Source organism: Homo sapiens, chromosome 8 (genome assembly GCF_000001405.40).
Source record: "Homo sapiens chromosome 8, GRCh38.p14 Primary Assembly".
Lineage (NCBI taxonomy): Eukaryota > Metazoa > Chordata > Mammalia > Primates > Hominidae > Homo > Homo sapiens.
The window spans coordinates 122,625,854-122,741,114 of record NC_000008.11 but is presented as its reverse complement, the minus strand read 5'-3'; the positions used below and the strand labels follow the sequence as shown (position 1 = coordinate 122,741,114).

Here is a 115,261-nt window from a genome sequence, read left to right as displayed (position 1 = left end):
AACGAAGACGTATGGGAACACAGTGGAGGGAGGAGCCATTCTGTCTTCATGAGCAGTGGTAGTCGTAGCAGCAGTCATTGTTAAAATAATAATGGTAATAATATTTACAAGGCAGTAACAGCATCACCACTTACTGTGTGCTTCCTGCGTGCCAGGCACAATGATAAGCTGTTCACCCCCACTGGGCCACTCTACTTTAGAACTCCACTGGGTGTGTACTATTTTATCCTATCTGATGGGTGAGGAACCCAAAGCTTAGGGGGTAAGCAACTCTCCCTAGACATGTGGTACGAAGTGGATGAGATGGGATTTGGAGTCCAACTCCAGGATCTATAATCTTAGAGAAGGACACATTTGTGCTGATGCCTTGGAGAGCAGTGTGTGGGGTCTGCCAGGTGTACAAGGAAAGAGGGACATCTTGGGCTGATGGAGGAGCTTGTTGGGGCAGTGGGTCTTGCACAGGGGCTTGGAGGGAAAAGTGGGATGTGTCAGGAAGGGTCTAGATAGAAAAGAGAATCAAAGCTGCAGCATTTGGTGAGGCCAGGCTGTGATGGATGAACTTCATTTATCCTGCTTAGAACTTTGTACTTGGAGGCATCGGATGGCACACTGTGAAGCACAGAAATGACATGCTTAGACCCGCATGGCAGAGTGGAGAGTGGAGAGGTGGCAGGGAACCCAATTAGCACGCAATTGCAATGGGCTTTGCCTCCACCCTGCCATTTTCCTAACCGCCTCAGTGGAGAGGGATCCAGGCATGCTGGCAAGTGAGCTGAGTGGCTCCCCTGGGATTATTTTTTCAGCAACTGGCTGTTCTTCATACAGATTTGCTTCGCCAGGTTTCCAAAGCAGCCCACAGACTGTCCTGATCTGTAAATAAGTTGTATCTGTCTCCGTTCACCCCCTCCCCCATTGCTCCAGGTACAGCCTTTTCTTTCTAGAATTCAGATAACCAGAGAGACGGCCTGAAGCCTCTGCTGGGGGTGGTGGGGGAGGGAGGGCATGTGGACGGGCACTGACAGTTCTGAGGATGTAGGTGGTGAAGCTGTGAGTGCCTGAGCTGTGCAGGACCTAAACAGAAGAGACCTATATGATGTGGGGAAACTGAGGCTTAGAGACACAAGCCTGGGTCTCCTGACTCCTTTAACTTACACAGCTTGCCAGAGGCCCATCTCTTTAGCTATTCCTGTTGCCTAAAAATGCATTTATTCCAGGGAGTCACTTGAACACTCCCTACTTCCTTCAAATCTTTGCTTAAAATCTGCCCTTTTCAACGAGACCTACCAAGACGACGCATTTAATATTGCAATCTGGTCCTCCCTAACCCTCATTTTGTTCTCTCTTTTGCGTTAGCATTTATCACCTTCTAATATACAATGTCATTAACTTGCCATTTTTACCCCTGCCCTGCTTTCCTCAAGGACAAGGTCTATGTTCACTTTGTTCCCTGATCCCAAGTTTCTAGAGGTGCCTGGCAATAGCATATGCTCAATAATTATTTGTTGGACTAACCATAGTGCTTGTCTTTCTCTTCTTGGCTGACTTTAATGGCAATTTGCAATTAGTCTCCCTGATACAAAATGTTAAGAGTGGTGTAAATATGACAAAGACATGGTGATAGTGATAATTTTAAACTCAGGGCCACAGTCAAATTGCTAAGGAAGAACTTGAGAGCCTGCTCATCCATTCTTAAACATTTAACAAATCACCTCTCTGAAAACATCCGTCTAAGCTTCAGCATTCTAGACAGCTCCTCTGTCCAATAGAAATATAATACAAGGACACACACATACTTTTAAATGTTCTAGTAGCTACATTAAATGAGTAAAAATAAACAGGTGAAATTAATTTTAATAATCCATTTCATTGAATCCATCATAGCCAAATATTATCATTTCAACGTATAATCACTGTAAACATAATTAACGAGTTTTTACATTCTTTTTTTTTCTCCCTAAGTCTTTGAAATCCAGTGTGTATTTTACGCTTCCAGCACATCTCGATTTGGACTCACCACACTCTAAGTGCTGGGCAGTCACAGAAACCAGTGGCGTCCATACTGGACAGGGCAGTTCTGGAGGGGAAGACATGGCCTTTTTCTTCTAGCGGCTTCTATGTGAGCCAGTGGCAGGAGCACGTGGTAAGTTCAGGAGCAGAGGTGGGAACTGGGTACCAAGAGAAGACCAAGGCAGATGGGATTAGTTCTGTCTGAAGGGAGAGAAATTGGCAAAGATGTGAAAAATCAGGTGTTTATTTTAACATCATTTACTATCTGGTGACAAATTGAAGGGCTCATGAATGGAAAAGAACTTGGGGTAACTATGGTTCAACCTCCTTGTTTTATAGGTAGGGATGCTGAGATACAGAAAGGGGAAAAATCAGGTTTCTGTATCTGAAAACATCCGTCTAGGCTTCAGCATTCTAGACAGCTCTGTCCAATAGAAATACAATACAAGGACACACACATACTTTTAAATGTTCTAGTAGCTACATTAAATGAGTAAAAATAAACAGGTGAAATTAATTTTAATAATTCATTTCATTGAATGAAATGAATCCCCTTTCAGATACAGAAAGGGGAAAAATACAGAAAGGGGAGGTGGACTAGCTCAGGGTCACACAGCAAGTCAATTTCCTTCTCTGTAAAATGACAAAGCCCCTGTTCCACCCTCTCTTCAGAATTCTTGTTGGAACAAATGGGATTATAAACAGGATGTGTCTTGCATGGAAGAAAGTCTTTTTCTTCCATGCTAAAGTACATGTTAGCGCATGGCTAAAAATGTAATTTCCAAAGGGACTCTTTCTGAGGGGGTGTGGGCCTCAAGTTTCCCCATGTGTCACATGCTTCAGGGCTAAAGAGGCCTTGCTGAAGTCTATGCACTGCCACAAGCTGTGTGTGTTGTGGGTTCACGTCTTTGCTGGTCCCAGTGCCTCCTCCGTATAGAAAGCCCGAGTGCAGAGTCTCCTGGGAGGGGAAGGAAGTGGGTTTGAAGACAGGGAGATTAGGGTTTGCATGATTAGGCTCAGCCACTAATTGCCTGAATGATGTTGGGCCAATCCCTCACTCTCTTTAAGCCTCAGTTTTCTTATCTGTAAAATGGGAGTAACCACAAGGCATGTGCCAGGTTCTTGTTGTGAAGGCTCATAAAGGTAGCTCATGGGAGATGCTCACAAACATTTTTATTCCACCACCCCTTCCAGCCCCAGCTTTTGATATGGCCATTCACCCATTGCACCCTCCAGTGTGCCTGGCACCAGGCTGAGTGATTTGTAACACTACCCCTGAAAATTCTCATACAATCACTTCTGTTAGGTGATTGAGAGGTGTAGGTGGAAGACATGGGAGATTGGCGAGAACCACGTGAAAATCTGCCTTTTCCAAATCAGCCCAGGTGTGACCTCTCACAATTTTCCCTCCTCAATCATTTCCCTCCATGGCAACTGGCAGGGTAGGCAGGGGCTTGTGGGCCCCACATATTCCATTTTTTCCATTCCAGTTTCCTGCTGAAACTTCTTGTGCAGGAATTGCCCCAAGAGACAACAGGAGCCAAACTACCTTATGGAGTAGTGGCAGGAATTCACAGGGTGTCACACTCACCTGACGAGATTTCAGAGGGCGCCCTGGCCACGCCTCTTGGCACTCTGTCAAATCAACTTTCTCCTTATTTCTATTCATTGCAGAAATGTGAAAATTCAAAGCTAGAGTAAAATAAACAATGATAATACAGCCAAGATTGTTAAGAATAATATCTGTATATTTCTACATGTAGATGGAGATTTAAAACATGGTGTTGGATTATACTCACTTGTGAAAGTTGCTTTATTTCTATATAATGTATGACTATCACCTTTCTTTTGGTCCATAAATATTCATTTGAAAGTTATTTAACAGCTGAGTGGAATTCTCTATTATGACTATACCCTATTACTGGACGATGAGTTCAGGACTGAGGTTTTATTGTTAGAAAGCAAAGCTTTCATGCAAGTCCCTGTCAGCTCAGCCTTTGTGCATGGGCTTAATTCTTTCTTCAACTTAAATTCCTGCATTGAAATAGATGAATAAAAAGTTACACAATAAAAACTCTTAAATAAGAAAATTGTACTTAAAAAAGTATAAAAAAAGTAGGCATGCATGATTTCTATAGTGACAGTCCCCTTACTCTCTCTGCCTCTCCAAGCCATCCCTGGAGCACTGGTAACATTCTGTTGGGTATCCCTTCAAAACTTTTCTAGATTCAGCCAAGCATCCTTGTACACAAACCCCACGTGCCTTACACACACACGTAAATATTGCTTCAAGCTTTTGATGTGTAATGTCAGGTTCTGTTCCATAAAGATCTTTCTTCCCTTTAAATCTCCACTTGTTTCTGTCTTGTGACCCTGCTGCAGAGCCTTCATGCCAGCTGCTATGGGATTTTTGGCACGTCCATCCTTTTGGAGCTGTCTGAGGCCAGGCAGATAAGGTTTGGATTGTGAAGTCTCTGCATTGTGGTGTATGTTGGGAGCAAAGCTCATTCCTGATTCTGCTTTGGCTTTTGACCCAGCCCAATCTTTCCCAAGGACGGAAAGGTATGGAGAGATTTAAAGACCATCCTGGCTCCCTTGAAGAACATAATATACCACTCCCAACTTTGGCAAAGCTTCATGCCTCTTTGTCATAAAGCTCATGTGCAAGAAAAGAAAAACAGAAGGAGAAAAATACTATTTTGTCCCATAGCCTAACACGGTAAGGGCTGGACCTAGGGCAGAGGCAGGGAGCTCTGTGGCCAAGACTGCTGAGAAGGTTATCATATAACTTACTGTCCAAGTGGGACACTTCTGGGAATGAAGTGGAGAGCTAATAATGTGTATACTGGGACAGCAGGCACAAGCCAGATATCTGGTTACTCTTCCTTATGAGGGATGTCTTCAGCTTATAGGAGACACAGGTGGGGTGCAGTTGATGGGGGCACCAGGTTGGAATCAGAAAGCCTGGATTGAAGGTCCTGCCTCTTGTGGTTGCTGAGATCTGAGACAGTCACTTCACACCTAGAGCCTGTTTTCTCCTCTGCAAAGTGAGGGGTAAAACTGTTTACCTTACGGAGCTGACATAGAGAGTAAGTAGGATGTGGAGCTTTGTAAAGTGTGATTTGCTGTGTATGTGCTAGGTATTGGGGAACAAATTCCTTCAGCCTCATTAGTGAACCCATAGAAAGGTCTTGTGGAAAGAGCCTGCTTAAGGTAACAACAGGGAGTTAAACTAATAATATTGCCTTCAACCACATTCCAGTACTCCAAAGAAGGAGCAAACCCTCGTATGAACCCAAGATAGAGATAAAGTGGGTGTTGTGGGCTGAGTGGCGACACTCTAACATTCATGCCCACCTTGAACTTCAGATTGTGGCCTTATTTGGTGCTCTGGTCTGAATATTTATGTTTCTCTAAAATGCATGTGTTGAAATCGAATCCCCAATATGTTGGCTTTAAGGGGTAAGGCCTTTGGAGGTGACTAGGACGTGAAGGTGGAACCCTCGTGAATGGAATCATTTCCCTTATAAAAGAGGCCTGGGGAAGCTTTTTCACCACTTCAGCCATGTGAGGACCCAGCAAGAAGGTGCCATATTTGAAGCAGAGAGCTAGCCTCATCAGGTGCCAAATTGACTAGAGCCTTGCCTTCAGAACTGTGAGCAACAGATTCTGGTTGTTTATAAATTACCCAATAGAAGGTATTTTGTTATAGCAGCCTGAACAGACTAAGACATTTGGAAATAGGATCTTGCAGATATAATTAAGATAAAGATTGAGAGGAGATCATGCTGGATTAGGGTGGTCTAAGATTACTCAACGCGAGGGTCCTTAGACGAAGAGGAGAGGACACACACAGGGAGAGGGAGGAAGGCCCTGTGCAGATGGAGGCAGAAATTAGAGAGATGCTGCCACAAGCCAAGAAATGCCAGGAGCCTCCAAAAGCCGGAAGAGGCAGGGAATTATCTGCTCTAGATCCCTGGAGGGTGCAAGGCTCTGCTGACTCCTTGATTTCAGACTTCTGCCTCCGGGATTGGGAGATGATAAATTTCTGTTGTTTTTAGCTACATTTGCTGCTGGTCATGTCATTACTGGATATTAGCAAAGGTGTGTGCCTTAGCAAAGGCCCAGAATCTTCAAGTAGAAGGTTTAAAATTCACCATCGGCCAGGTGCAGTGGCTCATGCCTGTAATCCCAGCACTTTGGGAGACTGAGGCGGGCAGATCACTTGAGGTCAGGAGTTCAAGACCAGCCTGGCCAACACAGTGAAACCCCGTCTCTACTAAAAATACAAAAATTAGCCGGGCATGGTGGTGCATGCCTGTAGTCCCAGATACTCAGGAGGCTGAGGCATGGGAATCACTTGAACCCGGGAGGCAGAGGTTGTGGTGAGCCGAGATCACGCCGCTGCCCTCCAGCCTGGGCAACAGAGTGAGACTCCGTCTCAAAATAAAAACAAAACTCACCATCGAAGGCAGGAAATATGTGGCAGTCTTTGATATACATAACAGGTGTCAGACTTGAAAGGGGTGTGAGATACACACACGTACACACTTGCACACCCCTTTCTTTACCAAATATGAGAGTCCTCTGCTTCCTCATCCTCATTACCGGCAGGCTTTAATTGCTGGGAACCTCTCTATTGCTGTCCTGGGTGGGCAGAGATTGTTTCCGCAGGTCTTTTGCTCTACTTTGCTCAGTGAAATCCTTCAAATTGGATTCCCATTTCTCTTAATCACAAATAGTGCTGCAAAAAGGGCCCTGAGAGTTTAAGGAGCAATGTGATGTAGAAAAAAATATACTGGCTCTGAAGCCAGAAGACTAAGACTTCTTCAAGGTCACACACCGAGCACGCAGCCCTGAATACGCCTTTCCCTGTTTTGATGAAAGTTACACATACGGGTGCTCAAACCCTACTTAATCGACAAATTGATGTGTGTCCCTGGAATTGTTTGTGCAGCCAACTGCATATGAATCCGAGAGAGGCGAGGGCGTTAGAAGGGCGAGCGTCTGGGATATTTTAATATTCAGTATTTTCAGACTCAGCAGGCAGCAGGCTAAATCTGTCTGCTGATGGGCAGGCATGAATTATGAAACCACTCGCGCAGGTTGAGAGGTTACACTGAGCTGGGGAGGTTCCGCCACCAGTGTCTGCTCAAAGTGGTTGGGGGATGGGGTACTTCCCACTTAGGAGGGAAGGGGGGAATATGAACAGGTGAGTGGCCACAGTGGGGCTGAGACCCGTAGACAGTGGGACCAGCGGGGGCTTCCCAAATCCTGGGCCCTCAGACTGCAGGATCAGAAGAGGGAAAAAACCCCATAGGACCGGCTCAGCTTCCCGAGGCTGGAGGGTGAGGCTGCCCCCTAGTGGCTGAAGTTCACGACCGGACGGACGTTCAAGGAGTCCCGGGCGTTCCAATGCTTTCTCCCAGGAAGTGGGCTCTGCAGGCTGGAGTTGCCCTAGTGTCAGGGTGAAGGCTGGGAGCCAACGTCTAATCATCAAGGTGATGGAACTCTGAGGGCTGAAGGTAAGATAGGAGGGGGTGGCAGTGGAAGATTGTGTGTAATGGCCAGGGGAGAGAATAAAGAAGCCGAGACTCTGTAGTAATACTTGACAACAGCAGCTCATTAAGTATAACTACTTATTGATGTTCTGTTTGTATCTGACATGGCGCTAAGCATCTCACATATTTTCTCAATTTATCACAACAACCTATTCATTAGATATAATTACTTTCAAATATACAGATGAGAGGCAATGTAAATAATCAGTATCATCATTACAATGTGTGTGGTAGTTTATAGCTATGTAATACTGTTGCATAGGCACTTGAGAAGCATAATCTCTTTCAGTCTTTACGCTTGTTTTTCTGAGGTAGGCTGTATTATTCCTGTTTTTATTATTTCTGTCTTATCATTGAAGAAACTGAGGCTTAGAGAGGGTGTATATCAGTTAGCTTTCGCAATGTAGCAAATCATCCTTCAAATTTAGTGGCTTGAAACAATAGTTACTTATTCAGTTTGTAATGCAGTGAGTTGGCAATTTGGGCTGGGTTCAGCTGGGTGGTTCTTCTGGTCTCAGCTGGTGTGGTGAGACCACTATACCTCGATGGTCAGATGCTGGTCAGCTAGGTGATTCTGCTTCAAGGGATTGGTTAGTTGTGGGCTGGGGTAATGGGTGGAGACTGGTCCACGTGTTTCTCATCTAGCAGGCTAGACTAGGCTTGTAGCTGGAAGGAGTCTGAGAGAGAGAATGGAAACATGCAATATCTCTTGAGGTCCAGGATCAAAACTAGTACAATGCCACTTCTACTCAACTATTGGCCAAGGCAGGTCACATGACTAGTACAGATTTAAGGGGTTAGGAATATAGACTCCACCTGCTGATGGGAGGAGCTGTAAAATCACATAGCAAAGAGTGTGGTTATAGGAAGGGGTGGTGAACTGGGGCCAGTTTTGCCATTTATCACTGAGTGGCTGTGGGGAGTAGAGGACGGCTCCCAGGCAGAAAGAACAGAATGTACAAAGACCGCCCCCAAGACTCTAGGCAGGAAAGAACACGTATAAGCTGGCATGCCTGAAATACAAAAGAGGAGACAGTAGGAGAAGTAGGGGTGAAGTGCTGTTCTTAGAACTTCGTATGGGTTAACTCACTTAATTCTCACAACAACTCCATGAGGCAAACAGTATGAATTTTATTCCCTTTCTAGGAGGGAAAGCTGAGGCATGGAGAGGATGAACAATACCCTAAGTCATACAGCTAGAAAGCAGCAGCATCAGATTCCAACCCTGGGAGCCTAGCCCCAAAGCCCATACCAAAAACCACTTGTTACACTTTTGGCACCACGGCAGGTGCCAATAAAGAACATGGGAAGAAAAGGTTCTTGGTGTAGAGTTTGGGGTCCGAATGTTGAAACTACTTTCCTTAGAGGCTTAAAGACAATAAGGTGGAGATTCCCTGCCACCTGTTTGCCCAAGATTGGGACTGCTTATTCCTGCTTAAATGTAGAAAGGAACTAGGAGAACTCTTGTGTTTCCTTCTGGCTCTGTGACCCTACAAATTGGTGCACAATAGTGTCAGGTGTATTCACTAGGATCCTGTTGGTCTTAAGAAACAAACTGACTCAGTGTAGCTCAAGTTTTAAAGGAGGTGTCCTTAGTGCCTTACTGGGTGAGCTCAGAGAATTAGAGGATCTCAGGAAGGGCAGGAACTAAACGAGATCCCAGGACTTCACTGGTAGTAGTTTGTGGGCTCACTTTCTGGGTTGTAGCAAGCCAGCTGAGTCAATTCTAAAGACTTCCCATCACTACATCTCCTTGTTCAAGTCTTAACTTTCCATGATAGAGAATATGCCACAACTTGGGTCACATGTTTTTATGCTGGGCCAATTGAACCTGGCCAGGGGAACGGGTTCATGAGTATAACCAAGGCCACTGGGGGAATCACTATGAAGCCATCCTACTCGGGGTCTATTGCTTGGTGGTGGGATGAGTTGTAAGCACCACTACCTACACCCACCTGGACAGTTCCAAGGATGCATCTATTTCTAAAGCAAAGGAGTAGATTTTCTTCTCCCAAGGATCCCAAAGTTCCAGAGATTCTGACCAAACTCATATCCAGCAGCTTTGTTGCAGATACAAATTCTCAGCCAGGGAATTTGGATATAGTTTTATTAATTACATTTTTTGAGTTCAGCAAATAGCTTTCATTAAATTATAACAATACAAGGCAGACAATATATAAGCCCAAACAATTGTACTGTGCAAAGCTTGCATTTATGAGATAGTGCTAGTCAATCCTGACTTCCTAAAAGATCAGGGTTGTAAAATATTTATTAGCAGTTCAAAGACATGTCTTTTTCAAATCCAGTATCTTCTTTAGGATAGATATGAGGGCAGACAGCTCTATTTGTTGATTTCACAGCATGATGTTCTTTGGATGGTTCAAAGGTGCTTCCTTGTGTTTCCAGAGAGATGGAGCTGGGTTCCGTAGATTAACAGTTCCTTTTGTAAGCTTCATGTGTGATTTGCCCCCAGATTGAAAAGTCCGCTTGCACAGATTAAATAAAATCCATGATTTTCAAAAATATATTTTGACTACTTAAATTTCTAGAAGAAAGCTTCCTATATACCAGCACAATTGTCTTGCACCTAAATGCTTTATAACACTGATCATTCTGATTCTTGACATAGATACAATAATTGTGGAAATGTAATCTATTTGGAGAGTTTTGGGGTTGGAAATTTAAGACTCAGATACTCAGCAGGCATGACTTTGCCACCAATCAATTCATTATGTGACCTTGGACGAACACCCCAGAATTGCTATACTTTCTTCTATTTCAATATATAAAACTGGGATTGGTAAATACCAGTTAGGAATGTGTTCAGCTACAAATAATGGAACACCTTTTAGGGGTCTATTTTTCTAACACAACTAGTCAAGATGCAGGAAATGTAGAATTGGTGTAATAATCAGAGGATGTTATTTAGGACCCAAGATTCTTCTCTATTCCTGTGATCAGCCTGTGGTTTTGTCCTTATGGTGGCAAGATGGCCGCTGCACCTTCAAATAGGAGGAAGAGGAAGGGTCATAGGTCAAAGGAAATGCTAGCTGAGTCTGTTTCTCCAATTTTTAGGGAAGCAACAGATTTCCTGGAAGATACCCCTCTGCTTCCCAAATAGTCTTCTCCTTACATTTCATCTGCCAGAACTGAAATGTGCCCACCCTAACTGCGAAGGTGTCTGGGGAGGTGATCTTGTTTTCTGGGCATATTGTAGCCCTGAAATTAAGGGCTTATTGGTAAATAATGAAAAATAAATGTTTTATAGGAACCTAACAGCGTCCTTTTCTGTCCCAAAAGGGTAGATGAAAGCTATTATTTATTGGTCTTCTACCAGTTGGCAAGCATTGTGCTAAGCCTTTTCCACCAATTATGTCAAATTTAATTTCTAACACACACACACACACACACACACACACACACACACATATATGGTAAGTGTGAACTTTATTTTATAGAGATGAAGAAACTAAAACTCAAGAGATTAGGTAAATTGCTCAAGGTTACAGAGTGGGATGAATTAAAAATATCTCCTAACTCTACTGGGTTCAGAAAGGCTGGAGGAGGTTTTGAGTTACTTTGAATATTTTCTGTTGGCCTCTTGGGGAGGATCTTAATTTTCTTTTCTTTTCTTTTTTTTTTAACTCTATATGCCTGAAGCAGGGATGGATGTGGGGGTAAGTGTAGAGCTCCCAGAGGCCCAGGGCCTCCCTCTGAATGCCCACTGTGATGCTGAGGGGCTCTGGCCTGTGCTTCCTTAAGGATGCCACCAATCCTTCCTAGATTTCCCAGAGTTGTAGTGGTCTGCCTCCCCTTAAGGGTCCTCCTATGCTTGAGCCAGATCCCTTCCTCACTGTCGGCCCCATTACAAACTTCATGTAGGTCAACTGCGGTGATTTGAGGGAAATGGAGCAGGACTCAACTGCCCCCCAACTCTCAGGAGCAAATAACATAAAGAGCCATGCTGCAAGTAGTCAAGGATGCAGTGTTGAGAGGTGATTGCTGCCTTTGAATCACCCTTTGCCGCTTGTTGGCCATGTGACTTGCCGGTTACTGGATGACTCCTCATCTCAGTTTCCTCATCTGTAAAATGGGCCTTAACAACAGTACCTCTGTCATTGAGTTGTTGAGAGGATGAACACGTGTAAAATACTTACAACAATGCTACCTACCACATAGCTAACACCCGTGAGTGCTTAATCAGTCTTGCTGAATGTCCTCTTTTAGACATCTTTTTGATCTACTCGATTTTATACATTCATTCTTTCGAATCTTGAGAGCCAAATTTCTTGGGTTGTTCTTTTTCTTTTCTTTTCTTTCCCTTTTTTTTTTTTTTTTGAGATGGAGTCTTGCTCTATTGCCCAGGCTGGAGTGCAATGGCACGATCTCAGCTCACTGCAACCTCCGCTTCCTGGGTTCAAGCAATTCTCCCGCCTCAGCCTCCCAAGTAGCTGGGATTATGGGCACCCACCATCACACCCAGCTAATTTTTTTTGTATTTTTATAGAGACGGGGTTTCATCATGTTGGCCAGGCTGGTCTTGAACTTCTGATCTCCAGTGATCCACCCACCTGGGCCTCCCAAAGTGCTGGGATTACAGGCCTGAGCCACTGCACCAGGCCTGGGTTGTTCTTAGGTGACTGTTTGATTTTAGTGAATACTGTACTTGTCAATAATTGCCTTTGGTTCTAGCTGTTAATACAAAACAAGAAAAAGGATAGCTAATATTTGTTGAGCTCTTATTTTTCTGCTTTTCTAAAATACGGGTTAACAGGACAGTATGAGTTGAGCCTCCTAGAGTTGTGCAATATGGTGGCCCTTGCATTAGTCAACTTGGGAGTGATGGGTTGGTAAATAGCAAAGATCACTTTGTTTTCATCACTGTTGAAGCTAAGCCTGCAGTTTTAAATACGCTGTTTTCTTTGGCACCAGTTTTACTTTCTTCCAGGCCCATGAAAGCCTCCTTCAACCTTCAATGTGATGTTCTTCTGTCTTTCCTCAGCATGCAGCCCCTGCCCAGCAAAACACCATCTGGGGACATGAGGCCAAAGCACCCATATTCTGGTCCCACTTCTAGCACTGCCTTGTGCCATGACATGGGGCAAGTCAATCCCCCATTTTGGGCTTCAGCTTCCCCTTCTAAGAGATGATTCCTAGGGCCTCTTCCAGCTCTCCTTATTTTCCGATACTCACTAAAAGACGCTCTATGACTTTGGGAGCACACGGTGCTTGGGAGATTTTGGTTTTGAAGTTTTCCTTCTGAGGATTGCTTTAATTTATTGGGCATCTTGTTGCTGAAAAATACAATCAAGAAAGAAAACACACAAATGCCTTTTCCTTCTACAAATGTGATGCTTAAATAAAATTCAGTTCCATGGAGCAAACACAGGGGAGTATAAATGGATAGGGTTTCTCTTGTCTTTGAGCAGTCCCAGAGGAGGCTGTAAGCAGCAGGATATCCCTTCAACCAGATGGGCTGCCGAGCTTAGAGAGCCAAGCAGTCACAGAGAAGAGAGAAATGACTTGTGGAAATAAGGAAAGGCTGGTTACCGTGATGTCAGTTTATTCTCACAGCTGAATATAGTCAGTCTGGAAGCCAGAAAGAAGATGAAGATTAACTACGCTGAGAGGCTCTCAAACTCGAGCTGATGGGCATGATGTTCCAAGTCACAGTCCAGTGTCTGATAGGAATATGGCCCATTGAGTTAACTTTGGATGTGAGACATCCTTGAGAGCAGGACTAGGCTCAGGAAACATTGACAGGGTTAGATGACACTCCACCCCCCTTTGGTGGTTTTGTCCCATTTTTCTTGGTGCCATGAACAGCTTGGGATATCTACGGTTTCTTGCTGCCTACAGAGCCCTCTCCTATCATGTCTCACCCAGACCAGCCTTGTCTTATCCAGTGACACCCTATTTTTAGATTTTTTTTTCTTTCCCCTTTCTCTTATCTTCAATCTTATTAAAATTTTACTTGGGGGAGAGAATGATGAGGGTAGAAAGAGTCATTGTCTTTGGACTCAGGCAGTCTTCAGTGGAAATCTTGGCTCCTTTGTTCATGACAATGAGAACTTAGGCCAGTTCTTTGGTTATCCTGTTTTCTTGCCTTTGAGATGGGTACAGTAAAATCTAACATACAGCATTGTTGACAGAATTGGATGAGATACAAAGCTTATCTAAACAAACAGAAAACAAGACACACACACAAGAAATGCTATTTCTTCCTTCCTGTCCCATCTTATAGCTCCTGCACATTAGCATCTGGAGAACTTAAAAATGTACTGATGCCTGGGATCTGCCTCATCACCTGCTGGGAACTGGTCATCTTTAAAAGCTCCTCAGATGACACTGCAGGCTGGGCCAAGACACGCTGCCCTCAGGAATTGCTGATTAAGAGTTTGCTCCTCTACTCTCAACACCGTTTCTATTCCCATCCCCTTGGATTTGATTCCCAAAGTCAATCTATCTTCTTTATTTCAATCGGACAAACAGTAGGTGCACCAGATCCCTTCCCTCTGCCTGAATATTTGTTTTCCTTGGCACCTTGACAAGAGTAGGGCCATCTTCTCTAAGAGGAGGGAAAGGATGAATAAAGTTTTACTGAAATGTTGTGGCAGAGATCTTTGGTGTAGAATGAGATGTTCTCTGGCACACTGGTGGAGAACCAGAGGGCCCAGGTAGTACCAGTGAGCCAGTTGGCCAGATTTCCTGTCTTCTTTCAGCAATGCTGAGGCAGGAAAACAGGCTGAAAAGCACTTGGTAAATTTAGAAATCAGGGAATTGGTGATTCCAATGTGCAATGGACAGCTAGGGTATGCCAGACCATGAGGTGTGGTCTGGGAAGGGAGACAGGTGTTTAGGGCTGAAATCAGTTCCTGAAATGGCTGACAATGAGCTACTCCTCCTGCCTCCTAGTTACATCTTGCAGGAGACCTTTGAACTATATCCTCTTAGCCCAGCCCAGAGGTTATCTACAGACAATTCCCTTCCAACCCAAAGCTTCTGGTGTCTCTCTGCCTGAAGGTGTTCTGTGGCCATGGGCATTTGGTCCTCACATGGGGCAGGCTGGAAGTATCAGGAAGTTAATGGGTTTGTTTCTATCTTCATTACGGAGGGATGACAGTGGGTGGATGTATTAGCCGGGGTTCTCTAGAGGGACAGAACTAATAGGATAGATGCATATATAAGGGGGAGTTTATTAAGGAGTATTAACTCACATGATCACAAGGTCCCACAATAGGCCATCTGCAAGCTGAGGAGCAAGGAAGCCAGTCTGAGCCCCAAAGCTGAAGAACCTGGAGTCTAGTGTTCGAGGGCAGGAAGTATCCAGCATGGGAGAAAGATGTAGGCCAGAAGAATAAACCAGTCTAGTCTTCCCATGTTCTTCTGCCTGCTTTTATTCTGGCTGCACTGGCAGCTGATTAGATGGTGCCCACCCAGATTGAGGGTGGGTCTGCCTTTCCCAGTCCACTGACTCAAATGTTAATCTCCCTTGGCAACACCCTCATAGACACACCCAGGAACCATACTTTGCATCCTTCAATCCAATCAAGTTGATGGTCAATATTAACCATCACAGTGGATGAACACCCGACTTACTTGTTTCTTGGAGGGACAGTCCTGAGGCATGTTCCACACAGTTTCTCAGAGGTCTCCTATGTGGCCAAGCCCTAGATGCCCAGTGATAGCACATCCACGTGCCCTTTTGCTGGCTTTCCTCTGTCCCCTGCCTCATTCCCTGCTTCCTGTGCATCCTGGTATCACCTTGAAAATAAGCTACTTGGACTCAAATCTTTGTCTTAGGGTCCATCTCTATGGGAAAATACCCACCTTTCATCAGCCTTTACTTACTCAGGGGTTTTTGCATCTCTCTTCATACATCTGCCTTGTGAGATGGACCCGCCAGTGTTCGCTGAGGGGATACATTACAGAGTTCCCCACCTTATATGTGTCTTCATTGTTGAACACACATCTTTCACAGTGAGGGCAGTGCTTTCCAATCTGCAGGTTGTGACCCACTGTGGATTTAAAAATCCACTTACTAAAAATGAAAGGAAATGGATGTGTGTCAGACTGTATTATACATTGCAAGGCGCATATTGTTATATGAAAATTTCATTTCAGTCGTGTGTATAGATGCTCACATGTTGGTGAAATATATTTCTTAACGTGCAACACGGTCAAAAATTTTGGAAGCCACGCTTTAGTGGGTCTCTGTGTTTTTTTAAATCCCAGAATCCATTCTTCCCTTTCCCTCTGGTAACAGCACCTCAGTATTCCTTTCAACAAGGAAAAAAGCCTGTGTTCCTCATTCCGCAGTCTTGATTGGACTGTCAATCATGGTGTTCTGTTGTTCCTTGGTCAAAAGATGATCACATGACTCATGATAGGTCAGTCAGGTGATTGCTCTAGGGAACCAGAAGGAGAAACACAAGGGCTGAAAAGAGTTGAAGATGCTTCATTCAAAAGGGATGTCTGGAAGACAGTATCTATTTTTTCCCCTGCTCCCCGGATCCTTGAACTTCTTTGATTTTTTCTCCCTGTCAACATCTGGTGGTTCAGTTGTTGGGTGGCTTCCACAAAATGCCTGTGGACTACTGCTTTATTTCCCCATCCTTAGGAAGGTAGAGCTGTTTTCTGTTTCTAGAAATCAAAGAACCTTCCCATGTATGAGGGCTTTGGAGTTAGTTGATCCTGACTCTACTACTTCCTGGCAGTGTTGATCCTGACTTTACTACTTCCTGGCTGTGGAAAATTACTTAACCTTTGCAAGCTTCAGGTTCCTCTCTTGTAAAATGGGGATAGAAATGCCAGGCTGAAGGTTATGGATGATGTTTATGTAGCCATTGGCCCTAGACGTTCAACTGATGGCGGCCACTATTCTGGGCCATATCTTATTCATCTTTGTTTTACTAGTGATTACTTTTTACTTATTTTCCATACCTATGTGGAAAATTAATGAATTCTCATGACAATGTGGATTTTTACAACTAAAACCCACAGTTAAATTTGTTTAGATATTTACAACCCCTTGGTTATTACACATGTGATTTATTGTTCAAAAACATAAGAAAATATCCATGGTGTGAGGTTAGACAAAAGAGTTCTTACACATAATAACAAAAGCACAATCCATAAAAGAAAAAAATCAATATATTGGACATAATCAAAATAAAAACTTATGCTCTGTGAGAGACAATATTAAGAGAATAAAAATCAAGCTACAGACTAGGAGAAAATATTTGCACATCATATAGCTAACAAAGGACTTCTATCTAGAATATCAAAACACTTTCAAAACTCAGAAAATATATAACCTAATTAAAAATAGGTGAAAGATTTAGAGATATAATCAAAGAGAACATATGGGGGACAAAAAAGCATATTAAAGATGCTCAAAATCATTAGTTATTAGGGAAAAGTGATTTAAAGCCATAATGAGATACAACTACCTACCTATCAGAATGGCTAAAATAAATAATACTGATACTACCAAGTGCTAACAAGGATACAGAGCAGATGAAACTCTCACATGTTACTGGTGGGAATAAAAAATAAGTCAATTGCTCTGGAAGACAACTTGATAATTTCTTATAAAGTAAAAGATACATTTGCCATATGACCCAGCAATCCTATTCCTGGTTATTTACCCTAAAGAAGTGAATACTTATGTTCACAGAAAAACCTGTACACATATTCATAGCAACTCTACTTATAATCATCCCAAGCAATTTAAATGTCCTCCAGCAGGTGAATGGATAAACTGTGGTATGTACACCAAGTAATGCTACTCAGTAATAAAAAGGAATGAACTATGGATGCCCACAGTAAACTTGCAGGAATATCAAAAGCATATGCTGAGTGAAGGAAGCCTGCCTCAAAACATTGCATAGTGTATGATCCCATTTGTATGGAACAGATCAGGGATTAGACATCAGGGGATGAGGGGATTAGGGGAAGGTGGAAGGTTTGACTGTAAAAAGATAGCACAAGAGAATTCTTTGGGATGATGGAACTGCTCTGTATCCTGATTATGATGGAGGTTATATGAATCTACATGTATTAAAATTCATAGAACTATACATCAATATGTCAATTTTCCTACATGGTAATTTAAAAACCCTTTTCATTATGTAGAGTCGTTTGTTGGTTATGTGGAGTCCTTTGTTGGTTATGCAGAATCCTTTGTGGTTATGTGATTTGCCCTTGTGTTCATCTGGATATTTTGGTATTCCATAGACCTGCCCTGTCGAACACAGTAGCCACTAGCCACATGTACTTAGGCTAGTCTGAACTGAGGTGTGTTCTAATTGCAAAGTGGATACTGGATTTTGAAGACTTAGAATGAAAAAAGAATGTAAAATAGCTCGTTAATTTTTAAATAATGATACTTTTAAAGAAATAAAATGATACTTTTAAATAATAATACTTCTAAATACACTTTAAATAATGAAAATATACTATTTTGAATATATTGGATTAAATGAAATGTATTATTAAAATTAATTTCACCTTTTTCCTCTTCCTTTTAAAAATGTGGTTACTAGAAAGTCATAATTACAATATGTGACTTGTGCTATATTTTTATGGGACAGCACTGCTCCAGATGAAACAAATGGGGAAGAATAGGGAAATCTGGATTCTTCTCTCTCCATTAGAGTCAGGTGTAGGATTGCCCCATGCAGTGCTGACCAAGGCCCACCTGGACTCCTGTGTTTGGAGGCTGCTCACTTCCGCCCAGTTTGTCTGAGGAGGTGAAAGCCACTCACAACATCTGCTTTATTTCCCATTTGGTTGGCTTCCGCTAACCTTCGTGGGAAGAAGAAGATGAGGGGAGGATAAGGGTCATACAAGGTGGGGTAGGTTGAGGGTTTAGACTTGTAAGAGCATCAAGCTTTGCTGTTAGATTTGCACTTGAATTCTGTTTCAGCCACCAGGTAGCTGAGCAGCTCTGAATCTTTCTTTCTTTTTTTCTTTTTTTTTGAGACGGAGTCTCACTCTGTCACCCAGGTTGGAGTACGGTGATGCGATCTCGGCTCACTGCAACCTCTGCCTTCCAGGTTCAAGCGATTCTCCTGCCTCAGCTTCCCACCACCACGCCCAGATAATTTTTGTATTTTTAGTAGAGACAGGGTTTCGCTATGTTGGCCAGGCTGGTCTTGAACTCCTTACCTCAGGTGATCCACCTGCCTCGGCCTCCCACAGTGCTGGGATTAGAGGTGTGAGTTTTTTCATGTGCCATATAAACTTTATATACACATATATATGTATATAAAGTTCCCCCAGGGGTTTCTTTATGCATAAAGCTTTCCCCAGGACACCCAGGGAGAGTTCACTGAAAGCACCCAGGAGACCCTCAGGAAGTGATAATTTTGCTACTGCCATTACTGCATTGTGTGGTGTTTGCTCTCCTAACTCTGACTTGGTTCTTCCTCCCTCTGTCCTGCCTTCCCTCCTCTCTCTTTCTCTCTCTCTCTCTGTGTGTGTGTGTGTGTGTGTGTGTGTGTGTGTTGAGCCTCACAGGCAATCTGCCCAACTTTTCTCCCTGATTCAGCACTGAGAAATGCCAAGGAGAGCGTTCCCATGAAGCTGCTTGTCAGCAAACACCCACTCTCGTTTCAACTCTCCTCAGTGTGTCAGAGCCTGGCCTGGACTCCACGCGAGGCCCAGGGCCGTGCCAGCTCCCAAGACTGATTCACACACACCCTGCTGCACAGAGACTTCAGGGCTACACTCCCAACCTGTGAGACAAGAGATTGGAGGCTCCCAAACGAAGCAACCATCCAGAGGAAAAAGCCCTCCAGCCATCTACAGAGGGTGCAGCAATTTTCCTGGATTCTGTTTCAAAGACATAAAAGCCTTGGTTTCAAACATTTAGCTGCTGCCTGGCCTGCCTTTCTCACTTTCTCTCCTTTGCCTTGCGTTTCAATTGCACTTTTATTAAATCATTCTTGTTGCTTGCCTCCAGCCGGCTCAGTGTCGGCATCAAATATTAGGTAGGTGCAGGGAAAATGAATACTTTTCCAGCTACATAGATTTTCATCACAGGGACATATTAAGTATCTGTCTGGGCCTGGCGGTGTATGACGCTCTGTGACAGGGAAGTTAAATAGACATGAGTGGTCTCTCGGGGCTTGTCCACAATGGTGGCCACAGTTGTTACCTGGTAGGGTTATGTTGTTTCCCACTAGGGCTCTGAGAGCCGCAAGGCCCTGTCAGATCCCAAGTTCAGAGGGCTGTGGTTTAAAGACTTCAGAAGCAGGCCTCGAGGCCCTCTTCCATGAGAGTGGCAGTGTGACAGGGTGGCCAAGCACATGGGTTTTAGAGTCCAGCAGCTCTAGGTTTGCACCTGGGATTACAGGCATAAGCCACCACGCCCGGCAACTTAGCACTTTTAAACCTGGGTTTTGCTGTCTGTAAAATAGCCACATACAGCAGGTTCTCCACTAACTTTGTTTCATTTGTTCAACGTTGTTTTGTTATAACATTGATGGGGAAAAAAAATTGACTCCTGGCTGAGTCCACTGTTTGTGTGGAATTTGCATATTTTCCCAATGTCTATGTGGGTTTTCTCCAGGTACTAGGGTTTCCTCCCACATCCTAAAGATGTGCACATGAGGTGAATTGGTGTGTCTACATGGTCCCAGTATGAGTGGGTTTGGGTGTGGGTGTGACTATACCCTGTGAGGGAATGGTGCCCTGTCCAGGCTTGGTTCCCATCTTGTGCCCTCAACCGCCTACTGGTGACTCTGAGCTGGAACAATTGGCCAAACAATTATCTTACTTGCTTTTATTAAGCTTCTTAAATATATCTATAGCTCACATTTTGTTGCTGTTGTTGTTGAGACAGGGTCTCTTCATCGCCCAGGCTGGAGTGCAGTGGCACAATCATATCTCACTACAGCCTTGACCTCCCAGGTTTAAGCGGTCCTCCCATCTCAGCCTCCTGGGTAGCTGGGACTCTAGGTGTTCACCACCACACCCAGCTAATTTTTTTGCATATATATATATATATATATATATATATATATTTTTTTTTTTTTTTTTTTTTTTTTTTTGTAGGGGTGGGGTTTTGCTATGTTGCCCAGGTTGCTCTTGAGCTCCTGGGCTCAAGCAATTTGCCAGCCTCAGCCTCCCAAAGTGCTGGGATTGCAGGTGTAAGCCACTGCTCCTGGCTGTATAGCTCACATTTATTACAATGTTTAATATTACAAGTGTTTTAGGTCTTTATTTATAAGTTTGGCGAGATTTCTGTGTCCAGAAATATGGCATAGGAACATAACTCTTGTTTGTATCAATTAGCCTGTGATGAAATTGGTTTCATTATATGCTGTTTTGCTGTTTCGCTTAAAGTCACAGTTTCCAAGAACCTATTGACAATGTTGAGGAGTTACTGTAGCAGAGGACAAAGGGAATCAATGTTGAGGGGTTACTGTTGTAGAGAACAAGGGAATCAAACTATCCAAATCATTTCTTTTTACTATGACTGAGGCTTGTAAGTGATAACGGCATGGGAAGCACCCAGGTCAGTGCCTGTATATTGACCATTCAATAGGGGTTGGCTATCATCATCATTCCTGAGTTTAAAAACAGCAGCAGAGTTCAAGAATTGTGTGTGTGGAGGCAATTCATTATCAAATTGGAATAGTGCCAGGTACATGACAAATGAATGAATTCTGAGAATATTTCTCAGTAGTTTATCATCTAATAATAATGTTTGAGATGTCCGTCATTTTATAGTTCACAGAGCACTTTGTTACACATAATTCCAGCTGAGCCCCCACAATAGGTCTGCAAAGTATGGAATGCAAGAAATTGATTTTCCTGTTTTACAGGTGGGAAACTGGAGGCTCAGAGTTTAACAGCTGCTCATTTCTGCAACAGTCTTTTAATGAGCACTAACTACGCGCAAGACTCTTATGTTAGGTTCCGGGATAAAAGTGAATTAAGATTTTTTTTTCCTATCCTTTGGAAGAAATTGTTGTGGGTCAGGGTAGCTGGAACGGGCTTAAAGGAGGATGCTGAACTTCAGGTACTGTATCCATCAGGATAGATTAAATGATGGTGCAGAAAAACAACAATAACAACAAACTTTGATGGCTTAAAAAACAAAGATTTATTTCTCATTCATGCGATTAGCCCATGATTGGTGTACTAGTGGCTCTGCCCCACTGTATTAGTCCATTTTCACACTGCTGATAAAGACATACTCGAGACTGAGAAGGAAAAAAGAGGTTTAATTGAACTTACAGTTCCACATGGCTTGGGTGGCCTCAGAATCATGTTGGGAGATGAAAGACTCTTCTAACACGGTGGCAGCAAGAGAAAATGAGGAAGAAGCGAAAGCAGAAACCCCTGATAAACCCATCAGATCTTGTGAAATTTACTATCACGAGAATAGCAGTCTCTTGGCTAAAACATAACAAGAATCACCTTTGCTCCAGTTCCCAACAAGTTCCTTATCTCCCTCTGAGACCACCTCAGCCAGACCTTATTGTTCATATTACTATCAGCATTTTTGTCAAAGCCATTCAACAAGTCTCTAGGAGGTTTGAAACTTTCCCACATTTTCTTATTTCTTCTGAGCCCTCCAAACTGTTCCGACCTCTGCCTCTTACCTAGTTCCAAAGTTGCTTCCACATTTTCGGATATCTTTTCAGCAGCGCCCCACTCTACTGGTATCAATTTACTGTATTAGTCTGCTTTCACGCTGCTGACAAAGACATATCCAAGACTGGGAAGGGAAAAGAGGTTTAATTGGACTTACAGCTCCATATGGCTGGGGAGGCCTCAGAATCATGGTGGAAGGCAAAAGGCACTGCTTGCATGGCAGTGGCAAGAGAAAACGAGGAAGAAGCAAAAGTGGAAACTCCTGATAAACCCATCAGATCTTGTGAAACTTATTCACTATTAGCAGGGGAAAAATTGGCCTCCATGATTCAATTACCTCTTCCTGGTTCCCTCCCACAGCACATGGGAATTCTGAGAGATACAATTCAAGTTGAGATTTGGGTGGGAACACAGCCAAACAATATTACTCAATTCATGATCACTATAAACTGAACTGATGGGGCAGCTGCCGATGGGAGCCCTGTTGGTGACAGAAGAGAGATTTGAGATTGGCAGGGCCTCACACCAGCAACCAAATTCTCCACTCATGTGTCAGACTCTTCCTATGGCCTCAGCTGACCATAGGGAGAAAAGCAGGAAGTAAAATTCTGCTATGTGCCTAGAAGGCAGAGAGCTGGAACTATTTGGTGAATGAAATAATGACTACTCCAACCAGGTAGGCTCTAAAGGATGGGTAGGAAACAGGTGAATATTTGTGGGATGGGATTGAGGTGGGGAGAGTGGAAGAGGGGAAGAGATAATGTGGAGCCTTAAAGGAATGGAGGAGGTGGGAAGTGATGGAAGAGAGTGATGGAAGGAGGCAGAAATCTCCAATAAAAGGGGATGGGATAGTGAGTGTGCCAGTCTGGCTGGAAGAGTCTGATTCAACAATTTAACAAATAGAGACTCAGCTCCTATTGTGTATTAAGTGGTGGAGATGCAAAGAAGGAAAAATCATGGCACTTGCTTTTGAGGAGCTTATAACCTCATAGGAGAGCTAGATTTTGCACAGAGAATGAAGGAAATCAAACTATCCAAATATAAGAAAGATCGGTGCTTATGTTTGCCAGCTACTCTTCCAACACTTGTATTTTCATTCGTTTAATCATCATTGTAGTTCTATGATGCAGATGCTATTAGTATCCCCATTTTACAGATGACAACACAGGCATGGAAGGGCTGGTAAATAGCAGAAGTGGGCTTCAAATCCAGGCACTCTGAGTCCAGTGTCTGTGCCCATCTTAATCCTAAAACTTTACTGCTTTCTGCTTGATAACTTGTGAGTTGGGGCTGTGTTTGTAGTCTTGGATGGCAAGGAGTTCTGCCCTGAGATCCAAAATGATAGATTAATATTGGCTGCCTGGAGCTCCATAGTGGGATGGTTTCCAAGACCAAGCTGGGGCTCAGGGAGAAAAGAAAGATGTGATTAATTAGTAATGCCTGCCATGGCCAAGATAGATGGTACTGTCAGCACAATGTATTTGATAACCCTGGTCTATGCAATGCCTAGGGAAAAATGGATTTAATCAATTTATTAACAAATAAAGAAAGTAAAAACCAAACAACTAATTCATTGACTGTTTTCCTCACTTTTCAATCTGTTTTTACTTTTAGGCTCCATCACTTTTATGGCAGCATACGTACTTCTTGTTCAAACAGTTGGCTTTCATTTCTGGAGATTAATGTTTAATATATCATAACTGTAGTCCCTCAGGCAAACATACACCTTAATTGTCAAAACAATGAAAATATCATTCATGGCAAATATTCAATCCATTGCACTCTTGTTGCGGTCATCAGCTGGATTTTTAGAGAGAAGTCGGAATATGTCACGGCAATACGAATAATAAAAAAGGGAATCTAATTGCTGTAGCCAATTACTATACAAGGAAGAATTCATCAGCTGACTCAGGGAATTCAGCCACAAGAGAATCCAGCTGTAGCATGCATCATTAGTGGAATTTCTTGCCTGAAAATGGTGAGAGGCTTTCCTCTGAAGAGAAGGTTCTAGAAACACTGTTTCTTGTTTTGTTTTTCCCTACCCCAACCTCTTTTCTTGACTCTTCTTCTCCCAAATCCTACTCCTTTCTATGCTCAGACTCTTCTTTCTTTCATAGTTTTCCCAGACATTGCTGGGAATGGATTCTACATTCAGTTACATGGAGGTATAGATTCTAACTAACTAGCAGGTTAGCATTTGGATGACGAGTAGGTTTCCTCTCCTTGGCCAGATGTGGTCAACTGCTGTGGCTACTGAAATCCTGAGTTGAGAAGGTTTAGTTTAGAAGATGAACTTCACCTAAAAGAGTATTGTGATTGATTAGTGATGTCTGTTCTGGGTATGAGTGAGGTACAATTATTTGTGTAAGCTTCTATCAGCTCTGTCAAGGTGGAAAGCCAACACTGTTCTTATAGCTGTGATTTTAATGAATGAACTTGGGATTTGGTCCCAGGAGATGCTAGTTTAGGTCCCACCTCTTCTCTTTCTATGTAAATCTTGGATATTCTTGGATGTGTCACTTATTTTTTCTCAGTCTTAGTAAAACTTGAATTAAAATAATCCTCCTTATGGAGTGATTGTAAATATTGTAAGACTGATGCAGCTTCATTCATTCAATCATTCATCCAGAAAATATTTCTTGAGCACCTACTATGTGCCAGGCAAGGTGTGACCTGCTGGGAGTACAGTGAGGGGTAATATGGATGTGGTCTCACCCTCAGAGAGCATGCATCTAGTGGGGGAATGTGTTAGTTTTCTATTGCTGCATCACAAATGACCACAAACTTAGAGGCTTAAAACAACATACTCTATTGTCTCACAGTTTCTCTGAGGCAGGAGTCTGGGTCTGGCTTAGCTGGCTTCTCTGTTCAGGATCTTATAGGGTTGTAGTCAGGGTATCACTGAGCTGAGTTCTCAACTAGAAGCTTGCCTGGGGAAAAAGTCTGCTTCCATGTTCATTTAGGCTGTTAGTAGAATTGACTTTCCTACCATAGTATGTCTGCAGGTCCCAGCTTCTGGATAGCTGTTGGCTGGATTCCACCCTCAGGTCCTGGAGACCACCCACAGAAACAAAGAGGCCTCCTGCAGTTCCTTGCCACATGGGCTTCTCCAACCTGACCACTTACTTCAATCAGCCAGCAAGGAGGGTCTCTTGCTCCAGTTTCCTGAAATGGAGTCAAACATATCATAATACTGGGGATGACATTCCATCACCTTATTGGTTAGAATCAAGACACAGGTCCTCTCCACCCTCCAGGGGGGAATATATCAAGGAACGAAGAGTAGGGGGCAAAAATTACTGGGGGTTACCTTAGAGTTTCTCCACTGCAGAGGTGGACACATAAGCAAGAATAACAACAGTGTGTTAATTGCTATGGCAAGGGAGCTCCAGGGTGTAAGAAAGTGCATACTGGGGCACGTGAACAGTCTCAGGGTTGTCAGGGAGGACTTCCTGGAAGAAGTGACTTTTAACTGACACCCAAAGGTTGAGTAGGATTAGCTATATCATAATGTAGTATCCAGATATTAGGTTTTGTTGTTGTTATTTTTTATCACCTAGAATGGAAACTATTTATTAGTTAAGGTCTTTCCAGCCCAGAATACAGTAGGACTCATTCGATACTTGCTCTGAAGACTCTTCTGTTAATGCATCCCCAAAGAAAAGCAGCTCATGTTCTCAGCTTTGGGGTGACATGGAGATAAGTACTAGGGCTGGAAGGGTGATAGTAGGTCAAGAATGGAATTCTAGGGATGTCTCTGTCCAGACAGCATCAATTCCCTCCAATGTTCCCATGTAAGGGAGAGAGACCAATGGTGGCTGTAGGACATTATGCAGGAGAAACCACCATCTGCTCCAGATTGGGCCGATGGGTGATGAATCTACGGCCCAGCCAAAGCTTTTCCCATGGCACATGCACCTGTTTAGAAATAATGAGAGCAATCATAATTGTCACCAAAAGTCATGTTCTAATATATTAAGGAATTTTAATAGGAATTACTTGCTGTTAGTAGGAATAGTACATCCTGTTTTTGAGCACTTGCTGTGTGACAGGCACTGGCTAAACCTGATGTGCTTGAGTTGGATAATCTATCTCAAAACAGAGCTTTCTCCATATCTTCCAACAGCACCAAATGAAATGCCAGTGAAAAGGCTGTCTTCCTTTTTTCTTGCTATTAAAATTCTCCTCATCCTGAATGCTCCATCTCCAGTCTCACTTCTTCCAAGAAACCTGTCATGACCACTGTGTGGTCATGATACATATCATCCGTATCATCAAGTTCATCACCAAATTAACTTCTGTCTTCCAGCACTTGCTAAAGAGGATGACTGCATTTTGACGATCCCTTCCCTCTGTTCCTTCCTATCTGTGCTTCCACTTTATGATCTCTATCCCAACTAGTCTGACAACATGAAGCCTGGTCTCTCTGCCAGCAGCCATCCCGTCCCACTGCTCAGCCCTGGGTGGTGCGGACAGATTGGAATTCCTAAAGTTCAGCCCTGATTGTGCCACTTTACAGCTCAGAAACTTCCAGTACCAAATCTTTAATCCACCAGTTTCACTTCTCCCAATGTGCCCTCCAGACCTACTTGCTCATGTGTGAAATGATGACTGGAGTACTTGTTGAGTGCTGTGTTGCTTACAATAGCAAAAAGTCTGAAGCAGCCTGCGTATCCATCAATGGTGTCTTGATGGACAATAAGTTATGGTGGATCTAAAACTGGTTTTCAAGCCTGGCTGCACATTCAGGTCACCTGGGTGTGGTACATTAAGGTGATTACAAATTTTCCTCCTATTCAGAAGTGGAGTCTAATTTCCTTTCCCTCAAATCTGGGCTTGCTTAGGGATTTGCTTGACTAACAGAATGTGGTTGAAGAGATGGTCTGGGACCTCCAAGGCTAAGGCATAAGAAGCTTTGTAGCTTCTGCACTGGCCTCTTGAAACTTTAGCTCTGGGGTGAGTCAGCTGCTATGTAATAAATTCAACTACCCTGAGACCACCATGCTGTGAGGAAGCCCAAGTTAGCTGCCGAGGGAGAGGAAGACACACACACACACACACACACACAGACACACACACAGAGACACAGAGAGAGAGAGACAGAGAGAGAGAAAGAGAGACCCATCTATCCCCAGCTGTTACAGCCCACATGGCTAAGTGGTCCAGGAAGCAGGCAAGTGAGTAAGGAAACTGTATTAGTCTGTTTACATGCTGCTGATAAAGACATACCCAAGACTGGGAAGTAAAAATGGTTTAATAGGACTTACAGTTCCATATGACTGGGGAGGCCTCAGAATCATGGCAGGAAGTGAAAGGCACTTCTTACATGATGGCAGCAAGAGAAAATGAGGAAGAAGCAAAAGCAGAAACCCCTGATAAACCCATCAGATCTTGTGAGGCTTATTAACTATCACTAGAATAGCACGGGAAAGACTGGCCCCCATGATTCAATTACCTAACCCTGGGTCCCTTCCACAACACCTGGGAATTCTGGGAGATACAATTCAAGTTGAGATTTGGATGGGGACACAGCCAAACTATATCATTCTGCCGTGGCCTCTCCAAATCTCACGTACTCACATTTCAAAACAAATCATGCCTTCCCAACAGTCCCCCCAAAGTCTTAATTCATTTGAGCATTAACCCAAAAGTCCACAGTCCAAAAATCTCGTCTGAGACAAGGCAAGTCCCTTCTTCCTATGAGCCTGTAATATCAAAATCAAGCCAGTTACTTCCTAGATACAATGGGGGTACAGGTATTGGGTAAATGCGCCATTCCAAATGGGAGAAATTGGCCATAACAAAGGGGTTACAGGGCCCATGCAAGTCCGAAATCCAGTGGGGCAGTCACATTTTAAGGCTCCAAAATGATCTCCTTTGACTCCAGGTCTCACATCCAGATCACACTGATGCAAGAGGCTGGTTCCCATGTCTTGGGCAGCTCTGCCCCTGTGGCCTTGCAGGGTACAGCCTCCCTCCTGGCTGCTTTCATGGGCTGGCATTTAGTATCTGTGGCTTTTCCAGGCACACAGTGCAAACTGTCAGTGGATCTACCATTCTGGGGTCTGGAGGATGGTGGCCCTCTTCTCACAGCTCCATTAGGCAGTGCCCAGTAGGGACTCTGAGTGGGGGCTCCGACTCCCCATTTCCCTTCTGCATTGCCCTAGCAGAGGCTCTCCATGAGGGCCCTGTACCTGCAGCAAACTTTTGCCTGGGCATCCAGGCATTTCCATACATCCTCTGAAATCTAGGCAGAGGTCCCCAAACCTCAATTCTGTACTTCTGTGCACCTGCAGTCTCAACACCATGTGGAAGCTGCCAAGGCTAGGGGCTTCCACCCTCTGAAGATGCAGCCTGAGTTCTATGCTGGCTCCTTTCAGCCACGGCTGGAGCGGCTGGGACACAGGTCCCTAGGCTGCACACAGCACAGGGACCCTGGGCCTGGCTCATGAAAGCACTTTTTCCTCCTGGGCCTCTGGGAGGAGGAGGCCTCTGTGATGGGAGGGGCTGCCATGAAGGTCTCTGACATGGCCTGAAGACATTTCTCCATGGTCTTGGGGATTAACATTAGGCTCCTTGCTACTTAGCAAAATTCTGCAGCTGGCTTGAATTTCTCTCCAGAAAATGGGTTTTTCTTTTCTATCTCATAGTCAGGCTGCACATTTTCCAAACTTTTATGCTCTGCTTTCCTTATAAAATAGAATGCCTTTAACAGAACCCAAGTCACCTCTTGAATGCTTTGCTGCTTAAAAATTTCTTCCGCCTGGCTGGGCACGGTGGCTTATGCCTGTGATCCCAGCACTTTGGGAGGCCAAGGCGGGCGGATCACCTGAGGTCGGGAGTTTGAGACCAGCCTGACCAACATGGGGAAACCCCGTCTCTACTGAAAATACAAAGTTAGCTGGGCTTGGTGGTGCATACCTGTAATCCCAACTACTTGGGAGGCTGAGGCAGGAGAATTGCTTGAACTCTAGAGGCAGAGGTTGCGGTGAGCCGAGATTGTGCCATTGCACTACAGCCTGGGCAACAAGAGCAAAAGTCCGTCTCAAAAAAAAAAAAAAAAAAAAGGAAAAAGAAATTTCTTCCACCAGATACCCTAAATTATCTTTCAAAGTTCCACAAATCTCTAGGGCAGAGGCAAAATGCCATCAGTCTCTTTGCTAAAACACAGCAAGAGTTACCTTTACTCCAGTTCCCAACTAGTTTTTCGTGTCCATCTGAGACCACCTTGGCCTGGACCTTATTGTCCATATCGCTATTAGCATTTTGGGCAAAGCCATTCAACGAGTCTGTAGGAGGTTCCAAACTTTCCCACATTTTCCTGTCTTCTTCTGAGCCTTCCAAACTGTTCCAAACTTTGCCTGTTACCCAGTTCCAAAGTCGCTTCCACATTTTTGGGTATCTTTTCAGCAACACCCCATTCTACTGGTACCAGTTTACTGTAGTAGTCTATTTTTATGCTACTGATAAAGACATACCCAAGACTGAGAAGGAAAAATGGTTTAATTGGACTTAGATTTCCACATGACTGGGGAAACCTCGGAATCATGTCGGGAGATGAAAGGCACTTCTTATTACATGGTGGTGGCAAGACAAAATGAGGAAGAAGCAAAAGCGGAAACCCCTGATAAACCCATCAGATCTCATGAGACTTACTAACTGTCACTAGAACAGCATGGGAAAGACTGGCCCCCATGATTCAAGTATCTCTTCCTGGGTCCCTCCCACAACATGTAGGAATTCTGGGAGATACAGTTCAAGTTGAGATTTGGATGGGGACACAGCCAAACCATATCAGAAGCGTTCTTGGACATTGCACCACCAGCAGACGTGATATAGACAATCACCAAGGACTTCAGCTGCTGTAGAACCAGGGCCCCATATATATAGCTCTAACTGAGCCACTCCTGCCATCTCAACCACCATAGCTGAGGGCCTCAGTCACTGTGGAGCAGAGACAAGTTGTCCCTACTATACCCTGACCAAATTATTGACTCCAAAAATTTCAAGCATAATAAAATGATTATGGTTTTATGCTTCTAAGTTTTGGGGTGGTTTATTACAGAAAAATAGATAACTGGAACTCCTGGGGATTTTCCAAGATCCTCCCATGTCATTCTAATAAACAACCATGTTGAGAACCAGTGGTCTATAAAATCAAATACTATGTATCCACAGAGATGAATAAAGAAGGTCTTTTCATTTTGCTGTGGGATGATCTACAAATTTATATTGTTGAGGCCAAAATAGAAAGTTACAAATAATTTTTTATACTATGCTACCATTTGTGTAAAAATGTAAAAATATATAGATATGAATAATGTCTAAAATAATACATTAAAGAGTGGTAAGTAACATTTGTTGGCTCCAGAGAGGGAAACTGGATGGCTGGGGAACAGGGGAAAATTTCTACTCAGTACCTTATGACAGCTTTCAAATGTTAAGACATGTGAATGTACCACTTCAAAAGTAAATAAATTCTGCCTGTTTCTTAACTGGAGAAGTCCAGGTTCTTTATTTTGATATGGCCTCAGTCTTCATTTCCAGGCTTAATATTAATTTGTCTTACTTTATACTAAAAAATAGTTGTAATAAGTAGAGTAATGGCCCTCAAAGATGGCCACATCCTAATTCTTGGAACCTGTGAGTGTTACCTTACACAGAAAAAAGGACTTTGCAGATGGGATTAAGCTAAGGATCTTGAGATGAGGAGATTGTCCTGGATTTTCTGAGTGGGTCTAGTGAAATCATAAGTGTCCTTATAAGTAAAAGAGGGAAGTAGAAGAGTCAGAGTCAGAAAAGGAGATTGGGGTCAGGTGCGGTGGCTCAAGCCTGTTGGGAGGCTGAGGTGGGCAGATCACTTGAGGTCAGGAGTTCGAGACCAGCCTGGCCAACATGGTGAAACCCTGTCTCTGCCAAAACTACAAAAGAAAAAAAAATTAGCTGGGCATAGTGGCACACGTCTGTGATCCCAGGCCTGGGATCTGGAGGCTGAGGCACAAGAATGCCTACTCTGAAGGCTGAGGCATGAGAATCACTTGAACCCAGGAGGTGGAGGTTGCAGTGTGCTGAGATCATGCTACTGTATTCCAGCCTGGGAAGGGGAGCAAGACTCTATCTCAAAAAAGAAAAAAAATAGAAGATTGGAGGATGGGAGTAAAAGTTGGAGTGATGTGATGGCAGACTTAGAATATGGAGGAAGAGGCCATGAGCCAAGATGTGCAGGTGGCCTCTGAAAGCTGGAAAAGGCGAGGAAACAGATTATCCCCTACAGAAAGAACACTGCCCATTTGACATTCAATTTTAGCACAGTGAGACCCATTGCAGATTTCTGACCTCCAGAGCTGTAAGATAATAAATATGTGTTGCTTTAAGCCACTAAGGTTGTGATAATATGTTACAGCAGCAACAGGAAACTAAAGCAGTGGTGTTCCTCCAGATGCTGTTTCAACAGATAGGCATTTTGAGGGAATGCTAATGAGAAAAATAAAAAAAAAGTTATTCAAAGTCAAATAAAAAACAAATTATTATTTTTAATCAAGTTAAATAAGGCATAATGTACATATTTCATGTGTACAGTTTGATGGGTTTTGGCATATGTATATACCCTTGTAACCTACCATCACAATTATCATATAGAATATGGCCATTACCTAGAGTGTTTCCTTGTGCCCCTTTGCAATCAATCCTCCTATTCCCACCTCCAGCCCCGGGCAACCGATGATTTGCTTTTTGTCACTAGGCAAATTACTTTTAATTACAGAACTTCTAAAGATCTTTAATATGTCAAAAGTATTGCGATGCTCCAAGGGAGGGGCTGCATAGCGGGTTGTTACCCCGGGTTTATTTGATCGTGGCTCCTTTCATCCTGGAGCATCTTACAAGATGAGGGGCTTTCAGAACCCACCTGAGAAATGCTTTCCTGCTCACCTGTCTCAGCTCAGGCAGCTCCCCCTCATCTTAGAGTGCCCATTTTTATACATCAAAAATTTGCTCATCCTTTAAGGCTTTGTGCAAGGATAAGCTCCTCCATGAAGTAGACCTTTTCTTCGGCTAAGTCTCATACTTTTTGCTTTATATTTCTTGCAGCATACAAATTGCATAATGGTTAATATTATAATAATATAATGTTATATTTGCATTAGAGATACATAGTCTTACAGTCTTTTCTGAGAACAAAGAATGACTATTTGCTTAATCATTACATAATTGTCAGGAAATGCTCAAGTGTTCAGTAGGGAGTCAAGATATATTCCAAGTAACTTTCAAGCTTCCTTGGACTTGGGGCTCTCACACACTAAGACATTTTGAAGTTGTGTCTCAGCAACCTGCAACTATGTGAGTTCATGGGCTGGTGGCGAATGACTCCTTTATCTTCCTATTCCTGCATCCAGCCCAACACATCCCTGAGTCCTGTGGGTTTTACTTCAGAACTGTCTCTCCTATCCATGGTTTTCTAGTTCCTCTGCCAATGCCCTTGTCCAGGTTCTTACCATGTCTCACCTGCATTATTTCAACAGCCTCTTAAAAGTCTCCCTGCCTCCAGTCTCATTCCTCCCCCGACCTGTCTTCCACTCTAATGCCAAAATCCTGATCATGGTGCTCTTCTGCTTAAAAACTGCCATTGCTCACAAGATCAAGTCAGAAGGGTTGGGAAAGCAAATGTACCCTGCCCTATAAGGGACCCTTTGCTTCTCAAGCTTCACCTCCTGTTATTCTCTTCTGTGCACTCTCCACTCCATGGCTTCTCACAGGTTTGTGGACACACCATGCCCTTTCAAGGCACCATACTCTTCTTTCAACCTGGGATGCTTTCCCCTTCTCCATCTGGAGAACGACTCTGCTGTAGACTGAATGCTTGTGTTTTCCAAAATTCATATGCTGAAATCCTAACCCCCAAAGTGGGGCCTTTGGGAGGTGATTATGTCACAAGGGCAGGGCTCTCATGAATGGGACTAATGTTCTTATAAAAGGAACCTGAGAGCTCCCTCATCCCTTCTGCCCCATGAGGACACAGTGAGAAAATGACCATCTAAGAACCAAGAAGTGGGTCCTTACCAGGTACTGATCCTGCTGGTGCCTTGATCTTGGACTTTACAGCCTCCAGAATTGTGAGAAATAAATATCTGTTGTTTATAAGCCACTCAGTCGATGGTATTCTGTGATAGCAACCCAAGCTGATTAAGACTCCTAGTCATTGGAAGACCTTTCCAGATATCACTCCTGGGAATCCTTCACTTCATGACACTCCAATAGTATTTGTATACATCTCTTTTGAGTGGCTGTTAAGAAATCACATTATAATGAAAATTTATTGGTTTTGATCCTATCTCCTAAGCTAGAATATGAGTCTTTGCATCCTTGGCACTTAGTGCAGCACTGGCAAAGCGTTTATGACTAATAATGACAAACCCTTAATGAATTTTTATCTGTGCCAGGCATTGCACTAGGTACTTTCATGAATTAGTTTGATGATTTTACTTACTTCTCCCTTAGCCCTATGAGGAAGGTTTTGATGTCTAAATTTTGCAGGAGAGAAAACAGCCTCAGAGAGGTTAAAGAAACATGTAAGGACCTCATGCAAATGACAGGTGGTAGAACTTGTTTTTGAGCCCTAGTTTATGAAATTTGCTTTCTTAATACTTGTTATCAGTATTTCTTGCGTATTAATAAATACTGATAACTAGTATTTGGTATTCAATTAGTATTCATTGAACAAATGAATGAATGCATGAACAAAATCAGTTGTTTGAATGTTTGAAGAGAATATCTTCAAGTAGCAGACTGTGACCGTTCCCTTGGCTCGGAAAAGGGAGAGGAGACTTCTGGGTAGAGGTGACAGAACATGGAAAGCCTGAGGATCTGGGCATGGAGACTTAGAGAAGTGCATATCAGAGTCAGGCTTTGAGCTCATGTAGGTCTCCAGTGCAGGGACTTGGAAGGTTGCCTTCTGGCTTACAGCAACCCCTTCTCCAGGAAAACTCCAACGCAAAGACATTTCTAGTCTGTGGCAGGTTTAAGGAGTCAAGAAGGAGCTCCACGTTCTCTGGGGAAGATCGCCCCTCCCAGGCCTCTATCCTCCCCTGCCGGCAGCCGCGATGTCCAGAGCTCTGGGTCATTTTCTAGCCTCCATGCTACCTTGAACGGAAATGAAGAGGGTGTTCTAGAATTCTTTGTGCTCCTGGCGAGAGCCTTGTTTCTCCTTGAACACTCACAGCTTCCCTAGTTCATGCTTTGGGGCTGTGAGGATCCATCTCCCTGTGCCCTTTATTGCTGTTTACCCCAGCTTGTACACAAAGCGCGGCTTCTCAGGACTGCTCATCTCCTGGATCGCCTTCTCATGCAACTCTGCACAGCCCCTTCCATGAACTGATTGCTCACTGTTCCCTGTCTCCTCAAACCCTTCCACTGTCACTCTGGGACACATGGTTAGCCATGAGCAAAATCTCTTCTTTCCTCAACCATCTTTGAATGTCCTCTTCACCTTCTTCCATCATCATCAAAATGATGGGACATCATTTTCCCTGTAGCCCTGACCTACTATCCTGATTACTAATAGGCCTAGACATGCTCTCTCATGACCCCTATTCTCACTAAAAATGAAGTTTTAAATCATCCCAGTAGTAATTGTCTGCTGACTTCACTCTCCTGACACCTTGAAGATTTTAGCTTCTGCACCACTGGCAGTCTTTCCAAAATTGTTCCTGTTCCAATTTTTGATGATTTCCATATCTGTATAGATAATCCAGGGCCCTCTGATGACCTCACCCATCACCTTACCTCAGCAATGAATCCCCATAGTCAAACCCTAGCGTAACACTGCCCGGTAGAACCTTCTGTGACAATGGAGATGGTCTTTACTTCCACTGTCCAATAGAGTAGCCTCTAGCCATATGGAGCCATTGAATACCCGAAATGCGGCTAGTTCAGTGGAGAACTGGAGTTGTAACTTTCTTTAATTTTAATAAATTTTAAATAGCCTCAGGTGGCTAGTGGCTGCCATAACGAATGGCGCAGCCTGGATCATGGAATGACGGCTAATTGTATCACCTTCACAATCCCAGTTTCAAGAATCCCATTCTCTGTCATCTTCTAACTTTCCAGTTTAATTCTTCCAGTTCCCTGACCTCGATGTTTGCTTGACTTTACTGGGACCTGCCATCCAATGATCCTGTTATGTATTCATCGTCCCTTATTTTGTTTGAGCCCTCATGTCTTTTTAAAATCTAGCCTTAATTCCATGATCTTTCATTATAAATGACTTCCTTGCATGCATCCTCAACACATTTTCCCCCATCTTACTTCATTGTAGGTGCCTGGCAAAACCTCAACCATTGTTAAATCCAACTCTCCTCTCTTTCCCCATCTCCAGACTTGAAAGTGAACATGGCTGGAGAAAAACAAAGGGATGTTGACATATCACAAAGGTGGACTCAAGGCTGCCCAACAAGCACACATTTTGGTAGTTGTTCCCTCTTCTAGACAGCTATTTCAAACCTTATCTTCTCTTCCCGTACTTTTAATAACCATCCTCTCCTCTCCCTCAATGGATAAACTAGATTCCTATTTCAGGGAAATATCTCAAACAATAGAGGAGACTTCCAGGTGCTCCCACCACTTTATCCATCAGCTTACTCACATTTGGAAACATAGGCTTTGCTTTCTCTCACATGATAATGGTCAAACTCTCCATGCTCCTCTTCTGGGCTGGCCTCTCCTCTTGTGTGCTGCATCTCATCCTTTTCCACCTGTCAAGAACTTCACTGGCAATTCTGTCTTCTCCTTCAAGCAATCCTCAATGGATCCTTCTCCCCAACATATAGACATGCTATAATTTCTCCTCCTCAGGGCTTTGGTTTTGCTATTCCCTTTACCTGTCATGCTGTTCCAAGAAATATCCACATAGCTTGTCTCTTCACTTCCTTTGAGTCTCTGTATCAATATCAACTCCTAACTATATTATTTAAAATTGCAAAATTTCCCTCCTCCCTGTCCCATTTCATTTTTCTTCATAGGAGCTTCCAACATCTGAGAATCTATATACTCTGTTTTATTTATTCATTTGATCCTCAAGGGGAGGGGTCTTTCATTTTCATTCTTTTTTTTTTTTTTTTTTTTTTTTTTTTTTTTTGAGACGGAGTCTCGCTCTGTCGCCCAGGCCGGACTGCGGACTGCAGTGGCGCAATCTCGGCTCACTGCAAGCTCCGCTTCCCGGGTTCACGCCATTCTCCTGCCTCAGCCTCCCGAGTAGCTGGGACTACAGGCGCCCGCCACCGCGCCCGGCTAATTTTTTGTATTTTTAGTAGAGACGGGGTTTCACCTTGTTAGCCAGGATGGTCTCGATCTCCTGACCTCATGATCCACCCACCTCGGCCTCCCAAAGTGCTGGGATTACAGGCGTGAGCCACCGCGCCCGGCCCTTTCATTTTCATTCTTATTGTTGTACCCCCAGCACCTAGAATACTATCTGGCACATAGTAGGCCCTCAATGAATGTTTGTTGAAAGAACCATTCAGTGACTTCCCTTTTCTGATATTCCTTATGGTTTGCTGCAATGGTGTGATTTTTCCAAAGGAACAGCTATTCCAAATGATATTACTACCCACTGCTCTTATTCAGAAGTTCTTAGTGCAATGCTCCTCACACTTCAATGTGCATTTGAATCACCTAGGGATTTTGTTATAGGCAGATTATGATTTAGCAGTGCTGGGGTGGGGCCTGAGATTCTGCATTTCTGACAAGCTCCCAGGTGATTCAGATGCTGTTGATTCAGAATGAGTTTTGAATAGCAAGTCCGCTTTGGTCATCTTAAGCCTCATTCGTCTTCTCCTTTTTTTTTTTTAAATAGAGTGAGAATAAATATTTACATAGAACATTTACATATTTTCAGTGTCAACATGACCCTGAGTTCAAGTAATTGTGTGGTAAGTGCTTCTATATCTGCAGGTTACAACATTTGCATGGAGAGCCTCATCCATCACTGTATGTGCCATGGAGGAACTGTTGTCTAGTTAGGCTGTTAAATGATGACTGTCCATTTGTTCTGGGCAGAATTAGGTTTTCTGTGCATGTGTGTATATGTGTGTAAGAACATGACTGTTGATGCTAATAAGTTTCCTAGCAATTGCCTGATGCAATTAGCCATGTTTTGGCATGAAATCAATGCAAAGGCAAGTTTTGCCTTTTTTTCAGATAATTGTTATATCACTCTGCTTTTGTTTAGAGAACAGTGTGGGGTGATCGTCACTGTCATCAATTTGTTTAAAAATCATAGTCAGGGCCTCCCCGTAGAGTTTGTTTGGTTTGTGTGTGCCACAAAAAAGTCCAGTTGGGCCAACAAGACCCCAAACTAGCGAGCACCCCTTTGCCAAGACAAGTGCTCTGGTTGGGGTTGCATTGCCTTTTTCATCTAGCAAACGGAATGAAAGTACCTGATGTTTGATGGCCTTGATCATAAAGCTAGAGAGAGCTACAAAGGAAAATAGAGAGCACTGAACACAATATTTTCATTTTAGGGATGTTAAGGCACTGAGGGCCAGAGCACTTGTTCTCATCAGCATCATCATCAGCCTCAGCATCATTGTCACCGTAATCAGCATCATTGGCATCAGCATCATCAGCATCACCACCCTCATCATCATCAGTAGCATCAATATCACTATCATCAGCATTAGCATCAGCATCATCAGCAGCATCAGCACCATCAGCATCATCGTCATCAGGATCATCAGCATCATCAGCAGCATCACCACCATTATCAGCATCAGGATCACCATCTAACATTTTTTGAGGGCTTCAAATGCACAAGGCACTGGGCTGATTTCTTTACATGCATTGTCTCACTTGTTTCCAACAATGACAGCCCCCAAAGTTAAGTATTATTATTGTTAATATCCTCATTTACAGATATATAAACTGAAACTTAGAGAGATTAAGCAACTTGCTTAGGGCCACAGAGCTATGTTAAGTGTAATTTTCAAAAATGTAAATCACAATTCTCAGGAAAATATAAAATGATACCATGTCAAAGATTTTATTTAACTCAATAACCAATGAGAGAACCAATAAGAAGTTTAAACTTATTCAAAGAGCATTAGAGAATTTAGATATATGCAGGCAATTTAACAACAAAAAAATAAGGCGAGTATGATAGGCTAAATAATGTTCCCTCTGGAAAAAAATCAATCCTGATCCCTGGAATTTCTGAATATGTTACTTATGTTACTTTATAAATAGAAAGGACTTTACAGATGTGATTAAATTATGGGTTTTGAGATGGGGAGATTATTCTGGATTATCTGGGTAGGTCCAATGTAATCACATGCATTCTTATAGGAGGGAGACAGGAGTGTCAGCTGAGAGAGAAGACATAAGAACGAAAGCGGAGGTTGGAGTGATGTGCTTTGAAGACGGAGGAAGAGGCCATAAGCCAAGGAATGTAGGTTATCCCTAGAAGCTGGAAAAGACAAGAAAACAAATCCTTTTCTAGAGCCTCCAGAAGAAAAGGGCTCTGCTTACACCTTGATTTTAGCCCAGTGAAACAGATTTTGAACTTCTGACATCTAGTACTGTAAGATAATACATTTGCATGATTTTTACACCCTAAAATGTGTTACATTGTTATATCAGCAGTAGAAATTTAATACCAAAAGATTACTGGGTGAGATAGAAAGCTAGTTAATGTCCAACAGGGCTATCAACTATAACCCTTGGAGCTAATTCTTCTACCAGAGTTAAATTATTTGCTTCTCTGCGGGACCAAAATTTACAAGTAAACCTCTGCCGTTATGGAGATGAAAATTGACTAGTCAGTAGAAATCCCAGTTCTGCACTGGCAGATCACTCAATAATCTCTTCTGCACGTTTCCAAGTTTAGAATACTCTTTTGGACAGTTAGGAAGTCGAAGCACTGAGATTTGAACCAGGCTCTTCTAAGTCCAGAATCTGTGCTCTTAATCACTAAGGAACATATTTTTTTATTAGCATTATTTCATAGACTAGCAGGACAATCAGTGGCAAAAAAAATTGTCCATGGAAACTGAGAACACAGCTTAAAGATTGCCAGGTTTGGGCGTGGTGGCTCACACCTTTAATTCCAGTGTTTTGGGAGGCTGAGGCGGGAGGATTGCTTGAGGCTAGGAGTTCAAGAGCAGCCTGGGCAACAGGGTGAGACCTCCATCTTTACAACAAAAAAAAAATAGCCAAGTGTGATGGTGTGGACCTGTGGTCCTAGCTACTCAGGAGGTGGAGGTGGGAGGATTTTGTGAGCCCAAGTGTTCAAGGTTATAGTGAGCTATGGTTGCACTCTAGCCTGGGTGACAGAGAAAGACCCTGTCTCTAAAGAAAAATAAAAAAAAAAAGAGTGCCAGTTTGATTCACCAACTCCTTCATGGTGCTTCCCCCAAACAGAGGACCACAGAAAGAACCTTCTCCCTCCATAACATGGAAATTCCTACACTAGCTCTCTGAAAACTTAGAGCCAAGCTTTCAGTAGGTGGTTCCTGGTTGGAGTAACTTGAAGGCTGGGGTGGGAAACTAAAATACACCTCCCCACAACTGTTCCCTTCCCTGCTCAAGAGTAAATGGTCTTGACAAGCCCTTCTTTAAAACTGTGTTACTTGGTTAGACATCAAAACACTTTGCCTAGTAAATGCTTGAAAAAGGTTTGCATTGCATTTGGTTTGGTGGAAGGGCAAAGTAGACTTTGGGAGTGAGAAAAGTCAGGAGGGACAAATGAGTGAGTTGTATCAGGAACTAGCATGGCATTCTTAAGAGTCATGCGGGCTGGGTGCAGTGGCTCACGCCTGTAATCCCAGCATTTTGGGAAGCCGAGGTGGGCAGATCACGAGGTCAAGAGATAGAGACCATCCTGGCCAACATGGTGAAACCCCGTCTCTACTAAAAATACAAAAATTAGCCAGGTGTGGTGGCACATGCCTGTAATCCCAGCTACTCAGGAGGCTGAGGCAGGAGAATCGCTTGAACCCAGGAAGCGGAGCTTGCAGTGAGCCGAGATTGTGCCATTGCACTACAGTCTGGGCGACAGAGTGAGATTCTGTCTCAAAAAAAAAAAAAGAGTCATGGGTTGAAGCGTCCCACTGCAGTTGGGAACCTTTATGGGAAAGTGGGGTCTCTGATTAGACAGGTGGAATGTGGCCAGAGTCTTGAATGGGGGCTGGGCAGTGTAGGTTTACCTTATAGGGCAATCATTCTTGAAGCCGAACATTAGAATAAACTGGCAAGAGTTAAGAAATATGAATGCAACCCTGTATTCATCTACTGAGGCTGCCATAACAAAATACCACAGAATCGGTGACTTAAGCAACAGAAATTAATTTTCTAACAATGCTGGAGGCTAGAGATCAAAGTGTTGGCAGTGTTGGTTTCTCCTGAGGCCTCTTTCCTTGATTTGTAGATGGCCATCCTCTCCCTGTGTCTTCAGATGGTCTTTCCTTTGTTACTGTCCATGTCTGAATATTCTTTTCTTATAAGCCTTCCCCTATTGCCCCAATTCTTCCCATTAGGAACCTCACCAGCACCACAGGACCCACCACCACCATCACAAGCCTTATCATCACCCCTGCCTTCTCTATCCCTGCAGCAGTCCGGGGATAGACACAGGGAGAGGACAGCCATCTTACCAGCCGAGGAAGGAAGCCTCAGAGAAACCAACACTGCCAACACTCGGATCTCTGGCCTCCAGGATTGTGACCGCACCCACCACAGTTATCACAGGGGCAGCTATAATGGCAGCAGCTGCAGCAGCAGTGAGCCCCATGCCAATAGAGAGACATAGGCAGTCACACCCATTGTAGAACTGATCACTTAGGCCAAGTTATTAATTTTGTACTGGAGGAAACTGAAGTCCAGAGAGGTCAACTGACTTATTCAAGCCTATGGAGCTCTTAAATAGAAAACTAAGTCCAAAGATCCTATTTTTTGGCCTCACATTTTCTTTCTTTCTACTGGTCCACATGACTTCATCCCAGCCCATCAGCCCTGGAGGCTGGGCTAAGGACAGCCCCACTATTTGAGCCTGCTCTTCCTTCCTATCAGGAGCAAACCATCATGAAAATCAGCCCCATTAAACTCTGATTGTCTGTGTCTGGGCCATGTGTTTCCCTTGTCAAGGGGTTGAAATGCTTTGATTTAAGGGTAGGCAGGATACTTCTTTTAATGTTTTTAGTTAGGACTTGGTCAGCAAACAGGAACAAACCTGATCAAATGTGGCATAAGCAAACTGCAAACTCGGCTCATGTAACAAGACCAAGGCAGCCCTGGCTGCAGGCATAGCAAGATTCAGGGCTCACATGATGCAATCACGTGTCTCTCCTTTCTGCTTGCTTTGCAATCTGTTGACTCCAGTCTCAGACTCCATTTGGTAGCGAGATGGCAGCTTCAGTTTGTGAATTCTCTGGTGCAGCAGGAAAGAGGTAGCCTGTTTCTCAATAACATAAACGAAAGTCATGGAATTAATTAATGCAAAAATATTTATTGAGGTCCTAGTATGCACCAGACATTCTTCTACATGCTCGGGATACTGAAGTGGACAGAGAGAAGAGGTTCCTGTCATCATGGAGCTTACTTGAGTCTTCTTGGGCTCTGACATGACTGTTTTTGGCCATGTGTAATCTGTGAGCCAATCACTGTAGCCACGAGTACGCGATGTGCTGGGTCATGTGCCCCACTTAAAGAATGCAAGCCTCAGGCCAGGCGTGGTGGCTCACGCCTGTAATCCCAGCATTTTGGGAAGCCGAGGTAGGCGGATTGCCTGAGGTCAGGAGTTTGAGACCAGACTGGCCAACATGGTGAAACCCTGTCTCTACTAAAAATACAAACATTAGCCAGGCATGGTGCTGGGTGCCTGTGATCCCAGCTACTCAGGAGGCTGAGGCAGAAGAATCGCTTGAATCCAGGAGGCGGATGTTGCAGTGAACCAAGACGATGCCACTGCGCTTCAGCCTGGGCATTCTTTCAAAAACAGAATGCAGGTCTCTTTTTGAGTGCCAGGACTATGTCATAGTTATGTTTGTGATGTGTCCACAAAGCATAACCCAAGGGCTGTCCATAATAAGCACATGAGAAGTGACATCAAACGAGTGAACAACTGAGTAAATAAACCACAGAGAGAGAAAGTTCATGAAAGGCAAATGTGTAAAAACACACGAAAAGGGGACAAATCCAAGTAAATCGAACAACGAAATGCTAGCTCTCAGTTGCCAATCCAAAAAGAGACATAATATTCACTATAGATGTCTTGCTAAAAATATTTGCCCAGTGTGTTTCATATCAGGCCAAGAAAATCCTGCTCATTATTCAGAGAAACATTAGACACAAAATCTGAAGTTGCAGTTCATTTCAGAGTTGTCCCTGGGGGGTGTCAACAAACCGGGGTCACTCTGGACCTCACACTTTGAGGAGCAAGTGAAAGAAGAAATGAAGACAGCTCACAGCTGGCAGCTAAAATATGTCGATGTCATTATGTAAATATCTGCCACCCACAGCCCTCCATGGTCTCTCTTGCAGCCTGCTGTGGGCACCTGGGAAACACTTCTCCCTGTTGTCTGGTGTTCTTGGACATAGCCTCTTAGTTCCTTTGATGTTCTGCCCTTGATGTTCATTTTATGCAGCTTTCAACTGGTAAAAAAGTTTAAGGCAAGGAAAAAGTCTGGAAGAAAATTTATAGCTCCTAAATTGTTAACATGTAAAAGAGCCATTCGTTGGTCCTAAATCCTAAAAGCGTGGCTCTGTATATCTTGTATAAAACCTATGTGGGTTGGCACTTGGAGGGATGTATGCAATTTTAGTCATTACACTGCTTAAGGAAGGACCTATAAAGGACACGTAGAAAGAGGCAAACTAAATTATTAAGAGGAACCTACATTTGAGCATGAGCTCAAAGGAGGTGGACTCCAGCATGGAGAGACCAAAGCTCTAAGAAGAAATAAGTACATGCTATGAATTCATGAAGGGCATAGAAAAGATGCCTGTAAACAAACTTATTCACCAAATTTCAATAGAATCAAATAAGAGGGGCAACCATGGGGTTTCAAAAGGGTCAAAATTGTACAAATATTAAGTGTAAGTGGCTTTAAACGATGGTGGCAAACATGAAATTTAAACTAATTTTTATGTTTTAGAGACACAGTCTTGGACTTAATAAAAAGAGCTTTAAAAGGTATATTGGGGACAATTGGTAAAATTTACAGGTAAGTCACATATTAAATGGCACCATTTAACCGAATAAATGTTAGCTTTCTTAGGTATGATGGTGGTGTGCTTATTTAGGAGAATGTCCATATTCATTCAAGATGCACGGTGAAATGTTGGGGGAAACATGGCTGGATTTTGCAGCTGACTTTCAAATGAATTAGAAAAAACATCTATAAATATATGAGAGAATGACAGAGCAATTGTAGCACAATACAGTCATGTGCTGCATAATGACATTTCAGTTAACAATGGATTGCCTATCTCGACGGTGGTCTCATAAGATTATAATGGAGCAGAAAAGTTTCTATTGTCCAGTATTATGCTATGCTATGCTATGCTATGCTATGCTATGCTATGCTATGCTATGCTATACCATACCATACTATACTATACTATACTTTATTTATTTATTTATTTTTTGGAGACAAAATTTCGCTCTTGTTGCCCAGGCACGATTCTGGCTCACTGCAACCTTCAACTCCCCGGTTCAAGCGATTCTTCTGCCTCAGCTTCCAGAGTAGCTGAGATTATAGGCGTGCACCACCACACCCAGCTAATTTTTGTGTTTTTAGTAGAGACGGGGTTTCACCATGTTGGCCAGGCTTGTCTCGTTTATCTATTTATTTTTGAGACAGGGTCTTTCTCTGTTGCCCAGTCTGGAGTGCAGTGGCATGATCGTGACTCACTGTAACCTCAAACTCCTGGGCTCAAGGAATCCTCCCGTCTCAGCCTCCCAAGTAGCTGGGACTTCAGGTGTGTACCATCACACTTGGCTAATTAAAATGATTTTTTTTTTGTACAGACAGGGGTCTTACTATGTTGCTAGGCTCATCTTGAACTCCAGGCCTCAAATAATCCTCCCACCTCAGCTTCTCAGAGTCCTAGAATTAGCACTCTGAGTACCTAGCATGGAATTTATTACCTTTAGAAGTAGCACTGTTTGAAAATATAAAGTCCTTTAAGAATTTGGATATGTTCATGAGTGATGGGTCAAGAGTGATGGGTCAGATATGTTCGTGAGTGATGGGTCAGAGACTTGAAGATGCTTTTGATACTGCCCTACCCACAGAGAACAATCACACCCACCCTTGACGCATCTATTGGAGACCGAGTGTTAGACAAGAGTCCAGATGGCTCACAGGCAGGTCTAGGACAGGTCTCAGCAATGTTTTGAGAATAAAACAAGGAAGATCTGCTGAATGTTTAAGTTTTTTTTTTTTGAGAGGGATAGCCTTTAATATCATAAATGGATAATTAAGGGAATAAATGAAGGAATGAGTAGATGATAATGAGTAGGAGGCTTTTGGTAACTTTTTTTTTTTTTTTTTTTGAGACGGAGTCTCGCTCTGTCGCCAGGCTGGAGTGCAGTGGCGTGATCTCGGCTCACTGCAACCTCCACCTCCCGGGTTCAAGCGATTCTCCTGCCTCAGCCTCCTGAGTAGCTGGGACTACAGGCACGTGCCACCACACCCAGCTAATTTTTGTATTTTTGGTAGAAACGGGGTTTCACCATGTTGGCCCGGATGGTCTCTATCTCTTGACCTTGTGATCTGCCCATCTTGGCCTCCCAAAGTGCTGGGATTACAGGCGTGAGCCACTGCGTCCGGCTGTAACTTTTTATTTTTAAATAGTTATAGACTCACAGAAAGAGGCCATAAGTACAGGGTCACATATACCCTCCCCTCAGCCTCCCCGAGCAGTGACATCTTATAAAGCTGTGGTAAAATAGCAAAACCAGGGAGTTGGCACTGGTAGTGTTGAACTATACTGCAGATTTTATTCTGTTCTCAGCATTTTTTAAGCTTGCATTTGTGTGTATGTAATGTTATCCCATGTATAGATTCATGTAACCACCATCCCAATCAAGATACAGAACTGTTCCATCACAGTAAAAGAATTCCATTCAGGCCGGGCGCGGTGGCTCATGCCTAAAATCCCAGCACTTTGGGAGGCCGAGGTGGGTGGACCATTTGAGGTCAGGAGTTTGAGACCAGCTTGGCTAACATGGTGAGACCCCGTCTCTACTAAAAATACAAAAATTAGCCAGGTGTGGTGGCACACACCTGTAAATCCCAGCTACTCCAGAGACTGAGGTAGGAGAATTGCCTGAACTGGGGAGGCAGAAGTTGCAGTGAGCCTAGACTATGCCACCACACTCCAGCATGGGTGACAGAGTGAGACTGTGTCTTAAAAAAAAAAAAAAAAAGAATTCCATTCTATCTGTTTGTATTCCTCCCCCCTCATCCTCCTGCTCCCTGGCAACCACTAATCTGTGCTCTTTCTGTCATCGTTTCGAGAATGTTGGATAAGTGGAAACAGATCCGAAAGGTATGTAACCTTCTGAGACTGGCTTTTTTCACTAAGCATAATGCCTGAGGTCCATCCAGGTTGTTGCATGTACCAAGAGTTCATTTGCTTTTGTTGCTAAGTAGTATTCCATTGTATGGAGGTACCACAGTTTGTTCCATCCTTTGCCTATTGGACATTTGCTTTTTTTTCCCTCGAGTATTTTGCCATTATGAATACAGCCACTACGAATATTTATATGCAGGTTTTTGTGTAAATATAAGTTTTGATTTCTCTGGGATAAATGCCAGGAGTATGACCGTTGGGTCATATGGTAAGTGTTTAATTTTGTAAGAAACTGCCAAACTGTTTTCCATGGTGGCTGTACCATTTTACATGTCCACAGGCAATGTATAAGAGATCTAGTTTCTCTGCATCCTTACCAGCATTTGATATTATCACTATTTAAAATTTTAGCTATTCTAAGTGGTGTGTAGGCATATATTTTTGTGGTTTTAATTTGCAGTTTCCTAATGACTAATGATATTGAACAACTTTTCTTGCTTATTTGCCATCTGCCTATCCTTTTTGGTGAAATATCAGTTCATGTCTTTCAGCCATGTTTAATTTTTTTTTACTGTTGAGTTTTGAAAGTTCTTTATATATTCTAGAAGATGCAAAATGTTTGTCAGATATTGGCTTGCAAATATTTTCTCCCAGTCTGCAGGTTGTCTTTTCACCCTCTAAACAGAGTCTTTCACAGCATGAAACAAATGGAGGCTTTAAATGGCCATTTCAGAAAAGCCTGACCTAGCCTTGAGAGCGTCGGACACGGTCACTCCACCGGTTCCCACTCACGAGGGCAGATCATGGGTTTAAATCCCATTTGGGTGTGCTAATTCAGCTTCACAATAGCTCACCCACCATGGGCTTAACGCTATTCAGTGGCCACAGGTGAGTGTGTTTCAGGACATCACAAAAAGATAAGCTGAGAAAGAGTGGCCCACCGCTGCCAGAACAGCTTGAGGGCAAGTCCCCACTGACCCGGAAAGTGAGTCAGTTGCATCACCCCCTTAGAAACCTGGAAAATGCTTCATCATCGGTGTAGAGCGAGAGCCAGCATTCAAAACGCCAGGGGGCTTATCAGGCCATTTCACCACAACATAAAGTAACAGGCAGACTTGAATTCATCTGGCACTGTTGACCAACACAGAGAGCCAAAACACACACGGAATTCAAAATCAGAAATAATCCCAAGTTTGAGTCATCCAATGTGCTTGTCTACATTGATTGCACTCACCAGATAAAAGTCCAATGCACTCTGTGGGGTGAAACAGCCTCTGTCTCAGGTTGGGAGTTGCTGCCATGGAGACCACAAGAGTGGAGATTTTCTGACACACAGAAAGGAATGGATTACAGCTCCTTCTTATGTAAATTTCCATGGAGGGGAAAAAAGATTAAAAGGAAAATAATTCTGCTTTAGTCGTTTTCCTTTAAGGTGATAAGATCCTTTGATTCCATCGTGGAGAAGAAGGCAACAGCTGTTTGTCACAAATGGTAAGACATTTTATTTGACATTTTGCAGAAACTCGATCTTTAGCTGTAATTTTGACCTAATGGTTACAGTGAGTTGTTTTTAAGAGAAAGATAGATTTTCTTGAAGCCAATGGGCCTCAGACATGAAGAATGAAGAACTAATTGTACTAACCTCAGTTTCTGAAGTGGACAGGGAAATCTTACCTTCCTGCCTCTCTATGTTCAGGCTGAGTGGGTCAGAAGGAGAGTGTATTAGGTAAGAAAATTTATCAGTATTATTTAGTGAACACTGGATTTATCCTTTTGCATTCTGGCTGTAGTACCCAACTTCCACATGGCAATGCACCCTCACCTCAGCCCTCCGCCCACGTGGTCCCCTTGCTGAGCACTTTAATGAATGACTGCATCTCATTTTCACAGCTATTTGATGCACCTGCTATTATTACTCTTATTACCATTTTCCAGTGGGAAGCTGCTTCTTGGGCAGGGTGGATTTCCATCTGCGTCTCCTTTTCGGTGTTGAAAGCTGGTAAGTGAGGACACCAGGATTGGAACCTGGGTAGTCTGAGTCCAGAATCTCTATTTTCAAGTCTTCCTGCTCTCTGCTTCTGGCAAGTTTGATGTCCACTTTTGATCTTCACCTACATTCCAGCATAATAGCTACTTTTGGTTGTTTTCTCAGCAGCACAAGAGAAGTGTGGCGAGATTTTTAGGTGAGTCATCTAGAGAAGTTAATCTTATTTTGGGAATTCTACTGGCAGCTTCAGGTGGGGAAAATTTTGTTATTTTCTATCCTCCTCTAGGTTCTAAAAGGGAAGAAAGATGGTGAGCGTAGAAAGATGTGACTGTATTCACTATTCACCCTTTGTCGGGTGGTGAGTAAGCAGCTTGCAAAAGCAATGAAGTTTGGAACAATCCAGAGAACCAAACTTTCAGCTGCCAGAGATGGCACCTGGTATCCTGGGTACATCTGCCTGTAGGGCCCAGAAAGAGCTGGAAGCCAAGTGCATGGATCAGGTCTGTAGGAAGGTGGGAGAGCCAGGAATCGAGTGTCAGGGGGCATTTATTACCCATGGAAGCAGGTTTTTGTCAATTTTGTTCACTGCTGGATCACTAACACCTGGACTGGTGCCTGGCCAGGTGGTGGCTTCATAATCATTTGTTGAGTGAATCAATGAATGAATGAATGAACAGCTGTAGCAGATGCTAGCAGGGCTTCCTATTTCTTCCATCACCATAAAGGTGAAAGACATCATAAACGGGAATTTAGACAATCCTCAGAAATTTTCAACTGCCATGTATCTTGACTTGATGCTTCTAGTAGTTATATTTATTTGTAATTCAATCTTTCTTTTTAAATAGTTGACCAAGTGTGGTGGCTCACGTAGTCCCAGCACTTTGGGAGGCTGAGGCAGGAGGATCACTTGAGCCCAGGAATTTGAGACCAGCTTGGGCAACATAGTGAGACCTCATCTCTTAAAAAAAAAAATTAGCTGGGTGTGGTAGTGCACACCTGTGGTCCCAGCTACTTTAGAGGCTGAGGTAGAGGATTGCTTGAGCCTGGGAAGTTGGGGCTGTAGTGAGCTTTGATTGCATCACTGCACTCCAGCCTGGGTGACAGAGCAAGACCCTGTCTCTAAAAAATTAAATAAATAATAAAAAAATTAAAAAGTAACTCCCTTTTCTTTATTTTCAGGCTTCCTTCCCACCTGCTAATTCAAACACTTTACAACCAAAAATATCTTACCTTGATCCTGTTTCTTTCTCTATAACCTCTCTATTTCTGTTTCTTTCAACCAAATTTCTTAGGTCATCTATAATTTTGTTTCTACTTTTTCTATGCATGCCTCAATCCATTGCCAACTCCTCAACCTGCCCCAAGTGCCCACAACTCCACCAAAAGTAATTCTAACATTTTACCAATCCAATACATCACAGTTTTTTATAAAAAACTTAAGAAATATACTTTAGTTGAATTTGAAAGAGTTGCCCACTTGTGTTAAATATTTCTTTCCTTGTGTCTGGGATATCATTTGATTCTGATTCTATTCCTAATTCTCTGACCACCCTTTCTTCGTAGATTTCTCTTCCTTTGTTCAGCCTTTCACATCCTTGGAGTTCCATCCTCTGGTGATTGTTTGTCCTGTTCCATACATTCTCCTTATATGAGCATTGTGTTTTAGCTTATGAATGGTCACATGACCTAGCCAGGCCAATCAGAGTCTTCCATGAGACTTTTGTTTATTTATTTATTTATTAATTTATTTATTCTTCCACATGCCATCTCATTTAACCTGGGACTTTTGTCAGAATTATCAGGAAAGACATTCTTCTTTCTTGGCAACAGTTGACTTTTAGGATCACAGTAGTCTGGGGCTGCCAGGGACCATGTTCTCCATTAGCAGAGAGCCTGGCTGAGAACAAAGTCAAAACATGGGAAAGCAGGATGGAGAGACATATTGTCATCATGTTACCCCTGGATCTAGCCATATTTGAGGCTTAAACTTATCCTGGACTCTAAAGTTATGGAACTAACATATCTTTTTAAATAATTTAAGCAGGTTTGAGTAAGATTTCTGACACTTGCAACCAACAGTCCTGAAAAAGATACCTCTACTCAGTCTTCCTATTTCCAATCTCATAACTCCAACCCGATGCTGCCAGAAGGAATGATATGAGATACAGAACAGGTAGTGCCATTGCTCTGTGTAAGATCTTTCAATGGCTCTCCGGAGCCTATTCAGGAGCGTGAACTCAAAAGCCTTAAGGGAGCAGGCTGATGGCATAACTGAGGGAAACAGTCCAGGTGTAAGATAATAGAAAGGGGGAGACCAAGTGTTCAGCCCTGGAGTATGCCCTGCCTCCAGTCATTCATACTCAGAATGCAAACCCCAAGTGCCTGCCAATCAGAACATGTCTGGAGGTTGGATTTGGCCTCCAGCCTCCAAGTTTGCAAGCTTTGGCTTATGTTGCAAGTTTAAGCTCCGGTAGACAGCCCTGGAGGCCTTTGTGACCAGGCCTCTGACACTTCACAATATTCGTTTCCTGTCATTAGATGCTGTAGTGACACTAAGTTGGTGCCCACATCGTGTTCTGTTACAGTCCTATGCTTTTGCTCATGTTGGCCCTTTACCTGGGACCTTGGCCCACTCCATCCTTTCTATCATGATCTTCATCTCACTAAATCCTATTTGTTCTTTAATATTCATCTCAGGTGTCACCAGCTCCAGGAAGTGTCCTCTTGATGAGACAGGTGCCCCTCCTCCATGCTCTCATGGCCTGCTTTATGCCTCTCTGTCATTGCCCCTGACATATACGGCAGACCATGTTGATTACTCACCTACAACCATTCCTCCTCCTGCTTACTTGCTGGCAGAATTTGCCTCTCTCAACCGAAGCTGAAAACACCTGATATTCTCTTTCCCAACCTGCCTTATAGCTAAAGTCTGGGGATGTAATTTAATTCTTCTCAAAGAGATAAGATGGGAAATCTGCCAAGGAATTCTTGGGGAAGTTTCCTCCATGACTACAAAGGAGTGATCTTTTTCATGTCTGCCATTAGACGTAGTTTTGTGAGGATGTGATGGTTGGAGCTACAGCAGCCACCTTGAAGCTATGAGGGGAAAGCCAAGAGAATCATAGAGGTGGTGAACTGGATCCCTGCCATTCCTGAACTGCCGAACCAACCTGGGAACATTCTCCCCCAGATTTTTGGATATGTGAGATATAGTAATAACCCCTGATGCCTAAGTCACATTTTGTGTGTGTGTGTGGGCGGGGAGAGGGGGCGGTATTCTCTTACTTGCAGGCAAACACATTCTAAATGATTCAGCATTCAGCAATGTTCACATTGCCTGTGCACTTTCTCTTCTATTATTCTGTAAGTTATTTGTGGGGATAGATGATCTTATAATCTCTGGTCTAGCATAGAGTCAGAAGTCAGTAAATGTTCACGGAAATACTTTTTTTTTGCATAATTTTTCCACTGAGAGCTCCAGTAAAGGGTGAGTGCCAGATAACATCTGTCCCATTTTGGAGATAGCCCCTGAGTGTTGGGGAGTGGAAAATATGTCAGGCAATGTTATATGACTAACACCCCAGGATTTATGGGAATGAAGAATCTGATACAAGTATTACATCATCTCAGTGGAATCGACTAGTGCTACTCAAATTGTTTACTCAGACTTTTCTTTATGTGAAAGCTTACTACCAAGCCCAGCGTGTATGTCAGATAAAAGTGTGGTGCATTGGTTAGAGAACGCAAGGGATGATGAGGTGCTTACAGTCCCCCTCATCCATGCTGGGCCTGTCTCCTTTCTTGGTGTGATCCTTGCAGCCCCTTTTCTGACCTCCTCCCCTGGGTCAGACAATTAATGCTGCTTTTATGATCTTGAATCCATCAAACCCCTTGGTCTTCCCTTGGTCCTCAGCTCTTTTATTAAAAGTTGGAGGTCACCATTAGCCTTTTGGAGGTCTTGAGATTCCAATTTTGTTGGGATATTTAGAGCACTGCACCAGTTTTGGCTAAAAATGGTGCAGCAAATCAAAAAGGCAAAGCCATTTTGAAGAATCTATTTGGCAGTCCCAGTCCTTCAAGTATATACATTTAATTTTATGGTTTGTTACACAAATTTGTTGAATTTTTCATACCAAAGGAAGCCTTTGTATTTTGGAAAGCTCTGTAAACTAAGAGCAGACATTCTTATATGGCATTTGGGCTCTTTTGTTCTTTTTTTTTTTTGAGACAGGGTCTTGCTCTGTCATCCAGGGTAGAGTGCAGTGGTGCTAACATGGCTCACTGCAGCCTTCACCTCCTGGCTCAAGCGGTCCTCCCACCTCAGCCTCCAGAGTAGCTGGGACTACAGGTGTGCACCACCACACCCAGCTAATTAAAAAAAAATTTTTTTTGGAGATGGGGGGTGGGTCTCACTCTGTTGCTCAGGCTGGTCTCAAATTCTTAGCTTCTCCCACCTTGGCCTCCCCAAATGCTGGGATTACAGGCATGAGTCACTGCGCCTGACCTCTTTTGTTCTTAATAAAGGGGAAAAAAATCACTTGAGTTTCCAATATTGACTCACAGAGAAGACATTCCTCTTTCACGTTTCTACACACTTGTTAACATAAGTCTGAGTCTTCTCAGATCTTCTGACTCTGAAATTTAGGTAGTGGAATCAGATCTTCACATGATCTAGATCTCAGAGTTTGAAAGAACAGTGCTCTCAGGGTGGAGGGTTTGTGCGGGGCGGGGTGAAGGATGTTATGGGGATAGCATCACACCTAGATCACTAATGATCACATGCAAGAGAAGGCCAGTCTCTCTCTGTCTCTGTCTCTGTTTTCTAAAGAGGAGGAGATTATATTGTATTTTCAGTTTTTCATGGCCACTGGCTTCCCTTTAGCTTCAGGAAAGTAAATTTTAGTCTCTCAGCCTGGATGAATTGCAACCCTGACCAACCAACAACCTGATATACTCAAGCTCTTGGCTGAATTGCCCTCACTTTTGTGAATCCTGTCTCTTCCCCGAGGCAGCGGCGTTCCTGAAGCTGTCTCAACCGCAGTCTGTTCTTTCTCCAAGATGTTTCCCAAGATGAAAAGATGCTGTCGTTTTTCTTTTTGATTAACAATACAACTCTGAGATCTTTACACTATTTTCTTCATGTTATAACTCCTTTGCAGCCCATAAAACATCCCTCTACCTGCCCATTCATCCAACAGATATTTGCTTTTTATTTGCCAGATATTGTTCTAGGAGCTGAGGATACTGTAGGGAACAAGCCAGGCACACCCCTGTCAGCATGGAGTTTACATTTTAGCTTGGGGACAATAACAAACAAATAAATACTAAATATAATGTCAGATAGTGAAAGCACTATAAAGGAAAATTTTGGTGGCCATGAGAATGAGCCTCTGGGATCTCATGGTGCAGAGTGTGAAAGTGACTGAGAACCTCGGCAGCTGCATTTGGGAATGCACCACTGTGTTTGCACTGGGACTGCTTCCCCTCAATGTCCCAGTGTGGCAGGGACACTGAGGCAGACTTGGGATTTCTTGATGGGAAACTTTGGCTTGAGTACTCTCTGAAGGGCTTGCTGGAATTTTTGTAGAAGTGTATTCTAGTCTGAAATCCTTCCTCTCTCCCACCCTCCTTTCCTTCCCTCTCTCCTTCACTTACAGGCAGATCTTCACTGCAGTTTGACAGCTCTCCCAACCAGTCCCAGTTCACTCCCTTCATTTTCTCATATGTGTTTCCTCTAATAAAAGTTTACATTTTTCTTTTTTTTTTTTTGAGATGGAGTTTCACTCTGCCACCCAGGCTGGAGTGCAGTGTCATGATCTCGGTTCACTGAAGCCTCTGCCTCCTGGGTTCAAGAGATTCTCCTGCCTCAGCCTCCCAAGTAGCTGGGACTACAGGCACCTGCCACCATGCCTGGCTAATTTTTTGTGTTTTTAATAGAGACAGGGTTTCACCATGTTGACCAGGCTGGTCTCGAACTCCTGATGTCAGGTGATCTGCCCGCCTTGGCCTCCCAAAGTGCTGAGATTACAGGTGTGAGCCACTGCACCCAGCAAGGTTTACATTTCTTATTCCATTCTCAAGCTGACACAAGACTAATGCAGCCTGCAAGAATAGAGAGTGATGTGGAGTGGGGGCTACTTTAGATAAGTGGCCAGGGAAGGTGACATTGTCTAGAGACTTGATTGGAATGAGGAAATGATCAGAGCAAACCCCTGGGGGAGGAGCGTTTAAGTAGAGGGAAGAAGGAAGAGCATTCATCCACTCAGAGACTTGGGTTTCTGTGGGTTCCCTTCAAAACTGCTGAGGGGCGGCAGTGGGGCTGGGTCCCCTCCAAACTTGCTCCCACCATCTCCCTTCCATTTGGAGGGCTCTGTCTTTAACCGCTTTGCATATTTGGCTTTACCTAAGATTTCATGTGAACAAAGAGTTCCAGGTTTAAAATAAAAACACTCTGGAAATCACTGCCCTGGAGGCACTCTGCGACCTCTGCCCTGTTTTATGACTCTGTCAGTTCACTGGCCATGCAGAGAATGGGCAGTGGAAGAAATTACCTCTATTTGGAAGCCTCATTGTTCCACCGAGATACTGGATTAGTGTGAGGCAGGTGTAGATAAGGGGAATTACAGTAACTGATTAAAGGACTTGATGCATGGACTCTGGTAGAGAGGGTGGGGCAGGATCATTTGGGGGCTTTCACGCTAAGCTCAGAAGCCCTGCAGTTGGACAGCAGCCAGAGGAACTGGCATATATCAAATAGACAGAAATGGACAAAGGATGGCTGTGAGCACTAAGGTTTGGGAGGGAGTGGGAGGTAAAGGGTAGCCTTCCGTGTGAACCGGAGAGGAGTTTCCAGAGGCAGTGGAGGATAACAGCTGTGCTCAAGGACTTTGGTTTCAAAGTGCAAAACATTAATATTGCCCAGAAGAAAAATGATAGAATTCACCTGTTACTGGTGATTGGTAATCGAATGTATAAAAATTTCCTGGCACTTCGTTAGTGACTTCTTTGGTGGTAAAACTTTATCTCTCCCTCCCCCACCCCCCAAGTTTTCGGAAGAAAGAGACTGGCAGCCATAATGCAAAGACTGACCTGGATGTGAGAGGCTTTTTATTCTGTCCTTTTAGGCTGGGTAGGGAACATCAGCATTGCTGATAGGGAAGTGAATGTATAACACACTGAAATGAAGGTGTGTTCAGCCAGTGAACTCAGGGAATCCTTGAGGTATGTTTTAAAATCAAGTTTGTTTATAAATGAGAGGTTCGACTCCAAAGCCTTAAACATACAAGAGTCTGTTGTCTCATATAAAATATTTTGGAGATGGGTAGTAAGTACAGGGCTGCTAAGGCAGCTCCATGCATTATCAGAGATCCAAGAACCTTACGCTTTCTGCTCCACCATGTGTACTTTCCATCCTCAAGGTCCAAAATGGCTGCTAAAATTCCTGCCACTACATCTGGATCCCAGGCAGCAGGAAGGAGAAATGGAAGAAGACCTGTCCTGTCCCTGAGACAATGCCATTCAGCATGTTCCATACAATATCTCTGCTTATTGATCACTGGCCAGAACTTGACAGAGATGAACAATGAGGCTTTTTTGTTCTGCTTTTTATGTTCTGCTACAGACAAAAAGAAAAAAAAGCGTATGTATTTATAGTCTACTTGATTTTAATAAAGGATTGAGTGCAGCCTAAGGCATGTGCATGTTATCCTGTAGGTAACAGGGGCCACAAATGGGTTGTGGCTAATGGAACATGGCTGAAGGGTCTGTGCCAGTTCTGAGCCTCAGGAGGCACTGCTGTTTCTTCTTGCCCTTCTGGGACTTTTGCCATGGGAAGAACCCACAGTCTTGGGGTCTTTTTCAGCCTGGGTTCCAGAATGAGATGCATTCTGAACATGAAGGTGGGGCAGATCTGAACTTGACCCATCACCTGAAGCCAAACTGTCCAAACCACCTCTCAAAGCTATGAGCAACAAATAAATGCTTATTTTGTGCGCCTCAGAGATTTGTAATTGCTATACAGCATCATTGTAGCAGAAGCCTGTGAATGCCCCTGGTAACTAGATTCCTCTCTATTCTCTCATACTGTGAGTGCTAGACAGGAGATGTGGCCAGTCCTGCCTGTTCAGTATACCAGGTGACCCCAGAGATAGTGGGAGGGAAATGCCACACAGAAATGTCATTGCACAAAAGAGAAATGCAGTGCTCATGTGCATGTGAGAGCTGGCACTCAGGTGAGCACCAGGGATGGTTTAGCTCAGGGACTCTCAAACTCAGCACTACTGACATTGTGCTGTGGGGGTCTCTCTGGTGCATGGAAGTTAAGAAGTGTCCCCGGCCTCCACCCACTAGATACCAGCGGCACCTCCTCCCTCCCATGCTGTGACAATCAAAAATGTCTCTAGACATTGCCAAATATACCCCGTGTGGCAAAATCACTCCCAACTGAGAACCACAGATTTAGCTGATCTGGCTTCAGTTCTTCTGATAAGACCAGAAAATGACAACTAATGACACCACTTATTGAGCATGTACTGAATTCCAGGCACTTGGTTAGGCATTTTCAGGAATTAATTGAATTTGGAAGGTTTATGAATGAGGAAGCTCAGGACAGAGAGAAGTAACTTGCTCCAGTAACATGTTTAGTCCACGGTGGAGCTAAGGCCAAGCTGTCTGACTCCAGGATTCGTGCTCTTGACCATACTCTCCATGCTGCCTCCCCCAGAAATTAACCCCTTGAGCGAGTCAGGAAAAGATGCGTCGACACAAGTGTTATTCTCGTGAATATCACTTGAATTCTGTATGTGTGTCTTATAGTAGCAAAAACAGTGTGGGCTTGGTCAGGTGCGATTCTCGCTACCCTTACATAGCTGTGGAATAACCTCGATAGTCACCGTCGTACTTCCCTGCCTACCTGAGTGGGGCTACACAGACTGCAGGATGTATCCAGCCTCTTCAGGCTTTTTCTGGACAACTCAGTCCTACTTAGTGAAAACGTGTTTCGAGATCCTGCGCCTCTTTGATGATAGAGATAAAAAGCCTTAAAAAGGTTTCTACCCATTAGTCTAGCAATTCCACTTCTTGGAATTTATCCTTAGGAAGGAATCAAATATGTCAAATCAAACAAAGAGTTATGCATAGGATATTTGATTTTAGTGTGATTTGCAAGAGCAAACATTGAATACGATATTGGGCAAATAAATTACAGCATGTCCAGATGGTGGTATGTTCGACTTGTAGATGAATATTTTCTTCCAAGGGAAAAACTTCATGATATATTATTCTTTGAGAAAAAAAAAGATTTGAATACCATGTAGCATATGATCCCAATTTTGGAAATTGTGTATATATTACACCATCATATTGAACAAGCAGGGACTTGTAGGATGCAACAGAAACGAATCGTATTTTTGGTCTCCCACTGTCTTGTTAAGCTTGTTCTGCAATATTTATTCTGCTCCTTAATAAAAGTGGGGCAAGTTCTACGAAGTCTTTTGTCGCCCTTATCTAAGAAAACATGATCCAGTTACTTCTTCCACAAAAACCCAGTCTCCATTGGTAATTAATATGCCCATTCCAGGATAAGGACCCAAATCCTCCCATCGACATTGCAAATGAAAATTTCCTCCCTCTCCCAGCTTTGCTGCATTAGGCTGGCACCTGCAGTGAGAAGGGGTTGTGGGGCTGTGCGCCTCTATTTGCTTCACCTGGTGCTTCCATTTTCCCTCCATACTCCCCCCACCCCTTGGCTTCTCCAGGATTGGCCAGGGCAAGAGGAGAAGAGAGGAGGGAAGCGGGTGGGAAGAGACTCACTCCGCTGGTGGTGTTCCAGCCATCTGGGGTTGACAGATGACTCACCTCATGGGTTCCTTCATGGGTAATTTGCAGCAACCGCCTCTTATCTGCCTTTGCCTGACTGGGAGCATGCATCTCTTCTGACCGTTCCTCCACTGCTTCTCCCTCACCCCCTAGCATCTGGCGCCGCACCTCCCAGGCCAGTTCTGCTCCATGGGAAACTCACACATGCTTTGCCCTGACAGACTCGGGAAAAGCAAGTCTCCCTCAACGCGATCACCTCGTCTCACTCCACCTTCGGCGCAACTGGCCTGCCGCCATCTCTCGCCCTTTAAATTTCTCAGGGTGAGCCAGACATCAATCGATGGAGTCTCCCGTGATCCAGGGAACATGCTGCAAGCCTTCCAGGAGGTCTCATGGAAGCCCCTTCACCTAGGCTTGAGGTGGTTAGAAACAGCCTCTCCCCAGAAGGGTGGGGAGTGTAAGGATTGGCAGCTATCTCCCCAAATTCTTGTCTAATCCCAGCCCAGCTCCAAATTCTTTTTTTTTTTTTTTTTTTTTTCAGAAGGAGTGTCGCTCTGTCACCGGGTCTGGAGTGCAGTGGTGCGATCTCGGCTCCCTGCAAGCTCCGCCTCCCGGGTTCACGCCATTCTCCTGCCTCAGCCTCCCGAGTAGCTGGGACGACAGACACCCGCCACCACGCCCGGCTAATTTTTTTGTAATTTTTTTTTTAGTAGAGACAGGGTTTCACTGTGTTAGCCAGGATGGTCTCGATCTCCTGACCTTGTGATCCACCCGCCTGGGCCTCCCAAAGTGCTGGGATTACAGGTGTGAGCCACCGCGCCCGGCCTCCAAATTCTTTAAAGTTCGGGTGGTGGATAGATTGGGGCCCTAAAACCCGTTTCTGACTACCTCCTGTGTAAGTCTTTGTGGTCTTTCACTTTTCCTTAGAAATGGGGTGCAGTCACTCTTGGTGTCTTGGAGCCTCGGCTGATACTAAAACAGAACCTGTTTTAACACACTGTTTTGCACAAACACAGAATAAAGAGGCAGACGGTATGCCTGTCAGTCTTGCAGAGGCCTCCGGGAAAGAGAAGATGGGGAACTGGATAGCATGATTTCCAGGGTTCCTTCCAACCCAGAGATTGCACGGCAGGCTGGCAGGGAATAAGAGAAAGCATTGGACCTATTCCCTGACTGTGCTATTAGAGAGACAAGACACGCACTAAGCACCCTGGTAGCAGATCATCACAAATGCTCTTGATGGTAATATAAATGCAACAACAATAAGTATGAACAGTCAAGCCTTGAACCGTTTGGAATGAGCTTTATGTCTCAGAGAATAGGGAGGAGTCAACTCACTGTTGTAGAAAGTTGCTGAGAGGAGGTAGACGTCAACTAAACTTGGTGTTCTGAGAACACGCCTTTAAACCTCCTTGGCCTCTCCTCCTGGGCACTTCGCACTTGTTTGTTCTCCCAAATGCCTCCTTGCCAGGAAATCAGTCCCAGTCCCTGTAGTTGGAGGTAAAGTTGTCATCTACTTTTTGCCATTGCACTTTATCTACACTACTTTTGTGCATCTTGTCTTATAATTGAGTGGAAGCCTCAGAAGGACAAGGGCTTCTTTCTTTACTCACAGTGATATTTCCTTTCTGGGCCCGGCACATGGGGACACACACATACACGCACACACACACAAACACGCACATGCACACACACATGCAAACACACACACATGCATATGCACACATGCCCACACGCACACACATGCACACACACGCACACACATGCACACACATGCACATGAGCACGTTGATATTATTCTTTTGTCCACGGCACTGAGTTAGCGGTTGGCTGAGTCAGGGTTGGAGCTGGGTTTCTGGGTTTCCACTGCACAGCTCTTTCTACCTCCTACCCTGGACTCTCCACTCTCTGGCTTCCCAGGTCTCTGGGCACCAGGAGGCTGGAAAGCACTTTGCTGGATATTCCAATTCTGTTGGCATTTGTGACTGAGGACATGTGCCCAAATTCATCCTGTGTGTTTCCAACTCAGAGCCTTCTGGAACAGAGGTGCTCCCCAGAGGTGGGGAAAATGCAGCCGGAGGAGATGGGTCACAGAAAGCTACACACCCGGCGCTGGTCATGCTGAGCAGAGCAGGCCCTCACGTCCCAGTGGCTCTCCCTTCTGTGTACATTTAATGAGCTTTTGGCTGCATTTCAAGGAGACCTGGCCTTGGGCACGGGGCATGGAAATGAACTTCTGAGTGAGCTCTCTAGGAGAAAAATAAAGGCCTGGCCTTGGGCCTGATTGGAGCCCCATGACTCTGCCAATGCTACGTAGAGAAAAAGGCAGTTGTGTTGAGTTACCGCATTTTAAAATAGAGGCTGTAAACCCTCTCATTTTATGGGTGGAAACCAAGGCTCAGAGAGGGGTTCTGATGCCCAGGTTTATGCATCTGGCTTAGCAGTAGATTCAGTCACCACTAGACTCTGCAGAGCCACTACAGAGGCCAGCTGGAGAGAGGTCTGAATCCCTGCCAATCTTGTTCAGTGCCACCTCAACTTTGGAGAACTCCCGGCCTTCTCTGGTGAATTATAATAGCTGCTTCTGCACATCCTGCCTCTGCATGTATCCCTCTGTGAGCCATGTGTCCCTGGAGAGCCTGCACCATGTGTTTATCATCCCTGGATTACCAAGAGAGGGCCCATTGTGGGCCCACAGGGATCCCAGGGTGGGTGGGGCACTGACTGGCACCAGGGCTGGCTTTTCCAAGGAAGTCAGGCCCAGCTCTTCCTGCCAATGCGCCTCCTTTCTCTCTCCTTTCATCTCCCGAGCCTCAGAAAGCTGAGCAGTTTCTGTTGAGGATACCATCCTGTTCATTCTAGGAGGGCAGCCTGCCAGAAGCAGCAAAATTTCTGGCCCATTTCCCAATGCAAAGGACAACTGGGAAATGGCCTAGAACAGTGCCGTCCAATAGAAATGTAATGTAAACTATACATTAATTAAACATTTTCTAGTAGCCACATTAAACAAAGAAAAAAGACACTGGTGAAATTGAGTTTAATAATATATTCTATTTAAGCTAAGATATCTAAAACGTCATTTCTGCATGTAATCAATATAAATAATTATGAATGAGATACTTTGCATTTTTTGATATTGAGTGTTCAAAATCTGGTATGTATTTTATACTTATGGCACATCTCAATCTGAACTCTAAATTTTCATAGAAAATATTTGATCTGTATTTCAATTTCATAAAATTTACAATTGAAACAGTAGAGTCATCTCTCCGCATTGTTCTAAACATAAAGTTTTTTCAATAACTGAATTGTCTATTTAAAAACTTACATTTACCTTAATTAAAGCAAAATTTTAAAAAGGCAGTTCCTCAGTTACACCGGTTACTTTTTGAGGGTCAAACACAGGCTCTAGAAGGTGCAGAGGGAGCTCTGGCAGAACATGACTGAATCAGGTGTGTTAGGCTGTTCTTACACCACTATAAAATACCTGAGATTGGCTTTTTTTGTTTTGTTTTGTTTTGTTTTTTGTTTTTGTTTTTTTTCTGAGACAGAGTCTCGCTCTGTCACATAGGCTGGAGTTCAGTGGCATGATCTTGGCTCACTGCAACCTCTGCCTCCCAGGTTCAAATGATCCTCGTGCCTCAGCCTCCCGAGTAGCTGGAATTACAGGTGTGCACCACTGTGCCAAGCTAATTTTTGTATTTTTAGTAGAGACCGGGTTTTGCCATGATGGTCAGGCTGGTCTCGAACTCCTGACCTCAAGTGATCCACCTGCCTCGGCCTCCCAAAGTGCTAGGACTACAGGCGCGAGCCACGGTGCCCATACAAGGCTGGGTAACTTATAAAGGAAAGAGGTTTAATTCGCTCGCGGTTCTGCAGGCTGTTTAGGAAGCATGGTGCCTGCATCTTCTTGGCTTCCGGGAGGCCTCGGGAAGCTTTCAATCATGGTGGAAGGCAAAGGGGGAGCAGGCATCTCACATAGCAGGAGCGGCAGCAAGAGACAGTGTATATTGGGGGGAGTGCCACACCCTCGAACAACCAGATCTTATTGAGAACTCACTCATTATTGTCCTTGGTGCAAGGACAGCACCAAGCCTTGAGGGATCCACCCGCCGTGATCCATTCACCTTCCACCAGCTCCCACCTCCAACACTGGGGATTGCATTTCAACATGAGATTTAGACGGGACACATATCATCAGGGGAGAAAGCCCAATGGCCCTCAGGGGTGGGGGCAGCTTCGCTCATTGTTTTGGTGTGTCAAAATACACGTCTCACTTATTTTCCTCAAAGTTTCAGGGATTGAAGGCGGGTCGCAGTCATGGTGGAGGCTGGGCTAGCTTCCAGCACGGTCTTCAGTGGGATTTCACGTCTCTGCATTTTCAGCAGCACGGGGAAGTTTGGGCAGCATTGATTTTGTCAGGGAGACTGGGAGGACTGGTACTTTGGGGAGAGTCTCCTAGGTCCAGGGACCCCAGAGAATGCCTGCAGGGTGCGGAGGCCCCTTGAGCGGACAAGGGGAACAGCTGCTCCCCCTCCTGGGAGCCAGAGGAACAACAGTCCTGCCGGGCTGCGGTGATCATGGCAGGGCTGAAGGCAGCCTGTTCCAGGGTGGAGGCGGGTGGACAAAGGGCCGAGGAGAAGCTGCATCTTTTTTGAATTTCCAAGTCTCAGAACACAGAGGCCCTTGACTTTGGAAGTACAATGACATGAGTACAGAAAAGAATCTTAGAGCGCAAGATTATTTAATGCAGTTTGGCAATTTTCAAGTACAAAACAAAAATTATTTATTTTTCTCTAGATTTTGTTAGGAATCTGCAATCACCTTCAGAAAGACCTCACATGTGAAAATATACATTTTCAGAAATGACACATCAAATCCTCCAGTCACTTACTCTATAAGCTGAAATTATGTATATAGTACATAGTACAACAATGTACATAGTAAAAAATTCAAAGCACACCGTAAGTTATACAATGGAAAGTAAACATCCCCTCTTCCTTCCTTGGACATCTCTTTAAAATGTTCAGAGCAACTGGCAGGTAGTAGCTGTTCAATAAATGCTAGTTTGCTACATTAGAATGTTGTAGGTGGACCAAAAAGCTAACAGCAACATAAATATTCGATTAAACTGCAAACCAGTAGGGCCATGTGTGAGAAAAGGAGATGTGGCAGCCTGGTGGAGCGATGCTGCTTTGGAATTTGGTGCTTTTGAATGCTGTTGTTTTTGAATTTTGCTTTAAAAGTTATTTAATCTACACCCTCTACCAAACACTTAGAGAAGGCTCTCCGACTGTGCTCATCTGGAAGCTTCTGGAAACAGGGTGCCCAGGGTAGTAGGGCAGGCAGGGACATTGTTTTTCAGGGCCTATGGCGGGCAAGTGGTGAAAGGGCTGGTGTTTGATGCAACAGACATGCCCCAGGAAAGAGAAAGCTATGAGCTGTGTTCTGTCTTTGGCAGCTGGGTTACATCACTTTAGGCCAATTTAATCCAACCAACATTCAGGCTAGTGGATGGGATAAGAAGAGACAGTTTTTATCTTCAAAGTGTTTGCATCTGAGGGCAAGAAATGGCAACAAATCCACCTACTATAAAGTAATGCAGAGAATGATGGTCACTGATGGCAAATTTCCCTGGAGTCCAAAGGAAGGGTCAGCAAACAATGGCCCACAGGCCAAATATGGCCACCACCTATTTGTTTGTTTGTTTGTTTGTTTAATAGACTTTATTTTTAGAGGAGTTTTAGGTTCACAGCAACACTGAGTGGGAGGTTTGGGCAGCACTGATTTTGCCGGGGAGACTGGGAGGACTGGTACTCTGGGGAGAGTCTCCTAGGTCCAGGGACCCCAGAGAATGCCTGCAGCGTGCGGAGGCCCCTTGAGCGGACGGAGGGAACAGCTGCTCCCCCTCCTGGGAGCCAGAGGAACATAAATAAATGGGAGATTTCCCATTTATTCCTTGCCCTGACACATGCACAGCCTCCCCCATTATCAACTTCACCCACCAATAGCCACATTTGTTACAGCTGATGATTGGCACATCATTATCACTCATGGAGTCTATAGTTTACATTCTGGATCATTCATGGTGTACATTCTATGGGTTTGGACAAATGTATACTGATGCGTATCCACCATTGTGGTTTCATCAGAGTGGTTTCACTGCCCTAAAAATCCTGTGTACTCTGCCTCTTCACCCCTTTCTCCCCCACCAACCCCTGGCAACCACTGATCTTTTTACTGTCTCCATAGTTTTGCCTTTTCTTGAGGGTCATGTAGCTGGAATCATACAGTATGTAGTCTTTTCACACTGGCTTCTTTATTTTGTAATATGCATTTATGTTTCCTCCGCGTCTTTTCATGGTTTGATAGCTCATTTCTTTTTAGTGCTAAATACTATTCCATTGTCTGGATAGACCAGTTTATTTATTCATTCACCTACTGAAGGGCATCTTGGTTGCTTCCAAGTGTTGGCAATTATGAATAAAGCTGCTCTAAACATCCATGTGCAGGTTTTTGTGTGGACATAATTTTTCAACGGTTTTGGGTAAATACCAAAGAGAGCAATTGCTGGATCATATGGCAAGAGTATGTTTAGTGTTGTAAGAAACGGCCAAGCTGTCTTCCAAAGTGGCTGTACCATGTTGCATTTCAACCAGCCATGAATGAGAGTTCCTGTTGCTCCACATCCCTGCCAGCATTTGGTGTTGTCAGTGGCCTGGATTACAGCCTGTTTGTTTTTGTAAATAAAGTTTTATTGGAATACAGCCATGCCCATTTGTTTATGTATTATCTATCACTGCTTTCATGCTACAACAGCAGAGTTGGCTGGTTATGACAGAGACAGAACAGCCATGAAAAAAAAGCCTAAACTATTTACCACCTGACTCTTTTCAGAAAAGGCCAATGCCTGGTCTATTGGAACAGCTATTTTCAATGGAGAAGCCGTGTAGGTGTTGGAGCGGCTCCTTGGAATGGAGAGAGTAGAAAGGGGAGCGATTCCAGACACAGGAAACAGACTGAGCAAGGATGGGGTGGCCTGGCCAGGTTGGGGAAATGCGGCGGTGTCAGAGACTCAGCTCTTTAGGCCTTTCCTCTGCTCTAAGCTGGAAGGAATTGAATCAATTTTTCCACAGCTTGTAGAAAAGACAGGATGAATGATGTCTGTAAATGCTTGAAGCAAGATATGAGAAAAGCATCCCTTCACCCAAAATGCTATTTCTATTTTATTGTTAAATGGATGCTAATTTTTCTGTCTTCCTTTTCTCTTCCCAGCCCAGTTTGCCAATTTCATCCTTCCTATTGTTTTGCCTTAACTAAACAAAACATACCAGACATACCAGCACAAACTGTAATGTGTTTACTTACAGAAACATATTTTCATTCTTTTTCAAATAGGTGGTTCACTCCTAGGTCCAAAATTCAAAAGGTTTAAAGAGCGTACGGAGAAACATTGCCCTCCTATTTTGTAGCCTTCCTGTTCTTCACCCTATAGGCAGCCAAAAGTACCAGTCTCTTGCATTGTATATCCTTCTAGAGATATTTTCTGCAGGTACAAATATTGGTGCAGATACTATTTTTCTTTCTTTTATCACAAATGATTATTTTATATGTGTATATATATATCCTATCTATATATCTCATATATATACGGGCACCATTTTGCAATTAGCTTTTTTCCTCTTAGTAACGGTTTTAGAAGTGTTTCACATTAATGCATCCAGAGCTTCCTCATTCTCTTTTTATTCCTTTCTAGTGCTTCATCCTGTAGATGTATCCTATTATGTTTAAGTGTTTTAGTGGCAAATCAGGGCTGTTGCTCTCTCCCCCTTTCTTGCCAGCAACAAGCCCTGGATAGTATTTATTGCTGGGTTCAGCATATGGGGTCAATAGCAGTGGCTGGGTTCATGATGCTGATGGCTTTGAAACAGCTCTTTTGTGGCCCTTCGCAGGTGAAGCGAGAGAGAGAAGAGAGCTAGATTCCAGCAATCCTGCTGGCAGGGTTCTTCTGCCTGCTTTGGCTGCTGGGGTGGGGTTTGGCTGCCTAGGTGCGATCGCCCTGTCCCTGTGATTTCCCTTCCTCAGGTTGCTGGTGGGAAAAGGACCTGTTGGAAGTTGAAGACATCAAGATTATTCTGATGTAGTGAGATCAGGGAGGCTCTATGGTGGTGGTGGCATTTGGCAGGTGTCTTAGCCATGGCTTTTTGATTGAAAGTTACAAACACCCATCTCCAGCTAGCTTAAGCAAAAAAGGAGAATTTATGGGTTTATGCAGGCAAACAAAGACATTTAGGACTTGAGCAGATACCACCAGTTACTTACACAATGTGTATTTCCTCTGTTGTCTCAGTATGCCAGTTAAAAATACTCAGCTGTTTGGACTTCCTTGCAGTGAGGGGTGGCCATGTGACACTTCTGAACACTGAGATGTAAGCAGAAGGATACAGGTTGGGTTTTCTGGGAATATATTATTTTTCTGATGAAAAGGGATACCCTCAATGGGCACATGCTTTCTGCCCTTCCAGTGTGGAATGTGGATATAACCCCAGAGATGTAGCAATCATTTTGGAGCATGAGGAGATTCATGTGATGGGGATGGCGGAGGAAAACGGTCTTTGATGTCATCATGAAGCCAGAGCAGCAGAGCTTGTCCACTGGCCTTTTAAACATCTGCTACCCAAGAAAAACAAACTCCTTTGGCTGAGCTCTGGAATTGGGCTTTTGCTGCTCACAGTGGAGCAGAGGCCTTGCCCTAATTCAGGGCAACTGAATTCTGGCATTTGTATAGTGTCAATTTTCTCCATCTCTTTCCAGTTTATTCTCTCAGAATCCTCCATGAGGCAAGGGACATGGCATCAGCAGCTCTGGTATCTATCTTGTCAGCTTCCAATCCAGGGGAAAGAGAAAGCTAGCTATTCCTTCAATTCCAAAATGGAGGGGAAAACTCCAGGGAAGACATCTGATTAGTCTGTCTTGAAGGATCTTCCTTGAACCAACCTCTGTGGATCAGAGGATGGGGTAATATGATCAACCACATTACCAGATCAGCCTACCTGGCAGATGGGGTAGGGAGCAGTTTCCTAAAGGAGGAGATGGAATATTTTACCAGGAGTGGGAATAGGCAGGCAGGCAGATGAAAACAACAGATGGTCCTTCAGCAGGCGCTGAAGGTTTAGATGAGTGGAGAGGAAAGGCAAGGTGATTTCAGGGGGATGGTCACCTCCTCCAAGAAGCCTTTTCGGACAGCCTGACTTAGCCACTTATCTCTCCACCCCATCCACTCTTGCTTCCCTCATGGTAGTACATGGCACTGTCTCTTCCTGGCAGCTTTGAAGGTGGGCACTTCTTCTGGTTGATCCTGTATCCCTTCCTCTCATTACTAGTATGTGGCAGCCACTCATTGTTTAGAGCAGTGAGTGAAGGGACAGGAGGAACAAAGACACTGAGGAAGAAAGTCACAAGAAAGACTTTGGTTTGCTTGGAATCTTGAGTGTATGATTAAAAACCTAGCAAATCCCAAGATTCTTAAGGTGGGTTAGGGTTAGATTAGAGTGGGACCCTGAATGTCAGGCTACGAAGTTTGTGTGATGGACAGTAGGGAGCCATTGAACTCTTTTGAGCAGGGGAGTGGCAAGGTCAGGGCTGCTGCACTCCTGTGCCTTGTTCCTTTGACCTCTGGCTGCTGTCTTTCTTTTCCATTCTCTGGCTTCTCCATGATTCTTCTTGGTCTGGTTCTTCATCTGTCTTGAACACCTTTAGTCCATGTTTCCCACCCCTGCTTTTTTTCTCCCCAAACTTCTTCACCAATCAGTTCTGGGCTGATTCTGTTCTGTGTGCCGGGGAGAGGACAGTTTACCCTGGCTGGTGCCAAGTGGGTGTCCTTCCCAGGAAGGTTCCAGTTGAGCAGCTCTTGGCTGCCCTCTTCTGGGCACTGGTGGATATAACCACCTGCTCTTCTGGAACTGGCTAGAAAGACTCCGGTCGCAACCTTGCCTCATGATGCGACTTCTGTCTTTTTGTATCTGCCCACCAGATCCCCTTTAATTACTTAAAATCAGTAAGTTTTTTTTGAGTGCCTACCAAGTGTTTAGATTTGTCTGGCGATAGCTACATATAGAATGCTTCCGACTTCCCACTGATCTAGATATTGTTCATCGTGGGATATAAGCCTTGCATAAATGTCAGAGCACTTCTTTTGCTAATTTACATGTCTGTCCTATTTATTTGACTGAACTGAGGTCACTTTAGTTTTGAAAGCCGTTGAAGAGGTAATGTGCTTGAACTTTATAAGTATGTAAGGCTTACATATTTATATTCCCCGGAGAGCATCTTCCCCCATAAATCACACCCTGATGCTTTCATCAAAGTACAGAAGTCTGTGCACATATTTTTATTATTCACAATGGAATTAAGGCAATGCCCTAATTAATGATTTTGCTAAGAGGCAATTGCTGTTTCCAGGGAACTCGGACCTGTAACATGGATTCGAAGCCATTCCTGGGGTTTTTTGAGCTCATAAAATGACAGATTCACATCCCAACAGGACATCTGACTGGATTCTTGGCCTCACTGTGGGTGATAAAAATACTTTATTCTGAACAAGTTGCTTTCCTCAGGCCAAAGGCTAATTGCTGTCCCGTTCTGGTGAGCAGGCTGTCACTCAAACGCCTAGGCTCTGAAACCTGTAATCTCTTCACGGTGCCAAGACGACATCTTCCTTTCCTGGATCCGCCTTTGGAATTCCCCTATTCCTCCATTCATTCAAATCCAGCCCATTTTTTCAAGACCTATTTCTAATCTCTTTTCTCTGAGATCCCTTCCCTGCATCCTGACTTTTCTTTGTTCTAAACAATAACACTTCTGTAGTCTGCGGCATCGACTTAGCAAAAGTCATGTATTATCTTGCAACATCTTTTACTTTTTAAATAAAACCTTATTTATACATTTTGTACTGTCATTTAACTTTACAAAAGTTTATGTTTCATGTCTTTAATTGGATCATAAAATCCATAATGCCAGAAACCATATCTTACACTTGGTTGTTTACCCCACAGAATGTTGAATATTTATTGCTATGTGTTCAATAGACGAGCAGCAAATGCTCTTGATTGGTGGGTTGTTGTATCATTTGCCTATCTTAGCTCTAATTAGTATACTTGCCTGAGAAATTATTTACAAAAGACAGATTGGCCTAGGCCATCATTAACACTTTCCTGGAATATTTTCATGCATTTAGATGCTTTGCAAAATGTATTGCCCAAATGGCTCCGTGTGTCTATGTGTGCACATGACAAAGAGAAGCCAAATTAAAATCATCCTTTTAATTTATCATTGATGCATGATTATTTTAAAATTTAGTTTTAATTTTGATTAACTTTATACACACACATGATTTTCAGGGTTAAATAATTTTAGAAGGCATAGTGAAAAATAATAGACTCTTCTCTTGACCCAGCATTTCCTGCTTCCTAGAATCAACACATTCAGCTCTTGCAGCTGGTTATTTTGGTATCGCCTCCATGTCACTGGTATATGCTTATAGTGCTCCTTCTTTTTTGCCTAATGCTTTAAGCATTAACTGTTAGCCTCTCACTATTTTAGCCCTCTTTTACCATTTCTACCATGCCCCATCATGCACGGTTCCTGAACCCCCGGACCCCCATGCTCTCATTATCCCACTACTGTTATTTCATAATTTTGCTTAGGTTAATATTCAGTGTGTATATTTTCCTGTCCCTATAAATACTCTTCACAGCTGAAATGTGCTTACTTTTATTTTCTTGCACAATCTTTAGGTTTTCCTGGAGTTAATAGTTATATTGTTTTTTCTTCCTTTGTTTTGTTTTCTATCACTAATTCACTCCAAACTTTCTCCTCGGTTGTTTAAATTTCCTCTCAATACACTCACTCACATCCGGTATTCTAACAAAGCCATCTTTCGATCATCTTTCCTGTACCCTACAGAGCTGCTCCAGCCTGGACTAGTTTATTTCTAGGCTGAGTACATGGCTATACTTGGATCTCCCTTTGCCTTTATCTCTGGGATTTCCTTTGCTCTTTCTTGGATTGACGTTCTCATTTCCCAGACTCCATGTCTTCCTCTTTCTTGCTTTGCCTCATAATTTTGGACTTACCTAGTAGCTTCTTCTTCTTTTTTTTTTTTTTCCTTTTTCACATCAGATGGGAAATGTGCCAACGTCACAACAAGGTTTGAGGGAGGCACATCTCATGCTCGGACATGAACACCCGATCATCATGCTTATGAACTACAAAAGGATCTCCAGTATGGGCTCACGGCAGGTAATTGTTTTGAGACTTATGTCTGAAATGTTTGTATCCCACCCAAATATTTAATTGTTAACTTTGATAGGTGTAGAATTCTAGGCTAGAAATAATTTTTTTCTACAGAATTCTAAAGTCATTGTTACATTATCTTTTTGCTTCTACTGGGGCTGTTGAGAAATTCACAGTCATTTTGGTATTTTGAGCAATGATTTTTACCTTTTTCTGAAAAGTTTTAAAATTCCCTCTTTTATGTCTATTGTTCTGAAAGTTTAAGATGATGGAACTTAGTGTGAGTTTATTTTTATCTATTGTACTGAATATTTACTGTACCTTTTAAGTCTAGAAACTCATGCCCTTCAGTACTGATAAATTTCTTGGATTATTTCTTGTGTCTTTTTTCTTCTATTTTTCAAGTTCTTTTTCTGAAATTTTAGTTACTCAGTTGATGAACTCCTAGAATGATTTTCTATATTTCTTATCTTTTATATCATATCTTCCATCTTTTTGATTTTTCATTCTACTTTCTAAGAGATTTCCCTAAATTTATCTTCTAACTATTTGACTGAAATTTTCATTCTGGCTGTCAAATTTGAATTTATAATTACTATCTTGTTTTACAATTGTTTTCCTTTTGCCAGAATATTGTTTTTATTTAATAAATTACAATAACTTCTCCTATTTGTCTGAGGATGTTGATGATAGTTTCCTTTTGAAGTTTTTATTTTCCTGCAGAGTTTTCTATAAGTTGCTTTTTTTTCCCCCATAATATTTTGGCCTTTACAGTTGGCCCTTGAATAACATGAATTTGAACTGCCTGAGTCTGCTAATATGTGGATTATCTTCTGCTTCTGCACCCTGAGACAGCAAGACCAACCCTTCCTCTTGCTTCTTTTCCTTAGCCTATTCAACGTGAAGATGACTAAGGTAAGGACCTTTGTGACGATCCACTTCCACTCAATAAAAAATACATATTTTTTTCCTCCTTATGATTTTCTTCATAAGATTTTCTTTTCTCTAGCTTACTTTATTGTAAGAATACAATATATAATACATATATGATAAAAAAGTGTTTAGTGATTGTTTATGTTATTGGTAAGTCTTCCAGTCAAGAGTAGGCTATTAGTAGTTAAGTTTTTGGAGAGTCAATTGTATTTTTCAAGTTAGGGAATTTCCTCAGAGTTTTGGTGGTCATTGACTAAGGCTCACATTTTGAAATGAGACGCTTAAAAGCAAATTAGAAACTCAGTGTGTGGGGGTGGAACTTGTTAACTCTGAACTCACTACTTGTAAGGTGATTTGGCCAATCTGCTTCTCCAGGGGTATTCTGTTGTTAGTGCTGCTATATCTTTTCTTGGAGTAGATAGACTTCCTAGAGAGGTGTGCTTCAGTCTCTGGCAAGCAGAGTGTTAAGTCTGGCTTCTTATGCTCTGAGAGCTAAGGTCCTCATACTCAGTGTGTAACCTCTCACTCAATCTTCCTGTGTTCAGTACACTGTCCCTGCCCTCAACAATGCTGTATATGCCCCACTATGCTTTATTCTTTCCAGGAATTAAGCCTTCAGTTGTCTGGGTTGGGGAAGGGGCAGGATGAGGGGCCTGGGGAGGGTCTATCTACTTCTTAAACATACTTCCAGCCAGTCATTGTGTCAACAGACTCAACTTCCCACCTATGTCCAGTGGTACCCTGGGATTCTGCAGTGAAAATCGGGCTTGTTCTTATTGTTAGCTTGGGGTTCAACTTCCTTAGGTCTGTTAAGTGAGTTATCACTGGTTCATCTGCTTCCTAGAGCCCCAGATTTTATTTGTTTATGTTCTTTCTGGTTATCTTTTTCATTGAGGTTTAATGCTTAAAAAAAATTTTCCAGCCGGGCACAGTGGCTCACACCTGTAATCCCAGCACTTTGGGAGGCCAAGGAGGGTGCATCACCTGAAGTCAGGAGTTCGAGAACAGCCTGGTCAACATAGGGAAACCCCATCTCTTCTAAAAATACAAAAATTAGCTAGGCATGATGGCGGGTGCCTGTAATCTCCGCTACTTGAGAAGCTGAGGCGGGAGAATCGCTTGAACCCAGGAGGTGGAGGTTGCAGTGAGCTGAGATCAGGCCAGTGCCCTCCAGCCTGGGTGACAGAGTGAGACTCCATCTCAAAAAAAAAAAAAATTCCTTTGCTGTAATATTTATTGGAATTTCTGGGAGGGAGCAGAAATAATGTTTATGTTCCATCCACCACTTTTAAGTGGAAGTCTATAATATCCTCTTACAGCATTGAACGATTTTATGGTGAGGGTGAGAAGATGTTTTAGCATGTGGCTCAAAGGAAATGGGAACAGCTTTTTCGGAATTGATAATAGATGTAGGAAGTTGGCATGGCTGCCTATCATTCTCTTAGATTAAAGCAGAGATCCTAGGGAAGAATTAGTGAGAAGGATGTCTTTTGAAAGCTTGACCAAAGTTTGGATTCCATTTCATACTTAGAGAAAGAGAATGAGGGATATCTGTATTTAGGAAGTACTGCACTGGTGATTTTGTGGAGACTCTATGCCAAGAACCCAGTTCATATTTCTAGGAGAGGTTGAAAACCGTAGGTCATCAATTCCTAGGCAGGTAGCAGTGCCAGGGCCCCTACAAACTTAACTGTAGTCAGGTTTTGACTTTTACATTGCAACCAACACCCACAGATCATTGATCTCTTTTTCAGGGGGTGGGGTGGGGTAGGGCCTGTAGCCATGGGGTTTATTATGTTAGAATTTGGACTGATGCTTTTGGGTGTAATGAATTGTGACTTGCTGAAATGGTTAGGGAAAAGGTTTATATAAAAGTCTCCTAATTAGCACCACAATGCTGGAAAAGGAGAAGAACAAAATTATATCAAGAGACCATGGACCATTAAAACAATTTTGTTGAAATTCACAACTGCTCTGAACTACTGCTACCACGACCACCACCACCGCTACTACTTATAATGGCAATTATTTATTAAGCACCTGTGAGGCTTCCAGCACCATTCTAAGTAATGGGCATACCTTCCCTCATCTGATTCACATACAAAAATGTATGAAGTATCATTTGCACAGGCAGTCAATAGTTAAGTGAATAACAATAACTAACACTTATTACAAGATTACTATATCCCACTCAATCTTCAAAGTTCTTCATATGCATGACTCATTACAGCCTCATAATAGCTTTACGAAATCAGTTCTTCATACTCACTATTTAATGGATAAAGAATCTGAGCCTCAGAAGGTTAAGGAACTTCTCCAAGGTCAGCTGTGGCAGATTTGGAGATAACCCAGGTTTGTATTACTCTTCCTATTCTACAAATAAGAGGAAGTGCCTGGATTCAAGAGGAGAAAAGCATATACCACATTTTGGGGAAATGGTAATAGAAAAATGAGGTAAAGTCCATCGGAGACACAGTTTTCTCTCTCAGAGTTTGGCCAAAAATTTGCCTGGTGTCTGAAATAGGCTAATGTATCAATAATCCTATGTAATATTTCCATAGTTCTTTGTTGTTTGGAAGGCATACTTGCAGTCGCAATCTGCTTTGGTCCTCACGATAACCCAGGAAAGTAGAAAATTCAGGGACTGCTGTCTCCATTTCACAGACAAGGAAACTGAACTCAAAAATTAAAATAATTTGCCCATATTCGCACAGACAGTAAGTGTGAAAATCTCAGGCATCATTTCTTCATTCATTCATTCAAAACAAATATAATTTTTTGAAGTCTACCATGTACCTGGCAGTGTTAAGAGTTCTGTGAATTTTAATAGTAAGTAAGAAAAAGTTCCTGTCCTTGTGAAATTTATGTTCTAGAAGGAGAGACGAACAACAAATAAAAAAAAATTGTAAAATATATTAATTGGTAGTGATAGGTGCTATTAAGTAAAATAAAGCTGAGGAAGGAGGTAGCAGGTGGCCAGGTGGGAAGAGGGAATGGACTATTTTAAACCAGATATGCAGGAAATCTTCTCAGATGGGCAACATTTGAGCAGGTGTCTGCTGGAAGCGAGGGAGTCAGCCATGCAAGTATCTGGAGGACAAACATCCCAGTCAGAGGGTTCAGCAAATGCAAGATCCCTGATGTTGGAATGAGGTTGGTATATTCAAGAAACAGAGAGAAAGCCAGTGTGGACTTCTCCATGTCAGAAAAGAGAGAGAGGAAGGAAATAAGAGATGTGGTCAGAGTGGTGAGCTAGAACTGAGCCATAAAGGGGTTTATAGACAAGATGAGAAAACTGGATCTTATTCTAAGTTAAGTGGAAGTCTTTGGAGGACTTGGAGTGGGGAAATGACATGATCTAATTTACCCTTGCAAAATATCCCTCTGAATACTATGTCGAGAATTTACTGGGTGGATGTTAGGGAGGGCGGTGACATGGAAGTAAAAAGCCAAGTGGGTAGGTGTATTCATTGGGATGGGCTGAGTAATTCCAAAGGAACAATGTTCCATGTTTTGCAGGTCTGTTCCACATTATCTTCACTCTAGGACCCAAGCTGATAAAGCAGCTCCCTCTGGAGCTATTGATGGTCTCATGGAAGAGACAAAAAAAGATCACAGTGAATCACATTCTGCTTCTGAACTCTTCTGCCTGGAAGTGACAAACATCATTTCCATCACATTTCACTGACCAAAGCAAGTCATGAGTGTAAGCCTAGTATCAGTGGGGTGGGGAAGGAGAAGCAAATTATTGGAAACCACAGGAGGTTATTGCAATAATAAGGCAAAAATGAAGCCAGTGGCTGGGTGCAGTGGCTCATGCCTGTAATCTTAGCACTTTGGGAGGCCAAGGCAGGTGGATCACTTGAGCTTAGGAGTTCAAGACCAGCCTGGGCAACATGGTGAAACCCTGTCTCTACAAAAAATAAAAAAAAAATTAGCCAGGCATGGTGGCATACACCTGTAGTCCCAGCTACTTGCGGGGCTGAGGCAGGAGCATCACTTGAACCCAGGAGCTCAAGGCTGCAGTGAGCTGTGATCTTACCACTGCACTCTAGCCTGGGTGACAGAGTAAGACCTTGTCTCAATAAAAAATAATGAAGCTGGCTTGGTCTAGAGTGGAAACAGTTGAGGTGGTAAAAGGACTTGCTGCTTGAATAAATGTGGGGTATGAGAAACGGAAGAGTTAAGACGGACTCCAGGGTTTTGGTCTGAACACCTTGGTGAAGGATTTGTACCACTTGCTGAGTTGTAGAAGTCTGAGGGAGGTGCAGGGTTAAGGGGAAAAATTAGGAATTCCATTTTGGACATTTCTAATAAGGGAAACAATGGATTTAAAGATAAAATGTGGGAGTCCTCAGCATGTAGACTGACTTTGAAGCCATGGACTGGATGAGATCACATGGAGAATGAGAGCAGAGAGAGGAAACAAGAAGGCTGAAAGTGAGCCTGGGGTCTGTCAGTCTATATAGGTCAGGAGGAAGAGGGGAATCCAGAGAGGGAGAGATGGAAGAGACAGATTGGGAAGAGGGGAAAAAAGAATGTGGGACTGCCTAGAAACCCAGTAAAAAAAAAGTGTTTCATGAAAAGAAGGATCAACAGTGTCAGTTGCTGCTATTAAGTAAGATGAGGATTAAAATCCATTGTTGGACTTGGTCAGATGCAGGCACTAGTGACCTTGACAGGCCATTGGTGACTTTGTTACATGGTGGGGGTAAAAGTCTGATTGAAATGGGTTGAGAAGAGCCCGAATGTTCTTCTGATTCCAAAGTCAATGCCTACCTTGTTTTGCTAAGCTGCATAGAAAGTTCTCGTGTGCAGGATGCAGTCACTGAAAATGTTGTAGAACTGAAGAATTTGTACCTCATTCTTGGAACCACTCAACCTGGAAGAACAACTCCCTACAAACGTGAAGGCAACTACCTGAGCATAACTGGTTCACTGCCTTTTCTTCTGGGAGTGTGTTGAGTAAAATTTGAACAGAAATATCTGTTTTTCCATCCAGGCTCTAGGCAAAGTCTCCTTCAATGATGGGGCATGGTACAAATTTGTTAGCTCCCTTAACTATGAAGACACAAGAAAAGGTTGGAAATTAGGATTAGGAAAAATAGAAGCTTATTGTTTACTGCCCAGCTTCAAGTACGGGAAATAAAACCTTTTTCCAAGAGCAATACATTGGATTAAATGAAGTAATTTTACTTCAGAATGATACTCCAAGGGGCTTTCCCAAGTAGTAAAACAGACAGCAAAAGCTCTGAAATAAAGTGAGAGAAAGGTGGGAAATGGAAAAGAAAATAAACATGCATCTATTACTGGGTGCATTTTTGTTTGGCCTGTAGGGCATTCCTGCTGACAGCCATTTCTGGCTGTGTATGAGATATGCCATGGAGACATGGGAGGACCAGATGGCACTTCTGAGCCTCACCCTCAGGTACTGATTGTATCCAAAATAAGCCAGGTTGGTAAGGCCAGGAAAACAAGACTTGGGGGATATTTTCTATAAACTGGAAAGACTTCCAACATCTTTCAAAGATGGTTATGGTTCTTGTCTCATAATCCTGTGCTCCCAGGCAATCGCAGTATTCCAAATATTTAATAACAAGTAAAGAAAAGGGCTTGAGTAATTGGAAGGAACTCCAGATCAATCAGAATAGAGGCTGACTGTATCCAAAATTTTAGCTAAATACTAGGCTTATTCCCTATGTCTAGTGAAAAGAGCATGGGTTCTACAGTTGGTAAAGGTTGAGTTCAATCTTGAATGCCTCTTAGAATCCTTTATTGCTCTGTGATTTGCTGAGCCTCATTTTCATCATATCTAAATGGAGGGAATACTATATCCTTGTACTATTTTGAAGATAAAATGAAATGTGTTTCAGTTGTCTATTGCTACTATATAACAAATCATCCAGAAAGCAACAATGATTCACCATTGCTTATGATTCAGTGGGTCAAGAATGCAGGCAGGTCTCAGCTGGGCAGTTCTTCTGTTCTGCTTGGTATACGCTAGGAGTCACTCATCCAGCTGTATCCATCTGGCAGCTTGGCTGGGCTGAAAGGTTCAGGAAGACCTCACACACATGTCTCACACCTCACTTCTCCTTTACATGGCATTTCTCCCAACATGGTATCACATCATTCAGGAATCTGAGCTGCTTTATAGCAAGCTGCCTGATATCTTCAAGTTTCACTCCAGAAATGGCACTGTGTCATTTCTGTCATACTGTACAGGACAAGGCAAGTCACAAGGCTAGGCAAGGTCCAAGGGGAATGGAAAGGGATCCTACGTCTTGATAGGTAGAGCATCATATGTGTACAGGGAGGGAAGGAATCACTGGTGACCATTGTTGGAAACTATCTACCCAAAATAAACCTTTGTGGCTCCAAATATTTTCAGACTAGCATCCAAATTCTTTGGCTTGGCATTCAAGGCCTATGATTATCTAGTCCCTGCCAGCTTCTCCAAGCCTCTTTTCTCAGTGCTCCCTTCCTTGAAGTTTCCACTGTAATCAAATAAACCTCTTGCCATAATTCATTCCAGCTTTGTGTCTTTACATATCTACTATCTCCAAATAAAATCCCCTTCCTTCATACACCTCTCTCTAACTCCGGCTTATATGTAAAAATTCTCCTCAGTGGTGCCTCCTCTGAGAGGTCTTCCTGACTCTGCTTCTGCCTCACTTCTGTGCACTAACTTCACTTAAGCAAAGGCTTCATCTCTTCATATTGATTCTTTCTTTCTTTCTTTCTTTCTTTCTTTCTTTCTTTCTTTCTTTCTTTCTTTCTTTCTTTTACTTTTCTTTCTTCCTTTTCTTTTCTTTTTTTTTTTTTGAGACAGAGTCTCTTTCTATTGCCCAGGCTGGAGTGCAGTGGCATGATCTTGGCTCACTGCAACCTCTGCCTCCTGGGTTCAAGCCATTCTTGTGCCTCAGCCTCCTAAGTAGCTGGGATTAGAGGCATGTGCCACCACACCTAGCTAATTTTTGTATTTTTTTTTTATTATACTTTAAGTTTTAGGGTACATGTGCACATTGTGCAGGTTAGTTACATATGTATACATGTGCCATGCTGCTGCGCTGCACCCACTAACTCGTCATCTAGCATTAGGTATATCTCCCAATGCTATCCCTCCCCGCTCCCCCCACCCCACCACAGTCCCCAGAGTGTGATATTCCCCTTCCTGTGTCCATGTGATCTCATTGTTCAGTTCCCACCTATGAGTGAGAATATGCAGTGTTTGGTTTTTTGATCTTGCGGCATTATTCACAATAGCAAAGACTTGGAACCAACCCAAATGTCCAACAATGATAGACTGGATTAAGAAAATGTGGCACATATACACCATGGAATACTATGTAGCCATAAAAAATGATGAGTTCATGTCCTTTGTAGGGACATGGATGAAATTGGAAATCATCATTCTAATTTTTGTATTTTTAGTAGAGATGAGGTTTTGCCATGTTGGCCAGGGTGGTCTCAAACTCCCAGCCTTAGGTGATCCACCTGCCTCAGTTTCCCAAAGTGCTGAGATTTGGTGTGAGCCACCATGCCTGGCTGTTTAATTCATTTTTAAATGAGTTTCTCCCACCATTTATTTATTTCACATGAACAGTTGGCTGGGATGGGGTGGAAGAAAAAAATGGCTGGAGTTAAGGAGCCAAGGAATTGAAAAACAGGTGTGTTGGCTGTGTCATTTATGTGATTTTAAACTCACTGGGAATGATAAGGGGGGTTGTGAAGTGGTGGACCAGCAGCCAGGCACCGAAGTCATCAGTGAATTATGAAGAGGGGCATGAGAAGATGAGAAGATGAGAGGAAGTGATGATAAAACTGGGTAAAGTAGACTTCAAAGGAGGTGAGGGTTTTGTTTGCTTTTGTTTTTGATGGAGCAAGGAGGAAAAATAGGTTGGAAGAAACAATGAGGAGCAAAGAGGACACCTGCCTGTATTAGTTTATTCTCTCATTGCTCTAAAGAAATATCTGAGACTGTGTAATTTATAAAGAAAAGAGGTTTAAGTGGCTCACAGTTCTGCAGGCTGTACGGGAAGCATGATGCTGACATCTGCTCAGCTTCTAGGGAGGCCTCAGGGAGCTTTTACTCATGGTGGAAGGTGAAGCAGGAGCAGGCACATGAGATGACCAGAGCAGGAGCATAAGAGTGAGGGGGGAGGTGCCACACACTTTAAAATGACCAGATCTCCTGAGAATCCACTCACTATCACAAGGGCAGTGTCAAAGGGAGGGTGCTAACCCATTCATGAGAAACCCACCTCCATGATCCAATCACCTCCCACCAGGTCCCATCTCCAACATTGGGGATAGCATTTCAATATGGGATTTGGGTGGGAACAACACCCAAAGTGTATCACTGCCCCACCTCCATACCCCAAGGCTTAAGGGTTAGGGGAGAAAAATAATAATTTCTGCTTGAGAAGACTGTGGGACCATCAGGAACTGGCTCGATTTTAGTTAGTGGAGGAAGGTGACTGGAATGTTCAGAGAAGAGGTTGAGGAGGAAGGGGAGTTTGCCGGTGAAAGCATGAGTTCCAGAGGGCTCTGTGGAAAGGTTCTGAGGGGAGATGAGGGATGGGAGATGGTTTAATTAGCAGATGCACCAGCAGTATGAAAATAAGTGTCCATATGATGATGGAGGCATGGTGGGTCACGTCTGCAATCCCAGCACTTTGGGAGGCTGAGGTAGGTGGATCACTTGAGTCCAAGAGTTTGAGACAAGCCTGGGCAACATGACAAAACCCCATCTCTACAAAACAAAAGCAAAAAACATATAATGATGGGACTTCCTATGGTGCCTGAGATAATTGAGGATGCGAAGTGTGATGAAAAAGGCCTTGGATGTCTCTTAGAAGAGGACGGATAATCAGCTAAGGTTATGGCTCAGTGTTGAGCTGGGGCCACTGGGAAGCTGCTTAGTCCTGTGATGAGAACTGGGCAGGTGGCACCTTTAGGCAGCTCACAAGCTGTGGTCCTTGCAGGCAGGGTTGGAGGATGGCCTGTCTCCCCTTAGGTGGAGTTGTCAGGGCAGCTGGAGCCATGGCTCGGTGAATATTATGTGGCAGCCAACTTCTCCTTGGTGGAAAGGGGCTTACTGACTTGAACAAAGGGATTGAAGGTCTGGGTGTCTCTGTCATGGTCGCAGCCTGGCATTGAATAATTCAGAATAAGGACAATGATTTGCCTAAGGATAGATAGTTAATAAATGTCTGACCTGGAGTTCAAGCTCAGGTTTTCTGAATTTGAGTTCATTTTACTTTCAGAACATTCCTCCAAGGGAGCGGGAAGATGAGGCTGAATGTAGGGGAGGAAGGTGGGTGAGGCAGGATAGAGAAGCAAGGAGTTGGAGGGTTTGCTTGAAACTCCAGATAAATTTTAATGCATCTTAGAGCAGAAACAACTCTTGTCCAGGTTTCCCAGGATGTACAGAGAAGTCCAGCCTCACCGTAGCACCTGAGCAGTGGGTGGGAAATAGCTGAGGGACACATCTCAATCGATGAACCAGCACTCCTGATTCTCTGCAGCCTGCAAACTTCGGGTAAGAGGGGTAATGGAATTAGTAGTTCCCAGATGGCCCTTGGAGGGTGTACTGGGTTGACTCGTGGCCCTCCACAAGATATGTCCAAGTCCTAATCTTTTGTAACTGTGAATGTGACCTTATTTGGAAATAAGTCTTTACAGATGTAATTAAGGATCTTGAAATAAAATCATTCTGAATTTAGGGTGGGTCCTGTATCAAATGAGTAATGTCTTTATGAAAAAAAAAAAGAGGGGGAGATTTGAGGCACAGAGACAAATCATTCTGAATGTAGGGTGGTTCCTGTATCCAAGCAGTAGTGTCTTTATGAAAAAAAAAAAAAAAGAGAGAGAGACAGAGGGAGATTTGAGGCACAGAGACACAGGGAAGAAGGCCATGTGGAGATGGAGGCAGACATTGGAGTGGTGCTGCCACAGCCGGGGAAGGCCAGGAGCTATCCAAAGATGGAAGTGACCAGGAAGGATTCTTCTCCAGGGCCTTTGGAGGAACAGTGGTACTAGCAACACCTTGATTTTGGACTTCTAGCCTCCAGAACTGTGAAAGAATACATTTCTGCTGTTTTCAGCCATGTAGTTTGTGGTAATTTGTTATGACAGCCGTGGGAAAAGAATCCAGCAGAGAAGATGTGGGGCCTGAAATAACTGCTGGGTCAGCAGAGGCCTGGCTTAGTACTGATTGTACAGAGACATCTCAGCTGGAGGAAAGGGCAAGAACCACACTTTTCAGCAGCAGGTGCCAGCTTATTGCCCCAAAGGGTGGGGAGGCACTCATTGTGCCAGAGAAGATACCTGTGCTGGGTCCCGGAGACCCGCCCAGCTCAGCTGCCTCCTAGGGAAGATTTGCCTTCCATGAAGGAGGTCTTACATATGAGGTCTCGTCTCTAGCTACTGCAAGATAAAAGCTTTCTTTTGCACCCAGGCATGAAAAAACCCTGAAAAACTGAGCGTTTGCTTCTCAGCGACTCAGCTTGAAAGAGGCTGTTTTAAACTGGAAGAGGTTGAGAGGCCTTCAGTTGGTGAGTTTATTATTTTCCCTTGCTCCTCTGTGAAATGAAGCTCATGAAGAAGCGTAGGTCAGGTACAGAATATAAAAGAATGACCTTTTCTTTTTCCTGGACAATTTAAGTGCACTGTCATCTCACAACCTCAAACTCTTTAATATGGTAATGAGAGGCAAAAGGCATTTTAATTTGGAGCTATGTCGCAGTTTTCCAGCATGTGAAGAAAGCATCCTCAGTTGCCAAAAGGTCACGTGTGGGATTAGTTGCTAGGCTGTGGGATTATTTTTCTAGGCTTGCTGGGGAAAAGGGCAAAAGAGAAGAAGCAAACTAGCAGAGTCATGTGGCGTTTCTGTCCTGGGACTTACGCAAATTATGCAATTGTCCTTTGCATTCAAATCTGTTCCTCTTCCACCTGATATTTTGCTGAGGGGACAAGTGAAATTCCAAAGCTCAGTTTGCTGAAGTGTGCAAAATGCTAATCAGCTTCCACAGCCCACAAAGTGGCAGAGAGGGCGTGCCTCTCTGGAGAAGAGAGGAGAGACTGGACTAGGAGCTGGGAGGAGTCTGGCTGACTCAGCGGCCCCAGACAAACGCACTTCCATCCTTTCCCATTTCCGTTGTGAACTCTTCTCCGTGGGCAAGAAGAGGACTCAGAACAACTGCTATCTTTTTACAAAGAAGGATGATGTGCAAGGGGGTCATTTACAAGAGGATCAAGGGTTTGGCTATGTTGGGAGATGCTGATTTTGATAAATGTTTCCATATCTCTACAAATGTGCCTTTCTGAGTCTCCAGTTAGACTTGAAAAAGACTTTGGAGATTGTCCCCTGCACAGTGGCTCTGAGCCTGGACACCTAGGAGATGCTCAGTAAATATCTGTTAAATAAATGAAGGAATGGATATAGTCCAAACTACTTGGTCATGCATCCAGTTTGTGGCAGATTTGGGTCTCTAAGGCCCAGTACACTAATCACTCAGCTGGGAGTTTTTATTCTGTTCCATCTTGCTGCTAGGACAACTGTAGCCACCCAGAAGGATGTCTCAACGCTCTGGAAAGTTCTCTGGCTGAATGTTGCTATGATACAATCTTTTAACAAGCTGATTGCTCAGTAGCAAGAGCAAGTGCTATTTATGTTGGGTAAATAAGAAGAAATGCTGCCCTACTGATATTTGTTAAGTGCCCCTTTAATATTTGTGAGGAGGCGATCTTGACAAAATTTTGAGAGTGTATACACTGGCAAATTTTACCTTTTATGGACTGTAATATCCTATTGCTACTTGATTTAAAAATCTTTCCCTCTCTTCACATATATCCATATGAAAAAAAACAGCAGAGAGAGATATATGTATATTATATGGGAGATATCTATCTATCATCTATCTATCTCCCACTTATGACCTGAAAGCCCCGTCTTTGAGATGTTCTGCCTTTCCAGCCTAAATCAATGTATACCTTACATGTATTGATTTATGTCTTTGCCTGTAACTTCTGTTTTCCTAAAATGTATAAAACTAAACTGTAATTCAGTCACCTTGGGTACACTTTCTCAAGCTTTCTTGAGACTGTTTCCCAGGCCATGGTCAGAATAAACCTCCTTCAATATTTTACAGAGGTTTTTTTTTTTTTTTTTTTTTTTTTTTTTGGTTATCAGCATTCATCCACCAAGGAGGTCACCAGAAGCTTTGGTGGACAGTTTTCATCCAGGCCAAGGGAATTCTAACTCAGGCATCTTTGTCTCGCTGCCTGAGAGTGTTCTCTGGTGGAAACATCATGCTCAGCCCATGTATTGGGATTGGGGAAGAGATCTGAAGTGCCAGGGAGTTAACTCCTGGGAGAAATCTTCAAACAAAGAAAGCAGGCAATTGGTGGATAAATACCCCAGTTTCTTTACCCCTGATGAAAACTTTCTGAGGTGTATTCTATAGAGGCTTTTGGGGGATACCCAGGAAGCTTGAGCCCCAGTTGCCCACAGCTATAGTCCATTTATTAATGCACCTTTGTGTAGCTGAGGACTGGGCCACCTGCTTGTGTGGCTTATTTATGCCCTCTGACCCTGTCAGTGCCTGATTATGGATGTGCTGCCTCCATGTGGCAGTGGATTGCTGCAGGGTTGCCTTGGCTTATGACTTCTTGGGTGTGGTAGAACCCAGCTCATGATGGGAATCCAGCTCATAATGGGAATCCAGCTCACGATGGGAACCCAGCTCATAATGGCTGCATGATCATTTGATGTCCATGGTTATAGGCTCCATCTTTACTAGCATGTGAGGGACTTTTTTTGCATGGTGTGTTGTTCTTTGCTGTGAATAGCCTGGAATTGCCATAGAATAGGGGTTGCCAACCCCTGGGCCTTGGACCCGTACCAGTCTATGGCCTGTTAGGAACTGGGTTGCCCAGCAGGAGGTGAGTGGCGGGCGAGTGAGCATTACCACCTGAGCTCTGCCTCCTGTCAGATCAGTGGCAGCATTAGGCTCTCATAGGAGCATGAACCCTATTGTGAACTGCACATGTGAGGATCTAAGTGGCACACTCCTTATGAGAATCTAATGCCTGATGATCTGAGGTGGAACAGTCTCATCTCGAAACCATACCCACTCCTCCCCCATTCCCTGTCCCTGTTCATGGAAAAATTGTATTCCACAAAACTGGTCCCTGGTGCTAAAAAGGTTGGGGACCACTGCCATAGAACACTAGAGTTTTCATGCAGTAATTTTTCTTATTTGATCTTCTCATAAACGCTACACACATTTTTTTTTCTCACTCCAAATACCTCTAGAACTTTGTGTATCAGGCCCTTGGCTGACATTTTTTTTTTTTTGAGATGGAGTCTTGCTCTGTAGCCAGGCTGGAGTGCAGCAGCATGATCTCAGCTCACTGCAATCTCCACCTCCGGGGTTCAAGAGATTCTCCTGCCTCAGCCTCCTGAGTAGCTGGGACTATGGGTGCATGCCACCACGCCCAGGTAATTTTTGTATTTTTAGTAGAGATGGGGTTTCACCATGTTGGCCAGGATGGTCTCAATCTCTTGACTTCGTGATCTGCCTGCCTCTGCCTCCCAAAGTGCTGGGATTACAGGTGTCAGCCACCATGCCTGGCCCATGGCTGACATTTTAACCTTGTCACTCATTACAGTAATTGTGACAACTTTGCTTTTGATACTTCAACATTGCTACGTGGCTTTCATTATTTTGAAACCCAATCAGTCCCTTTGCTAGTAGGGGGTCTGTAATAGCATTAGCTGTGACCCACAGAGGATGACCACCACTGAACATCCCAGTGATGCTGGTACCCCACCTCATGGACATATTTCTCATTACTTTGGTAAATGAGGCACCCACTGGGCCATCCCATGGACATTACTGGCTGGTGGGTTTTCCAGCCTTAAGTGTTATATTAGTTATCTATGCTACATAACAACTTACCGCAAAATTAGCAGTTTAGAATAACATACAGTCATTTTCTCACAGTGTCTGGAGGTCAGAAATCTGGACATGGCTTACCTGAAGTCCTTTGTTTGGGGTCTTAAAAGGCTACAGTCAAAGTGTTGGCCAGGCTGCACTCCTAACTGGAGCTCAGGATCCTCTTTCAAACTCATGTGCTAATTGGCAGCATTCAGTTCCTTGTGGTTGTAGGACTGAAGTCCTTGTTTTCTTGCTGATGGTCAGCTGGGTGCTGCTCTCAATTCCTAGAGGTGATCTGCAGTTCCTTCCTGCAGGGCCTCTCACAACATGGCAGCTCACTTCTTCAAGCCAGCAGGAGAATCTCTCATTCCAGGATGCCAACCTAGAGTACTGTATAATGTAACATAACCACAGAATGACTATCCCATTACCTTTGCCAGACACTGTTGGCTAGAAGCAAGTCACAGGTTCTGTCTGCACTCAAGCGGAGGGATTATACAAGGGCATGGCTCATTGAGGGTCATGTAACGGTGTGCCCACCACAAGTACTATAGCAATGCTACACACCTCCTTCTCTGAGCCTTTTGACTCCTTCCTCCACTGTCTGGAGGAAGTCCTGGCATTTGTACCTCACTTATGGTGAGACATCAATTTCTTCAAGCTTTCAGTAGCCATCCAAGATGCATATCAACACCATCTCCTGTGGTTGTTGCCAGTGTTACATCATTTTCTCATATCAATAAACTTTCTTATTCAACTTTATATTCTGTCCCCTTGGTCCAGGCCCTCGGGATCCAGTCCTATACAGACTTTCCTGGCTTCTGTTGATGCATCTTGGTGAGGACTAGCATCTTCTTTCGCCTACGGTTCCTTCATAGCAGGCCTAGCACTTCCCTGGATTTATCATGTTGTAACTCGACCCTAATTATTGTTCTGGTGGCCAGGAGAGGAGGTGGGGTGAGATTCTCAGGGGATCATTTGTTGTCTTGCACTTGAGGACCTCTGCACTCAAACTGTTTTCAAGTGAAGCGGTAGGGGATAGGCTGGAGTGCTGGCCTATAACACGGAGGAATGGGCTACTCCTTCAGGTCCAGGAGGTTCAGGAGGATCCCGTGTTTCAAAATTCCTCAGTGCATTGACCCAGTTGTTTCCACCCAGGTATCAGGGTTCCATTCCTTCCCAATCAGAGCTTTAAGGATGTCAACCTTCTGTGGAGTTCCACGACCTGTTAATTAAGCTTTTTCTGTCCTCTGGCTGTAGGAGATGAGCATCTCTTTGCTTGCTGCCAAGGAAACCCTCTGACTTTCCTTCCTTACCTTTTAATAATGATAAATCACCTCAACATTTCATTGTCTTTCTCTAATGAATTTATAGCACCTAGCAGCAGCCATCTGATTTTATTGTACTTCTAATTACTACTTCAGTTGCCCTGCACCTCTTAATGCTATATCTATTCACCAGCCAGTGCATTTCTTTCCGTAGGAATCTCATCCAGTTCAGAACAGGTGACAGTTTCAATAATTGCAATGTCAACATGCCAGAGCTCTCAGTACTCTGCCTACCACCAGTGATGAGGTACTTATTGCCAGCCAACTGATGGGGGATCCAGCTCCTAAAATTCCATTTTAGGGGACAGACATTGGCAGGATGGCAGAATAGAAGAGCCCCTAGCATCACCCTCCCACGAAATACAACTAGAAACTATTCAAATAGAAGAATACCACCCTGATTTTACCAGGACTCATGGAGAAAGCAGAGAAATCCCTTGGGCCCACAGAATTGAGAGAAGCCATGACTAGTAAGAGACTTGGTCATTTCAGATTGTACCACTCCCTCCCCAAAACCAGCATAATGACACTCACAAAAATTTTCCCTAGACACACAGTTTCCAAGGTGAGAGGAAGAAATTAGAAGTGGACATTTGATTTCTTCCCTGGTCTGGGAATCTTATGGGAGACCCACTACAATCTCATCCCACTAGAATAATTGGGAGCACCAGGAGGGCTGAATTACCTGGGGTGAATTGGGACAGAGAGAAGGGTACTGATAGCAGCAGCGGTCATTTAGCCCTTGGTGGCTACTTTGCCCTTTGATCAGTGGGGATGCCACTTTTAAGAGACTAATGGTGCTGTAGTGCTACAGGGACACAATTTCTTGGAAGGCCCAAATCCCTGTATGGACTTTTCACAAAGCCCAGATGTGTAAGGCCATTCTTGCATTGCTATAGAGAAATACCTGAGGCTTTGTAATTTATAAAGAAAAGAGATTTAATTGGTTCGCAGTTCTGCAGGCTGTACAAGCATGATGCCAGTATCTCCTTCACTTCTGGGGTGGCCTCAGGAAACTTACTCATGGCAGAGCAGGCACATCACATGGTGATAGCAGGAGAAACAGAGAGAGAGAGAGAGAAGGTGTGGTGGGGAGTGGGGAGGTGCCACACACTTCTAAACAACTGGATCTTGTGTGAACTCAGAGTGAGAGCTCACTTATCACCAAGGGCATGACCTACGCCATTCATGAGAGGTCCTCCCCCATGATCCAAACACTTCCCACCAGACCCCACCTCCAACACTGGGGATTACATTTCAAAATGAGATTTGGGTGTATCACCGGGTGCTAATGTGGAGCCTTCCCCTGGCCCAGAAACAACTAAAAGTTTGAGATTAATTTCCAGTTCCCACTTAAATCTTCTGCAGACTGGGAAATGACATCACAGCAGCAATATAGTTTTGAGGAAACATTTAACTTTTCTTGTTGACTATAAGTCCTTCACAGACTGGGAAACAATGGCAGTGTAGTGAGTTAGTTCCAGTGCAGTGTTTTAGTTCTGGTGCTCACCATAAACCCTCCCCAGAATGAGAAGAAACAACAGGGCAGAGTGTAATTTCCAATAATAAGTAGTAAGGGTCTAACATCACCAAATAACACCTGTAAAAAGCGGAAGAGATGACTGTGACCTCAAATGCATGGGTATCAGTGTAAAGATACAAGAATTGTGAAAATTCAGGGAAGTATGACACCACCAAAAGAAACCAACAAAGCTCTAGCAACAGACTCAGAAAAATGGAAGATTTATGAAATGTTGGACAGATAATTGAGAATAATTATAAAAGTTAAGAGAATAACAAGAAAATGAATACATATAAAAGTCTAAATAAAATTTGGGAAACAATTCAGGAACAAAAGGAGAAATTTGACAAATAATTAGAAATAATTAAAAATAAAACATATAGAAATCTTAGAAATGAAGAATACAATAACTGGGCTGGGCATGGTGGTTCACACCAGTAATCCAAGCACTTTGGGAGGCTGAGGTGGGTGGATTACTTGAGGTCAGGAGTTTGAGACCAGCCTGGCCAACATGGTGAAACGTTGTCTCTACTAAAAATACAAAAATTAGCCAGCATGGTGGTGCTTGCCTGTAGTCCTAGCTACTTGGGAGCCTGAGACAGGAGAATTGTTTGAACTTGGAAGTAGAGGTTGCAGTGAGCCAAGATCGCACCAGTGCACTCCAGCCTGGGTGACAGAGCAAGACTCTGTCAAAAAAAAAAAAAAAAAAGAAAAAAGAAAAACTCATTAGAAAGCATCCACAGCAGACTTGATCAAACAGGGGAAAGAATTAGAAAGTTTGATGATAGAATATATGAAATTGCCCAATAGAGGAAGCAAGAAGAAAAAAGGGTCAAAAAGGGTAAAAATGGCTTATGGGAATTATGAGATACCATCAAGTGAACTAACTTGCAAGTAATAAATATTCCTAAAGGACATGAGAGATAAAAAGCCCTAGAAAGCATATTTAAGGAAATAATGGCTGAACATTTCCCAAGTCTGGAAAAAGATGACATCATCCAGGTATAGGATGTTCAATGGTCACCAAATTCAACCCAACCAAGGCACATTATAACCAAAATAGCAAAAATTAAAGACCAAAAAAGAATACTCAAATCAGCAAAGGAAAAGATGCATATTAGATTCAATAGAGCTCCAACATGGCTTTTAGCAGATTTCTCAGCAGAAACCCTGAAAACTAGGAGAGGGTGGGATGCTATATCAAACTGCTGAAGGAAAAAAAAATGACAACCAAGAATACTGTACCCAGGAAAGCTATCCTTTAAACAAGAGAGACACTTTCCCAGACCAACCAAAGCTGAGGGAATTCATCAACATGATACCTGTCTTACAAGAAATGCTAAAGAGAGTTCTTAATTCAGAAAAAAATGGATTCTAATGTATAATATTAGAATTATATGTAAAATATCTGAAGATACTAAATTCACTGGTGAAAAAATAGACAAATCCAGAATACTTTACTATTGTAATTGTGGTAAGTAAACCACTTGCATCTTAAGTATGAAGACTAAAAGGCAAAACTATTAAAATCAGTAATAGCTACAATAATTAGTTAGGAGCTAGGCAATAAAAAAGATGTAAATTGAAACATCAATAGGTCAAAATGTGTAGGAGGGGTGGTATTAAAGTATAGAGTTTGTTTTTGTTACTTTTCTTTGCAATCAAAGTTAGGTCACTCTCAGTTTAAAATAACCTGATATAATTATAAACATTTTTTATAAGCCTCATGGTAATCACAAAGCAAAATCCAGTAATAGATATGCTAAAAATAAATAGCATGGAATCCAAATATCCTACCAGAGAAAATCACTTTACCACAAAGAAAGTAAGAGAGGAAAAAAAAAGGAAAAAAGGATCCACAAAACCAGCAGAAAACAAGTGGCAAAACGGCAACAATACATCCTTCCTTATCAATAATAGTCTTGAAAATAGATTAAATTCTCCAATTAAAAGGGAAAGTGGCTGAATGTATAAAAACAAGTCCCAATTATATGTTGTCTGTAAGAAATGCATTTCACCTGTAAAGACACACACAGACTGAATATGAAGAGATGGCAAAAGATAGTCCATTCAAATGGAAACAATAAAGAGCAGGAGTAGCTATACTTATTTCAGATAAATTAGACTTTAAACCAATAATAGTTTTTTTAAAAGGCTACAAAGAATACCATTATAGAATGATAAAGGGATCAACACAGTAAGATGACGTAACAATTATAAATATGTATGTGTCTAATGCTGGAGCACTCAAATATATAAAACCCATTTGAAAAGACCTAAAAGGGAGATTGACTGCAATACATTAATAGTAGGAAACTTCAAAACCCCACTTTTGGCAATAGACAGATTATCCTGATAGAAAATCAACAAAGAAACAGTGGAGTAAACTGCACTCTAGAGTAAATGAACCTAATAGACATTTACAGAATACTTGATCCAACAGCTGTAGATTATGACTTTTTCTCAACAACATATGGAACATATTCTGGGGTAGACCATATGTTAGGTCAGAAACAAGTCTTAACAAATTTAAAAAAATCAAAATCATATCAAATATCTTTTCTGGTTACAATTGAATAAAACTGGAACTCAATAACAGAAGGAATGTTGAAAATGGTACACATTCATGGGAATTAAACAAAATGTTCCTGAACAATGAATAGATCAATGAAGAATTAAAAAGGAAATCAAAAAATTGCTTGAACAAATGAAAATGGAAACCCAACATACCAAGACGATACAGCAAAAGCAGCACTAAGAGAGAAGTTTGTAGCAACAAACCCTACATTAAAAAGCAGAAAGTCTTCAGATAAACAACCTAATGATGCAGCTCGATGAATTAGAGAAAGAAAAATGAATCAACCCCCAAATTAGTAGAAGGAAATAAATAATAAAGATCAAAACAGAAATAAATAAAGTTGAGACTAAAAATACAACACAAAAGATTAATGAAATAAAAAATTTGTGTTTTGAAAAGATAAACAAAATTGACAAACCTTTACCTACATAAACTAAGAAAGGAAAAGACCCAAATAGATAAAAATCAGAGACAAAAAGGAGATATTACAACTAATATCACAGAATTACCAAAGATAATTAGAGACTATCATAAACAAAGACATATGTCAACAAATTGAAATACTTAGAATAAATTCCTGGAGACATACAACCTACCAAGATTGGACCATGAAGACATAGAAAACCTGAACAGACCAAAAATAAGTACTGAGATTGTAGCAATAATAAAACATCTCCCATCAAAGAAAATTCCAGGACCTGACCATTTCCCTGCTGAATTCTACCGAACATTTAAAGGAGAACTAATAGAAATTCTACGAAAACTATTCAACAAAATTGAACATGAGGGAATATTGAGGCAAACTCAAAACACCCTATGACACTAGCATTACCTTAACACAAAAACCAGACAAAGATACAACAACAACAACAACAACAACAACAAATTACAGGCCATATTATGAAGAGCATAGATGCAAAAATTCTCAACAAAATGCACAAACCAAATTCAACAGCACATTAAAAAGATCATTCATCATGATCAAGTAAGACTCATCCAAGAGATAAAAGGATGGCTCAACATATGCAAATCAATAAATGTGATATATCAGATGAACAGAATCAAGAACAAAAACCATATGATTATATCAATGGATGCTGAAAAACCATTTGATAAAATCCAACATTTCTTTACAATAAAAACTCTCAACAAACTGGGTATAAAAGGAACATACTTCAAAACAATAAAGGCTACATATGTCATACCCACACCTAACATCACACGAAATGGGGAATAATGGAAAACCTTTCCTCTAAGATCTGGAAAAAGACAAGGATGCAGTTGCAATAGAGGATTTGCTGATCCCCCAGCAAGCTTAGAGTTGGGACGGCCTTTCATAGTTGTCCTGCCTTGAGGTAAGGGGGCTGGGCCTTAGGACCCCTGCACTGACCAGTCATTGGATATAGGCTGCCCCTAGGGAAGAGGCATAACCTGGATGTGAGGCAGGTCTCTTCAACCAAGGGCAGTTTCCAGAAGGGGGTTCCTTTGTGATCAGTCAGCATCCAACACTCCCAAATGCTAGGGTAGTATATCCTGATGAGGAAATCTGGGCCAAAGATAATACTATCCACCATATCAGTGGTTGTCAACTGGGGGCGATTTTTTTCTCCCAGAGGACATTTGGCAGTATCTGGAGACATTCTTGGTTATCACAACTGGAGCGGGAGGGTTGCTACTAGTATCTAGTGGTAGAGGATAGGGATGCAGCTAGACATTCTACAGTGCTTGAACTGTCCCCCACAACAAAGATCTGACCAAATGTCAATAGTGCCAAAGCTGAGAAACCCCATGCTTTTTTGGGCCAGCTCCCAAATAAACTGCTTGTACCAAAATCCTTATTTTACGATCTGTGCTTGGAGGATCCCAAATTAAGACAATGTGGATATAAAAACTCCAAGAGATGAAGTAATTTGTTGTGGGTGGCACAACAAGATTGGATTGGGATAAGAACTCTAGACTTTCTGTCTCTTGAGCACACATGTACATGTCTGTATGTACTGTAATGTGGGGATGGTGAATGGATCAGTCTCCAGATCATACAGCACATGTAGAACTTGCTGATGGACTTCGTTAAATTTGTGGACATTTCTGCAAATTCTGGCTCCTTGACAAATTGGTTGGCTATTCAATAGTCATACTGTCATTCTCAACTGGGACTGCAGAACATGAACAATGATTTCCGTGACCTTCTCAATTCTCCTGAAGTTGGTGCTTAGCTAGTACCATTGTAGATGCATAGAGAGAAGTTAATTCATTCCATACTGTGGCTGCCTTAGAGCTTTAAGGAAAATTCTTTTGCACAAACCTGATTGAGAATGGCTGAATGGGCAGAGATATTTCTATTAAGTTACTGAGCTTCCACTTACTAATGTATTTTTTCAATCAGTCACTTTTTCTCTTATTTATTACTTCATTTAACAAGTAGTTATGCTTAGCAGTAGACATTCCCATATTGTAGGCATATTATTCTAGAATAGAAAATGACTTGAGCTATCATTGTCAGATGATTCTACAAATGATGAAATTGAGAAATCCAGATAGGCTAGTAATTTACTCCAAGTCTTAGGGCTTATCCAAGGCAGAGCTGGGGTTAGAATCAGGTTCCAGAGAGAGACAGGTGTGCCTAGGAAAGACAACATTGTAGTCCTTTACTGCAAGCACAGGAATACGTGACTAATCTTAATTTGCATTAATATGCATCTTATATTAATATTATCTGCTCACAACCCAGAGGTATGGGATGTAGCCTTCCCTTCTGTCAATATTTCTCTAGAAAGCTGTGTGTCACTGGGAGCTTTTGAACTAGTAGGTCTCATAGTCCTGGCTTTGATTTGAGCCAAGGGAGAAGTTTAGATTCTGGAGTTCCTCTTCCAGCTGCAGTTCAATGTATAGGAATGCAAATGCTCCCAAATCTCTGGGAAATGAAAGCTCTAGCTTGCCATTTAAGTGAGCAATTTGTGAAACTATCTGATCTGCCCAAACATTAAGCCAGACCTTTGCCAACCTTAATTGTAAGGAGAGAAGCCATTGTCAAGAGGACATAAATTGGGATTCTTTTCAGGCTTGGAGCCTTCACTAGAAACCATGTTGCCTCCTCTGTCTGCTCTAAGTTCCTATGCAAACCTAATTTTCTTATTCTTCTGGGCCGGAGTTATGCACCTTTTGTGGCCAGTACAGTACTGGGGATAAATCTGATTTATTTTTACTGCCATAGACCGAATTCATTCTGTTTAACTCATATCTGAGTGCTGCCAATTCCCAATCTTGTAATCTAGTCAAGAGTATTATATTATCATTACCCCAAAGGTGGCTTTCCCTGGCATTTGGCCACTGGCCTCATGCCAGAGATTACATCAAGTTTCAAGGAAAATGTTCTTAGTACCCAGTACAGGAAGTTAGAGGAGAGTTATTTCCATATTAACCACACATGCTCCAAATTTACCACCAGTGATTTAAGCCTAAATTACTCACACTGTGAGTCTCTCTCTATTAATATGTTTAATTTTTTCTTAGGTTCTTACATTTATATTAGGTAAGAAGTCAAGGCTGTGGGAGAATCCTGGTAGCACTTGCTATAAGGGGGAACAAGAGGGCAACATTCGCTCAGGCAAATGACAGAGTTGTGGGTGGACCTGGCTTTAGTAATAACTGGCATCAGGGACTGGACAGCTCTCAGTTGGGTCTGGCCAGTGCATATTTATTAGGGATAAAAAGCTTCCTTAATCCTGGTGCGTCCATATTCATGGAGGGGGTGCCACTAGGCTAATGCCCTGCTCTTTCCCTTCCCTTCCCTTTGCAGGGGAGGAGGGTGACTTATCTCTCTTAGCAAATTGTGGGAGAACAGACTGAGCATTATTCTCAGTTCAGCTTTTTCCTCTACTTACAGTCCCAGAGAAGATGGCTCTTTTCTGCCCTCCCATGTGCTTGGGGCAGGTCTGTGGTTTTCCCATACTTCTTAGGACTAGGTGGAAAAGTCTTTCTAACTTTGAGATTTCCTATTATTTATTTCTTATACGTTCCCACAAATGGAATCCACATTCTCTAGCAGCACCTCTTGCCAGTAATAAAGGTGATATTTTGGCCTCCGTAGGTCTGATTTTTCTGTCTCTCAAGTTATTTTGAACTTGGATGGGGAAAGAAGAGTTATTTATCAGCCCCTCTGCAATTGCATCATTAATTCATTCAGCAATTGTTTATTGTGTGATCATTATATATCAGGTGCAGAGAGAAAAGCGATGGTTTCTGTCCTTGAAAGGCTCACAGTGTAGTGAGAGCTGCCTGCTGATATATCTCCAGGGCTTTGTCCTCTTGATAAACGAAAGAACAAAGATTCTGCATTATAATGCTGTCAGTGTGCAAAGGATGCTGTGCTGTGCTATCCAGATCTCCCTTTATGATTCAGGCATTCTGTCCTCCAGTTGCTGGGAGTGTTGGCTGCTGATGGGTCTCAGTTGAGTTTCTCTCTAGGAATTGCCTAGTTAGAAGAAAGCAGCCTCGCCCAAGAGCATGTCCTCTCCACAAGGGCAGTCTGTTTCAAAGTGGGACACTCTGAATGGCCATCGCAGATCCATAGCTCCCCATAGGATTGGGATGAGATTTCTATGTGACCGTATCACAATCAGCTTCTCCCCCTGCCTAGTCCTGCTTTCTTCGGTCTTTTGGGTTTTGATCCTGAGAGGACCCATCAATAAATTTCCTGCATGTGGATTTCCATCCCAATCTCAGTTTGCAGGAACCTCATAAGACATAAGTCCAAACTATTGTGGGATTATCAGGAAGGGTTATCAAGTAAAGGCTGGGCATTGAAGAAGTAGAGACAATACTGGGATTGGAGGAGAGGGTAGGACAGCTGGGCAAAGGACGGCATGAGGCTTGCAAGAGAAGGAAGAGAAGGAAGAGGTTCAGGAGGAGAGGCAACTCGAGTTTATAGGGGTGTGTGGAGCTCCTGAGCCCCTGGGAACTGGTGCCGATGGCTGAGAGGATATGATCCCACTAGCTTCCCTCTCCAAGCAAGTTTACCTTGCCCTCTTCAAGCAAGCAGCCCAGCCAGAGAGGTCACAAGACAGATGCCTTGGCCCTGGGTTGCAGCAATCTCAGGGCTTACCTGAAGTGATGAAGGAGGAGCATCAAGATCTGAGGGTACTAGGGGAGGGGACAGTGTGGAATGTGAATGGGGATTCCTGGGTGGAGAAGACCAGAGGTGGCAGAATGTCATGACTGATCTTTTGGAGGGCTGGCTGCATCTGACTGACTTGGGAAGGCTGTGCTTTAGCTCTTGGAGTTCTCTGACGCAATGCTTGGACACGAACAGGATGCAGGCAGCAGAGAGGCCAGAATGCCTGCTGTGGCCAAGTGGGGCTAGCCAAGATGAGCATCTGCTTCTTCTCTGGCAGGTGCCAGGGCAGAAGAGAAAATCAGTGTGGAGCAAGCTACCCAGAGGGCAAGAGAGATGGGGAAGGGCAGGAACTGAATAAGTGGCCTGAGGGGTGGGTCAGACAATTGCAAAAACTTCTCAGTTTATTTTCTTGGTTGTTGATATAAAACATTTGTTTTCCCCCACCCCAGAAGCTTCAGAAAAAGGAAAACAAGTAGCTTTAACTTTCTAGATGACTAAAATTTTTAATCATGCTTATTGCTTGTGATAAGATTTGTGAAATTAGAATCCAACCCAAATAACCCTGCACGTCTCATGTACACCAGGAGCTGAGCCATGCAGCCTGGCTTCATTTGCTAGTGGTTGTAATCAAAGGAGAAACAGTACCTAGAATAATTCTCTTTAATGAGAGAAGAATAAACAGAAATACCGTGTACCATTTGGTTGACTGTTCTTACGTTGCTGTGGATGCTGGCTAGTTTGGCTCTTTAACAGCAAATGCCTATTAATTTCATGAATTTATGAAACACTATAGTATTCAATATCTTTTCAGCGACTGGCACTCTGTCAGGTGCTGGAAATATACATGCCCTGCGTAATGGAAAGTGAGAAGAGGAGGCTTCTGAACTTGCTGTACTCTCAGTCCAGCATGGAAAAGCTCATAGGGTGTATCAGCTGCAATCCCTGCCTCCTGGGCCTTTTATTGCCACAGACACAAAGATGATTCTCTAATCACAGCAAGATTCTAGAGCGGCTTCTGGCTCAACCAGAAGATACTCCCAACTCAATATTAAATCACAGTCTGTATAGTTCAGTGCAAAAGTGTTTTCTTTTTTTATTCTCAGTCTTTAAAACATTGGCAATTCTGCCATTGTCCCTTTAGCCATCCAGTTAGCCATTAGTTAGACTATTTAGTTAACTAGGAAAAAGCTAGTCCTTCTTAGCCAGGCAGACAAAATATTTACTTTAGTTGCGCACATGCATTTTTCTCATACACTGTTTTGGTGATGATATTAAAAAATAATTCAACTTAAGAGTTTCACCTTTTATGTGGTGGTCACGTAGAAATTTGCTTTAATTGCACTTAAGGACTGTGGATTTTGAGATTTTAATACATAAGGACAAAATACGTTGTAAGGACTATGGATTTTGAGCTTTTAATACATAAGGACAAAATACGTTGTTTTTGGGCATTAGTTCCTTCAGCTTTGAACATCTTTAGACTTTAACTTTTAGAAGGATTTAATTTTGTGGCATACTGTATATTTTTCTTTAAGAATTTGATAAGGGAGTGTTTCTGGGTTATAATCATTCTGTTGTATAAATGTCTTCATGCAGTTCATTATTGGATCATTTTACTGTTGTTATTTAATCTCATTGCTACACTACATTGGACAATATGGTGGTACATAATGTGATATAGAAGATGTATTAGGGAGTGAATTTGCAGCCTTAGGTCTGGAGTCATCCTGTCATTGCTTGAATTTTGATTCCGTTCTGATGCATTTCAGAGCCTTCAGGAAGTAATATCTAAACCACTCTTCAGTCGTCCCAGGAGTGGCATTTGTAATTTGTACTGGAGATGCAGACTCATATTTTGGTGAAGTCCTGTGAGGACCATGGTCACTAAGGTTGACCATGGACTAAACAATAAAGATGATCGAGTTGACAGCAAAAAGCTAAAGAATGTTAGAGAACATTTCTCCCCTACATCTTACATTTTCTTCTGTGTTAAAGAAACTCGGTTTGACTTCTGACCTTTCTCCACTCCAGGTAAGATAGAGTGACTCACCTGATTTGCATCTGTGAGAAGCGCAGACTGGGCATGTTTCAACCATATCTACCTTTCTTCCTCTTGGGAATGTGCTATTCTCAGGAAGTCATGTTCCTCTTGGTTCTTCCAGGGAATGCTTGCCCTATTCAATTCCACTGCCTGCATCAGGGTGGTTATGTCCACTTAGTTTACTTAGCCCACCTGTGCTTTGTTCTAAACCATTTCAGAGACTTCTATAAGCAAAATATAAACTATACACCAGTGGTCTCAGGAGATCCCCAAGGAGGAGAGTTCATTTGGCTGTCACAAGAAACCTCAGCCTTCTGGCCGGGCGCGGTGGCTCACGCCTGTAATCCCAGCACTTTGGGAGGCCTAGGCGGGCAGATCACGAGGTCAGGAGATCGAGATCATCCTGGCTAACATGGTGACACACCATCTTTACTAAAAATACAAAAAATTAGCCGGGTGTGGTGGCGGGCACCTGTAGTCCCAGCTACTCTGGAGGCTGAAGCAGGAGAATGGCATGAACCTGGGAGGCAGAGCTTGCAGTGAGCCGAGATCGCACCACTGCACTCCAGCCTGGGCAACAGAGTGAGACTCCATCTAAAAAAAAAAACAAAAAAAAAAAACAAAGGAAATCTCAGCCTTCTATCTTTTAGTAATAGAGGGGATATTTTGAACTCCCACCTGGAACTCCTGTTTTTCAAATTGGACTTCAAGTGTGGAAAATTGAACCACCAATGATAAAATAAGTTTGTGGGTGTGTGGGACAAAAATTCAGGCTCCACATATGTGTGTAAAGTACTTTTAGGAAGGTGGAGACAAATGAAATGAACCTTGCATCTTTCACAGAGCAGCCTCGTCTCATGCCCTAATGTCCCCTGAAGCTTCCCTTCCCTGGATTCTGTTTGAGGTGCTCCTTGTCTATGCTCCCAGATCTCTCTGTGGCTACCTGTGTCACACAGTATTCACCATGCCAAACTGAAATTCCACATTTATATGATTGACTCTGTGTCAGTTTGGGTCTTCCAAGAAGCAGACACAGAGATGAAATTAGGTAAGGGTTTGATTTGTTGGAAGAATGCCTGTGAAGGATAACGGGGAAAAGAGCATGAGTAGCCCAGCCCTTCAGACCTCAATGCTGGTCTGACACCTGTGAAGAGAGAGAGAGAGCAGGCCAGACTGGGCAGAAAAAAAACCAAAGAAGGTTGTGGCATGATCTTGAGAGTTTCTCAGCCAGGCCAATGGGCAGTTGCTGAGCCAAAGTTGCCCATCAGAAAAACCTCACCTTGGGCAGGAGAAAACTGGCTTTAATGACTGGCCATGCTCAGTCATTGGCCAGGAGCAGCTTAAGGGGAAATGTGGCCTTGGTATTCCTGGAGGTCACGGATGTGTCTGCCAACTGTCTTCCCTATAGCAGGTTCTCTCAAAGAAGATCTAAGAGATGTGTTTCTTGGGCACCATAGTTCTTCATCCAGACAAGAGGCTCTTCAAGGGTAGGGACTGATCTTACTTCTGTCTGCATCCTCAGAGCTTGGACAGTGGGTAGGTTTGGCACGTAGAAGGTGCTTAACAAATATTTGTCAAAAGATTTTCAGGATATGGAGAGACTTAAAGTTGAGTGAGTAGTTTGAATTAATTTGGTAAGAAGTGGAAAGTTATTAAAGGTTTTAGAACAGAAGATCGTAGCTGCACTTAAAGAATAAGGTAGAATGGATTAAAGGGGAACCTTTTCACGTTGCAGTAGTATAGGAATGGTGGTAGGCATAGAAAGGAAAACACTGACTGCAAGAGATTTTGGAGGTGGAGTCTTTAGGATTTGGAAATTTACTGGGACTTGGGGTGAGGAAGGTGAAGAGTTAAAGATGACAGTGATGTTCCCAACATCAGAGACTGGGTGCATGGGAAGAGATGGGGAAGAAGAGCTGGCATTTCCGGGAGGAAATGCTAAGTTTGTTGTTGGATTTCCTGAACTAGAGGTTCTCTTACAACAACCAGGTGGAAGTGTCAGACTGACAGAGTTGCCTGTCAGGAGCGTTTCAGAGAGCTCCAGGTTAGAGATATATATTGAGAAAAAGAGGGAATGAGATCAAGGTGAAAGTAGACAATGGAGTTCAAAGATTAATTGAAATAGATCATTTGCATTTTTCTTTTTCTTTTTGCTTCCTTTCTTTTTTTCTTTTTTTTGGCAGGCAGTTGCTAGGCCATTTGGGCATTCTTTTGTAGATTTGAATAAAACAGACAGAATGATAATGTTCACTTCTTCCCTTTTATTCTTTGGTAAGACAGAAAGATTCCTCTTATCTGTCTGCTTTTCCCTCTTAACTGTGAGCTTCCTAAGACTGTGTCTTTTCACCTTCAATGCTCAGAGAACAAGTGTAGTGATTTGTGCAAGGTGTATGAACTCCTGTAGGGTAGAGGCCTTACTCATTTATCTCCACTTTTCTAGTGTTTCAGATGGTGCCTAGACAATAGGAGACACTCAGTTAACAGACATTGAATTGTTTAATGTGTATAATACTTTGTAATTTAGTAAGTCCTCAAAGATACATTGTAACATTTAATCCTCACCTAATGCTGGGAACTGTTATTACCCCCATTTACAAATGAGTAAACTGAATCTGAAAGAGGTTAAGTAACATACTTGAAACAATACAGTTAGTAAGAGGCTGTATCAGTCATAATAGGCTAGGTTATGCTTAGTAACAAACTACCCTAAAAAGCTCAGTGGCTTAATAACATAAAAGTTAATTATTGTGCAAAGTCCATTGTGGGTTTGGAGAATTCCAGGCTTTTTCAATCTTATATTAACAAGTGCTTCCAGAGTTAATGCAGAAGAAAAAAGAGAACACAGAGAACCACACACTGGTTCTTAAATGCTTCTACTGGATAGTAAATCAGATTTCTTACACTCACACTTCATTTTGACTAAAGAAACCACATGGCCTGACCTAACTTCAAGGGAGAAGGGAAGGACCATTTCCCGATGTGCCTGGAAGGAGAACTGGAGTCATTGGGGAGTAATTCCATTGTCTATAACAAAAGTAGAACTGGATCTTGAACTTAGATTTTTTATTTCAAAGGTAGATCACATTTTATTCTTTGCCTCATGTTTTATTTTTTATTAAGCATATTCAGAAAACTATCTACATTAATGCAAGTTAAAATAATTAATATCCTAAAAAACAGTCATGCTCTCCACTCACTATTTTCTTCTGCTTTCTCTTGCCACAGGCCAACCTCTGTGCCACAGGCCACAGGCCAACCAAGGTCTCTTAACCTTGGGTCTTAGAGTATAATGGCTCAAAGAGACCCAATAACAGAGAGATACTGATTCCTTTCTCAGGGATAGAAACGGGTAGGGTTTAAATGCATAAAATAGTATTTGGGTAGAGGACCTCGAAATGCCAGATCTTGCTCTGCCAATTCAATTACTCCTCTTCCCTTTGAGGTTTCAAAGATGAGAAATATCCAAATGGTGAGAATTTGTCATTGACTGGGACAGTGTCTCCTATTCTCTTATAGTGCTCTCCAGCAAAAGATCTATTAGAGGACACACTAGGCTTCAGACCTCATGGGGTTTCCCACCTCTGTACAAGCCCAAATCCATATCATGGAATTCTATACCATATGTCTACTCTTATGGGGGCAGGAGCCATGACCAGCATGCTTATATGAAGAGAGGAACAATATAAGCAGGACTCTTAGGCAGTACAAATGGAGGGGACATTGGGATTAAGTGGGCCTGACAGGCAGACAGATATATACATGACCTATTTACACACAGGAAACTCTTTAACCACTCAGTTGAAGAGTTTTTTTTTTTTTTTTTCGCTCATTTTTTTTTACTGGCCCATTAAAAGTCTGAAAACTTGACCCATCAGAGCTGCACTAATAGCATCTTCTCCAACCAACCATATTTTACTCATCAGAACATTGGAGGCCCCTGGATGTTTGGGGTTCACTAGTTAGGAGTTGAGTTGTTTGACTCCAGCCCAGGATGGCTGCCCCTTTGATGCACAAATTTGGAAGGACTCTGAAGCAAAATAAAGGCTCCAGGGTCAATCAGAATGATAACAAAAGCTAACATTACTGAGATTTTTTTCATGTGCCAGGCCTTAGTGGAGTAGGACAGTGCACTTTCGTTATTCCACTAAGTGCTAAGGTTATTTTATTTAACCGCACAATATTATGGGATAGGTACTTTGAACAACTTTTTTTTTTCATCAATGAAGAGTATATAGTTCAAAAGGGAAGATATTTTTGGTCTCTTTTGCTGTGTACAGGTCTTTTGCCCAGACCTGTACTTGCTATATATTAGGTGCTCAGTTTATATCTATTGAATGAAAAAGCCCAAAGTCACTGAGCTGGTAGGCAGAGGAACACAGGCAGTCTGATTTCGAGGCTTTCTCTAGGGACCGTTACATGACATGACTTCATGTATAAGTTTGGCACTTATTAAATGTGAGGTGTAGTGTTTGCTAATCATTGCATCATCCCTCCCACCGTATTATGAGCACCTCCAGAGACAGAGATGATGCCGATCTCTCCTGCACTTCCCCTGCCCTTCAAAGCTGTGTAGACAGTAGGTGTGAATTACATGCTGATTGGTTGCTTGGCTGCAGAGTTATTTGCATACTCCGGGGAAGAGGGGGCAAAGGCAGCCACAAGTTTTGGCAGCTGGTTTTAACTTCCCTGAGGGGGGTTCCGTCTCTGCACATGCCTTCTTCAGGAGACCAAGACAGTGCACTTTCATTACTCCACTAGGGGGACCCAAATGCAAACAAAAAACCTCTCCTGCCCTCCTAAGGTAATGGGATCCCTGCAACAGCCCTCAGGAGGGGTCTGTCTGCAGGGCTCTGGCCAACCTCAGAGGGGAGCACCCACGTGTCCCTGCTGGGCTCCGGTTCTGCTTTCTCCTTGCCTGATGGCAGCTTTTACAATCAGGGCTTTTGGAGCAAATTCCACCCTTGTGGGGCCAGGACTGCTCAGTTCTTGGGATCTCTGCCGCTTCTGCTGGTGCTGACATATGGATTTGTCTTAGGAGCAGAAAAGATGAATTTTGAAGGGCTGCCAGGCTGGTGATGAGGCTGCTCTGGTTTCACATGGGAAGCCCTGAAATCAAGATCTAGTAAATGAAGGATACTTAATCTTTTCCAGCTCTCTTCTCCTCCACTCAACAGGGGGCCTTAACCACTTTGATATTTCAACAAGAGGCCATTCAAAGTTTAGTGCTTCCATTTCTGCAGCAAAAAGAACTGGTCCTCACAAGGGCAACCTCACTTGTTGAGACACGAAGGATCTATTTTGACACCTCACCTTACAGAGATGGATGTATTTGTGCAACATTGGGTAGTTTTATTTTATTATTACGCTTTAATATGGCACTGTGGAACACTTTTTCTTTTTTTCTTTGAACAGCTTGCAAGCATGCTGCAAGCATTTGGGAAAATTCTCAGTTTTATATTTTCTGTAATAAAATCTGATACAGTTATTTTTTCTTTTCTGTGATGTCTAATTAAATTGCTTGATTTAGTTTTTGTTGTAGAGGTTTTATTTCTTTTTAAGATCTGATATTTTCCTTGAGGAAGAATGCTATAGATGTTTTCAATGAAACGTATTTATTGTTCTGGGGTTTAAAGAAGTTTTAGGAATACTTATTTAGACCTGAAAGGTCCTGGCCGAGAGGGGTGCCATGATCTCTTTGCATTAAAGATGGAGCACAGGAGATGGATTGGCATTAAACCCAGGTGGGGCCAAATCGTTTTAGAGAATTTCAGCCCTAAAGGAGTCCTTAGAGATTTTCTCATTTAACACCGGCATTTGACAGGCAGCAAACCATGGTCCAGAGAGGTAATGACTTGCTTTGTCACAAAGCTGGCAAGTTGCAAAGCCCTAAGAGCATCTGGTCATCACTTGCCATTATCTCACAGATTTTTGGTGTGAACTGAGGGCAAAAATATTGCCTTGCTTCCCATGGCTTTTCATTTGAAATTAGTCTGTCAAGGAATAAGCATCTGAAGTAAAGGAAGTAAATCAGACAGGGAAAAGAGACAGAAGGCTTTGAGCATCGTGTGATAAAGATGACACATTCTAGTGACTCAGTGCCCTGTGACCTGCTGGGGATGCAAAAGGACCATAGTGAGTAGCTCTGTCCATGAGCACAAAAGGCCAGAAGCATCTCTGAAAAGTTGTGTCCAAGAACAGAGAGCACACTCAACAGTCTTGCTTCAACAATCATTTAATAAGACCCTTGGGTGGCTGACAGTGTGGAATGTTCTGGAGAATACCATCTGGCATTTGTATACATCTTTTATGTTGTCTAAGTGCCTTTCCTCACATCACGTCCTCATTCGATACCTTTGTGTCAGCCAGCATTCTTGGTGACCCTGGCTCATCTAAGTATCGAGAGATTTTTTGAACTATGCAGATGGGTCACACAATGGCAGGACCCAGAGCTCTCTGGGGCTGGGACGGGGGAGCGGGAATAAAGGGGTCGTCTCTTCAGGCTCTACCTTTGCCCTGCCTTGGTCCTGACTGTTCTCAATTTTGCATTTCCCTGTTCAGGAATCCGGGGTAAGGGTGTCAGATGGGCCCAGCCTGGGCACACTCCTTGGCCCAGAGACTATGGAGAAACCTTGATGAGAAGGCCCTTCCAAGCTGGGTAAAAAGCAAATTTTGTTGTTGACAGGAGAAGGGGGAATAAGCAACAGATGTTCCCTACATACCCTGTGAGGTGGGGCGTTAGGTGAAAGCATTACCTCCAAGGTACAAATGGGAAACCTGAGGCTCAGAGAGGTGAACTGACATGTCTAAGGTCACGCAGAGATATATAGCAGAGCACAGTTATGTCTATAGATCCTGCTTCTTACACCTAAAGGAGCAGGTGAATCTTGTATTCCGCCTAACCCTTTATCCTTCCTTACTGCTTGAATCACCTGCTTCTTACCCCTCCTCTGTAGCAGCCTCATTACCCCATCACCTGCCATCTCTGGACTGGGAAACATAGATTTTGACTCTACTCCTGGATCCCCAAATTTCCACTACTAACAAAGGATGCTTCTCACTGTGTGGTAATGGAAAAACGGTCAGTCCAGGTTGGCCTTCTGGACACTATGGAAGTCCTTTCTCACTTCTTGTTTCACTGATTAATCATTGTTGGGGATCTGGACCTTGTAGGAGGGAAGATCAGGACACTTAGGGAGTCATTTGTGAAGATCTCTTTGAGATGAGATTGCCTACAAGTGAGGCCTGGACATGGATTCATGGCCCCATCGCGGTAGCATTATTTAGAAATCAATGAACCTTTAGGGACAATGTTTCAAAAACACATGCTCTCTGTTGTCGTAGGAAAAAAGCCCATACTCCCTTGCCTAGCTCCGTGATGCCTCACTTCTGATGCCTGGAGTCATTGATGTTTATGGAAGGCTTCGGAGTCTGCACAGTAGGGAAGGATTACCTGCTCCACCAGTGATGTTTGCTATGGTCGTAGAATGGAGAGAGGTGGTGGGGAATGGTGCAGGTTTGATATTCTTGACTGCAGCTCTCCAGGCTCTTCTCCCAACTTAGCATTCTTGCTTTGTTTCCTCTTCCTCCTCTATGCTTTCTCTACCTTCTGGTGTTCAGGTTTAAAAATAGAAATTAAATGAATTGTTTCTTCAAATGAAATGCATACAGAAGCCCAATAGATAAAGTAGATAAAAACTGAGTTATTCTAGAGATGAATTGAGAGGGCCTTTGGAGTCTACTGTGGCTGTCTGAAAATCCCGGTGTGTGTGGTCAATACTCCAGCCACAATCCAATTCCTGCACTTCCTTGGACATGTTCCTCCCTCCCTCCCTCTTTCTTTTTCCCTTAACCTGGAATGACATCCTGCCCATCCTTCAAGATCCCAGGCCTCACCTGTTCCCTAAACCTTCCCTAATACCCTCTAGCTGGGCACACTGTCTCTCACAACAAAAGCATTCTCTTGAACTTCTCATGGCTTTTAGCGTTGCTCATTCAAGTCCGTTTTGTCCTGATACGCTGTAGATGCCTCTGAGTAGGTCCATGTGTGGTGATTAATCTGAGGTCCTGTAGTCAGTTCTAGTAAAAATGTTACTATTTTTATGTATGGATATTGTTTATTTTGTGTTACAGGTTTTGACAACTCTGTGGTTTTCTACCTCCTTATCCACCTACGTATAACCTTTCTGGACATCTTTTTGTTTTTGTAAAATTGGGATAGTAGTATTATTGGCTTCAGGGTTTCTGAGATGAGTTAGTTTAATTTATGCAAAGTGCTTATAACAGTACCTGGCACAGAGTATGTGCTCAGTAAATATTATTTGTTACTATTATTGTAATTATGATCTCAACACCATTAAGATAACGAGCCTTCTCCACCTTGACTTCATGCCCAGGCTCCTACCAGAGGGGAGGATTGCATTTGCTTTTCACGGGGATTCATGAAGAAGTGAACCTGTGGCTCTTGGCTTGGAGGCTGGGTACATGAAGTGAGAATTAGTCATGGCCTTGTTCACAATCTGAGAACATTCACACTTGTTGCACCTGCTCGGAGAAGCTTGAATTCAATCAGCAAATTTTGCATTTCCCAATCCCAGCCTGGGGAAGAGCTTGACTTTAAAAGCCTTACAAAGACCTCCTCTCCACCGCTCAGTGATTTCATTCAAGAAGTTGCCCCTCCAGGGAGCGAGTGACACAAGCTCTGCTGAGAGAGGCAGGAGAAAGCTGCATCAGCCACAGTGTTTTCCCAGGCAGGGTTCTCCTGGGGTGCCCACGCTTGCCTGTTCCCAGTGTGTGCCTTCAAGCCCGAGCCGCAAAAGAGTTTTCCTTCATGAAATCGACCAAGAACCATTTAGGACACTGTTCCTTGGAAGGGACATATTGGGATGCCAGGTTCTTGGCTGGAATCATTAAGTGAATTTACATCCTGATCTGCTGCACGTGAAACATCTATCCGGATAGGAGAGGCTTTAGCTGGGTCTTGGATCCTTATGTTTTGGGGTACTTTGTTTCTCCTTTGTGCTATCTGTTGGCATTCCCAATTGCTGGGCAATTATTCCTGTATTTCTTATGTTCTCTCTTACCTTTCGGCCTCTACCTAGAAAAATTGCCCCCTCTTCTTCTCCCATCCTCCATACCAGCCCTTTAGCTTTCAGTTTCTACACCATTCTCCCTAGAAATCTCTCTTGACCCCCAAAGATTTTTGGATGGTTTCTTTTCCTTCAGCATCGTGTACTTGCCTCCAGTATGAGGCTTCTAACACTTGGGTTACCTTGGCCTGTCTCTGTGTCTATGTCTGCCTGGAAAATGACCTGCAGGCCCCCAGGGACTGTGTTGTTTGTTTAAGGCTATAACCCTGGGGGCCTGGCCAAAAAACGTACGCATTAATAAACAAAATGAATAAATGGATAAAAGAATCGAGAATAAATGGTTATTTTTGTTTATCTCATTTTTAATGATTTTAAGAATGAGAAGATGAGTGGTGACACCGAAGAACAAATGTTCAAATATTGTCCCACAGAAGCATTTTTTTTTTTTTTTTTTTTTGAGACGGAGTCTCGCTCTGTCACCAGGCTGGAGTGCAGTGGCACGATCTTGGCTCACTGCAACCTCCACCTCCCAGGTTCAAGCGATTCTCCTGCCTCAGCCTCCTGAATAGCTGGGACTACAGGCGCCCACCACCACAACCGGCTAAGTTTTCGTATTTTTAGTAGAGATAGGGTTTCACCGTGTTGGCCAAGATGGTCTTGATCTCCTGGCTTTGTGATCCACCTGCCTCGGCCTCCCAAAGTGCTGGGATTACAGATGTGAGCCACCGTGTCCGGCCCACAGGAGCACTTTTGGAGAGTAAAACTGTGCGCAGCATCTGCATTTTTGGAACAGATCAAAGCAGGACTTTTCTGGTGACAGGAAGTGTGAGGCCCTGTCTGTCTCACTTTCCCCATCCCTCTTCAGAGGTACCTAGGCTCCTTGGGCAGAATTTGAAGACTACTGTCCTTAAAAAGATGGTGCCATTTTGAAAAGAACTGAGCAGAGGAACCACAGTCGAGCTGGGGTCCTGACTCCCTTGTTAGCTGGGGCTAATAGAACAGATTACACATGAATGTAGTCGCTCTGCTAAGTGCTTTGTTTATGTCAATTTTTCATCCTCACAATAATCTTATGTGCTGTGCACTATGTTTATTTCTATTTTGGGGTGGGGGGAAATCACTATGAATGATGTTTAACAGCAGAAAAGGGATGTATTGCCATGACATTGAGGATTTTTAATAGCAGAAAAAGAATGTATTGCAATGGCATCAAGTAGCTCACAGAACTGATGAGAAGGGAGAACTAGGTTTATAAAAGTACAGATACAACAATGGTGCCACGGGTCTAGGAATCAGGATGCTTCGGTGGTGTAATTGGGAAATGGAAGTGTAGAGAGGTTAAGTAACTTGCCTGGGGTCCCACGATTACTGAGTAGCTGAGTCTGGAGTCAAGCTCTGGATTACCTGCCTCTAGGGGCCCAGCCCTGAGCAGGTACATGCAGCCCCAGAGCAAAATTGCCCATAAGAACTTTTGTCATCCACTGAGCAAGGCTGTGGCGAGGCACTGTGCTAAATACTTCACAGGTGTCATTAGCTCATGTGATCTTCAGCACATCTCTGAATGCAGACCCTTATTGCCCGGGTATCACATGGGCACTGACATGTGTCTACGCCCTTCTCAGCGGGTTCTCCAGGCTGTCTATTGCCAACAAGGGGATTGAGTAGAAAGCAATTAGCGCAACTTTTGCATGCCTTTAGCAACGAGGTGACTTTTTTCTTTTCTTTTTGAAGAGAAGCCCAGGTTATTTGCACCCAGTGATGCTAATTCAGCTTGGCTGCCTCAGCAGGATAAAATAAATCGACCAATCTACTTTTTGGAAGCAGAAGGTGGGAAAGTGGCTACTCCCTGAGCTGACTGTGCACCAAGGGACAGATCCTTGTTTTATATAAATTGACTATGAAAATTCCCCTAGACGAACACAGGAGGGAAATCTGGCACAAGCCCCAGAGCAGGATAAAGACGTTTGAAAATCCTTTCAGAAATCATAACTTAGATGCCTCTTCCATCTGCACCATTTCTGCCTGTTGTCTGCAAGAAATATGATCCTCTGTCTCACAGGTTCTCAATGTACAGGACAAACTCTGGAATGATATGCAGAGTAGAAGGTGCTGCTGCTTTTCACAGTGGACAATTCAAAACCTCATGGGCCCCTCTCTGATTAGACTCTCAGAGGCTGAGAGCCCTGTGGTAAGAAGCCTAGTGAGAGATGTTTCTATCAATGGCTCTCCCTTGTCCCATCTTCCTTCAGGGGAATCTCTGTGTACTATGAACACAGAAAGCTTCGGCCAACACAGTAAAAAAGGGAGGGACTAAGGGAGATGGCATGATTTTTAAAAATTAAAATGAGATTATGACACTGTGGTATTCATTAAGGCCATTCATATTTTGGCTCTATTCTGGGCCCATGCTAAGACTGTACTTTTTGACCTCATTAATATTAGGCTGTATGACTTGCTGTGGTCAATGAACTGTGAGTGAAAGTGAAATGTATCAGTTCTGGGAGGAAATGTTAACAGCCAGTGTGATTTGCCATGTTCTTTTCCCCTTTGTCACAATGATAGGCAACATTTGAGATGGTAGTTGATTCTTTAGCTGGGGTGTGACGGTTAATTTTATGTCAACTTGGCTAGGCTATTGGGTCCAGTTGTTTGGTCAAGAACCAGTCCAGATGTTGCTGTGAAGGTACTTTTAGATAAGATTAACATTTAAATCAGTAAAATTTGAGCAGGCGATACTCCATAACGTGGATAGGCCTCATCTAATCAGTTGAAGGCTTTAAGAACAAAGACCAAAGTTTCCCAAAGAGAAAAAAATTCTTATCAAGACTGCAAGATAGAATCCCTGCATGAATTTCCAGCCTGCTGGTGTGTCCTACAGATTTGAGACTTCTCAGCTTCACAACCATGTGAACCAATTCCTTAAAATAAATCTCTTTCCATGTATATACCCCATGAGTTCTGTTTCCCTGGCTGACACACTAGGTGAGGATGCACAGGAGCCAAGCACCCTCCCAACTCAGAATGAAAATGTAGTGTGAGCAAGAAATAAACATTTGTTGTTAAAAGCCACTGAGATTTTGGGATTGTTTGTTACTGCAGCACAACCTAGACTATTCTTACTGAAAGAGACATTACACTTAATATTCTATTCACCTATTATTTTCCTTATACTTTTTCAGGAGTACAAATGAATCTCAGTTGGACCTCATGATGCATCTTGGCTTAACTCCAGCCAGGTGCAGTGGCTCACGCTTGTAATCCCAGCATTTTGGGAGGCTGAGACAGGTGGATCACTTGAGGTCAGGAGATCGAGATAAACCTGGCCAACAGTGAAACCCCATCTCTACTAAAAATACAAAAAATTAGCCAAGTGTGGTGGTGGACACCTGTAATCCCAGCTACTTGGGAGGCTGAGGCAGGAGAATTGCTTGAACCTGAGAGGCCAAGGTTGCAGTGAGCCGAGACCGTGCCAGTGCACTCCAGCCTGGGCAACAGAGTGAGACTCTGCCTTAAAAATAAATAAAATAAATAAAGATATTCCAATGATTACCCTTTTTCTAAATACTGGTTTGAAATATCAAAACCAAATCTACATAATATTAACTGAAAGCAAGATTGAAAAAAAATTAATATTAGCTGATGGCTTACTCTTGAAGCAGGTACTGAGCCAGGTGCTTGGCATTTATCATCTCATTTATTTCTAAAACAATGTTATAAGGTATATGCTATGGTTTAATATATCCTCCCAAAAGCATGTGTTGGAAACTTAATCCTCAGTGCAACAGTATTGGGAGGTGGGGCCTAATGGGAGGTGTTCATGCTCCATCTTCATAAATGGGTTAATGCTGATTATAAAGGGGCCTGTGGCTCCAAGTATGATATCTTGCTCTCCTGCCCTCTCTTGCCCTTTTATTTCCTGCCATGGATGATGCAGCAAGAAGGCCTTTGCCAGATGTGGCTCTTTGACCTTGGACTTCCCAGCCTCCAGAAGAGTAAGAAATAAATTTCTTTTTAAAAAATAAATCAAGCAGTCTGTGTTTTTCTGTTATAGTAACACAAAACAGATTAAGACAGTATGCATTATATTATTTTTATAGATGAGAAAACTAAGGCCAAAGACACAGAGTTAGTCAATGTCAGAGGTAGAATTTAGAGTCAGAATTATGTGTTTTAAAGCTGATTATAATTCTATCAATTAGGATTTTTAACAGCACAAAAGGAATATATTGCAATGGCATCAGGTAGCTCACAGAATTGGTGGGAGGGGAGAAGTAGGTTTATAAAGGAACAGAAACAACAATGGTGCCATGAGTCTAGGAATCAGGATGCTTTGATGGTATAACTGGGAGAAGATGCTGGACTGAATGTGCTCTTTCTGGTGTTTAGGGTTTTTCTGTCATTTCTGGTCAAGTTCAAAGACCTGAGTTCAGCCATCCTACCTTGAATCATGGGTTTACCGTCTGGCACTTGCACTGACAGTCCCAGTGAGACTACTTGCCATTGTGGATAGGGGATTCTTATATGTGTGTGTGTCAGAAAGATGAGTGACTATATGGCTTGATTTGGCTGGTGGAAGAGTCCCAGTTTTCTGCCTGTTGTCCTAATAGGGTTGTATAAATGGGATGTTATTCAGTGGTGCCATAATTTATCTTCCAAATAAGGACATTTTAAAGAATAAAAGTAGCTTTTATTAATAATTATGTCTGGTGCAATATCTGCCATCAGGATTACCATGACTGTCTCCTGATCAGCACCTGGCCTTCCAGGTTGCCTCTAGTCAATCTATTCATGCTGTGGTAGTGAGAGTGATCTTTCTAAGCTGGAAGCCTGATTATGTCAGCTTCCCTGCTCTAATGATGTCCTATATTGCTCTTGGTTAAAATCCAGATGCCTTTACCTGGCCCGAAACTCTCTGCATGACCTGTTATGCTCACCTCCTCAGCTTCCTCTCTCAGATTCCCCACCTGTGCCCCTTCTGATTCTCTGTGACTTGGGCCTTTTGAAGAAGTTGTTTCTTCTGTTTGGATCTCTTTTTTTCTTATTCTCCACAAGTTCCTACTTATTCTTAGCTCTTAGCATTGGTAATAATCTTCTTATTAACAGCTCATCTATACAGAGCACTTATTTTGATGCCAGATCCATGCTAAGGACTTCATGTGGAGTATCTCCTTTGATCTTTTTAGCAATCCTAGCAAATAGGTGCCACTATCACCATTAGGATCCCTACCTTATTGATCAGAAGGTTGGGGTGCAGAGATAATAAATGCCTTACCAGGATACACAGCTCTTAAGAAGTGGAGCTAGGATTTGAACCTGGCAAAGCAGACACAGAGCCTCTACCTTAACCCTGTGCTAATGGCTTTTTTTTATCCCTAGCATTTTCTACAGGTGGCCTCTGCTTTCCTTGACCTTCTAAGTGTGTGTTAAGTGCCTCTTCTTGGTGCCTCCCTAGCGTGGAACTTTAGGATCATCTCCATCACTCTTCACCGCAATGGTTTGTTTATGTGTTTTATTTTTCTTCTGGAGTCTAAGGTTCATGAGTTTAGTGGCTATTTCATTCTTTCTTTTTTCTTTCCTTTTTTTTGGGGCAGGGGATGGAGTTTCGCTCTTGTCTCCCAGGCTGGAGTGCAATGGCATGATCTTGGCTCACTGCAACCTCGGCCTCCCAGGTTCAAGCAATTCTTCTGCCTCAGCCTCCTAATAGCTGAGATTACATGTGCCTGCCACCACACCTGGCTAATTTTTGTATTTTCAGTAGAGATGGGGTTTCACCATGTTGGCCAGGCTGGTCTTGAACTCCTGGCCTCAGGTGATCTTCCCGCCTCGGCCTCCCAAAGTCCTGGGATTAAGAGGCATGAGCCACCACACCTGGTTTATTTCATTCTTTCTTACTCAAGTAGGTGTAGCTTTTGTCACAAAGTAGGCATACAATAAATGTTGAAATGATGCAAAAAACTAAGAGATTAGGTCTTGATAGGTGATCAAACGCCTCTCCCATTCTACCTGTATACCTGGTTCCCTAGGCTGTTCTCCATCACCATTGGCCCAGTAACTGTTTCTCCTATTATATTAGCTTTTAATATCCCCTCCTTTAGGCCTTTGCCTATGAGAATGCCTTCGTGCAAAACTCTCTCCTTTCTCCTTTGTGCTAACTCATGTCTTCTGGCTTCAAATGCCATCAGGGCATGAGTCTTCTCTGACTTACTCATTTGTCTTCTCTTTTCCATTTCCTGTCACCTGGAGACTGGCCCTGGGTATGGCAGAAATCGCATTGTTTCTCTAGCTTTGTTTTCCTCTCATTATTAAGGAGATGGCATATTGACAATAATTAAATGACTACCTCCCCCATTTGCCTTTGCAATTGGGATGGAAGCTTTTGATTGACTTCAGTTTTGACCAATGAGATAAGAGCTGTGAGTGAACACAGGAAGTATTCTTAAAAGGAAGAAGTATACCTTTTTTTATTTTTAAACTTTACCTCCCCTCTACTGCCATACGTGTAGGTTGGAGCTCTAGCAGAGCATCTTGGACGATGAAAACCTGAGCTACCCTCCAGATTTGGTAGTCTGGCACAATAGTAGGAGCCTGAGTCCCAGACAACTTTGTGTTCCTTATATGCCGTCCCTAGACTATGTACTGTTGACTTCTTTTTCATTAGTGAGCAATATGCACACTTACTTTTAGCTTCTCTGTTATACGCAGCCAAACCTAATCCTGTCTGATACACTGGTCCCCAGGAGACTCCACACATGCCGAGCCATCTTGAGAAGCTGGATGGTGACTCTGGGTGGCAGGTGGCAGCTGTCAGGAGAAAAGAAGTGGCTTTCACGCTAGTATTTTAAAAGTATTGGGTGGGCGCGGTGGCTCACGCCTGTAATCCCAGCACTTTGGGAGGCCAAGGCGGGAGGATCACAAGGTCAGGAGTTCGAGACCAGCCTGGCCAACATGGCGAAACCCCATCTCTACTAAAAATACAAAAATTAGCCAAGCATGGTGGCAGGCACCTGTAATCCCAGCTACTCAGGAGGCTAAGGCAAGAGAATTGCTTGAACCTTGGAGGCGGAGGTTGCAGTGAGCCAAGATCGCACCACTGCACTCCAGCCTGGGCAACAAGAGCAAGACTCCCTCTAAAAAAAAAAAAAAAAAAAAAAAAAAAAGAAATATTGAAAAGAGAGGCTTCTGCAAGTATTTAAAAGATAGGCTTCTACACATATAACTTAAGTTCTTTGCTTGTGGCTCTGACATGAATTGCTGGTATCTCCTTGGACAAATCACACCACCTTTCTGGACCTCATTTTTCTGCTGGGGATGGTTGGTGGGTAAGTGAAGTTGGACTATGAATTTTCAAAAGTCTCTGGTGTCAAAGGCCGTGTTCCCGAGACAAGAACTGCTAAGACAGGGACCTGGACCAAAAAAACCAAACCAAACCAAACCAAACCAAACCAAACCAAACCAAACCAAACCAAACCAGCCAACCAACAACCAAACAAACAAACACAAAAACTGATCTGGGAAAAGCATTTCCCACATTTTTTTTTTTCCTGAAGCCTCCTTTGCTTGTCCTCTGTCCTTACCCAGATATGTGGTCTGGGTACTTGCCTCAGCCTTATAAGCACATGTTAAGTGAAAGTGGTAAAATTTTGACTGGAGCAATTAGTGCTGTTTGTGAGTGATAGCTCTGACCCTGCTGTTCAATCTTCAGGCACTTCTTAGATCTCAAAGTCTGATCTTGCTCTCCTGGCCTACCCCAGATTCTATCTCTGTCATGTCAAATATCAATGTTTCAGTTCTAAAATTATCTTCCTCTAATAAGCTCCTAACAAAGGCAAAGCTGGCAGGACCACCCTAGTTTCCTATTCAAACACATCTCCTCCTACACATAACCATTGTGTTATGTTGTTTGTTCTTTGATGTCTTCCTAACCTCCATTTGACCTGGCTTCATAGGAGTGTGTGCGTGTGTGTGTGTGTGTGTGTGTGTGTGTGTGTGTGTGTGTGTGTAAGTCTGTGACTGTTTGGAGGTATAGGGAGAAGACAGAGGAGAGAAGAAGGGAGTGATTTCCTGGTTACAGTGTAATTGTCCGACCCTTCCTAGAGATAGTCCTGAGTCTTGCACTCTGCTTTTAGTTTGTGTGCCTTAGAAATCATTCCATCCTTACGTACTTGGGTCATCAAGCCTGTAGGCTAACAATACCCACCCCTCCCCACTCTCAATTATCAATGTCCCCATAGCAGGCATTGATAATCCCTCTCTGCCCTCTTTTCCCCTGAACTGGATAATGTCTTACAAGTTGGTTGCAACATGGTCCTCCAGGCAGCATTTATTGGCTAATTAAAGTTGGCTCCAGACTGCACTGATTGGCTCTGGTCTCCCTGGTAGAGTGTTTTTCTCAGTGGCATGGATCTGTGCCCGCAGTTGTGCTGAGCAGCCAGTACACACCCAGCAAACATGGCTAGCCAGCTGAGAATGGAAGGTGGGCTCGTGGGCTCTGAATATGTGTCTAAATCACATTTCTCATCTGTACTAGGCTCCTGTGTTCTTTATAGTTCAACTGTTTTTAGGATGCTCTTTCCATAGTGGAAAAAAAAAGCAGCACTGGGATTGGGGTCAAGTGTATTAGCAGAAGATCAAGTGGGCAAGGATGCTTTGAGAAATGTAACATGCTGGTGGTGAAACAAGCCCAGGATCCAGAGTCAGATTTTGGCTCAGAGTTCAGATTCTCCCATTTTCCTTGGACAAATGCATGAAACTAACTGTTTTTCTATTTTCCTTAAGAATAAAATGAGGATGAGAATATACTTAGCTCCTAAACCATCAATGTGTGAGCACATGATAGAGAGAACACAGTCGGGGAAAAGGAAACCCTGGGTT

At 43.1% G+C, this 115,261-nt stretch overlaps 2 long non-coding RNA genes and 1 other non-coding gene across 3 annotated transcripts, besides 7 other annotated features; 2 read left to right on the top strand and 1 right to left on the bottom strand.

Moving 5' to 3' along the window:
- The first annotated feature begins 7,096 nt into the window (after nucleotides 1-7,096).
- Nucleotides 7,097-41,282, top strand: LOC107986904 (uncharacterized). The gene is made up of 3 exons (XR_001745738.3): nucleotides 7,097-7,532; nucleotides 37,694-38,616; nucleotides 40,703-41,282. It is a non-coding gene; the product is annotated as an uncharacterized LOC107986904 (long non-coding RNA).
- Nucleotides 7,287-7,606: an enhancer, noted in NCBI's record as "active region_27852". NCBI's record gives its function as "activates an Ori minimal core promoter by ATAC-STARR-seq in GM12878 lymphoblastoid cells {active_cell/tissue: GM12878}" and the evidence as "EXISTENCE:reporter gene assay evidence [ECO:0000049][PMID:35858748]".
- Nucleotides 46,193-46,693: an enhancer, noted in NCBI's record as "NANOG-H3K27ac hESC enhancer chr8:123706661-123707161 (GRCh37/hg19 assembly coordinates)". NCBI's record gives its function as "activates a minimal SCP1, AML or CMV promoter by ChIP-STARR-seq in naive H9 embryonic stem cells {active_cell/tissue: H9 hESC(naive)}" and the evidence as "EXISTENCE:reporter gene assay evidence [ECO:0000049][PMID:30033119]".
- Nucleotides 46,193-47,713: a biological region, named in NCBI's record as "CDK7 strongly-dependent group 2 enhancer GRCh37_chr8:123705641-123706840".
- Nucleotides 46,514-47,713: an enhancer, noted in NCBI's record as "CDK7 strongly-dependent group 2 enhancer chr8:123705641-123706840 (GRCh37/hg19 assembly coordinates)". NCBI's record gives its function as "activates an origin of replication core promoter dependent on BRD2, BRD4, P300/CBP, MED14 and CDK7 cofactors, with strong dependence on CDK7, by STARR-seq in HCT116 cells {active_cell/tissue: HCT116}" and the evidence as "EXISTENCE:reporter gene assay evidence [ECO:0000049][PMID:35650434]".
- LINC01151 (long intergenic non-protein coding RNA 1151) lies at nucleotides 47,009-70,730 on the top strand. The gene is made up of 4 exons (NR_126348.1): nucleotides 47,009-47,234; nucleotides 47,634-47,742; nucleotides 69,727-69,846; nucleotides 70,615-70,730. It is a non-coding gene; the product is annotated as a long intergenic non-protein coding RNA 1151 (long non-coding RNA).
- Nucleotides 50,343-51,542: an enhancer, noted in NCBI's record as "BRD4-independent group 4 enhancer chr8:123701812-123703011 (GRCh37/hg19 assembly coordinates)". NCBI's record gives its function as "activates an origin of replication core promoter dependent on BRD2, P300/CBP, MED14 and CDK7 cofactors, and independent of BRD4, by STARR-seq in HCT116 cells {active_cell/tissue: HCT116}" and the evidence as "EXISTENCE:reporter gene assay evidence [ECO:0000049][PMID:35650434]".
- Nucleotides 63,331-63,625: a silencer, noted in NCBI's record as "tiled region #1583; K562 Repressive non-DNase unmatched - State 13:Ctcf". NCBI's record gives its function as "represses a minimal TATA promoter and a strong SV40 promoter by Sharpr-MPRA in K562 cells {active_cell/tissue: K562}" and the evidence as "EXISTENCE:reporter gene assay evidence [ECO:0000049][PMID:27701403]".
- LOC124902081 (small nucleolar RNA U13) lies at nucleotides 69,721-69,824 on the bottom strand. The gene has a single exon (XR_007061212.1). It is a non-coding gene; the product is annotated as a small nucleolar RNA U13 (small nucleolar RNA).
- Nucleotides 101,886-102,005: an enhancer, noted in NCBI's record as "active region_27851". NCBI's record gives its function as "activates an Ori minimal core promoter by ATAC-STARR-seq in GM12878 lymphoblastoid cells {active_cell/tissue: GM12878}" and the evidence as "EXISTENCE:reporter gene assay evidence [ECO:0000049][PMID:35858748]".